This window comes from Condylostylus longicornis, unplaced genomic scaffold (genome assembly GCF_029603195.1).
Source record: "Condylostylus longicornis isolate FDR11 unplaced genomic scaffold, ASM2960319v2 ptg000044l, whole genome shotgun sequence".
NCBI classification, from domain to species: Eukaryota; Metazoa; Arthropoda; class Insecta; order Diptera; family Dolichopodidae; genus Condylostylus; species Condylostylus longicornis.
Window position 1 is genome coordinate 11,726,290 of NW_026578013.1, and position 144,179 is coordinate 11,870,468.

Below are 144,179 nucleotides of genomic sequence, written 5' to 3' on the forward strand. Positions count from 1 at the left end.
TGATTTTGTATTTTATGTCCCTTCGGAATACCAAGCGTTTGAACTTTAGGGAAAATCAAATTTTGCACTTGTTTTATTTTTTAGTTTTTTTTTGTAACCGGAAAATTTCGTTTTTTATAAAACCAGAAATTTTTTTATGGAATTTTTCCCAGCTGTTTAAGCTTTAATTTAAGTACTCGAACTCTAAAAAATTTTTTATGGTACAGAAGATGTAGCACAAAAACCATTTCGTCAAGATTTTAAAGACCCTTAAAGGTAAGTAATTTAAGCGTTGTAATTATCAACTATCATTAATTGTTGATGACATGAGTCACTCGAAAAATAGTTGGCATTTTGAAGAGCCGTTATTTTGATAAAAAATCTGAATTTTAATTTTTTTATTGAAACGAAATTTTATACAAACTTGAAAAACAGAAATTGATTTTAAAAAATTTGAAATTTTTGAAAAGAAAAACTACAGTTTTCATTTCGAAGAAACAAAAAAAAATCTAGTAATCAAAAAATTTTTTTTCGAAACTTTTCTTGGTAAAGAAAATTGATAGGTTTTTTATTTTTGCCAATTTTTATAAGAAATGGTACCTATATGGTTTGAAATTTTTAAATGCATTTTTCTCAGACTGGGTGCAATTTAAAAATTTAAAAAAAGTATTTTCGAAATCTAGGCACCATTTAGCATCTGAAATTATTAAAATTATCCAGCTGGAGCGAATTTTTTAAGACACGCCACATAAATTTTGACATTTTATTATAATACATAGATTTTTTTTTACTAGAAAAATTTAATTTTTTTTTGAACAAAATGGAGTTTGTAAGTCATACGGTATTAACATTATTAAGCTAATAAAAAATTAATAAATAATTTGAGGGAATTAGTAAATTTTCAACAAATTTTTCAAAAACTAAAATTGGTGTACGGCTGATGCAACTAAAGAGGTGTTCCATGTAAGCAAATAATTTCAAATATTTGATTGAATAGAAATGGATTTGATAGAAGAAAAACATAAATGTTTGCCGAATTAGGTGAATTTCGTAAGAAAATTTTGTGTTTGTTTTGAGAAATTTGTAAAATTATTGGATAAAGGAATATTAAATTGAATTTAATTTTAGTTTTATCAACATCTGGTTTGATTTTAATTGAATTTGTGGCTACCAATATTTGGTTTTTGTGCTGTATGTTCTCTACCATAAAAACTTTTTTGATGTATGAGGACTTAAATTAAAGTTTAAGCAATTGGGCAAAATTCTATAAAAAAAATTTTACATTTTCAAAAAATTTCTTGCAAATTTATCTGGTTAAAAAAAACTGGAAAATAAAACAAGTGAAAAATTTGATTTTCCCTAAAGTTCGAAGGTACATAAAATACAAAATCAAACAGCATGTCTGTTTTAAGCCCTTTACTAGGCTTTTTAAAAACTGTTTGCTCAAAGTGAAACTTAAAAAAGCTTGGATAAGTAACAATTTCGAAAATAAGAATTCGAAAACTCTTGAGATTTGGCACCCAGTCCGGAACAAAAGTTTTACCCATTTTCGATCCTCTAACCAATGATATATGTTGTTGTATACCTTTCTGATCCACCCTGTATAATGTGAATTCGGGTTACTGGGAAAATTTGAAATTAAAAATTTGCGTATTAGGGAATTATTTTCCTTTTAAATTACTGCTCATAAATTCAATATCCTATGAACTAAGGAATTTTATTTAAGAATTATTTATTTACATTCGCGTTTTCTTGTTCTATAAATAAAAGTAACAAGTTCAATAGCACTTTAATTGAAAAGGACGTAGGAGAAAAAATTAAAATCCAAGTAAATGAAGAAAAAAATATTGGGAAAGATCATACAAAATTTTTCATTTGCTTTATCATAAAAATTATTCCATAAATGTCATTTATCAAAATTTCAGCAACTTTAAAAATTATAAAATAAAAATTAGTTTTTTTTCTTTAGGCCTTTGAATTGAATTCAGGGAGAAAAAAGGATACAAATTATATGATTGTTGTGTAGGCACTTTTGAATAAAAATTAGAAAAGAAAAGCTTAACGTAAAATAAAATTGCTTAGGAAAATTTTATTAAAGATTCTAATTGAAAAAATTATAAAATATATGAGAATTAAGGACAAGAAATGGCGTTAGGATATAAGGGATAGAATAACTTTAAATTCTATTTTATTTAATTAGATTCAATCATTATCATCATTATTATAATCATCTTCTGTTAAGTCATCTTTACTTCTCATCATCTTCATAATCATTACAATCATCAAAGACAATATTATTATTTGTTTGTTTTTTTTTTTTTGGAAAAACTTGTCTTTTATCATATTTCCAGATGACGATAACATCATTATAACCTTCCGGGTTCTTTCAATTATTATCATGTCAAATTTAATCATCTTTTTCCTTGTTTTTTTTTTGTCTTTCTATATCCTGTTTACTTTTTGGTACAGTTTTTGTTCTTCTATTTCATATATTGTATATATAGAACCATGTTTGTGTGAAAGTATATTTTAAATATCTAATTTATTTTTTGAACCTATAATAATCATCTCATAAAATATATGTTTATATAATAATTATTATGAATCCAATATAATAAGAAAGTAAGGAAAAAAATGAAAATGAAAATAATAGAAAATAAGTGTGTTAGTAACATAAAACATCAAAATATGTAGGAAGAAAAAAACTTTAACTAAACGACAACATAACTTTTAATAATGATGTTTATTTCATTTACAAATATATACGTACAAATGTGTGTATATGTACAAAAACCAATGTATACAAGATCTTAAATATTAGGATTTTTTTGTTTTTCTATTATTCTACATCCTCACAGTATATACATTAGTGTTATAGCAGTAAGTGTGAGTGAGTAGCTATTTGAAGGATATTTTTTGTATGCTCATATACACATTTTTGTATTATGATCCTCATTTTCTGTTTTGTTTTTCTGTTTTATATATTAATGTGCAAGAAAATAACAAAAATTTTTATTTGTTAAAATGTTAACGATATTAATTTCGATTTGGGAAGAAAAATGGCATAAATCAAAAAATTTGATTTTTCATTAGAAAAATTTAAAGAATTTCATTAGTTTAAATTTAACCCTAAACTGCTCTAACAGGCTACCGAAAAAAAGAAGCGAAACCTGGAAATATTTGTTATGATTAATATTTGTCAGAAAAATTGTTTTGATTGTGGCAGCATAACAAGTGTTTGTAATGAGAATTTTAAATTTTTTAGACTTAGTCATTTGGTTTCTTAAGAAAAATGGAGATTTTATAATTGAACAATTTAATTGTTTAAATTTTTTTCAGAAATGTAGTTTGATATTAAGTGTATTATTATATTATTAACGTGTGTTAACACTTTGTTACGATTTTTAGCAATTAATTAATGTGAATAAAATTAGTTAAATGGTGAAATAATTTATTTTAAATATAAAATAGAAGACGAGTTTATTGAAATTTTTAATTGGATGCTGAAGAATTGCAGCATTAACAGTTAATGCCAAACATGATTGTGTTAGACTCGATAGTGTTTATTGATTTTAAAATAAAACAAAAGCACATAAGTCACTCGTCTCTTCACGGCAGAGAGTTTTAAAAATCAGTAAATTAGAAAAATTTAAAATTTCTCATGTACAAAACCGCAAAATCGTATTTTTTGAGTTATAACCATTGATCTCGTAAGATTTGAACCTTATAGCGTTGTATAAATGAATGTGAAATTTTGTTTTTTTTCCTACAATATATTTTATGCTGTTCTTGTTAATATTTGTATTAAAAAAATATATTTTATTTAAAACAAAATAAATTCATGTCTTTTAATAAATATTCTTTTCGACTCTATTTTTGGAAAAATTCCCAATACCTACCGGTTTCATTCATAATATTTAAAGAAATGTGAAAACTTTTCTACAGAAAAACATGTACTTTACTCATATAAACTATTAAAAGAATCTACTACAATATATTATACACATGTATATACGTAAACGGAACCTATTCATACGCAATACATTATAATGACCAGTGTGTGTGTGTGTGCGTGTGGAACAGTGACGTAAAAGTTTTAATGAAGAAAATGGTTTGTTTAATTACTTGCGTATAATAGATTTGTAATTCGTATACAAAATGATTGATAAAATGGCAATTTTATATAAAAGTCTTCTGCTTTACTAGAAATAACTGTGGTAGGGATTTTGAATAATAGTTTGATTCTCTACATTCTTTAAAATAATTAAGAATATATGGAAAATTTGAATGTGAGACTTTACATATAATATTCAAAGATAACGGCGGATAATCCATAAAATCAATTCCCATTGATGGTTTATAGCAGAAGTTTAGAAAAAATTTTATGCGATCTTTCAATAACTAAAAACTTAATTGAATTTTAATTTTCATTCAGTTGCTCTTATTTTAATAAGATAGCCTCGTAAATGATGTCTTTTTCTATGATTAAAAGAAAATTATGTACCGAAACAAATAAATAAAATTTCAAAGCAATATAAAAGAAGAATTCATTGAAAATTTCAAATTTTTTTTAAATGTGTACGTAATGCAGTAAAGATGGCTATTATTTTCAAAATGTACACATAAGGAAACCACAACCTTTATCCTCATTATTAAATTGTTATTATAATTCATTGTAATAATTCGAAATTCCTTACTTCAAATATTTTTGAACAATAACATTTACTAAGTTTCATTCAATAAACAGTCGAATTTATTTAAGATCAGGATATTGTTTTAGTAAAGTTTTGGACAGTTAAAATGAATGGCTTGAATTAGATCGTAAAGATGGGACGTTATGTAGAGTTTAACATGTTAAAAACTAAAATTAATAATGATTTTTAAGTAAGCATTTAAATTGAGAAGTAATCATACCTTGGTACTAGTTCATGTCTTAAGCCACTTCGTCTTTCGTAAATTCAAGGAAAGGAAAACAGAGACAAATGTTTTGCATAAGTTGTAAATATTAATTTATAGTGCAAAATGTCCCGCACATTGTATCGTATAGACAATAGGATTACTAGAGAGGTTAGACTGAACCATACTTTCCTCACAATTCCAATTGCTACTACGTCATTTTTATAATTGCATTTTTTAATTTTTTTGCAATATGTTAAAATATTGAAATATCGACTAAACTTCTCGCCTCCCATAAAGCAAAATGCCTCATCCCCAAGTTACGTTCTAAAAAAAGTTTGTGTTTTGAATATTTGAAAGAAAAATTTTGTATATAGCTTTCAATCAATAGAGTAAAATGAAAATGCCAAGACATTGTTCTTTAATGAAAGTTACAAATAAATTTGGTCTTGTGACGAATGTTGCAAATGTTGGATCTTCTGACATCAAATGACAACAGAATAATTTTTAATTGGGACTCGACTGTTTTCATCATAAAATATTAATATTTTCAAGAATAACCACAATATATTTTTATCAGTACATCTTGGTATATTTTTGAAAGTCCTTTTTTTGTTTTACAACATTTTATTTTGGTTTTCTCCTTATTTTGTTTTCAGTACATTATTTTAACTTTAACCGAAATTTTCTTATTTTTTCTTCCATTCTCTTTTTTTTATTCTTCTAAACATAAAACAACTGTCTAAAATTACGAAGCCACTTGGTAAATTCAAAAAAAAATTTTGTTTTTCGAAATATTCTATGTGGCCTTAACAATGCGAGTATAGTTGATGATGATTTTGTTGATGATATTGATAATTCTGTTGAAGAAGATGATACTATTGATATTGATGACGACGCTTGATGCTGATTGTATAATGATGACAAAGATGACGACAATGATAATGATTATATGATGGTGGTGGGTTATTTGGTTGGACGGTTTAATTGTGTACATGTTGTGCTTAATTTCAAAAGGATCCCACTTGTTGGTTTACTTTTTGGTATGAAGGGATAAAATAAATATGCGCAAATATACACCAATATGCAAACATATATACAAAAGGTACAACATATGAATGTTTTGTTAGTTTGATTTTGTTTTTATTTTTTCTTTTATAATGTTGTGTGTATGAAATATGAGGACAGGATGAAATTTTCTTTAATTTTCCTTTACTCCTGCTGGGTATCTTTGAAAATTTTGTTGTCATACGATTTGATTTTATAAAATTTATATTTTCAAATTTTATCTTTTCATAGGCCTTTCTTTACGTTCTCAATCAGGTTGAACTTAGCATTAAAAATTTAAGTCGCATTACAGGTTTGTTTTTTTATTTGCAAGAGATTGAAAGAAAAAATAATGTGATTGAGAGTGAAATGTTTCTGAAAAAAATTAAATATGCTTATACTTCAACTTAAAATGATAAAAGAAGAGAGGGTTTTTTTGCAAATTTTAAGTTGATGTACAGTTCAGTTCATGAAATTTTAATATTCAACTTTAAAATGTTAATAATGAAAAAAAAACCCAACAGGATATTGATTTTTTCTATAAATATCATCTAAATCTAAGTTTTAATATCAATTAATGATACCATCTCCATCTAAATTGGAAAATGGAAAAATATAATTCTGCTGGTTTAATCATTACTCATCATTTAATATCATACTACTTTCTAAAATAATGGAAATATCTTATGAGGTCAGTTTGATTATAAAATTCTATAACTATCAGTAAAAGCTTAGTTTCTAAAACTAAATAAACTAGTAATAATTGGTCTGCACGATAACTGCAACATTTGGAATAAAATAATTAAAAGATTCAATTCTTTACACTGTAAAATTTTTTGAAATTTCTATACAATATAGAAACTTGGAAAAGACTCATAACATATTTATAATTAAAAGACTTAAATTTTCATACAAGACTCATTTACTTTTGAAAAAATTTTTGATCAAAATGGTTTTTAAACTATAAATTCAAAAGTTATTCAAATTATTACTGAGAAAAATGTAAAAGTAATTTTGACTTTAATATTAATAACCAATTGGCATATTCAAAATTTTTAAAATTTCGTATGGCTTCCCCGAAATATACCAATTTAATTTTTAATCCCACTAGTTTGGGTTGTTTTTTGAATGAAATTTTTTCTTGAATATTCTTCTCTTACTCGTGTACAATATTATGGTGATTTAGCTTTAGGCTGTTTTTCTGATTTTGAAAAGGCAAAGTATACTACAGGATATAAAAAGGAAATATGTAAGAAAAAAAAAGGAAAAATTTCTTTTTTTTTTCTTTGGTTTTGAATTCAAAGTTTGTGGCTTCATGTTGGTATTTTCGGTTGTTGCTTTTATGTTTTTACTTTTTTCTTTACGTGCTTTTCAATGAAAAGATTTCCCAGTTTTTCTATAAGGCGATTTAATTTCCATTTTACTTTTTGTAGTACTTTATTAGTGAAATGAATTTTTTTTTGTGTATGATTCTTTGTTTTCTTATTTAACTTTTATATATGTAAGTAGATACTCTTATCCTTTTTGAATTTCACATCTTTTTCTATATACACAAATAAATTTTATAGGCTTTTTAATTGCTGTATTTTTTTTTTTTGGTTTTCTTTTGTGTATCGGAAATTTTTTCTTTGTATTTGGTATTAATTATGAATTAAATGTGAGGTATGTATTATGTGTGTGTGTTTGCACAAAATACGAAGGCAAAGAAATTCTTATTATTTGATTTTAATTATTCTAATTTAAGATTATTATTTCAATTAATGGGTCATTGTTCGACACAAATTAATGAGAATGAATGAAAAAGAAAAGTTAGAGATTGCTTGGAATTACGTGATGATTGTTTCAACTTTATCCATGATTGTTGTGATTGTCCTTTTGTATTTTTTATATTTTATATGTTTTATTCCTGTTTTTAATTAAATAAATGGAAAATAAGAAAATTTTTTTCTTATAAAATATTATTAAAGAAAAGTAGAACCCACAGAGAAAAATAAAATGGCAATGAAATAAAATTTTTAATTTTTTTTTTATTAAATTGCACCATTAAAATAAGATTTCCCCAAATGGATTTTATTTCTTCTTATATAAATCTCACTCCTCAAATCTTTTAACTTTAAAAATTTTGGATACACTAATATAAAAGATTCCAATATGAATCTAAGATTACGTTAGTGAATCTGAAAAGGCTTACTATTCTGAATATAAAATGCAGCTTATATTCTGAATTGTTATTGTTGGTTGCAAAATCACGAATGATTAGGATGTAAATGTATGTTGAAAGGGAACGAAAGATAAGTTTTTGTTTCATATGCCTCAAAACTTTCTATATCTCTTTTTGATAATATATTTCAAGTTAAAGAAGTTTTCCAAAAGCAGTTCAATTTCAAAATTAGTTTTGTGAAACTTTCCGAAAAATGTTTTTTCCATTTGAATATTAAGAATCTTAGAGTGAAGCATTTGAACTTTATTTGTGGAAACCGGAAGGACATAACAAGAAGTATTAAAAATTTTTTTGGCTATAACACAAATCCAAATACGAAAAATGGAAAAGTGCATATTACTAATTTACAAAATTTTGCCATTTTGTAAGAGAATAAATAAAATTACATTATTCTCATTAAAAAAATTTAATGTCGTCATTAAGTAATATAAAATTAAATTTCCGATAATGGTTTGATTAACTATTGTCCAACTAAATTTTCAAATATTACTGCTATTTCAATTATTGTTCGGTTCGTATGCAATCTGGATTTTCGCACGATGGATAAATATAATTTTTTAGTAAACAGTTTCCGGTATCTAACTTCCATATGAAAGCGATTTATTGCCAGCACAATAACTCACGAATTTGTAAAATTGTAATTTTGAAATATGGCAAGAAAAGTGTATTGTTTAAAATAAACACTTTCTCGCAACCGTAAAGGAAATAACTTTAATTTTGTTTTGGATACATTCAAGAGATGTCACAAGGAAGAACATCATGTACAGAAAACTTACTTACAAAGTGTTCATTTAGTGTGCTATAATTTTTCCTGCTATAGCTCCCTGAAGCATGCAATAATTTGCTTTAAATGTAGTTGTTCAATATTACTCTGGTACGGATTTGTACATAAGGTACCAAAAAAGTTATCAAGAAATTTTTTGTTCTGCTCCACTTTCTTTTTTTTTTCAAAAATTTTTCTTCTAAAATCATAATGATGACAATATTTTAATTATTATGAATTTTATATTTTCTCATGTTTTCTGCTTTTTTGATTGTTTTTTGTTGTTTTATTGTAGAAAAATTTATTGTCTTGAATCAATTGTTGTTAATAATAATTGTGAATGAACAATCGAAAGAATGAATTAAGATGATGGGTCACAATTAATAATAAGCAAAAAAAATTAATTAAAATAATGATGCCTGTTAAAAAATAAAACGTTTCATGACGATTCATCTTTCATACACAATAGAGAAACGAAAATTATGTAGAAAATATAGAAAAATATTGAAATAAAATTGTTATGACTTTTTCTTTTTCTATATACTTTTAATTTTAATTTATGAAAATGAAATTTTTTTTATTTTCCTCTTCGTATCACTTTGCCTTATCAAATTCTTGTTAAATCAGCATTAACTTATTAATTAATCACAAAATAAGTTTGACTTCTATTCTTTGATTTTCATTTTTAATAAAAAGAAAATATTTTATTTAAAATTGAAAATAATTAAAATTAATGAAAGAATTAAGATTAAAAATAAAAAATTTTATAATAAAAAAGTTGTAATTTTGTAGACTAACAAGATTATTGCAAAAAATTAATTAAGAAGGGCCCAAAAATTAAATTTATAATCTAATTGGCCATTTTCTTCTATTCAATAAAAGTAAATTACAAATTATTGTTATTAAAATCGAATTTAAAATTACAATTTTTAATTTTCAATAAGTTTTTAAGAAAATATTTGTTTTTAGAAAATTTCTGTATATATTTGAATATGGACAGACAAAGTTTTGGGTTTTTGGCGGGCCATTCACCCGGAAACTTTTTGATTGATTTTACTAATTTTTTTTACTATACCCTATATTACATACAATGGGTATATTCAGTTAGTTACAACATAAGTAATACACGGTGATTTTTTTTTGTACCTAGTAGAATTTAATGTTGACTTAGACACATCCTATTGTGCGTCTACTTGCAACATAGTTATAAAACATAGTTATTCAAAAACTGTTGTGAAAACACTATAATCTTTACATTTAGCACAGTGTCTTCTGTCTAATTTACATACAGGCTTTATGAATAAGTAAGATATCAGAGCTGCTCTTAAAATTTTGCTTTAATATTTAAAATTTTGAAAGCAAATCAAATATTTTCTGAATAAAAATTAAATGTGTTAATAATTGCTTTCATTATAATGACTTTAAATTTTTACATATAATTATTTATTTCAACAATAATATGCAATTGTATAAGAGATCAACAACTCAATATGTGTACTTAATTTAAGGGCAAAAATAGTCAACAATTTTATTTGCGGCTACGCGCATATTGAAAATGGTATGAGCAAAGAGTTTTAAATTCCGTATTTTTTCAACAAATTTTTAAGAAGAAATAAAATTTTTTATTTCATGCGGTAACATAAGAATTTCTCTTTCATTTACTACAAGAAAACGGATCCATTAACCTAAAACAGGATTAATTTCAAAAATTTTTTCCATTTAAAGGATCTGATTTACTATAGACTTACAATAAACCGCCTATTTCGCTGATAATTATTATAAAATAATTGTGTATAAAAATTAGTCATAAGTCTTTAGCTCGGACTGCAATTAAAATTTTAAGGTCCAGATTAATAAATTTTACAATCTAATTACGGAAAAAGGCTTCTTTTTATGTGTTTGAAATTTAGAAGATGCAAAAGAGAAAAAAAAAACAACCATAATTTAGTTAATTTATGTGCACTTTATAAAAGAATTTGAGTTTGAACCTAAAAGAGAACCATTCTTTTTAATAAATTAAAAACCTTTTAATTTAATTTACTGGTCGGTCATCAGGAAAATTTATTTAATTTATCCGTTACAGTAGCTGCAGAATTTTGTTTTTCCATCTTTACTTTTTCGCGTTTGTAAGCATTTTTGCTGTTCTGCTTTGCATTTGATTGTTGCGTTTACATGCATTTAATGTGTACGTAAAAGAAAACTCTTTTACCTTATATACCTTTTATTTAATTTTATATAATTTTTCTTTTTTTTTTAATATTTTATATTTAATTAAATTCTTTTGAGTAAAACAGTTTAAATGTTCTTTTGAGTATAAATAGTTTATGAATTCATTTGGAACTTTTAATATTTAACCCTGAAGTTCGTTTTTTTATTTTTTAATTTTATATTATATGTGCATATACCTAAATTGTATATTATAAAAATGTGCAATTTTATGTCTGAATAAATTTCAATATCAACTATTAAAAAATATGGGCAAACAAACATACATATATATTTATATCTACATTATAATCAGAGAACTTTGTTTGATGGCTTCTTTTGAAATAAATTTTTAAGTGAAAAAATAAGTAAAAATAACAAAAATTAAAAATAAAATCCTGATGTTTTAAAAGAGATTAAAAAAATATTTTACCAAAAATTAAAAAATATTAATGTGAACTTGTTTGTGCAAATAAATATTAAAAAAAAATATAAAAATGAAAGCATCAATTATAATTACCAGAAATGATGAAAATTAAAAGTAAACATTATTACAAACATGTACAAAATAGAAGTATGTACAACAATTTTTCGTTGACTTTTAGAACGTTCATAAAATAAAATGATGCGTGCCCAGTACGAAATTACTTTCAAATTATTTCATTTTGTTGTAATTAAGCTTTCATAGTAGTTTCGAATTTAACTGTGGTTAACTTTAATTACCCATTCAATCTTAATCAGTTTACAAATTCCGAATTAATTTCACGCTTTTGTTTCTACAAAATAAATATTGTGGGTGAAAATATCTACGAGTATTTCAAACTGCTTAAGTATTTCAACACTAGATTGCCGAAAAGCAGTCATTTCGAATTAGTGAAATTCAGAATAATCAAATCACTTATTATTGAACTGAGTAAATTTTTTATATGACCAGTTCGGCTCTGTATTGAAATATCATTTATTTCTTTTAAGAATTTTAAACAAATTTTTTTATACAGTAGTTATTCTTGTACAACGAAGTCATTTAGACTGCTTTTGAGCAACAAAGGTTGAATATTAGTGCTAAATAAATGCTAAAAGTTTTTATATCAATTACTCCCACTTGGAATTTAAAAGTCGACATTTAGCTTAGACATTGCTTGTCACGTGCTGCCCTAATTTAATTACAAAATTAAAATGTTTTTGAAAAGTTTTTCAATCATGGCTTCCTCTATTTTTAAAATTAGTATCAAAATAATTTTTGGCTATCTTTGTGTTTGAAGGTAATACAATTAGCAGTTATCATTATATTTCAGTACGATTTTCGTGAGAATAAGCATTTTAAATTACAATTTCATTAAAATTTTAAATCTTGTATGTTTTCGTTTATATTGATAAAATATAATTAGAAAGAAGTAAAAACGTTTCAATCGTCGGTCTAAACCCACTGAATTATATCCTGCATCTTGAGAATCTCAGTATGAAAAAAATTTTAGACTATATCTGGGCTATAATTTGACACGCGTCTGTCGAATTTCATGCATCTAGCTTTATTATTTTTCGCAATATTTAAAATTAGCTTTTGGAAATGCTGCTAATCGAATCCATTCAAAGTTCTTGTACCTGTTCTTGAAATGACCTTGAAAACAATGATAAATAAATCATATTTACATAGTTTTCATAACAATAGTCCTGGAATACTTATTTATATAACCATCATTTGCAGAATTCCATATTCCATAATTTATAGTGTTGGAAAACAAAAATATTTTGTACTGCGTGTAATGAAATGTTAACAAAGAATGTGAAGAAAGATTTTTTTTTAAATAAAAATTATTATCTGTAAACGAAGTTTTAAACTAGTTAAACATTTAATCATAAATTAAATTTTGTGAGTGAAAATAGAAATAAAATTCCGTATTGAATAATTTTAAATAAGTGAGAAAAAAATTTCAAATTTTTTAAACACATGAATTTGAGCAATCCTATTATAATTATGAAAATGGAACTTAAAGCTATTGATAGAATATGGGGAGATTTGACTTCACTCATTGGTATGATTTTCAATGTGAACATTAGCACTTTGAAATACTTTTTAAATATTTTTGCGAATGCTTCTGTTTTAAAAGCTATATTACAGAGAATGATTAGTGCTTTTTTTGTTGAACAAAAAATTCGAAAAGTTTGATTTTGGCAAAATTCATTTACGAGCACCTTATAGAAAATTTCATGAAGAACTTTAAAATCCTCCGAAAAGTTTAATAAAAAATACAACAAATTTGTTTTCTAATCATTGATCATTAATTAAAAGACTATATAAATGAATGAATTCGCTGTAATGTATGGAATACAGCTCATATAGATATAACATAATTGAATTGAGCTGCAACATAAGTAAATTTTTGTAATAGGTGGAAATGTTAAGGCTTGAATTTCATTTACTTCTTGTAATTTAAGATTCTGAATAACTGGCGAATTTTTAGATGAAATTGTCTGACTGAAAATTTTTGTAAAAAATTATTCATTGTTTAAAATTTTTAAGAAAATCTCTTAAATATTCAAAAATTTTCTTCTTGTTTTATACTGTACCTTTGCTTTAATAAAATAAAATTATATAAAATTTAAATTTTTCCCTGTATTATCGACTGCCAAAAAAATAAATTAACTATTTTGTAAAAATATTACCACCGTAAAAAACAAAGAAAAAATAAAAACAAAAATACAATTAACGATAAAAAAATTTATGAGATTTGATATACAATCCACCCATAAAAAGAATCTTAGTAATATTGAACCGGTTATATAACGCCTACATTGTTTATACCTTCCATAAAACAAAAATAAAAGAACAGAAACAAAAACAATCAAAATGGAAAAAGAAAAACAAAAATAACATGATATTAAAGTAAAAATGATTTCTCTTAATTTTCAGGATAACAAAAAACGCCTTCCTCCCTTTCATTCCCATGTATATCACACACATACACATAATAATTTAATATCCTTTTTAACCTTTATTCAAAAACAAAAAACTACAGGAAAATGGGAAAGCGGGTTCTGCAAAAGAGAAGAAAATAAGAAAAAATTAGTAAAAATCTCTCTAGGAATAATTAAACAGCTCTTAATCATTTCCTTGTGGAAAAATTATTATAGTCTTTTACTAAAAGAAAAAATATAAGAAAAAATAAAACACAATATAATTTTTTTATGATATTGTTGTTATGTTGTTGAGGATTTGAGTGTTGTTCATTTTCAGATTCAGGGATAATAAAAAATCAAAACAACAAAAGAAAAAATTAACATAAAAAGAAAAATTAAACCTGAAATTGGTATATTTTTTAACTCCTTTTTCTTCCAGTTTAATTATTTTAATAAAAATGTAGTTATACATACTTTGTTACGGATACAAAATGGTTCATAGTTAATTACGAAAATTTTCGCATGCACGCAAATGATAGTTTCTCTTGACTTATTTGTATTAAAATGCTTTTAATAAATTTTGTATTCAGTTCTGAAAGGAAGGTGTTTTCAAACAAAACCTCACATGGAAAATGGTTTCTCATTTTTTGAAATCTTCAAGCTTAAGTCATAAGGCAATAATTCGTTTTTCAATCAATTCGCTAAGATCTTTCAAATAATAGTTTAAAGTGTTTGTTTTTTGCCAGACAAATTAGGGATGTAAGAAATTTTTCTAGAATAAAAATTTGAAAATTCAACCTGTCCGAATGCATTCAATTTGTACAATTTTATATTTATTTTCATTCCCTTCTATTGCCGTTGGAGAATACTTGAAATTTATTATAATTTTCCTATCATAATCATCAGCTTTTGGCAATGTAAATGTCAAAAATTTCAGATTTTTAAGTAAGTTTTCATTGTCCTAATGTTAATATGTGAAATTCTTATTTCGGTCATTGTTACTATGCTAACGCTCAAAAATTATTAATGATAATTTTTAGCAAATAACAAACAATAAAAGAAAAAATTAAATTTGAATATGTATGTAAAAATAATTTCATATTTATTTTCTGTATGAAAACGTTAAAGCCATCTATTGGTATAAATGTGTAACAATATATCTGAACTGTTATACGGGTTATAAGTTTAATTTAAATTTATGTGACATTGTCAACCTCACCAACTGTTTTTTACGAATTGTAAAGGGAGACAGTTTAAGCATACATTTATTTCAGGTCATACATAGATGACTTGACGTTGAAACGTTCATTTTTAAATAATATAAAAACTTTATAAGTTAGTTTTAACTCCTATATATGAATTTTCATACAAAACATAGTTCAATTCAATGACTGCTCCCAGGGTAAATACTGTTGTATAATATTAATTAATCAAACATATTTGATAGTAAATTAAATAAAAATCTGAATAAAATTTTCACATGTGTACGAAAACTTTAACTATTTAGTGTAAGTGAAATATTGTTTGAGAATATAGTTGGCACTAAATATGTGGATGTAGTGCTCATAGTAGAGAAAAGATTTTTATCGTTCATGGTTTTTCTGCTTTAATTTTTTTTTATATTCTGTTGAATATCCTTAATTTTTTCCAAATGTTGAATCAAAAAACAAAAAAAAAATAATAAAAAAACAATGACAACAAAAATTAAAAACAATAAACGTGAATTGGGTGGTACTGAATTTTAATTTTATAATATAGTTTTTGATGCTCCTTTTATATTTTTACTTATTTTATACTAGAAGGTGGTTTTTCTTTCCAGGGGCATAAGCATTTTATTTTTCATTTATTCATTCATTTTCTATTTTTTGATCTTTTTGGGAATTATTTATTTTTCGCATATATGTATGTACATAAATATATTCTGTTAAAATTTATATATAAATAGCGAGGAGTGGGAGTTTGTATGAGATGAAACATGGAGTAGGAAGTGAAAAGGTAGTTTAATATTAAAAGAGGATGTATATGAAAGTAGCAAAAAAGAAATAATTAAGCCTTTTTTAGTGGAAAATATTCTTGTTATTGCTGAATAAACTAAAAATGTACACACGTAAGTATACGTGTATATTGTGTGTATATAAAAGAATATAATATATATGTGAATGTGTTTAATAATATATTAAAATATAAGTCTATATAAGCATACCAGATATATAACTAAATATACATGGTGGTTCGGTTCAGTTACAAACGCACTCGGGGACTTTGATTTCTTAAAGTTTTTTATGAAAAAGATCGTATAGCGAAGACTCAAGGCTTTACTTGTATTTTTTTTATTAATATAGTCGTCTTGTTTACAGAAATAGAAAAAATTATTTAAATAAATTGTCACTTTGCATGCGAAACGACACTCGTGCCATGAAAGTTATGTATAGCAAAGTTGTAAGGGATAATGTAGCGCATCGATAAACAAAAGAAAAGAAACTTTTTTGAGATAACTAGCGTCTTTTCACCCCACGAAACCCACTCATACGATACGATTATACTAGAACTGGGCCACCCTGTATATGTACATTACATATTCATCATACTGATAATATATAGCTATATATGTGTATGTGTGTATTTTGACGAAGAGAATGCGTATAAATTATTTGCTTTTCAAAAATTAAAAATTTAAAATTTTTCGTGTACTCTTTAAGTATACGAGAGGAAAACATAGAAAAATTTAATTAGACATAGACTAATTATACATTGTGGAAACCGTTGTTGTTGTTTCTGTGTTGGAATAAACAATAGACATACATACATAATACATTATTTAAATAGATATGTTCATTTATTATTTACAATATACCTATATGTATTGTTTATATACAATTTAATGCAAAAATTACCACAAAAATAATAGAAAAAAGCAAGTAGAATAAAAAAAAATGTTATGAATGGTTTTTGTCTTGAAATAAAAGAAAATTTATGAATTTTAAAAATTAATTAAGATTTTTTTTTCTTATTTTTTTTGAAATAAAAAAATTGCTCCATAAAAACTGTGTTAAGTATTTTAAAATGCTTGCTAATTTAAATTTCAATATTATTTTGCTTGTATACAGAATATTTTTAAGGTCTCTGTAATTATGTTATGTACTCGTATTGTACATATAAATATATTATGTATATATAAATTCGTGGTACATAAAAAAATATTTTAATAATTATTATTCCGCCATTATAATATTATAAAATTTGTTTAAACATTTAAATATTTTAACAAATTATTCACTCGTAATTAAATTTAAAAATTTTTTACTTCTATTTTTTCATTGCGCAGCTTTTGAAAGTGGAGTACTTACGTTATAGAAATCATGTTAAAAATTTTGAAAATCTGGGAAAGGTAGAATTGTTATAATTAAAAATTGTGTTATTATTAGAAATCTATACGATGAATAGTTGATATTTTTTAAATGGAGTCATAAATTAGTTCGACATGATCAAATAATTTATCATTACATACATATAGACATACATAAATAATTGTTAGTACGTAAATAATAAAATAAAATAATGAAATGAAATAATCATATAATTTTGATTGAAATTATCTATTACCCTTGATGTATACAGGTACAATTTATGAATTGAATAATTATTTTAATTAAATAAATAATTTTATGAATTAAAAATTATTAAAAAAAGTATAAATCGCTAGCAGGTTATTTTTGGTATGGAAATTTAAAACAATTGATAGTCATTTCATTAATCAAACCAATTTACTCTAATCCAATAACAATGGAATGTTATAATGTTACGTTTTATATAAATTTAATCCATTTCTTTGAATTACTAGAAATTTAAAATTAAATGTTGTAGTCTTGGAAGTTATAAAGAAATTTCGTATTATCGAATCTTAAAGACCTTTCTTCATAAAGTTTTAAGAAAATTTTAGTTTTTTATATTATTGTGCTTTAACTTCGGTTATAAAATTTCGGTTTAAAAATTTTCGATAGGTTATAAAATTTTGAAGAAACGCAAAAACAAAATATAAGCTTTTCCAATTTTAATTGAAATTGCTACGATATTTGCTAGCTCGTACAGAGTTTATATAAAGCCTTTCGTATAAGCAGGCAAATAATTTCAGGAATGATTCTTTGATCAATTTCCAGTAAAAAATTGTAAGGGTTGGGGGGTTGCAGATATACTCTTTTTAGAGCTACAGCCTTGTTAAAAGAAAATGTTTCAGAATTTTCCTGATAAAACTTTAGTATTCCAGCTATTCGACGGCATTTTTTGGAAATTTGGTCAACATATATATAGATTGCAAGTTGAATTATTATCAGTATTATCACCCCAAAGGTAATTATAATTTGATATTAAGATTGTAGTTTAAATTATTTTTAATATCAGCAGCATAATATATTCAGTTTGATTTATTTTTATGGTCAGTTTTCATTTATTTATTATTTTGCTTATTATTTCATTGTCCATGTTTATTTTTTCTCAAGTTCGGCTGAATCATTCTCAGAATACACAATAGCTAAATCGGCTGCATACATATAAACATATGTATATGTATTACCATAGAGTTGTAATTTTGCAGTCTTATTTACAAAACAGACGAATAACCTAGGATCCAAAGGGCTACCTCGTATACTACCACATACATAAATCATATTAGACTCGCCACTTTTTATTACTTTTGTTTCTCGTTTTTTGCTCGGAAATCAGATATAATTGGATTTTTTAGAAATATTTAAATTCTAATAACTCATAGCTCTCAGATAATCTACTGAGCTGTGGAAATGACCTACTGGGCTACACTGCATACGCCCTCCTTCTCCCAAATATGATTAGTTTCAGATCGCAAAGTAATTAAACTGGACACTTCGGAAATTCAAAATACATAGAATATACATTAACATACAAAAAGTCAGTGGAACGTAATATAAGTTGAAAGAATGAGCTATGAGAACCAATTGATTATATTCTGATTATAACTGTTTGTCTGATATTTTGATTAAACATTGACTGTTTATTTTTTTATTTTTGAATTCTTATATAACAAAATTGCATCTTAAAATATCGTCATTAATATTATATGTTCTGTTTAAGCACAAACACACGACATATATCCGTACCGTTTGTTTCGAAGTTTCGATCGCTAAATTGAATACAATAAAAATACAATAAAATATTGCGGAAGCTGTGACCAAAAATTTTATATAATTTAAAAATACTTTTATTGAAATAAATTGTAATAAATTTTTTCAAAAAATATCCTCACATTGTTTATTTAAATTTTTCATAATTGTTAACATAAAATACAATAGTTGGAATGTTTGTTTATATTTATAACAGATATGTATAATATTATGTACAATTTATGATCATGCCTATCCTGATTTAATAAATTTGGAAATTTATTTTAGAATTTATGAAATCAAATAAATAAAGCTAAAGAATTTTAATAATTATATAATAATTGCAATGTAGAAATAATAAATCATTAATAACTTATACAGTTTCGGGAAAATGTATTGGACGTGAATAAAAGAATTTAAGAAAATGTAGTTTGTACTTCAATTTTAAGAAATTTTGAGTGGTAAAAATAAATTTTCTGCAACAATGAATAGAATAGTTATAGCAATTATTTCAACTTAAAACCTTCGAAGAAGTTTCTTATGAATTTTTTTGATACACAATTGTTGTGTTTGACTCAGCAATTTTACGATTTTCAGTGTTAATCATCACATTGTACCCTATTATATTTCAATTGTATTATTACCTATTGTGTTATTTATTACCGATTTTTCTCAATTATGCTCTTGTTTTTCCTCGATCGTGTTCTTGTTTCTCTTAAATTACGCCCAAATTACGCTCAGATTAAGGATTCTGATCAAAGAATTCTATATATTTGTGAAATTTTTCCATATAATGGCAATGGCTTAATTTTTTAAATAGCTTTATTGGTTAAATATCTTTATTGTTGGAACTAGTTGAATATCTATTTTCAAAGAAAATTAGAAATTAATTAATATTTTCATAGAATTATGAAAATTCAAGTGAAATTTTTAATTATTTATTTAACAAATTAATTATTTAATTTAATAATTAATAAATGGATTTTAAGTTAACAATAATTATTATTTAATGTTATTTAAGTGGATTATTGATAATTTCAGTCTTAAAGATTTCAATTGATTCTATTTTAAATTTATTTGATTTATCCCGGATTTTTTATTACATTAAAAATATTCCTTAATTTTATTGAAAAATTTAAAAATTATTTCTTTAAATTCTTTTTAATAATTTCAAATTATGCGCGTCCAGCTTCTTAAACATAGAATTTTGTATTTCTAGGAAAATTTTCTATCCTCTTCATTATTAGAATGTAGAAATTAAACGACGAATACATAATAAATTTTTTATTGACACTGTTTTTTTTTCTATTTAAATAATTGAAAAATTAATATTTATTAAATAAAATATTTACAATTTCAATTAAAATTTCAACAATTTATTGTTGTTTTTGTCTTTTTTTTTGCTTTGTTTGATTTAATTTATTCATTGAATTTCAATTATTGTAATATCACTAACTATATAATAAAATAAATAAAATTAAATTGTTCAAAATGGAAATAAAATTTCATAAATATGCAGAGACAAAAAGTATTTATAATAAAAGATATTTAATTTATTTAAACATTTTTTTTATAAAATAAATAAGAAAAATTCTTCTTCTTTATGGATTTTACAGGAATAACAAAATATTTTAATATTTTTGATTTATGTGCACGAGCAAAATAACAGAAAGTAGAAAGTGTGATGTGCTCAGCGCATAACACAGACCATTTGGTATTTTTTGAGTAACACCAATTCGAATAAATCTGTTTTTATTTAAAGTGTTACCTAAAATTGTAAAAATTTCTTTTAAAGACTTTTTTTCGAAATATAAGAAAGGCAAAATAGTCTTCTAGTTAACATGTCAGCAAAAATATTAATTTCGTTTTCCTCGAACTCGATTTTCGCCCAAATTCCTTGTGAGTTTAAACAGAAAATTAAATTTTAAGAAATTCTGTTAACTAATTTCCTAGGTAAGACCAATAATATAAAACTGCATCTTATATTGCAAGTCTACAAATTTTAATGTTCAAATAATGTTTCGTTAATAAACCGAGACCGAATATTAAATTTGAAGAAATAGTCATTGATTGTTTCCTTAGATATTTAAAATGTAAATTTGGTCAATCGTATCAGACATCCTACCAATACTTGTCAATACTTGAGGTTGCATTCAAACAGGACTTATATACAAACGCATAATTTGTGAAACTTGACATATTTCTTTAAAAACTCGATAAATCATCACATTTTCATTAAAATTTGTTCAACCGGAATCAAAATACATGAGTACAAAGAAAGGCTGACAACTTTTAAAAATATTTTTATTCATGATTTTCATTAATTGAGAGTAATTTTCGTTCAAAACTCGACATGCGACATTTGATGCTTTCACAATGCCTCTCTTAATGTATGCAATGCATTAAGTAAAAATGAATAATTGTTTTATAATGAATAATTCACAAAATTTCAAGCAAAAAAATTATTGCTCTTTTTTACTCTTTTGTTACACAAATACAAGTGCAACAACATTGCTAATAAGAAAAAGTAAAGCACATTTTAATTTGTATATATATATGTAAAATTGCTATGCAAGGCTTTATGAAAATTTTAGCTGTATTGATTTTTAATTGTAATTCAAATGAATGAGAGAAAAAAAATAAAACAATAAATGCTAATAAAATTTCTATTGTCTAGACGGAAAGGACATTATTTTTCATAAAATTAATATACAAAATGTATGTAGTTAGTATGACAAAGGAAAAAGAGAACAAGAACTAAAATTAAGTGACAAGAATGCTTTTAAAATGTTCTCATATTTTTTGATGGGAGAATTTCACATGCATCTTAATTTAAAGTATAATAAAATATCATCGACAGTATTTATTTATACAATGCATTATTTGTATTTAAACTTTAAATGTTATTTCCCATAAATCTAGAAATTTTCTTAGAATAAAAATCTTTTATGAAATAAGACTATAATATAATACAAAAATATAATGCATGGTGTTGCCGGGCATGATATATGTATGTATTTAAAGCATGTAAGATGTATTTTTACACATAAACAATTGCATAAGTATGTGTGCTTTATAATAAAAATGCAACACGATAAAAGTTTGCTTAAGAGTAAAGATTTTAGAATATGATTTTAATCGGCCTTAAGGAATTTTAGACTATTTTCTATGCTGTTCGTATTTTTCGCCCAAAGTAAATTGTTCAATAAGTTTACGTACAATAGTATTGAATTTTAATTATATTTAATCTTAAAATTTAATAATAAAAGATATGACAAAATTTTAGGTTTGAAGTACTGGTAAAACAAGTGCATTTAAGAATGATTATTCGACGGCATGATCGAAATTTTGAACTCAATGTTATTGTATGTTTCATGGTCATTACCTACTCTACAATAATATCGGGTTGTACTAGAGTAAATTCAACTTATTATTGTCAGTCTCTCTGCCGTTTGATGGTGTCTGCTTACAAAAATTTTGGAAATATTAAGCTGAAATATTTGAAAGTAAATAGATGGTTTTAGTGAAAATTTTAACCCGCGTTATTAGTTTATAAAACCTAAAAATACTATAATTAGTCCTAAAAATACCTAAATAGTTTGAAAGCTTAAATCAATATGTCGCACTCAAATTACTTTTTGATTTCAGAAAAAATTGATGTTGTTACGTGTCACCTTTTGAAAGTTTTTTCCAGAAAGTGTGGCATAAATGTCTACAAAAGTAAATTGTTAAAGGTAAATGTTTTCTAATTTAAATAGCTCTGGAGAATTGTGTTGAATTACAACTCGAATCATTGGTGTTAATGTAAATTTATTAATAATGATCAGCATTTAGCTGTATTTATTCCAATGTATAATGTACCATTTCTTTAAGTGAAATTTTTCCACATGAGATTTGTTATCAAACCAATATTATTTTAAATTAATGCAAACATGAATTAATTTGTGAGTGCTAGAATAACAGCTAGCAATTTGCAAACCATATTTAGTTATTAATTGTCGAAAATCTTTGAATAAATAAGGGTCTCAAATTTCTAATGCGAGAAAATATTCAGGTGTGTTGCATGAAGATTTGCATTCAATTTTGGATTCGATTCCGGTTTCATCTATAAGTACCGTGTTCATAAATTTATTCACAGATTTAACAGACATTTCTTTGCCTCGCTATTCATTTAACATTTTATCAAAATACAATACTCGCATAGGTCCACCGAGAAATTTTTGGTACAATGTGGATCTTGTACAACTCTAGGTTAACATTCACTTTGTTTTAATTTTAATAAATATTATAAACATACATTTATTTATAAATTTTGTAATTTTATATATTACAATAGATATCACATATAAAATATATTTTACAAAAGATAAGATGAACTATTATTATCCAAAAAGGATATTATTTTTATTTACTCCTTATTATTATTTATTGTTCTTATTTATTATTTTATAAAGAAAATTTATTTTTCATGTGCATGTTTTTATCTGCTGTCATATATTTATTTTAGATATTAGGATGAAAAAATATTCAAAGGGAAAAAAGTATAAAATGTAAAAAACTTTTTGTTTTCTTCTTTTTTCTACCTTAAGATATAAAAATCAACATAATATTTCACTGGCAAAAATATAGTTACAAAAATCAGCAACAGTATAATGTGTATATAAAGATTCTATTGAATAAAAGGACACATATAAATACATGTGAAAAATGTTTGTATATATATATACACGCAGTTGTGATGTAGAACAATAGGGTATTTGTATGAGTATAGTATACTAAACCAAAAGGAAATTGAAATTTTTGTTATTTCAAGTGATGAAGGATCTAAGGAAATTCTTGTGTGCATACTCAAATTTAAATTTAAATAATGTTTAGTATTTGGGATTGGAAAAGAAAGATATTCAGGCTTACATAAAATATATAATATGTCTATATTAATTTGTAAAGTTTATTTAAAATATGTTGCTTCCAATGTTATAATTGTGTTAAAAAGAAAATGAATTTTTGCAGAACATGCTGACACTATTGTTGTATATTACGAAATTATAAAAGATATCCGGATTTTCAATTCATATTATAAATTAAAAAGAGGCAACAGTCTTATAACTAGTAATTTAAAAAATTACTTATAATTAAAAATTCTCTCAAAACTATTATCAAAATCCGAAAATTTTTGAAAAGGGTGTAAATTAACTTTAGGATAAAGTACTAGATTTAATACTCGTATAGTGCGGATCCAAAATATATTAATTTTTCAATGTGCATTTGCCATTGGAAACTTTAAAAAACGATTTATAGGAAACAGAGTATGAAATGAAATGTAAAAAAATATTAGGGTTGTGAGAATATGAGCTTTAGTTAAGACTTTACTGCGCTTATGCACAAAAATTATTAATTCAATAAATTTGTATTCGGTTAACCATAGAAACACCCTTGTGATCTGACAGTTTTGCTCATAATAAAATACAAAGCTTTTAAATTTCGTTTTTGCAAAATCTAAAGCTGCAAAGTTTTTGAATACTTCTTGTCATTTAAACAATGTATATACCGCGCTTCCTATTCCAAGGGCCACATATAAATTAATTCAATATTTTTATACAATTTTATTTTTTCTTTTTCAAAAAAAGAATCCTTGAATCCAGAATTATTGAATCTTTTTGTATCCTTCAAAGGATACAAAAAGATTCAATAATTTCTGACAGCAAAAGATTTTTCTTATTAAATTTTTTTCATATTGCAATTTAATATTTTTTTTTAAATAATAAAATTTTAATTTTCTTTGTTAAATATTTGAAAAAAAAAATAAAATTTTAAAAATTTTGGTATTGATATTTGTATTTTACTGCTCCAGGTTTCAGCTGAATTTCTCCGTTTTACAGTTATTATGGTTATTAAATAAAAGTTGGTTATTAAAGAGGGCTTAAGTTTTAATAAGCAATTAAGAAATGAAATTCTTGCTCATATTAGGGTATAAACCAACCTTAAAATTTAACATGCTAATTTGAGAAGTTAGACGTGAGTTTCTTTAGGAATAGAAGCTATTGGAAAAGGCTTATATCAAAAGCAATGCCGTTTCTAAAATTGTAATCTTGGAAATACCTTATTAATTGACTTAATTCTTTTTAATAGCGTTATATGAATTTTTGAGATTTACCTAAATTCAATTTTAAAATATCAATTGCTAAAGCACTTGTTGAAAAATTTCATTATTGTTGTTTTTTAAAATATTTCAATTTTATTATGCGCATAAACAATTACGTTATTGCTGTACAATACCCGGTGACCATGAATACGAATTAATTGTCAAGGAACCTAACAATTAATAAAAATCTTCAATATTTGAATTATGAATAAAATTTTTAAATGAACATTAAACTAATTTCATATTTTGCTGAGATTTATTTTGAAAAATAATAAAAATCTGCTAAAAACGATTGAATATGTTAATAAATAAAGTAAACTCATATCGCATATGGCAATGTGTGCAAAAAAGTACAAATAAATAAATTTATGGTAAGCAGCAAAAAATAAAAGAAAATATACAAAAAAACTTGTAGAATAAGCCAGAGGACCGGGGAGATTTCAAAAATGTTGCACTGCACTCGATGTTATGAGGATTTGTTGATATACGAGTAGGTACCTAGTGAACAGTTAGGTGATCCCTATTTCAAAATGGTTTCCAGTTTTTCTCTCTGTTTTTTACGTTTTACATTTTTATTTTTATTTATTATAAATAAAAATGATATGAGATAGAAAACTGATGATAATTTAATTTTTTTTTTTTATAATGTGTGCATATATACTTTTATTTTTCAAAAGGATTTGTGATAATTTCAGGAGTTTTTTATTTCCCTATAAAAGGATATTATTATAAATGTACCACACATTCGCTTTTTTTTCTAGTTTGGTTCTGCTTTTTGAATATATACTTGAATTTTATAACAAGGAGTTCTTTTATATTTTTTCCTTTTTTTTTCTTCTCTTTGTTATTGTCCTTGTATACTGAAGTTCCATTGAAATAAAATTTATTTTCTAAATATGAATTCATTATAATTGTTTTGTATATATATGTACACGTACGTATATATGTGTGATTCTATTATGATGATGAATTGAACCTTATGGTTCTATAATATATGAATAAATAAATGTTCATAATAATATAGGGATGCAAATAAGGAAATACAAAAAGTAGATGTTTTGTAAATTTTAAATATTTATGTTAGCATATACGCATACATACATACACGTATTATATATGATATAAGTATATATTTGAGTGAATAATATGTAAAAGCTTGATTGTAAGATTATATTTTTTGTCTGTTGAATAATAATAATATTTTTATAATAAAAGGAAATCTAATCAGAGTATAAATGTATCATTGTTACATATTATACATACGTAAATGTATGGGTACTTGCATGGATGGATTGATGTAAAAGATCTATCAAACGGTAATTTTTGAAAATATTGCAGTGCGCTACTTGTATAAAAAAAAAAATTCCAGAATGGTCCATAATGGATATTTTAGCAAGACAACGTTGCAATTCACAAATCTATCTGCACTATGAGCTGGTTCCGAATGAAAAAACATTCAATTAATAAATTGGCCGGCTCGTTTCCCTGATGTAAACCCCATGGAAAACCTACGGGAAATGCTGTCCAATAGGGGTTTTCCCAGGAATCGAGTCTAAACCTGTACGAGCATATGAAATTAAAAAATATTCAATTATGCATTGACTAACCCTATATTTAAAGACACGTACCCATATGTAAAAAGTTTTTCAGAGAAAATATGAATTAAGTCAAATTATAATGGAAAAGAAAAAAAAACAGAGAAAAAGATTTCACATATGAATTTATAAAAAAAAATTAAGCCAGCGGGAATTTCTTACAATAACATCACTTGGGTACTTTATATACATACATATATTATTTTACGTAAGTTGCTCTGTTCATACATACATACACACTTTAAATATATAATTTAGAAACACTTATTTAAAATTTTTTTCTCTTTTGAATGCATAAAACTGAGATATTGAAAACTAAAATAATTTTTTCTGTGTGTTTGCATATAACAAAGTTGGTACAGAGATTTAAATATATATATACAAAGAATTATGTAATTATAATTAAAATTTCCTTATGTAATTTTAATAACACAAATTAGAAAATAGGCTGATTATAAAAATTTACTAAAATTTCCTGAGAAAAAATGGGAAAATTAAATTAATTACAAAGTAGCTATAATATTATCTTGAGGTTCAACATATGGTTGAATTCAATATTCCGAATTGTATATATGAATTTTTATAATACGTTTCGAACATCCGACTCCCCGTTCTAAAATAAACAAATCATAAGAAGCAGCTTATATGTAAAGGAAGTGCTAGACAGAGTACAAAGTAAAATTTTTGAATATTCACCTTACGTCAACTTAGGAAGTAGGTATTTGCGATTTTTGCGTTGATGAGGATAGTTCTTTTTAAATTACTTAAATAACGGAGTGGAAGACTGTAATATTGTGGAATCGGGTAACCATATTGATAAGTTTATAAAATTTTTCATTTTTATTTTCCGGTAGATATATGTAATTAAAGTGCTTGATATTTTCAATTTATGTTCAAATTCGTAATTGGAAAATTAATTATTCAAATAGTAAGGAAAAAGTGCTCAAATCGAAAGCAATATTGTAAATTTATAATTATATTTCTGACAACACACATAGAGTTGATTATGAACCAATTACATTCTTTTTCTCCCCTTTTTTAATATCCTAAAGGTTTTATTTTTAAGAATAATATTTAGGAAGAAAAAAAGTCTGATATAATTTTTAAGTTGATTTTTTTTTCTTCAGTTTTTCATTTTTAAAATATTTTACGTATTCTGGCTGTAAATCGACGCTGAATATATTTAAATCCCTCATACATGCTATAATCTGTATTATAGCATTAGAATATATGCATATAGCTCTACTCTATATCTGCTAACACACATACATGTTTATAGATTCCAATGCACATAAGCATAGAATATGATAATAATATGTCTGGAAGCTTAAATGAAATAAAAATATTTTTTTGAATATTTAAAAATTCAATATGTAAAACAATGTTTGACAAAAATTTAGAAACTCAACTTTATCTCCCTTTTATACATTCACATAACATAGAATTGTCGGAACCCATGGTTACTTTATAATAAACAAGATTTTTGGATTTAAGAATCTTCAAAAGTATCGTAACTTTTGCTTCCTTTTTTTTTGTGCTCATCCGAGTCATGTTTTTCGGTGTATTTTGGATGAATACTGAATTTTAATATTTTTATTATTTTCGTACGTTCGTGAAATATAATATCGCAGTAGTTATTGGATAAGCAAAATATGAATAATGTGTCAGTGATTCACCTTAATGCATCGATTCATTTTGGTAACGAATGTGGATTCATATATATTTATATGTATGTATGAATTCTGTGACACTGTTAAATATGTACAAAAGTATGTGTATAAGAAAATTTCTTCCTATCTACTTACATAAAACGCTCGCGATAATTTGAAAATACAGTTATATCATTAGTATTCAATGTGACAAGAAATGACGATGTAAAATTTCAGTTTTTAAATTTAAGACAGCACAAAGGAATAAAGGAATATTTTATATGGATTTCTTCCTATTATCAGCGACAGGGAATAATATTTTGTCAAAGATATCTGACTGATGAAAAATTTTGGTTAAGAAGTTGAATTATAAATTTAGTACTGGTATAAAATTCAAAGAACAATATGCCAAAAACATATGAAAATACAAATATGTATTGGATTGTGCTAAGAATATGAAATAAATGAGATCTACATATTCGCTGATCTCTCGCATTTTCGTAATTATGAAATTTTTGTATTCACATATTTGAAACTGATTACAATCGGAACACTTTGAAAAGATTTCATTAAAGTAAGAAAGTTGTTTAAAAGTTTAAATTCTTTTTTAATAATTCTAGTGTGATTTACTAATTTTCGTTGTTTTGCGTACGTAAATACAATAATTTTAAAAATTTAGTCTGCATATCATGCATTTAGGGTGAGTATTCGGAATTTTACAATGTAATTGATGAGTTTTAAAGTTCTTTCTATTTGAAAATGTTGCATATGTTAAGGCATAACTAAGTGAAATACTAAAAATTTCAATTTTCACAGGTTGTTATTAACTTTAGGCACGTTGTTCTATTTCCATTTTAGTGTTAAAGATAGAAATTGCAATTGCACCAGCTCTCAAATTTTATATTAGCCAATTTATGACTAAATTCGTCTGAGGATGCGACCACTAATAAGTAGGAATAATAAATTTTACCTATTTCGTTGTCTTTTTTGGAAGATAAGTTTTTTAAATTCTTGTCATTCCTAAAATTCAACAAGTTAAAAAATCATTTTTTCATTGTAATAATTTTAATTCCTTTAAAATTTCTTATTCTTGTTCAATATTTCAGAATAAAAGAATGGAAATTTACAAAACCGTTTAATTGTTTTAAACTTTACCAAATTTTTTATAATTTGAAATTATTATAATTTAATTTTTAATTAAATTAAATTCACAAAAATGGAAATGATAATGAAAACCTAAAAGTTTTAGGTGGCTTGCTGTTTTACAACTTCATGTATTATTTATTAAGAAAAATTTATCATAATATTTTGCTTGTATAATCGACTAGGATATAAATAGAGTTACCACATATATGTGAAAAAAAAATTGTTTATGTAAAGGATACTTTGTGTACCTACATGTATATATTGATAGGCATTGTTGGAAATTGTCGGAAACTCAAAGGCCTCATGGAATTATAAAATTTTTTTTTGAGTACTTTACATATCTAGTACTGGCACATTTCATCAACATGTGTAAGTGAGGACAAGTGTGAAGATTAAAAAATGCTTCCTTAAAATAGGTTGTCAGAAATAGTTAAGCGCCTTCATGATAACCTCTAAAAGGTCCGTAGAAGAATAGGAAAGAAAATGTTCTTTGTTACTTAATTTTCCTTGTCAAATTTCTCCCGATACTTTGCCGACATTCTCTCGATATCAAAGTTTTAAAATTTATTTAAAGTAAAACTTTATATATTATGTAATTCTTAAAAATTAAAGAACTATTAAATCTATCTAGGTTAAATTAAGGTCAAGTATAACTGGATCTGTAATTTTTAGTTTTAAAGCAAAGTCTTGGAAAATGCATATTATTTACAACAGTAGATACCGAAATTTTAAAATAATAATATAATACATAATTATAACTGACTAGAAAAGGGTTAATGGCACTGTTTTAGGGTTCAAGTTTTTATACACTTGCTTTGTTTTATTTCATAGTTCGAATAGATTTTTACTTTATCTGGCAGTTCTGATGCCAAAAGTATATAACATGTGACAAGTACAACCATATTGATTGTGATAAAAAATAAAAAAAAAAGGGAGAAGAACACAATACGAAAACAAAAAGAAAAAAATGAAATAGATGCCGCTAGCAAAACATGATGGATCGCAAATATTTTTGCCTTATCTAGTAGACATCAGTGTTCATTTAGAGATAACACTATACTCGTGCATATAATGATACACACGCATACGACTGGGTATAAGTAATATATACACATGTTTACATATTCTTACGTTTGTTGACGTTTACTTGTATGTTTGTAACGGATGCTTTGTAAATTTGATTAAATATGTATTGGTATATTTTATTTTCCATTTTTTTTACAGCTTGTAATGTATAAAATTTGCAAATTTCATTTTCAAATTGAATTTTATTTCATTTAGAATTTACGAATCGTGTTTTCCATTTGTGTATGACGCTACATAAACATTTGTGTATAATATTAAAGGATAATGTTATGTACGCGTATATATTGAAGCTAATTTGGTAAAATAAAATCAAATTAAATAGAAAGAACAGAAAAAAAAAATAAATAAAGGAGTGGAAGGATAAAGTGGGGCAAACAAAGACATTGTGGGTGCTCTATTAGAAATTGAAGAAGCGGAATAAAATGATAAGCAAATGAGAATGAGTCTTGTCATATATGAGACAATGATATCGATAAGGTTGTTTTCTAAAAAAATATTATTGTAAGGAATTTTCTAGAAATTAATTTAAGTCAAGATAAAATTATGTAACTTTCAAATGTGTATGAAAGTGCAAAAAACCCTTAAATTCAATAAATTTTAAAGAAAAAAATAGGGAATACAGAGATTGGGTTTGAATTTGACAAAATATTTCAATAATTTCGAATACTTTAATTAATTTTAAGAAGGTTTTATTAGATATTCGATTGATTATTATATTGCTTCGTTATTTTGAAAGAGATATTCTAAGAGAAAAAATTCAAATAGAAAAAAAAGGAAATATTTTTGTGAACGTCTTTAAAGTACGAGGTAAAATTTTAAAAAATTCGTCGAGTTGGTATTAATTATTACACCTTTCGCCCAACGTACGGGTAACAAAATTAACACTGACTAAGGGAGCATAAAACAGTTAGTATATGAAGGTACAGAGAATATGAAAGTGTGAAAGGAAAATGTGAGGAAACCAGTAAAATTTACTGCCATCTTGTCGGTTAAAGGTTAATTCAATACTTTAAGTTCTGTAATATTGTTAAAAAAAATTAATATTTTCAATAGGTTTGTTAAGTTTGTGTTTGCCTAAATCTATAGTTTAAAAAATTGAAGTGTCAGGTATTTGCGTTTAATAATTTATAATTTAGTTTTCAAAGAAACTTTAGTATTCTATCAATTTTATACTCACTCCAGAAAAAATCAAAAGAAAAGTATAATATGAACCTTAATACTTATAGAGTTGACCTTGTCAGTTTTGTGAAATCTTTATTTGTGTTTCAAGTTGTATGATTATTGTAAGTGTACGAGTATAATCACATCACATTGTAAGTTTAAGAGTTCTATGATACTTGCCATACTCTTTCATATGACCTTTCGTTTTTTTTATACATAATATAACGATAATTTTATAAATATGTGTTTTGCATTCAATCACCGAAAATAATCGCCATAATGACCAAATAGTAACTACCACAAGGAGTCAAGCAATGCAACGTTTTGCAAATCAGTAGCAAATTACGACTTAGCAAATTAATATTAAGACATTTAAATTCAGCATCTCATAATAACAGGATACAATTTTAGGATTTTTATATATTTTATAACTTACTTGAATATTGTGTAAAATGATAATAAATTAGATAAAAAGGACGTTGCTTACCTGTAAAAGAAAAAAGTTATGAAAATTAATTTTGTTATAGGACTTTTGTTTTTTTTTAAATTAAAATAATTAGTTATGTATGTAGTACAAAACTTAAAGCTATATAATTTTCCAATTTTATACAATTTACCAAAAGGATCTGAGTTAGAATTGAAATTAGATTATTAAACAACTACGCAAAACTTTAGCTGTAAACTTTTATTTGTTTATTTTAACCAGTGTTCGCACGTTTTCGCTCTTACAACATTTTTGTTGGGAATCCTTGCACTCGATATTATTATATTTTTATAGCACATAATTAAGTTTTACTTTTATTAGCACGCAAATGTGTGTAATTATTATTTTGTTCTAGTTGAAGTATTTTCTGTGTACACAGCTCTTTTATATACAAATTAAATACTTGATTTGATTAATATACATTTAAAATTATACTAAGGCCGAATTCATTCTAAAAAAAAATTTGCTTTTAATTATAATTTTAATATAAAATTAAAAATTCAATGTAGAAAATCCTTTTGAAACGAGTAGATGATCGTTGAATTAATAAACTTTGTTATATAAGCTGTAATTGAATTTCATTGAATCCAATATTCACTTGTGTAATTTTTTATTTAACGCAAAAGCAAAATAAAAAAATCAAATTTTTTAATTATTTTTATTTATTTATTTTTTTTCTTGTTTTTTGCTATCTAAAATCCGCTATCGTTAAACATAATTATTATGCAATATACTTTGAATTAAGCCCACGGAACGCAAAATATCATCTCATTTTTTTGTGTAATTCAAATTTATTTTTCACTTGATTAAAATAAGTGTACAACCAATTAAATATTATTAATAATTTATTTCCGAAAATTGAAAAATTAATTAAGTTTTTTTTTCGGATTGAATTATATACGAACATCGTTATGATTACTTTTACTATAGCATATAAGAACACATAATTGGTTTGTATGTAAATTATTATGTACAACTTCAAGTACCCAATTTACCTATTAACTGTATTATTCAGTTAGATATTTCATTTACTTATATTTTTTTTTGCTATGAGATCAGATAAGTTTGTAGACAAATATACAAGTAGTACATCTAGTACTGAAATACACTTTATAGTACTATATTATACACGCTGCGTGTGTATGTATGCACAGTTGTGATTGTGGCTTTTATATATATCTTTAAATGTATATTATTATAAACATACAATATTATAATAAATTTACGATAAGGATAAAACCTTTTCAATTATTCTCATTATATACTCTTGTATACCCTCTCGAAAAAGAACATCGAAAATTCTGTTTACTTTTTTAATTAGCTTCAACTCTTATATCATTTTCTCGCCATCTCTTTCACTCTATTGTTATTTTACGATTTTAAATTACTGAATATACCAGCTTCTTGTTTTATTTCATTTTATCTCAATAACTTTAAATAACAGGCATTTTCACTTTATCCTTGAATCAATTCAGGTGGTATTATTAAATTTTTTTTGTTTTTTTTTTTGGAAAAAACAGATATCCTTCAATTTAAGACTATGTAATATTGATGGTGAATATATATATTTGTGTATAATATAAATACGAACTTATAAACAAGATGTACGAGTTATGTAATGGATAAACAGTGAGAGTTTAGTGAAGTAAGTCGAAAAAAATTATAATATTAAATTCAATATGAATAAATGACTTTTCTTATTGTACTTTGTGGGTTGGTAACAGTTTAGCTGACTCTGTTGATTATAAATGTTACAAATTTAGTAAAAGAATGTTTTAATGCGTTACATTTATTGCAATATGTGTTATATTTATTGAGTTGTTAAAGCAGGTTCGTTACCTTTGAAATCAAGAAAGATCTTTTATTTCACAATTTCATTTGTTGAAATTGTTTAATTATTAGAAGAGTTTTAAACATATTCGAAACTATTATTTTGTTGAAACCAAAAAATGTTAAATGTTGCAATTTCTTAAGAAGGAAATGAAATCCTTATATCAGTAATATACAGCAGGGCCATCGATGTGAAATCATTGATACTTTACCATAAAAGTCCTTTCTTACCTTTTCACGGAAATCGAAGGAAAACATCGAAAACTGTCACAAATTAATTTTAAAAAGAAAATTTCAATTAAAATTAAAAGGTTGAATCTTTCAATCAAAAATCTAAAGGTAATTCATAAAATCTAACTGATAAAATTGTTTTATACTCAGAAAATTCTTCAATTAAAATTTACAAGATTGGTTTTTTTGTCAGCTACTAATTTGAAGGGATTTTTAAATTTTGCCTATTTTTAGGAGTGACGAATAAAATATGAAGAAAATTAGTAACACAAAGAATTATAAATTTCTTCCAGATTTCTCATTTGATTTTTGTAAAACAAAGATCTTAAATTAATCGGACCGAATCTGTGATTGTTTCACTGTATATATATCCTTTATATACAAAAATATTTGCACATACATTTGGAAATATTTACATTAAACAAGGTGATGATCAAAAATTATTATTTGTTCTCTTCCGAAGTTCCAATTATTTTTTGTTTTCTTGTTTTCCTTTTTTTTATCTTTTTCAATTTTCTAATAGCCCAAGGATATTTTCAAATTGAAGTAGTAGTAGAGGCACAAACCAAAAGAAAGATATGAAGTATTTTTACTGATATCTTTAAAGTATTAAAGGGGGAAAAAAATTGAAAATAAATTTTTTATTTTTTATAACTGCCTATTTTTTCTATATAAAAAAAATATACCACTTTAGCGCAATAATAAAAACCTGGTACAATCAGATTACCCTTAAGATGTTTAATAAAAATGAAAGAAGAAATCAAACTGAAAAGTGTATTTGGTGAGTCTGGGGTATGTAAAAGAAAAAGGTATAAATGAAAATTGGAAAGACCGGAAATGTTCATTTCAGTTTTTCTTTTATTAAAAAAATAAATGATAACTCTTTTCTTTTCTCAGTTAATAAAAGAGACAACTTTAAAACTTTATTATTTGTAAGAAATTAAAATAATAGTTATGCTTTTAGCTAACAATTTAAATAAAGTTGGGTCAAACCAATGGTTTGTATTGTAGCACTTTTCCCTTCAGCAAGTGAAAATTCTGCTTTTAAATACAGTCTACGAGTATGGATACCTATCACACTATTAAAATTATTTTCATTTATATACAAAACTATTTCTAGAATTGCATATATTTAGGATGATGCATACATGCAGGCTTTGAAATAAAGCAAAAATTAATATAAAGAGGGGTTAATATAATGCTCGATTTTAAGGGTTATTTGTGTGAGTTAAGAAAAATAATTATATTTTTTAATGTCATGGAAATTACCGTTAACTTTTTGCGTTTATAGAAATTTGAAAAAGCTTGCGGTTTCGGAAATATAAGGTATCAAAAATTCAAATTTTACAAATTTCAAGAGGCGATAACTTGAGAGGGGGTGGAGATGGAAAAAAATTTTCTTCTAACAAAATAAACTATTTATTAATGTCTAAAAGGCCCTAAAATTTCAAGCTTCTACAGGCTGGGGTCTAGAAGAAAAACGAAATCAAAAATTTGCAAAAAAAGGACTTTAGATAACGGTAAATTTGAACGGCCATTTTGTTTTTCTAAAGTTTAGCTATAGTATACCGTGCTAGAGGAAGCAAGCCACTGTCTTTCTGCGTTTGCAAAATTTCAAAAATGCTTATGGTTTCATTGCAACAAATAGTTAAAAAAGGCCATTTTTAGGGTTTTGGGGGAGTATAACTTCTAGAGGGGGGGAGATAGGTAAAAATTTTGTTCTACGGAAATAAGTTTCTTGTAAAGATCTATGTACGTACAAAATTTCAGCTTTCTATCTTCAAGGGTGTAGAAGTTTTGTAAACAGACACACGGACGGACGGACGGACGGACAGAGTGAAACTAATAAGCACTTTTTTTCAAAAATTTTTTAGAAAAGTGCTAAAAAGATAAAGAATTTTTTAATAGTAATAGAAAAGGATGTCATGTAGAACCCTTGAATTAATTTTGGGAATCTTATTTTCAAATTTGATTCCTTTTTACACAGTTACGTTTTCAAGCGAAATTTTTAAACATAAATTTTATTATTCCGCTACATATGAATAAATTGAATGCCCCCAGAAATAGAAATAATATTTTGTCATCTAAGATTTCCTTAACTCCGCATAAACTGAACATTTTGTTCTACACATTTTATGTAAACCGAAATTTTTTTCACACATAGCAATGAAAATTTTGTTGTAGGACATTCATAATTTTCAGGATTTTTGAAAGCATCCCTTATAAGTAATGACTAATATACAAAAATGACCTATAATGCGGCTTAATTTCAAAAGCAGAGCAAAATTTCCAGAGCAATATGCGGAGTTATTTAGCCATATGGATGTTAATAAGAGCTTTCTTCATATGTTATGCCTTTTTATTCATTGCAAAGTAAATTTTCTTTTGTACTTTTAGAAAGAAAATTTTTAATTTTCGGAACAATTTGTAAAGAAGATTTTTTACTTTAAAATTATTTAACTTGTCATAATTATTTTACCAAGTTTATATAGAAAACTTTTTAATAACCTTCATCAAAACTTTTTCTTTTTATTTTTCCATGCTTTTGTAATAATTATGTTTGGAAAATGTCAATCAATGCTGAATCAAGAACTCAATTTTTAAAAAGAATGTATACTTTTTATAGTACTGAACTTTATTTTGCATTCTTTTTTTGTATTTTAATGAAAAATACGTAATTTATTTAATTTCTATAAATAATGAATATTTGGGCTGTTCAAAACTCCAAAAATGTCAACAAACAAAAGAGTTTTCTAAATTTAAAACTTTTTCACATTACTATAAAGAATTTTCTGAAGAATGCCTAAATACATAATGTTATTTAGCCTTAATTTTAGAAAACAAATTTTTTAATGGAAAACAATGAATTTAACCTTAAAATATCATTCTAGTCATTGAGCAGGTAATAACGTTTTTAAAATTTATTGAGTCAAAGAAAATTATTATAAAATTTCTAAAATTTATTAAAATGTTTGATTAGTGTATGGTCAACTTGTAATGTACAATACTCCTAGTTTCTAGTTTAAAATATTCGGAAACATATTTTCCAAATGTCGAAAATTTATGTACATATTCGTACTGTTACTGTTATACTGTAATCGAATTCCAAGCAGTTTTCAAGATTTTTCTCAATTTTTAAATTTTTCAATATGATTTTTCATGTAATTTGTTTTTCTGATAATAAAAATCGATTTTGAACCTTTTATTAATCGACATTAGAAAATATAAAGAGAAAATATAAAGTTTTTCCATATACGAGTGTCGGAAAATGTAGATCGAATTGGGAAAAAAGAAAAATATTTATTTCAGTTTAAAGCAGATAATATGGAAAAAAATTATGTGTGGAATTGAATATGCTTCAGATGATCTGCCTTTTAAATAAGGGGCACGTATATTTCTCAAAAACAACACAATAATGAAGAATTTTACCGTGAGTTTCATGATATTATGAATTATCCAAAATTTTTAGACCATTAAGTGATGGTTTTACTATATTTATGACATTATATTACCACTAGTGGTATTAGTTTCCCTTCCTTATTTTTAAAGAAAAGTGGATTGATTCTATTATTATTAGAATAGCTGACAAAAGTGACAACTATAAAAAAAATTACCATGGCCGTTTTGGGTGCGACCACCCTAACAGTTGAAATTTTGAAAAAATTGTTAATATTGTAAATATTTCCACCGGGAAAATCAAAAAATCCTAGAATTTGAATATTTTCTCTTTGAAACTCTTTATTTATACTTTTTTTTAATTGTCATTTGATTTAAATTCGATTTTGCTTCTAATTCCTCAAAATTATTGTGGAATTATCAGGAAACCTTAACGTTTGCTCCTTTGACTTGTGAAGCAGTTTGGAAACAATATTTTAAAGAAACCAATTTGATTTTTTCTAATAACTTTCACAAATGAGTTTTTTAAGAAATTTTACAAAAAAAATCAAAAAGTTTTTTTCTTCAAACAGTTTTTTTCCAAATGAAAAGAACCTTCCATTGTGGGAATAAAATTTTTCAAGAAATTTCAAAAATTTTCCTTTTTTTTCTGGAAAATTTTTTTACAATTTGATGATTTAAGTTTCACCTAAACCTTAACCTACATCAAAATTTTAGTTGATATGAAAAATTTTCAAGAAATTTTTTAGTTTTTCTAGAACTATGTTTAATTTTTTTTAGGAGAATTTCTCAGGATAACTTAATTTTTTCTTTTGTGCAGAGAAATTACACATAATTCGTTCTGTATTCCCACATAACATTATAAAGTTTTCCGAAGAAATTATTTCGCATGAAAGATTTTCAAGAAAAAAACAAAAACATAAAATGGAGGCAAATTTCTACATAAAACAAAACTTTTGTAAAATTTAAAACTTTTCAACTTTTTTTTTCTTTATTCTGTATTAATGAGATGTTTTTTTTTATCTATAATAAAAATCGTATTAAAAAGTCATAAATCAAACGTGAAAAATTTATGATTACGAAAAAATATTAATGTGAATTTGGAAAATTATTCTAGGGAAAAGTATTCCAGAGTTTAAATCTAGATTCTAGAAAATATGAGCTCATAGGATAAGCAAATAATAATAATTATTGTAATAAATAAAGTAATAATGATTTGTAAATCTTTGAACTTTGAGGCACGTCCTACATATTTAATGATTTTAAACTAAAAATATTGAACTGAATTTTCTAGAGGAGCAAATGTAAAAAAAACGTAAAGAAGATATAACAATTCTGTAAAATTTATTGGAAAAAATTTAAAAATTGTTAAAATAAATATGAACTACGAAAATTTAAAATTCAAGTCCTTTCTTGATACTATTGCAATTTGAAAAATCTCATTTATAGGAGATCATGACAATCTACAATGAAAAGAAGTCAATTATTTCTATAATAAATGAAGGAAAAATAGAAAAATTTAGTAATCACATGGTAGTTAATTAACCTTCAATAAGGTAAAACATATAAATTCAAAATGTTGTTCTCAATTGATAGATGCGGTTGGTTTGCTATTTAGTTAATCTTTAAAAAAAATCCTACTTCTGGAGTGACACCATATATTTAGTGCAAAAAAGAAAATTAAAATAGAACCCGCAAAATTAATATGCACTTTAAATTTTTAATTTTTATTTTGCATTTTAAATTTTCAAGTTAAATTTTATAAAATTAGTGATGATTTTTGGGGTGAACCTGAATTCCCTGTAAATGGTTAAAATAAATATCGCCCTCAGTAATAAATTTACACTTTATTTCGTCTCTTCTTATACGTACTTTCTCTTCTTAATACTAAATGGAATTTCAATATGTTAAATTCAAAATATAAAAATAGAAAAAAATTCCAATAAGTTCCAGAAAAAGTAAAAAACTTTGAAAAATCTTAATTTTTGCATTTTCTTGAATAAGAAGAAGTTTGTTTGGATGAAAGGCTTTTAACTTTTAATTTACCTACGGTGTGAGAGCTCATGAACGTATCCGCTGCTCTGATATTGTAGAATGACAACTTTATCATTATGGTTATTTGTTATTTGTCTCTTAGCCTCAAGTACTTCAATTAGTTTTGAATATGTTTCAAACTGTGATATTCGACAATGTGTAAATTTAAAAATCAGAATCTAAATAAATCAATTAATAAAATTTTTAATATTAATTGAAAATTTGTTAAGAAACTAAAACAATCTGTGCAGCACATACCATTCACCTTTTGATAGTTCAAACAACATAAGGATTCCAACGTGGTTTCTAATGAGGGTATTTTTTTTATTTAAGAATTTTATTGTGAAATTTATTCCTATATACTATAGGTGTCAACATGAAAGTGTTGATTAGATTGTGATTAAGTTACTAGTGCAGAAAAACTCAAAATATTAAAAAAAATTATTTTTAAATTATTCCGGAATCAAAGTGAATAAGAAAAAAAAAAATAAAAACAAAAAAAGAAAATCTTAACAAAGCGTCTTGTGGAAAAAATTTTTAACACCTTTTTTTTTTATTTTTTCTTTTTCGAAACGTTGCATATTTATAAATTCATAACCTACGGTATTTCTGAATCCTTATAAAGCAAAACAAAAAATAAAAGCATTCAAAAACAAAAACCGTGTTTTTTCCTTCTTTTTTCTTCAAAAGAAAAAGAAATGTAGAAAAAAAATAATGTCCAACTTTAATTAACGTGTACGTACAAGAGGGTTAAAGAAAGTCAAGAAATAATTAAAATTTAAAAGTATAAAAATATTTATGCAAGTAGACATGAGAAAAAGCGAGGACACAACAAAAAAAATGGCAATGAAATTTTTAAAACCGCTGAATTAAGCGAAATGTCATAGAGATGTCATTTTGCTTTTATGAGCTTTGAGATGTTAAAATCCATCTACTCTTACTGTGGTTCCCAAAAAAAAAGGAGATAAACTAACGTAGTATATTGAATGAAAAAATATTTTTCCCCTAGCAAATTTATTCACATAATTAATACAAAAAGAGAAAAGTTTCCAATTCTAATCTATGAATATATGAATTAAATTTGTGTTAATGGAGACACACTTCATGCTTTTGATTTGTAAAGTTCATTCACTGTTCACAATTAGTTTGTTAGTGTTGTCACCTTATTTTGTTTTTTCTTAATAAGAAAATTGCAATTAAGTGAGGCCAATATCTATTTGTGTTCGTCTACTAACTCGTTCATTTGAAAAAATGTATATTTTTCAATAAAAGTGGAGATTGCCTCAAGAACTATTGCAAGATGTTGAGAAATATGTCATTGTCGTGAATGAGTTTTTTACCTATATTCTAATAAATAAAATTGGGAAAATATAACGGAAAATTTTTCAATTGAACAAAGTTCAATTAAATTTGAGGCAGAAGATGATGAAATCAAAAAAAAAAATCAATTGATCTTCGGACCAAAGAACTTTAAAATACAGAATTTAGTTCGAAATACTTATTTGGATTTTGTTGATTGTGGAAATAACTTTCCACAATAGCAGAAGATTGAAAAAGACAGTAAATAATTTGTTCATTTAATAAGATTTATCACAAGGAAAATGTTCGGAAAATAAAGGTCTATATGCTAACTTCAAAATGCTGCTGCAATTTTAATAAAATATGAAAATTAGTATCTTTATTATGAATAAGTACAGATTGGATTTGAAAATTTATAATTGATCTATTTAAAGCTCAGAAGAGCTTTAATCTAATTGAAAAATAAAATGTAATTTAAATGGAGAAATTTAATATCAAATGAAATTGCATCCAATTAATGCAAGTACTTCTTACTTCCGCCTCTTATATCAAAATCTCAACGTTTTATAGAATTTATTTATTTTTAGTTAAATAAAATTGTTTTTTAGGAAAAAATTTTCATAAATAATCTGGCAACATGGTCTTGTTTTGTGTTTTAAATTCAGAGTTACTTAATTAATGCACTTCTTATTTCATAAGCAGTACACAACTATACGAGTATAAGTAAGCAAATAAGCTTCCATATATTATGAATAATTATTATTTTTACCTTTTATGTTAATTTATTTATACATTCACTTACGAGTATACATACATATATATTATTTATGAGCAAACATATATATGTATGATTAAATATTTTATTACTGTTATAACGGTATAATTAATTTATTTAATTTAAAACACTTTCCACATATTATGACTGTGATAATAATATGAAAATCTGATCTGATGGTATCAGAGGAAGGGAATCAGGAAAAGAGGAAGGATATCAGGAAGGAAAGGATGAGTAATGATAATGTTTAGTTTTATTTATGAGTAAGTTGTGTGTGTTTTTTATTTTTGCTATATGCAAGTACTTAAATATATGTGAGCGCTTTAAAAAAACGAAAGGACGATTTTAAGCAAAACAGAGAGAGAGAGAGAGAGAGAAAGAGAGAGAGGAGAAAGAGAAGAGGAAAATAATAAAACTTGCTTCCAAGTTTTTTTTTTAATAAACGTTGGCACATATAGATTTTTGAGGAAAGATACATAAAAGTTGAAATTTAATGAAATTCTTTAAAAGTTCTAAAAATAGAAGGTTTACAAGAATAAACAATAAACATTTTATTTACTTATAAAAATATGTGCTCTTTTTTTCGAAATTTTTCTTAAAAAAAGTTTTTAATTTGCTTCGTCCTTTTAATTTATGCACCATGAAAAGTTTTCTTCTCTACCCTCCTTACTGATGTTTTCAAGGAAAATAATCCAAAAAAAATGAAGTAAATTTCTTATGTTATTTTAAAGAAATTAGGAAATTGTGCTTGATTGCAAAATTTAAGCATGAAGAAGAAATTTTTTATTAATTTTTTTTTCTTGAAAAATGTGCCAAAGAATTTAATTGAGAAAGAAATTTTGAGAAGGACACTCATAGAGGCAATCAGGAGGTATAATGCAAATATTTATTATTCTATTTAAACTGCTTACTGATCTGCTTACGAAAGGTGGTAAACATCTCATATTTAATAGGTTAAAAAAATGTCTAACCGCGAAAATATTGGTTTTAAAAGTTTTCATATTTAATGTTTGTACAAGCGGTTTTTTTTATGCCATTTAACTTGTCTAGAAAAAATCTATTTTAAATTTTGAAATTTCAATTCAGGTCCTAATAAGATTTTGTTGAATTTCTAATAGCGAAATTTGATTGTAAGTAATTTAATAAAGTTTTTGCTAAATAGCAATTTTATTTAATTAAAAATAAAATGTTGCATTTACGAAAATATTATGAGTACAAAGGCGATTAAGGAAGACTGCACAGTAATGATCTTTATGTTGCATTTTAAAACACCTTTCCAATTTCTGAGAAATTACAAGCGAATTTTTAATTTGACTTTAAAGTTAAATCACGAATTTTGCCGTAAAATATTCTCTATCGCAAACAAAATTTTGAATATTTTTAAATGAAATAAATCGAAAATAAAAAAAAAACAAAAAAAACCCATTAAAAAATAGACCACAACAGTAATATTTAGAGTTCGAGATCTTAAAGCAGTCGAGTATGAAAATTTGCATAGAGTATATAGTATTTACGGTAACATCAGAATCTTATAAAATTATGCGACAAAATATTTTTTAAAATCAATTGTGTCAATTTATTTCCAACTTCCTTTATCTGTTGTAGTCATTATAAAAATATTTCAAATGTGATGTTGGTAAAATGAAAATAAAGTGGAAGGGGGTTTTTGTTAAATATTTCGGAATTTATTCAGAAAATTATGTAGAATTCCCTAAATTTTTTTTTCTTAAAATAAGGCGTTCTGTATAGAATTGTACATGAGATCAAAAGATTTAAGAGATATCAACATACACCAATAATAAAAATAGGGTTCAATAATAAAAATTGTTTTACAATATTGTCAAAATGGGAAATTTTGTCAGTGAAAACAAACTAGATTTACCATTTTGGGTGACGGTTATTTTGTGTACAATACGCGAAAGCTTAACGACCCGTACTTTTGATCTGCGAAAACAACATTCTAAAATAATCATTCAAATACAAATTCTAAAATAATTTTTTGACATGACTTTGGTTTTTGGAGTTAAAAATTGAGTTGGAGTTATAAATCGAGTTGTCCGAATTCCCAATTGAATTCAGTGAAAATTTTCATATAACTCTTGAAAAGTTACAGTTTTCATGTGGAGTAACAAAATTGTCTAATTTAGTTGAATTTTCAATGTAAATTCTGGAACGGGATGTACTTTTCAAGAAGCTTTTCAAAAGTTATCATAAAATTTTTTGCTAGAATTATGAGATTTTTAGGTAAATATTTTCTACGTCTTCGATTTGTACAGAACTTTTAGACATAATTAAAATACTTTTATGTCAATTAACAGAAGACATTGGTTGCTTCTTTCAGATTCGATTCAAAATATTTAAATATGTATATTATTGTTTGCGGTTCGGAGAAAGATCTGAAGTTTAAACACATATAATTTTTTGAAAAAAAATATTTTAAAAATACTTTCTATGTAAACACCAAGTATTTGTCTACACTAAAATCTTATTTTAATTTTGAGCATTTCTTTTGACTGACAATTAATTTCAGTTCTCTTCAAGCAATATGCCGTACATAATGTTTTAAGGGCGAAAAATTAAATTAAATATTTTAATGATTGCATATTGCTAGGATAAGGTTGTTCTAAAAAATGACATTTTTTGGCAATTCAAGCAAAAATTCGGAAATTTTAAAATTTTAATCAAAGTTTTTATTCTAACACTTTAATTTTCATTTTAATCCTTAATGTAAAAAAGAAAATACTCTTGTATCCTATGCTTGTAAGAAATAACAATGTTCTCATATAAGAAAATTTGCATAAACAACTTTTATTTTGGCACGAAAATATATTTTGAAATTTTTCCTTTAAGTCCTTTTCTCTTTTTTTATTTTTCTTCTGAAAGGACAATAAAAATTTAAAAATTTTCTTTGCTTCTTTTTCTTTTTATTGTTTTTCTTTTGTGTGTTTTAACTCTAGACAAAAGAAATTCAAATTTTGAGGAATTTATGAATTTGTTTTCCTTAACAAAAAAGAAGAAGAAAAAAAAGAAAATTACCTAGTGTTTTTTGCCTTAACTATTATAACTTTATAACAGTAAAAGAAAAGAAAGAAATAAAGAAAGTCTATTCATTGTTTAGGGATTCTAAAAGTTCTCATAACATAGAAAAGGAAGAAAATTTAAGAAAAACAAAAAAAAACAACACGATAGGAAAAAGGAACAATAAAATCATTTCCTTTACTTTTAAATTTATCCTTTAAAAATATTTTAGTAAACGGCCGTTGTTTATACGTTAAAGAAGCGAGTACATAGATTTTAATATACATACTTGTATACTTGTTTGAATATAATATATTTTGAGTAGTTCAAAAGAAAATTTAATTTAAACATTTTTCAAAAAGGAAATTTGAATTTAAGTGAAATGCTTTTCTTTTTCTATAAGTCTATGGAAGTATGTATAAATGTGCATAGGTGTAGAGTTTTGTTAATATGAAAAAAACTTTTTTAAAATTTAATATTTTATGAAAATTACGGTTGTTGACTCTGTTCGTTTTTGCTTATAAATTTTGAAAAATCTAATGATTTTATTTGATTACTCAAGCTTAATTTCATCCTCATATAAGCACTAAAGATAAATTTTGGTATTATTGAAATCGTTCTAACACTGATATCCCACATGCCTATCCCACTGATATATTCGAAATTATAATATATTTTAAAATACAAACTCCTATATTTCAGTATTTGAGTGTTGTTTTATTAAGAATGTTAAGAACTTAGAGTGTATTTGGTTTGTAGCACTGATCAAACGCTTCCGTTGCGCTCTACCATTTTGTCAAAATTATGATTTCGTTTCAGTTCAGTTTATCACTAATGTATAGTTTACAAAAACTGGCGATATTCGAAAATTTACAACAGAATGCCTTACAGAAATTTCATAGCCACATTACCATAATATTCGTTGCCTGAGTATAATCTTGATTAAATACGCCAATTATATGATTTTAACTTAGGAAAATATTTTCTTCCGACGAAATAAATTATTTATTAGTGTCTAAAGGCTGCTAAAACTTTAGACTTCTATCAATGGCTTTCTGGAATTGTTCTTACTAACACTATAATTTAAACTCGCATTTAAAGTGTGATAATTAAACATATTTTATGCAACAGTGTTTAAGTTACTAAAACTAATATTGCATTACTAAAAATAACAAAATTGCTAATTATGCATATGAGGAACATAGATGTTCCTCATATGCGAAATGTTACCAAAATTGTACTTTGCTACGGTTCAATTTGATTCAATTGAAACATAAATTAGAAGTATTTCAAGTACTGAAACGATTTCCAAGTTTATTTCCGTAATTATCATTAAATTTCTGTTATCTTCCAATGGTATATAAGATCCGTTTATTTTTTATATGTATGCAGGCTCTCCCTGAATCAAAATACGAAAATAAAGATAAGTTAAATGAAATTGTACGTGGTAATTTAAAAATAATTTGATAGTTAGAGCGACATTAAGATATCGGAAACAATATTATAAAAAATGTTTAAGATAAAATTCAACGGAAATTCTCTTTTCTTACGGAAATTTGTAGGTGTAAATGTAATTGATAAAACATTATGATGAGGATTTTCGTGACGATATAAAGCAATTTTATGTTAATTACGTAAGAAAATTGTATAATAAATGTAAAGGATGAAAATAAGAAGATAAATTAATCTTTTTCTATAATTCGAATATTATACAAAATTTTATTTAATGTTAACGTTTAAGAACAGATTGTATCAGAAAAACTATGTAGTTAACTGAAAAGTTCTTGCTTATTTGAACTTTCTCAAAATTCTACTCTTTTGTTAATCACAATCTCAATTTCAAAAATGTTGAAATTAGTTTAAATAATTCGGTTCTACGTCAATGGATATTTTATGAAAATCAATAAAATACGATATTTTTGAATAGGAATTGTATTCAAATTTTGAAAAAGACGCTAGTTAGGTACATATCTGATTTATAGATCACATTTGAAGGCTCTGAAATAAAAAAATCTGGGTTGATGTTACCAAAAAACACATTCAAATAACCCACAATAAGTTACCCAGATTTATTTTTAGTAGAACAGCTAGCACAAATCAGGAATTTCACGAATTTTAACCGTTTACAAGATCTATTGCCAAGATGCTATGGGGACAATTCAATTGATTACAAGTAAAACTGACAGTTAATGTTTTAAAATTTTTCACCACTTTTCTATCCTCAAATGGTTCATGCGTCGTAACATATTTTAATAACGTCACAAAATTTAATTTTAATTATAAAGAGAAATTAATTATCTAAAATAAAATATTGAATATCTATATGTAAAGTCAATCCTTTATTTCCACTAGATAAATATTTTGCCATATTAAATAACACTTACAGTACAGGATTATTTTTATATGCAAATCGGAAATTTTGAAAACTCCTTTTTTTTTCTTCTTTTATTTTTAAATCTTTTTCACGTATAGTCTTTATCTTTAAAGTCGTAAGGAAATATAAAAATATATTTTGTCATAACAAAATAAAGAACAACATAAAAAAAATAAAATCATAGCCTAATTCTATTAAGCTGATATTTATACATTTGTACATATACATACATTACGTGTGCGTGTCTGAGGAGTGCGTGTTTGTTTTGGTTACAAGTTGTACCAAATTGAAATTGGTACAATTGATAAACAGTTGAAATTTTTTTTTTTTAAATCTTGGCCAATAAATTTGTTTTTTTTTTTTTATCGTGATTTTTTGTTAAGTTTAAGGATTTAAAATAATGTCCTTACAGGCTCAGTATTCTATTGTGTAAGTATTTTTTGTTAAGAGATGATGAGTAGGAGAGTGAGCGTTTTAGAATTTTCAAATGAGAAATGAGAAAATCTAATTAAACAAATGAGAATTTGAAAGTGACTGAAAACGATGATTGCAATATCGAGGAATTGAATTACACTATAAAGGAGTTCAAAACAAAGTATTGTTAAGTAATCACTAACATCTATATCAAAGTGAAGGTAAAAATATTACACTTTGTGAAAAATCACCGTCATTTAAAATTTAATATCGAAATTTTCAAGCAATTCACCATATTTCAGAAATCTCAAATTTTTTACAAAGTGTGGTATGGAGTAATAAAAAGCTTCATGTCTTGTTAGACTCAGTTGTCATATAATATGAACCAGTGTGTTCAATACCAGGTGTTTGAATGAATTAATGAATTATATGCATATTGAATCTCTTCCATTGATTGATTCTTCCTCTTTTCTCGTGCTTTTTTTGAAATTATCAAATTTTTTTTGACGGAATAGAATGGGTTTCATATGTGTTTTTGGTTTTATAAGTTGGTTATCACCGGTAGAATACTATGCTCCAAATACTTGAAATTCTTTTTATGTTATACTAAGTTCCAATTTTTGTTTTTTCTAAGTACTTACTACAATGAAAGTACTTATAAATCTTTTTTCATTTTTTTAAGATTTGTATGGTATCTACGAATATGAAAATATATAGTACGTGCCTCATATACAATAAAGGAACTCAACATGAAATCACTAAAGAAAATTACAAAATCATTCCGGAATTATTTCGTTAAAAGAAAATCTTTATCCAAAAATTTCAACATAAAGGATCAATTTCTTTTCCTATATTATATTTTTAAAAAACATTTATCTATTTCATATAATAATATCCTTGTTTAGCAAACATATACACACTAACTAGCATAATTTTTTTTTACTATGCAAGTATGTATGTGCACGTATTTACATACATGTATGAATATTATTATTTGTTATAAAGTATCTTAAGCCTATTTTTTTCTTTTTTCCTTTTTTTTTCATAGAAAATCCTTATTTATTGTCGTAGATCCTGTTGTCGTTACTTCAGTTTATCATTGTTGTTGTCATTCTTGTTAATATTACTACCGTTTTATTTTTTTTATTTTTTTTTTTTTGGTTGGAATTGGTATTTCTCCTATTTCTTGTTGTTGTTATTTTTATTACTGTAAAAAGGCGCAAAATAAATAAGATGAAGAAAACAAAAACGTATTCATTTTATATAAGAACAACCAAAAAAAATGTTTACACCCTACTTTTACACACAAAAACAAAAAAAGAGCAAAACATAAAGAAGCAAGTAGAAAAAAAACGACATAAAAAATAACAAATCATTTTGTAAGAATTTAAAATTTTTCTACATACACACAGATAACTTATTATATATTCAATATAATGGAAGATAAAATGTCGGAATTTGTTATATTAAAAAAGGACTCAACTAGTATAACAAAGGATCATTTGTAATTTTTTTTATCGAAATAGGAAAAAAAAAGCACTCATAAAACAAGAATATTACAAGAAAAATAAAAGGATCTCTTTAATATTCACCACGACGGCCTACTATGATACGAATTGGTTTGATTTTTTCTCACTCTTCTCTATTTTTTTTATGGTTTTCTCATTTTTATTCTTACTCTACTCACTTACTTTTTCATATCTAACCTCCTAGTATCTTTTTATGTTCTGTGCTCTCAAATATTCTCTCACAATTTCGCTAATATTTTTTTTTAAAGTATTTTGCGCTCTTATTTTCTAATCTTCCTGATATGATTGGGTTGTGTGAGTATTGTGTTGCGAGTTTCTAGTGTCTATTTTTATGTTTTTATTATTACTGTTCTATTTTATTCTTTTCTGTTTTACTTTTCTTTCTTTTGCAACATCCGCAATATTCCATTGGGAGCAATAAATTTTCTCTAACCTTGTCAACCTTGTCATCAATACATTACACTTTAATAAAAGTAAAGTAGATTTTCTGGTATAATAATGAGATGGAACAGGAGAAAGGGCAAAATAAAAGAAAAGCACAGAAAAAAAAATAAAAATGGTTAAACCAAAATCAAAATAACTGTAAAATTTGTAGGCTAAAAGAAGAGTAAGTAAGAAAGCAATATATATTCCTTGCATAACATGGTGTATGTGTGATATTTAGGATATAGAGAAGGAAAATAAGAACAACAAGTAAGAAAAGAAAAATGGTAACATAAAATTGAATACTATGTGTATCGTTATCCTTGAAAAGTATTACGAGCAACATATAGCATAAAATCTATAAGAAAACAAAAAAAAATTGAAAAAAATAAACAAGAAATTTATTAAAATAACGGCGTTTTATTCTTAAAATTTCTTTCCTCAATGATCCATTTTCTTGTTTCTGTTTCTGTTTTTTTTGCGTTAAGAGACAGAGGGAAGAGAAACGCAGAACAACAACAATGGTAGGTCAAAGTAAAATAGAAAAAATAAGAAGAAAATAAATATTTTCTAAGTAATCGAGAATATTTTTATGTTTGTTGACGTGTTTGTTGTCATCCTTTTGGGAATTTTCCTTCTCATGTTTTTCTTTTCTTATATGCTTTAGTATCGTCGCTATCTAAAAACATTTTTCTTTTCTCTATCGCCTGTTTTGTTTTTCTTTTACTGCTATTGTTAAAAATTTTAACTTTTCTTATATTTTTCGACTTTTTATTTTTTTTCGTTTTTGTTTTGTATTTTTTTATTAAATTTATTCAATGTTAGCCTTTAAAAGGATTTTAGATCTAATATTTTTATTTTAGCACCAGAACAGATTTTTTACAAAATTTCTATATAATATATGTTTGTATGTTTTATGTGTTATTGCATGAATTTATGTTAAGAAGAGAATTCTGATAAATTCCCGACTATTCATTTAATAATTCTTTGTTCAAAGGCGAATATTCTAGTGTAAGTAAAAAATTTGAATATTTTTTAATCAAGATTTAGTTTTGACATTCCAACTGAAGAATTTCATATTTGGCAGTGGTAGGTTAAGAACTACTTAAGCTAACCTGAAGAAAAATTAGTAATATCAGTTTAAAGGTATACCTAAATCAACTCATTCCACTATGTGCTCAATTTTCAACATAAAAAAAAATATTCCAAAATTCATATTCAATTTCAAAATTTATCAACATTTTTAGACTGAAATTTGATAATAGGAGAACGTTTGAACGTAATTATTCAAGTAAAATCTCTTAAGTAGGCTTTAAGTTAGATTGAGGAAGAAATGTAAAAAAAATGCATATTGCAAAATGTAAAAAAATTGCAGAAAAAGCAAGCATATTATTTGTTTATGTGGAGAATTCATAAAAATTTTGTTAAGATTGAAAAATCTGAAAACTAGGAATATTAATGGAATAAAGGAACAAAATGGAATAAAGTGATGGAGCTATGTTTTGACTAAAATTGGTAAGTATTTTAACAAAATATTTTCTTAGCTGGAATCACAACACAAAATTTATTCAAATTATTTTCGAACAAAGATAATCAAATCTTCAATACCGTAAAAATTGCCAAGAAATACGTTAATGAGAATCAAAGCTGCAATTTGTAGAGAACTGCTTGTTTCCCCCTAAAATAGTAATAAATTCATCAACAACAGTGTTATTCGCCCGGTTCCTGCTTTGTTTCTTAACAATTTTTAATAACAATTCGAGTAAATTTGCTAATAGAACATTCGGACACAATTCCTGACTCAAGTATTAATGTAACAAACTACATATAAGAGAATTATACGGTATGTGGAAGGAATCACACTACAATTCCAATTCCAGTTGGAAGCAATCACACTACATTACAAATGAAATCAATTATGAAAAATCATATTAATAGCTTCTACATGAAAACAAAGAAACCCAACTGAATATTATTTAAAGCATTTAAGAAAACTTTACTAGCATTTTCATAATATAGTCGAGAAATGTTCAAATAATCCTTGTATTTAAAAATGATAACATGAACAATGTTCTACTTTTGTTTAAGGAAATTTAATGGAAAAATGTTTCCTTTTTTTTCTCTAAATTTTGTTCGCTTTTTCTAGTTATATTTCTTTTTTTTTTTCTTAAACAATAAACTAAGTTATGTTGTTCCTTTTGATGAACACAATTTGCTTCTGGGAATAGAAATATTATAGAAGAAATCTTACATTTTAAAATTTATACACACATACGCATGTATAGGTTATATTCCCATATTGTTAATCTACATACATTCTTACATATACATAGCATTTAGTACAAACATAATATTTATGGATTTCGAATAATATGGCATAAAGAAATATACAGATGACCTACTTAAAAAAACTCTAAGAGATATTAAGAACGGTTTTCGAAAAAATCCTATATGTATGCATGTATGTGCATTTACAAACTGTTTACATATTTACAAACTGTATAACCGAAAAAAAAATCCAAATTTCATTGCAAAAATTTTAGGAAAAATTTGAATCACTTTAATTCCCGAAACGGATTTTTTTGTAGCAACGCAACATTCATAGATTTTCTTAATATTTATTGCTTTAGTATGAATGTTTGTGTAATAAATATGTAAAAATAATATTTAAGAAACACATATATCATGTGTGACTGAACATTTATCATTAAGTTTTGGAATAAATTTTCCAAAGTTCCAAATCGTTTAAAAACTCTTAAACCGCAATGGAAAAATTAATCAATATAAATTTTTTGTTTTATTAATTAAATTCTGGTTTATTATTAAAAGATTTTGAATTTATAAAAACAAAAACGAATTAAAATTTCTTAATTTTTTCGAACTGTAATTTCAATGAGTTTTAAATTTAATTCTAAAAATTATCTTAATTCTGCCCCAACTTAGATATATGGCAAATAAAAATTCGCAGATTTTAAGGGTCTGAAACGTAATTGAAAAGCCAAAAATTTTTTAAAATCCAACCCACAATATTCAACACGTTTCATATATTTTTGATTGTTGTAGAAAACACTTAATCAAGAATTAAACTACGAAGTTAATGCTCAAATATCCCAACCCATATTTTAAATTTTTTAATCATATTTTGTCCTATTTTACAACCATATTATATTAACATTCATTTTACGAAATTATAGCCTAAATGAGAAATTTCCCAAACACATCCTTCGATAGAATTATTCAATGCAATAAAAATGTTAACATAAAGAGAAATAAAGTTGTGTCAAACCAATGGTTTTTAATTTAGCACTTTTCTCTTCAACAAGTGAAAATACTGCTTTCGAAAATAATCTATGTGTACCTCTTAGATTATTAGAATTACTTCACTCATATACGTATATACTTCAAAAATAGCATATTTTTAGGATGAGCAATGTTGAATACATTGTAATAAACCAAAAAAAAAATTGAAAGAGGCGTTGAAATAATTCTCGAATTTAAGGGTTAATTGCGTGAGTTAAGAAAAATAATAATATTTTTTAATGTCATGGAATTTACCATTAGCTTTTTGCGTTTATAGAAATTTTAAAAAGCTTGCGGTTTAGGAAATATAAGGAAAGTAAATTCAAATTTTACAAATTTAAAGATTCGTTAATTTGAGAGGGGCGAGTTAGAAAAAAATTTTCCACTACGGAAATAAGATTCAAGGGTGTAAAAATTTTGGAAATATGTCCACGGACGGACATGCGAAGTTAAACTAATCAGCAATTTTGTTTAGAAATTTTTTTGAAAAAGTGCTAAAAAGGAAAATGAAAAGGAATAACCATTAAGAATTTTTAGAAAGTTTTCATTTCTTTCATGATTTTTTTTTAAAATTATTAAACATAGCGTTCATATTGATAAAGCAATAATAATAGTGCTCACTATGTTTTTTCTTTAAAATAACAGTGACTGCAAACAATAATGAAAAGAAAAATGGAGAGAAAAAATAAAAGAGAACTTACATTTTTGTTTATTAATTTCGTTACTCCGAATATCTTGGTAAAAATTTGATAAGCCTTTGTCTTTTAACTCTCATTGCAATTATATTTTTACCGATAAATCCCAGGGTCTATAGAACTATAAAACTACATGTAAGAATATCTTTTTATTTTATGAAAAATGAGATGTAAAAGGATTCATGCAGTGATATTTGCGGATAACTGTGATTATAGAGGAAAGTAGAAGAAAACAAACTAAAGAATTAAAATTATTTTTTAGCACTTTGTTTTACTAAGAATAAGAAAAAAAAATAAATTTCTTCAAATTAGAAATTATTTATTTTTTATTTTATTTATTATTGTTTTTTTTATAATTTTTTTTTATTTCTATGCATTATATTCAATATAACATGATAGCTTTTCTAGGAGTGTTTTACTTTAACCTAGTTTTTTAGTAATATGAATAGAAAAAAATAAAAATAAAATATTTGCTATAGAAAATGTGGGTATGTGTGACATGATTATATCCTGGAATGATTGTTATATAGATTTGTCATAAGACCCATAAGGTATCATAAAGCTTCCAATTTAAACTTTAAATTTTGTTTTTGTGTTTTCTTTTTAATGTTTTTTTTTTGTTCAGTGTTCAGTGTTTGTATTTTGCATTTTATAAGAAATGCCAGCAATAATAATATTGGTATGAATGTATAAATGCAAGAACCCATGACTTAAAAGATATTTTAATTTTTTCATTTTATTTGAATGAATGAATGAAATTTAAATCTAGTATTTCACTTTCTAAGTATAAAATTGTATACATTTTGTGTTAAAATTTAATAAATAAAATTGTATTAGTTTTTATTTGCATATAGTTTAAATAAATACTGTGTATATTTAGTTGTATATCAAACAGGAGTATAAGGATATAAGATTACCTCTTGTAATTATTTGGTGCATATTGAATCTGTTTAAAGAAATGTTCAAAATAGTTTTATAATAAATTTGGAATATTTGAAAGGAAATTGTTTTCAAGAGAGTTTTGTAGCTCGACTTACTGTACGTTTAAGTATGTTGTAACCATGTTGTAACGAACCAAAAAGAAGTTCAAATTTTTACGACAATTTTTTATTCACGTAATCATTTTGAGATATCATACATATATATTAACGTTTCCAGGAATTTTGAGTTTTAATTTTTTTGGAATATTAAGTTTGAGAAATTTCGACCAAATTTTTACTATTATACACCATATTATTCTCCTTTTTTAATAGTCAGTAAGATAGAAAAATATTCATTTTTGAATTTCAAAGATTTTACAAAAATTAAAAAGAATTGCATCAAATAAATAACACAAGGATAACATTATATAAAAGGACTTGTAATATTTATATGAGTAAAAATGAAAGAGAAAAAGAGAATCCTTTATAATATTTTATAATGGTGTATTCTAAATAATTCTTTCCTTTATCCCATTCATGTAGAGTTATATACAGTTATTTCTATATATCTTTTATTATTTTATTGCCTGAAGATTTATTAGATTTATGGGTTTGCAAAATAATGCACGGTTTTATTGCATTTTAAACATAAAGAAAAAAATTATCTTTTTTTTTTTTAAAGAAAAAAGCTAAAATAATGCAAAATATTTTCTTTTGTCAGAAAAACTATAGAATAAAATGAAAATGGATGAGAATCCTTTTCTACAATAATATGAGAGTTGAACGGGTATAACATTCATAATATTTACGTGTTATGATACTAAGGTTATGTGTTCTATTTGATACCGCTTTCATTTTATTACATGCTATGTGCTAAAGAGAAATAAATCAAAATATAAAAAGTTTAAATGGAATTTTAAAGGTTCATATTTACGAAGAAGAATTTGGTATGTGCATTTGAATTGTCCACCTCGTGATTAGGTCAGTGCTTCATAACAAAGATTTAAATTATGTGAAAAATAAAGGCAATTTTATTGTATTATTATTATAAAAGTTCTACAGTAAAATTGAGATGTTTTGGAGTTGTCCGGCATAAAATTTTCAAAAATGTAATTAAATATGAATGTTGTGTATTTTGGTGGGTTTAATTAAAATTTAACTTGTGTTAGTAAGTATAATTATCAAGTGCATAATTGTTGAACAACTTTCACGTTTTAACAAATACGAAGTGAATAAACTGACCTTAACTTTATTTAACTTTGAATAAAAGACTAGTTCAAATATTCAACTCAGTATGAGCACATGCACTCAATTTATTTATTTAACTTAAGAAATCATGTAATACGTAATAATCGCAATAAACAAAGACTAGTTTGACTATACGTCATATTTTAAGCAAATTTAGCCAGGTGGTTTCTATTGGTATTTCGGAATTTTTTAATTTTTTAACATTATTTTTGCATTCTTATTTTATTTTAAATCATGATCTGCAATATTAATTTGCAAAATTTATTAATTTTTGAGTAAGTAAAAATTATAAAAACTAGCCTTTGTTCAGTGTAATTATTGAAAACAATTGAAAACTTTGCTTTAGGCAAAATTTATAAGAGCATTTATTTAATTGATTGCTTTCTTTTATCAAAAGAGGCCATTCCTCTTACTATGTAAAGAATTCAAAAATTAAATTTTATAAAAGAGCATTTGAATTGAACAAATAATTAATGAGCGCATTAAATTCGTAAAGGAGAGTAAGAGCATAAATAATAATTATTAACCGTAACCCAAGCATGTAGAATTTCCTCTCACATCTCTTTTGTAAAAAACTAAAAATTTTTTCTCTTTTTTTTGTTTTTTGAATGACCTTTAAAAACCAAATTCATTTTCATTAATGTTTGTTTACTGTTTTATTTTTCTCTTGTTATTATTTGAATTGGGTTTTTCGGTTCATTTAAGATAAACAAAAAAAAAAAAGAAATATACAATTAGCTATTGAATAATTTAGATTTTTAAGGATATCGAATCAACACAGTAGCGTATACTATTTGCAGAAAAATATTTATTATGCAAATTATTGTTTATTAACCACTAACCCCTAATTAATCCCTTTCAAAATTTTGCTAATATAATTTTTAATTATAAGCAATTTATTCGTATTTTTAATTTAGTGAAAATAATTCGTGGATAATTGGAAGCCTTGAAATGATTAGCAATTGTTTTGTTTTTTTTTTCAAAATATAATTTTTTAGCTTAAAATTTGAATTATGTATGGTACTCGTATCAAGGTTGAATTTTAGATTTATAGATCCCCTAAATATATATTTGCACAGCAAACAAACAAATTCAAATTTACATTAAAACTATTGCATTATGAAGAATAAGCAAATTCAATTACAAATTAATATTCTATATTTGCATATTATAAGGTCAATTATTCTGAAATATTTGGAAGGACATAATATTGTGTATTAATAAAGTTGTTGTGGCAATATTAAATAAGAGTTCTAGAATGTATTAGATTTTTAGTTAAATGTTCGATATTGAATTAAAAAATTCAAATTATTTTATTTATGTGCAATATATAATTATTATACAGGGGTAATCCGGTTCTGTTTCATATTTTATCATTTAAATTAGAACGTAAAGAATATTTACGTTATGGGAGACAAACAAAACAAAAGTGTAAGTGTGTCGAATAAACAAATAAGATTTTGTGAATATTTAGGACCACTTATATTTGTTGGATTATGAAATCTGAAAATGATTATTCACAATTAAAATTTCCTGGCTAAATAAATATTCAGAATAAGGTACATATGGTCTCACATATTTTTTTCAAATTTCGACACGAAATTTCGAATTTTGCACAGGTAAAGTCATTAAACTGATAATAATTTACTAATTTAATCATGGAAGTGGTTATAAAAATCTGGGAAAATAGCAATGGAATTTCTCTAAAACAACTTGTGTATGTTGTGTACCTTAGCTTCACTGTAAGAAATACTGGGCTCAATATATATACATATATATGTACTTCAAGTCTTTGTTTTTGTTTAACCCTGTCCTAGTATTTATAGATTTGAAACACTTCATTTGAATTTTGTGTCAAACTTATATATTTTTATTTTTCATTTTCCATTTATTTCCATTAATTCATATGTTATTTTTTTAAGAATTGAAAAATTTGTTAGAATTTCTTTGATTTTTGCTTTTATAAATCAAAATTTCAAAAAAAGAAAGAAACGATTACAATTGACCTAAATATAATTTTTTATACGGAAAGAGAGGAAATATTCAAAATATGTAAGAGATTGAAGGATTGAAGCTTAAAAAATGGAAGTGTGTATTTTGTATTTTTCATTTAGGTAAAGTAAAAAAAGATTTGAATGGTGAAAAGTGTGCATAAGAGTATAATGCAACCTCGAAATGAAGAATTATTAAACGTAAGTCACACATACGCTATAAGTGATTATACAAAGATTTTTATAAATTAAAGAAAATTTCATTCAATATTATGTATAAAACATACTTACGTATAAGAGTTATGATTAAAAGGAGAAATTTTTAAAAGAAAATTTCAAAAATATCAAAAAGTATGTAATTCGTATTCATTGTATTCACTGGAATGTTAAAGGAATTTCTAATATAATATAAAAGTGTTGTTATATTAAAAATACTGTTAAAAAATATAAAAATAATTAAAATAAATTTTATGTTTGATCCTTACTTATAAAGAGGTTTTATGATTTCATTAAGAATAATTTGTAAGATTAGAAAGCAAAGTATAAAAAATCGAGTTATTTTAAAAATATGTAAGTGTTGATGTTCGAATTCAGTTAAATTCAGTTGAATTCGACTGAATTTATATCGCAATTTTTCCTCAGTGTATAGTTTTTTGTCATATAAAAATAATATTCGGACAAAAAATCAATTATCTTCAAAAATCTTAAATTGGTGTTTTTTTTTTGTTGCTAAAAAATCGAGGAAAAAAAAAATTTTCAATGAAACTTAAAACTTAAGAACCTGAATGTTGAGAAATCTTTAAGAAAATGTTCTATTGTCTTCGTTGTCATTGAAATGAATGTAGTTTTAAGTGGCCCCTTCAACAAATTTCTAAACTGAAGGAGTTTTTCATATATAAATTAAAAAAGTTTTTGTATTTGGCAAGTCACATTTTCATTAACCTTGCCCAAATCATCCATAAATTTAAATGTACGAGATAATTTTGTTGGGAGGCAAAACTTCAATTAGTTCACTCATAATTTTAAATTTTAATAGGTGTATATTGCAACAATAATATCAGTGAACTAAAATATTCCATTATTTTACGTGAACTTTTTTAGAGATTTTGATAAATAAAGTAATTTCTTATTATAGCATTCTCAAAAATTTCAAATTTTATAGTTCTTCATATACAAATCATAATTACACTTTTGCATCGTATTAAGAGAAACATTAAAAACTTAAAAGGTCACATGTTTCATTAAATTTTAATTTAAACTATTACAATTCTCAAGGCCAAAAAACTGTTAAGAAGTGATGATATTCTAATTTGTGTCATTCTTTATTTACTGAAAACTATTTACGAAAACTTTATGTGTAGGTATTTGTGTATATTTACTCGTAGTACATAATATTTGTTTTTCAGAAGATGAACAAGAATAGTTTCTTTTTATTTGCCCTCTAATATATAAGAAGTGTTTTGTATATTTGCAAAACAATTTACACTTAGAATGTTATGTCATTAACAATGAGATTTTAATGGGTATTAAAAAAGAAAAATAATTAAAGTGAGTAAAACTTGGGAATCATTTTTCAAAATAATTGTTAAAATTTTTTACATTATTATTTTTTTTACCTATTCTAATATAAGTAGGTTGGATTTTATGCAGTTAAAAGTGTTTAGCACTATACACCGGATATGAGGTATACATATAAATTATATAAGCATATTTATATATGTATATGAAATAATTATATCCTTTTTTTAATGTAGGTATTTTAAAATGGATGTACAATTTTCAAAATGCGCATAAAACAATAAAAAAAGTGTAATAAAATAAATTTTAGAGTTGCTATTTTAAAATAATTTTCAATTCTTAATTACTATTTTAGAGTTACCAGAGATGTTTTTTTTAATTCTCTTGAATGAATTCTGTGCTATGAATATTTAGAAAATTTTTATAATACGCATGAAAGTAAAATTTACCGTTTAGTTAGCAAAAAATTTAACCTACAGACAAAGTTAGAGGGACTTAATACTTTGAGAAAGAACTGCTAAAATCAGGGCGTAAATTAATTATAACTTACTAGCTTCTTTATTTTTGGAGTGCCTTAATATTTTGTTTATATTTAAAATTTACCAAAAATCATTACTTAACTATTATGTTCCAAACGAAATATTTCAATTAACACACTGAAACCAAAACCATTCTGGTGGACGATTAGCTATTGAAAGTTTGTAAAGGAGGTATATCAATTGTGGGTGAAATTTGTCTTTTCCAAACTACTTATATTATATTAAAATATTGCGTTAATTGAAACAGATTTGACTTTATATTTTGTAGAAATATGGCAGAAAGTTTTCATCAAATTAGAAGTTTCGGCTAAAGCTTTGTACAGTTGTGTCTGTTTTTATCGGGTACTCAATCGCTTCCCCAAAAATTGTATAATACATTTAAAAATGTAGTTTTTTAATTTCACAGTTTACTGTTCCAAAATCTTCAACAAACTTATACGAATAATGTTGTAACGAAGGTTGGTAATATAGTAAAAATTCTACAAAAATTTTAAAAGCTCATGAGGTCAGGGTAATTTTATTAATAGCTGTTTACATTTATTTTTTCATAATTTCATTTTATATTTTGTAATATAGGACAACATCCGGTTCTGTAAATGTTCCCCACAAAATATAATATAATATATACATTTCAAAATTATAAATTGTAATAATTTTATAACCCCTAATTCATTTCTCTATTTAACAACAATTAAACAGAGATATAATTGCATAAAACAGAGAAAAACAAATATTTTGAGAGTTTAGAAGTGTGAGAAAATAATCTCCCATTTCTCATAAAAAAATCTAAAGGGAATAAAAATGAGAAAAGGTACAGGGGAAATATTTAGAAAAATGTTTTTTTTTTTTTATTTAATAAATGTAATTTAATATTTTTTAATTTTTAGGTTTTTATTTTATTAAGGTCTTCCATATTCATTTAACATTTATTATGGTCAAGGAAAAAGTTACCTAAAAATTTGTTTTTCTGTTCTGGTTTTCATGTTCAAAACATTACCAATTTGGCTACTCTAAAATACCTGGTTGTCAGGGGAATACAAGTATAAACGTACCATATCCATAATGAATATCAAAAATAAGATAAGAAAGAAAGCAAAAAGAAAAATTAATTATAGCTCCTTGTTTTCTAACATAGTTTTATAATAGCCGTTAAAATAATAAAAAATATAAAATAAGAGATTAAATGTTAATTTACGTATTCATACTGGCATACTCATTAAATAGGTTAAAGTTGTAGCCAAAAATGCTATCAAAAAAGTATTAGCTATATCTTTCTGAAAATATAAAATACATAAATACATACATGCGTGTATAAATGTATAACATACTCGTATTTATATTAGTGTTAAATACAAAAAAAAAAAAACAACAAAAAACAACAGTTTCAGTTTTGAGTTATTGTTTTATTTGAGTAATTAAAAGAGAAGAGAGTTTTCTCAATTAATTTTGGTAAATTTTCTATATAATATTAAAAAGGAAATTTTACATTTGGGAAATATTTTTTATATTATTACAAAAAATTACCACAGTTCTTGTTATCTACACACTTATGGGATGTTTCTATGTAGGTAAACCATAAGGATTTAAGAAAATAAAAATTTTAGTTTTATTTTGTATACGTATGTATATGTGTGTATACTTAGTTGTTTTCATCGTTTATATTGAGGTTAGTTAGATAATAAATTATACACACTTTAAATCTTACAGTAACCATAAAATCTAAAAAGTAAAAAATATTTTCGGGTCAATCTAATCAATTTTATACTCTTGAATTATTTAATATTTTGCATTGGGGTAATAAAATTATTAAATAAAATATTAATTAGAAAATATTAAAGGGCAAAGGAAAAAAACAAAAAAGGTTCTACCAGACATTTTTAGTATTTCAAGTTAAAAAATTAAAAACGGATATTAAAATATTAATCAGCTTTGTCTGTCTGAATTTCTGAAAACCTTTTTCCATTATATTTTTTTTAATTCTTGTTCTGAAAATATTCACTTGAATATTAAAAACATTTTAGATACTTTCAAAATTAAATGATGAATATTGTTGCTAAAGTTAATGTTAAAATTTGTACAAAGTTTGAAAAAGTTGAATTTCTTTTTGTTTTTACATATAAATTGCAGTAGTATAAAGATATAGGAACGTTACGTAACGTTTATTGTCCCAACTTTATAAAATTTTTGAATTCAGAACGGCTTGCGTTTTAATTGAAAAAATTTTGCTTTTCTTGAATGATTTTCTTTTTTATGAGAGGAAAAAAGATCAGGCTGATTTGTGATTGTGACTAATGTGATTGATTGACATAGAAATAAATAAACGAATTCTGTCCACCGTTTATTTAGTATGAATGTTTGAATTTTTTAACATTCGCTATTAAGATTAGAAAGAGTTTTTGCCTTTAATTTTTAATAGCAAGTCCAAATACAAAATAGTGTGCGTTTAGAACTCAAAATATGCACTCTTTGAGTACTATTTTAAAGGTAAACAAGATTTAGGTATCTATATGTGAGCTGCTTTTTTTGAAAGTGGTGTAAGCCCATTTTTTCATATATTGAAATATTTAAGTGTTTGCGTTTTAATCAATTTTAAAATAGGCCACAATAATATAATTTATTTATTAATTATTAATTTTTTATTTCTAAATAGAACTCTATTGAAATTGTGAATGTAATTGAGGAGAGAAGGTGTCTATAGCTCATAAAAATTGCCATTTACTTAGTCTTTTCAATAAGTGGACTTAAACCACTTTCAAAAAAACTAGCTTATGTAATTTTTCCATATTATCTACATACACTTATGGTCTGTTTATTATATGAAGTTCTTACAGCAATCTTAACAGTATTTCACCATAATTAATTACGAAGCGGATCCAAAATAATTAAGAAATTAAGAAACATGTTCTTGGATTGAAAGTTATTATTTTTTTTTTTAATTTACATAATTATAATGAATAAATTATTTTATATTTTGTCAAAAAGTTATATTATTTTCACTAAATATACAAAATATTTGTAATTCCTCTTTAAAACCAAAGTATTAAATAAAGTGGTTTAAAAATCAAACCACATAATAAACATATTAAATTTTATGATGCAAAATTATAAATTATTTTCACATATTTGTCAATTTAAATTCCATTCGAATTGTGATTTTGTAAGTTTTCGAATGCAATATTTTGTTATATTGTATATACATATGTTTATAATTATATTCGGTAGGTATTTGAATATAATTTTTATAATGATTATAATTATATAGGGGAATATTATTTTAAAAATATATTTTCCTAGTTAAATGAAAAATTACAATTTTTAGAAATTTAATATATGGTTTTAGTTAATTAATAATTAAAATTATTGTTATATTATCTGATTTACGGTTTTGGTAAATGAGAAAAAAACTGAATTATTGAATAATAAAATAATTTTATTTGAAATATTAATTATTAGAAGAATAATTGCTTATGGGATTGTAAATGAAGTACATACAAGGTGTTCCGGGTCTTTAAGGATTATTTGATCAATTTCCAACGTGAGAGGGTATGAGATGGCGTGTTGGTGGTGGGGGATATATTCCTTTTCGAGCTACAGCTTATTGAAAAAAATCTGTCCTAGAGTTTTCCTTCATATTAATAGTGACTAGTTTAAAATTTTTCTTTGCACAAAAAATATTTTATTCAAATTAGAGTACCTAATTTTTTTGTGAACGAAAGAATTTGCGGTTCAAAATGATTTATTTTTTTTCCTTATAATCTAAGCTTTAAATTCTTTTTAAAATTTCTATAAAAGGTTCAAAAAATTGATCTAGAATTTTATTAGTTTTTAAAACCTCTTCGATTTAAAGAACATTAAGATATTGAGCCTTAATAAATAAAATTTATAAATTCAAATAATTTCTTTTTATTGCAGAAATTTTGGAATAGCTTAAATTATTTTAATATGTTGAGTGCCATGCTCAGCGGGGAATACAAAAAACTCATATTAAATTCAAATGAAGAAATCTACCGTGAACAAATCTAAAATGCTTCATAAGATCTGTGGAAAATTGTGAACAAAAAGAAAGCTTACATTAAATCCCACATAGTTCACATAGTTGTTATTCCATATTAAACGCAAGTTGGTTTTTGTGTTTTGGTCAGCACGGGCTCTACAAAGCATTTTAATATTAATTCCGCCTTTTAATTGATTTTACGAAATTTGTAATATTCTGAACAAAATTAAGGTGATTTCAGATGTCTGTGTTATAGAATATTACAATAAAATGAATCTAGTTGTTTTTGTATTTTAATTCCCAGCTGAGAATCCATAAAATGTCACAGAGAAGTCTCATTAGATAGATATATTATACTATGTCAACAATGTTGAGTTAAAGCCAATGCTTCATTAGGTAAAATGATCACACTTACATTTTCTTGTTTATTAATCACAAACTTTTTAATCATATTTTTCATTGGACGACGGAAAAGTAGTTGAATTAATTTGTTCATTAAATGAGTTAAAGATTTAAAAAAACTCTTAATTTAACTAATTATATTGTCTGTATAAATTATACCAAATTCCCTTTCTTTGTGTGAACTGAATCCCTTCTTAAAATCATAATTATTTTTTAATTTAAATTAATAATTTTATTGGTGAACTTGAGAATACCTTATTTTAAAATGGTTTTATTTTATCCACATTGAGATGAATGGGAGTGTGCTCTTCTATAAAGAAGTTGATTCAAAAAAAAATAAAGAAATAATACTGACCCCATTATGCTTTTGTTTCTGTACCAAAAGAATTCACAATCTCACACTGGTATTAAAGTAATGCATAAAACCCGAAAGGAAAGTATAAAATGGCCAACCACATTTTTATTTTCTAATTTTTTCTCTTTTTGGATTTAATATTGGATTATAAAGATTTTCAAATTTTATTTTAATTTTATTTCTTTGTTTTCTAGCAGCCTAATCACGTCGACATTCTCATTCTCAAACAGTCTGTTGGAATCTCATTAGAGAAAAGCATAAAGAAAATTGAGACGCCTAACTGTGTCATTTATTGCGTTGGAATTTTCACGCAATTTTCTTTTTATCTCATCAGAATTTTATTATTACATCACCGTCTGGATATTTTTCCTTCTTTCATATAATTTTAGTCTATTTTTCTATAAAATATTTGTCCCATACCATATGAATCCTTTTAGTCTTTTGATGATTATATTATAAAAAAGAAAAAAAATGGGAGGAAGAAAAAGGAAGGAAAAGTGAATGATGACAAATAAAAATCCAAAAAGAAACCAAAAGAGAAAAACCTGAAAAGAAAATGAGCTGAAAATTCGCTTTTTAATTTCTTTTTGTTTTATTTTATTGCTATTTTTTCTCTTTTATTTCTAGTGATGTTGGTGAGCTGCTCCGTATCTATGTACTCGTATTGTACGCTTATTGTACCCAAATAATAATGAATAAAAATATTAAATGGCACCATGTGGTGTGAACTGTGATTTTTGATAATGGGTATGAGACGAGTTGATGATTAAAGTAATTTTATTGTTGTTCTATTTTATATTAAGAATTTATTTTGGGTCCATTGAACGATAATGAATAAATTTTTGATAAAGGACTCTTTAAAAGCTCATCATTTTTAAAGTTTTTATACATTATTCTTTTGTACACGTCATGTTTATACTTTTTATACTGGATGTAGAATGATTTTAAAAAAGTTGAATAAACAACTTTGTGTAATTTTCTTGAATTATCAGAAATACAAGACCTCAACAATTCAAGACACCAAATTTTCGCGAGATTATGACAATTGCTCCATAACACATTTAAATTTTTCAACAAATAAGTTTGTGACTAGTTTCTAAAGTTTCTCTCAGTTTGTGTTATGTGGTACGTCGATTTTTAATGTATCAGAAAGGATTTGTGCCTATAATTAAAATAAAACAGGCTATAAAATATAATAAAGAAAAATGTTTATGCTAGAACTGGATTTAATCCTTGATGAAATAAAATTCGTCGTATACAGCAAGGTAAGTGTAACTAATAAAATATTTTTTTCAATGTGCAAGAAACAAAATAACTTTAAGTCTAATATCCCATCTTTACTGTTAGTTTCCAAACTAAATGGATAAATCACTGTCGGGAAAATGAATGGTTGGAGAACGATGATTATATAATAATTTTGTTTTTGATCTTAAAATAATAAAATTTCATCTTATGTTACTTAAAAAGAGGGACTCTTTTAATAGAATTGTTCAATTTTTTTACTTTAGTTCAGATGAATTTCAAATTTTTTAGCTTGAACTAATCATCTCTCTTGGATACGGTTTAATTGAGAAAATATTTATGTGATACAAAAATATTTTGAAACATTGTTTTTTTTTGGGAGGAATGATTCGGTTTTAAATCTAAAGAATCACTTTTTTAACTTTAATTTAATTTTATTGTCTTCTCGAATACCTTTTATATGAAAATTACGAAAAACTCAATGCTTTAGTGGTAGGAAAATGGAAAAAATATTCGATCTTTACAAATTTGTCTGCAATAATTTAATCAAAATTTTTATGTAGGCTTAGTGCATGATTTTATGAACTTCATTCCAAAATCGCATTTTGAAGAAATACGATTTTAACTAAAAAGAGAACAAAATATATTGTGCATATTATTGATTGACGTCCCGAATGCAAATTATGAATTTCAAAATAAAAAAACAAATTAAAATTCTCTGTATACACTTATAAAATCAACTCAAAATATTTGGTTTTACAATTACCAACTACACTTTTCTTGTAAAATGTAAAAATGAAAATTTAATAGTGTTGTAGGTATAGTTTTAAGGACTCTTATTATTAATTAAGATATTCATTTACAGAAAAACTTCAATCAATTAAAAATTCGTGTATAATTAAAAATGAGAACGATTCCGAGCAATAATTTTGAATAATGTTTGCGATTGTGAGCGCAAAAAATTAAAAAATAAAAGTAAACTATAAAATACGCCAGATTTCTGATAGTTTTTTTAAAAATTATTATTAGATTTTCATTTACTAAGTCAAATTCTGATTAAATTTATTAAAATATATTTCTAAATATATAAAAATTCTGTTGTATAAATTAAATATCTGATTCTTGGGTAAATAATGGGTAAATAAAGTTAGTAACCTGATAAGATTCTATGATATGCAAAATTTGTGGCTTGTACAAGGTTCTGTTCGAATCGAAAATTTGTTCAATCAATTGTTCTATTGGAATTCAAGTCCCAAGTCGAATTTAAGTTTGTTCATTCAAATTTTTTTACTGGAATGTTAAAATTTTATAAAAATTTAAAATTACATCTAAAAATCTTTCATCACCGCGCTATGAATTATTAAAAACCAAAATATACGGTTGCAATTTTTAACTTTTGCTTTTTGTATTTGCTTGGTTCATAATATTATGAGAAAAACCGAACTATGAAATAAATTTATATTGGAAAAGTTTTTCTTTACATTTTTGCTGGTTTGTTTTGATTTACTTAAAAATTTCGCTTATTTGGTTTTTTAGTTACTATACCGTAAATTTTGTTCTGAATTCCAATACAGTTTCGGAAATTGAATTAAAAAGTTTTTAACGAAAAATTTCAATTAAAAATTTGATTTTACCCTTTTTGTTTTTTTTTTATAAACTATTTCTTCTCTTAATATTTTTTTTTACCTTTAACATAAGGAAGTGCATCATATTTGAAAAAAAGAAAAAAAAGTTTTTCCATTTTTTTTTTCAGTTGACAATTTGTATTGGTGTGAGTGTCTTGTATTCACAATGTACGATGGTATTTTACTACAGAGATTGGAAGTATAGGTGTGCATTAATTTTTCAATTTCTATTGGGTACTTCTATGTATATACAACTATATTTTTCTAGTACAAAATAATCCAATAAAAAAAAATTTTGAAAAAACATCGAAAAAAGTTAATAAAATTAAAAAAACTTACAACCATCCTCAAATAACATAACTAATTTTTTACAAAAACATTCGCACACCATTTTAATTGAATTTTTGATTAATTTACTTTGAAATATAGGCAACAAAATTAAATACGAAAAAAAAAATTGCCATCGCAAAAACTCTATTTTAATTGAATCGAAATTTTTAATTGTGAAAAAAAACACGTTCTATTTCTAATTAAAATTTATTTGAGGTTGTAAAAAAAAAATTATCTAAAATTTTTCATAAATTGGCAGCAGCCACCACCAAACTTTTTCAAATTCAAATTATACCAATAACAATAAGGTTATAAATGAAATTAAATGAATTTTAATTTTAAATATGTTTGGTTTGCTTTTTGTTTTCTTGTTATAATTAAAAAAAAAAATTCAATAGCTTTCGCATCATTACTATGTAAAACTTATCGGTTTTCTCTTAATTATAACAATTAGCTGCCGAATAATTTTATATACGAATTATTATAACAGTTATAACCATATTATTGGTTCATTATACATTTTGTATGTGGGTAAATTGATAAATATTGTAATTTAAATAAAATTTTGTACTTATAAATCATATTTCATTTTTCATTATAAATTCCAGTGGTACAGAACTGCAGTTTTTTATGCTGTCCGTTTTCCTTGAGAGCGACAATTACAAATTGAAAACTGTTATAATTTTTAATATTTTTAATATTATGTTTTTTAATGAAAAAAATATAATCGCATGAACATACTGGAATGGAATTTATAATCCTTTTAGTAATGTTGGCGGAATAAATGCGAGATATAAGTCTGCTAAATAAAAGGAGGTCTGTTAATATTTAATAATTTTTAAACAGTTAAAACATTTGCAGCACACAACTGTAAGTACTTATGATCCAAACTTCGGGAAGCTAAACAAATAATTTTTGATGACATATGTACGCGTAAAAGCTATAGACGCGCATTAAGTCACATCTATAATATGAAGAATGAAGTGAAATCTTTATAACGATATTTATTTTGTTTCCATAGAAGAGCGCCGAAACTGCATCTACAATGATACTTGAGAATAAAATGCTGTTAGTTCGAATTACGTAACGATTAGTACACGAATTTAATTATTGTTGCACTTTTAAAAATGTTATGTAAGTCAAAATTAGGTGTTAATTAATGAGGACTAAAATAGTTTTTGTTTAAAAAAAATCATATTTTTTTTAATTTATAATTTTCTACTGTGACTTTTTATTAATTTTCAGAAAATATGATTGAAAAAATTAACGTTTAATACAAGCGTTGATTTATACATTGCAGTAATACGATTTTTAAAATCGGCTAATTGCTAAATTCAGCTTATAAGATTCAGTTTTAATAATTCAGGTCTCGTTTTCTTTCCCCATTAATTTACGTGATTATTTTATATAAAATATACATACTTATAAAACACTTCATTGCTTAGTATATGGCCTAGTATAGTAAAACTGTTTACCATGATGAGTACCGTGTCCAAATTTGTTGAGTATGTGAGATAACCCAACTTTGTACAAATTTGATAATTAACAAGTTTTAAGTATACATATATTTTAATATTGGTAAATAAAGTTATTTGTTTTAAAAAAAATTCATTTGAAAAAAAAAACTAAATTTAATTTATACTTATCATTATTACCAACCTGTATTGAGTAAAAGAGGTTTTGAAGCGTGCGTCTCAATTTTCGATTAACAGATTTCTAAGAAAACTTAAAGTTGGAGTTTACTGTAATGGATCCGATAAGCTGTTCAATTTTCGGGATATAAATTTTCTAATAAGTGAATAAAAAATATTTTTTGTTGATTATCTCACCTTTTCGTTAAGTAAATAGCCAATTTAAATACCAAATTGCTAGTGTAGGTTTATTAGAATTTGTTACTATGATATTGCTCTTTCATATTCTTGTGATTTATTAGGTGAGAATGCGTGCACACAAAATTAAATTTACCTATTGTTAAAATAACTCTTTTCAAAAATTTCAAAATTTTTCAACGAAATTTCAAAAACATAGAAATAAACCACAAATAAAATACTATTTAGGACTCAAAAATATAAAATTTTCATTAAAAATAAATGAAGACAAAAAATTTATTGTAAGAAAATTTATAAATTTTAAGTAGATTATAATGTGAAACGTTATTTTCGAAAACTGAATAGAAATTTCGCAAAAGAATATTTCTCTTACTTTTTGTTGTATTTTTATTTCTACTATTTTGTTTTTTGGTTAATTTCAGTATTATGAAAAGTTCATACGTCTATTTTGTCTAAAATTAAAAATTTTATGTGATTTTAAATTTTTTCAATAAAAATTAGTTAAAATAATAATTTTGCTACGAAAATTAAATCAGCTGATCACTTTTCCATACTGAGCGTAAATCTGTTGAGAATTGTGTAATTTTTATTATTTGCCGCCAGACATTGACTGATTTCCCGGTATTCGGAAAATTTTAGTAACAGAAAATTAAAGAAAGTTTATTATTGCTATACGCCTCAGACAGCTGCTTATTAAGAAAATTATTCGTTAAATAACATTTGATTAAGAGAGAATAAATAACGTCTCCCTCTAATTGTTAAATTAAGAATATAAAATTGAATCCCATTTATGAGAATTTGTGAAATGCAAAAGTACTCAAACTGTACAAGAAATGAGAATTTTCAATTGAGATTTACTGAAAGCCCTATACATTGTATGTAGTGCTTAATTACATTATGACATTATGAAGAAATTCTTAGCTGTTATACGTACCTTGTATTTTGTATTTAATAGATGATGTTTAAGAGAGTTTCTCAACATTTTGAAAATGGAGAATGTTTTGATAATAAAAACACATATGAAATTTAAAAAATTTAATATGAAATTTTTTTTTTAATTTTTTTAGAATTTAATAAAAAATAAACTTTGCTCGACATTCTTCTAAATATTTTGTTAAATGAGAATATTTTTCCAATATGAAAGCAAAGTATTTTTTTTTTGTTAAAAATATTTTTTCAAATTTAAGTCTGTGTATTTATAAAAATAAAGCATAATATGCTTGCAAAGTTTTGTACATGTATTATATTTTATGTATGTATATGTGCGTTTTGTGTATTTTCAGAAGTATTTTCATCTTATGTACGGCAAACATTACGTCTGTGTACATACTATATGTATACTCATATTTAAAAATAAAAATTAATAATATTTCTTTAGCAAATTTCCTTTTTTTTTGTTTTTTTTATTTCAAGAAAAAAGCATTTCAGATTCAGCTCAAATTTTCTAAGTAGAAAATAAAAATAACAGAACAGATTATTTTCGCTTTTTTATTGTTTTTTTGTTTTGTTTTTGATATATTTGTACTTTTTAATAATAAAATTTTATTTTGCGGGTGTTTTTGAAAGAAAATATCAAAGGAAATATTTTAATTTAAATATTTGAAAAATAAATGTGTGTGTGTACGTTGTACTTCTTATGTACTTAAGCAAGAAAGAAACGGACGAAAAATTCTTAAGTTTTTTTTTCCGTAAGAGCGTTTTTGTTCTGTGTTTTTGTTTTTTCTGAAGCTGTGTTCATCTGAAGTATATGAATTTAAAGAAATAAAATTATTTTCTAGAATTAAAATAATAATGCTGTTTCTTGTAGGAACTTTTATAATACTTTTTGCTTTTTAAAATAATAAAGCTGTGTAAAACCAATGGTTTGTATTGTAGCACTTTTTCCTTCAACAAGTGAAAGTTCTGCTTTTAAATACAGTCTATGTATACCTATCACACTATTAAAATTATTTTCATTCATACACGAAACTATTTCTAGAATTGCATTTATTTAGGATGAACGATTTATGCAGTCTTTGAAATAAAGGAAAAATTATTATAAAGAGGGGCTAACACAATGCTCGACTTGAAGGGTCAATTTCGTGATTTAAGAAAAATAATTATATTTTTTGATGTCATGAAATTTAACGTTAGCTTTTTTTCCGTTTATAGAAATTTGAAAAAGTTTGCTGTTTCGGAAATATAAGGCGCCAAATATCCAAGTTTTACAAATTTCAAGAGCCGATAACTTGAAACCGGGTAAAGATGGGAAAAAAATTTCTTCTAAAAAAATAAACTATTTACTAATATCTAAAGTTGCTAAAATTTTAGACTCCTACAATTTACGGTCTAGAAGAGAAGCGATATCAAAAATTTGGAAAAAACGGATTTTGGATAACGTAACTTTAGCAGCCATTTTGCTTTTTTAAAATTTTATTATGCTATGCGGCGGTAGAAAAGTCCGACATTTCTGCGTTAACAAAATTTTTATGGTTTCCTTAAAGTAGTCAAAAAATAGAAGTTTAAGATCTTTGAGGGGTGTATAGAAGTTTTGTAAACGGGTTCACGGACGAAGTGAAACTATTAAATACTTTTTTCAAAATTTTTTTGAAAAAGTGCTAAAAACCAAATTATTTTTTTTTAGCTTTTAAATATTTGTTTTATTTTGTTTCTTTATGTTTTGTATCTCCAAAAAAATATGGTGTCAATTTATACCCACATCTATATTGCCTTCATATCTTCCTTAACTCATTAAAGGCCGGTATACAATTTTGATAATTTGTTTTATTTGTAATTGTTGTCATCATCTATCGTCTTCATTTGTGTTCTGCATTAATTTGGATTTATTCTTATATTTTTTGTGTATCTGAGAATAGTTAAATTTGCCCAGATTATGAATTTAATTTGAGAATTTTGGAATTTGAGAAATCTAAGTTGAAAATAAAGGGCGGAAATTTTTATGTAACATTTTTGAAAAAGTTCTTGGAAGTAAGTCTTAATTTTAGTGATGTAAATAACTACCAAAATTCAGAATGAGCCTTGCATTTTATTCATAATATGTGATTTTAAAAAATATTTCAATAAATTTTTAACAAATAATAAAAACTTTCAAGGATATTTTAGTTAAATCAACAATTTAATAATAAAAAATAGAATTTTTGTGTTTTAAGATCGCTTTTTACTTTATGTGTGTGGTGAACGGTAACTAAGTTATCTATATAACTGAATTGGTATATAACTAAAGTATGGTAAACCAGCAATTTTTAATTAACTTTGAATATTTTCTTTTATTCATATTGAGAATTATGTTTTTTTAACTTAAAGTTTTTTTGGAATTTCAAATAAGGTTATACATTGAAATTAAAAATAATATAAAATTCCTGAATATGTTGTGGCCCTTGTGGGTTTATATGAATTGCAACCAAAACCTGAAGCACAAAAAAATTGAAAACCAAAGAAATTTAAAAGATTTTTCAATTTTAATGAATTTTCAATTTTTTGTGTCTCGTTTAATGTGTGTTGTATAAACTATAGAAGAGCTACAAATAATTTGATATCATGACAAATATTTAGTGTCCTTTTTAGAATAATTTTATTTCTACCATTTTTTCTTTGTATGGTTGTTATTAATATTTGTTTTAGATAGACTGTTGAATAAATCGAATGGTATAATTGGAATTTTTTTGAAATTTCTTATCATATATTAAATTAATAAAGAATAAAGGTAAATATGTATATAGTCTTAATTAATATTTCCTTTTGGTAGATGTAGATTGTAAAAAATTTTTCAATTTTAGATTTTTGTATGGAAAATACTTGCAAAAAAAATGTAAATTAAGGTATGAATTTAAAATACTTTTAATAAAATCTTTATCATAAGAGTGTATTCAAAGATCATGTGTGAGGACATCGAAATGTTATGGGCATGGTTTGAGTGACTTTGGTAGTTAGAGCACATTAGCTTATATGAAATAGTGTAATTTCTGGCGTCAGTAAAGATTTTTCGGATTCAACCATTCGGATTTGAATAAAATGCAAAAAAGAACAGAACAGAAATCATTAAAACAAGAAGCAACAGAAACTATTTGCAACTTTCTATTAAAACTTGCATACTACTACTACTAAAATACTTGCATCATTTCTAGTAAAGAAAACTATTCCAAGATTATTTGCAATTTATTGCCACAATTACTGTAAATATAATTTAACATTTTTTCAATATTTCTTTTTAGTTTCGTTGAATCTTGAATTTAAGACTATTGTGAATCAATTTTATAAAATTAAAAAATGGTATGACGTATGCGTCTATATTAATTCAGATAGAAGCTTTTATCATTTATAATTTATCGAAAATGTGAAATTTCGGTTAACAAAATTAATTTATTTTTCGTTAAATATTAAATTTTTTTCTTGGAATAGGAAAACTAGAAAATAATTTAAGAGAATTGTCAAATAATTGTCAATATCTTAAACTTTGACATTTTATTCATTTCTTTTACCGCTTACAAAGATTTCATTTTCAATTAAATAGGTTTTTTTTTTCTGGGTCTATTCAGTTTTTTTTTAATTTTAGCATGTTTAGCATTTCAAATGAAACGAATAAGGGTTGCAAAGTTTTTAAATTGAAAATGGAAAATCACTGATACTTAAAATGTTTTTCGGCATGAATGGGTACTTGTGTGTTTTCCATAGTTGACTAAATAGGATATCGGTGCGATCTGTTTAACTACGTATAGGTCCAGATGATTAAAACAGAGTAAAAGTTTTTATGCTTTAAAAGTTGTAAATTCAAATGTCTAAATACGGGCGACAAGCGTTTTTCATCAACTATTTTGTTGAGTCAGTTGAATAATTGAAAAGTTTTCAAGAAATGATTGGTTATTTGTATAAATCTAATTAATTTATTTGTTATACTATTAATTTATTTCAATATAATCTAAGAGAGAACTGAAAACATTTATTATCAACACAATATGTGATTTACATAATTGATTTCTGTAATATATGGCAACCTTTAATGAAGATTTTCTTTCTTTTCGACTAAGTCCTTGAGAATGTCCTTATACTTTAATTTTTATAACATATTTTTCTTTTGTTCGTTGTCCTCAGTAAATATAATATTAGAAATTGGAAAAAGGTCGAATAATCGGTGAATTTGAATTTATTACAATATTTTCTTCTTTTTGCTTTGTGATGACATACACAGAGAAAAGAACTGTCATTGGTAGTTTTATGTAAAAGTAAATAAAAGAATAAAAATGTTATATCCTTTCGGAAATTTTACGCAATTCTATATATACTTATATATTATTATATGGAGTTTAGATAGTTGAATTTGAAATTGAATGTTATCTTCTCTATTTGAAACTATAATGAAATATTTAATATTGAAAGGTAATAAGCAGAAAAACTCAAGAAATTCATTGAAAAGTGAAAGAAACGAAGGATAAAAAATATCTGATTTGAACACAAGATTCAAGAAGAGAAAGAGAGAAAAGAAGATTTAGAGTAAGTGACACAATTTTATTAGAAAAATATATATGAAAATTTTTAAGTTGGGCGAAAAATTAATTAAAGTTCAGAATATTTCAAAAAAAGTAATTTATCTTTTGATTTTGCTTTGTGTAATGTGGCTTTTCTTGGAAATTAATTCAGAATTATTATAAGTGTACATGTATATAGATGTAGAGCCGTGGAAGGTGTTGTTTATGCTTCTGTTTTTTTAAATTTTTTTTAACAAAAGTGTTCTCTTAACGTTTCATTTTAAATAGTTTTAAAGTTAGTTTTGTATCTAAATTATGCAAACGTATCCAAGGGAAGCTTCAAAATATTTTTATGTTCATTTATACAATGTTGATCTTTTAGAAGATATCAAAATTTTAATCAATTGCATGCTAAAATTTAGAAATTTCACGATTTTGTACAATGTTTGAACAATTTTTAATATAGAGGATCTGAACCTTTTCAAACAGGAATGGTTTTTCTTTTAAAATAAAAATTAAAATTTTTTATTTATTTTTAACATTTCAGGTTATTACTACCTGTAGCAATGTTTGCATAATCTTTACAGTAATTTCAGGTGGATTCTTAACCAATAGAGGTTATACAAATGTTTTAGAATCTATTTGTTTCTGAATAAAAATTCTAAAGTAAACATTGGAATTTTTTATGACATAATCTTCAATACGTTAAATTTAAGTCAAGAGCCTTCGTAGCTAAAACATTCCGCATATTTAGTTTGCAAAAATAATTCATATCAAATGCGAATTCTTATATTAGTACTTCAATATGGGTCCCTTGAGCAATATTATTACAAATAAATTATTGTCTGTGTAAGTAAGAAATAAATTGAAAATTGCATAAAAATCGCATAACAAGCTTAAATAACTTTTTACATAAATATCTTGTTGTCACTGTACCACTGTCATTACACTGAATCAGAGAAGCTGAAATTACAGCAATTTTAAATTTTTTAGTAGAATTTGACCTAATTTTAATTTTAAACAACTCTGAATGTGAATTTTTTTCTAAATAAAATAGTAAAAAATTTTTAATAATTTTACAAAATGACTAAAAAATTATTTGTTTTTAAAAAAAAGTCTAAAACAGTAGTCAGATAAAAAAATTATTGCGAAAAATATTTGGAAAAAAAAAATAATTGTGATTTGTGCCATAAAATTTTAATTTAAATTAAGTATTCAATTTTTTTTATTTTTTTTAACAAGCGTTTAGCCCAACTATTTATAAGACTGCTATTCATTTTGTCGTGTTATTTAAACAAAATTAGAAATTTATTTCGATTGCAATGCTTTGTTTTCAATTGAAATTTTTATAATTCTGCCTGAGAAAGTTTTATGGGGGAATATCGGAATTAATTTACTGTAAATTAAAAATTTATTAAAATTTAATACAATTTACGAGTATGTAATAGATAAATTAATTTAATGAAGTAAACCAGCACTCTTAGAAATACTTTTAAATAAAATTACTTAAAATAGATATTACTTTAAAAAGGAAATGAAATATTCTGCAAAATTGAAAATTATTTAAACAGGTTTCAAAGTATAAAAATTGCATACATTTGGGTGCATCTAAAAATGATTGAAAATTACCTGAGCTTCTGGATTCACATTTTAATATTATTTTAAGAACAACTAACTACGGTTTATCTAACAAATGTTTGCTATTTCCTCGGGAATAAATTGAACAAAAGTTTTTGTATTTAATATACTAATTATGATATTTTTTGTTGTTATTTGTATTTTTAATATTGTTGGAAAGAAAAATATTCCGTATACAGAAATGAGAGGGACTTTATGGTAAACTGAATGAAGCGACAATCTAGGTTAATTGTTGCAGACGCTTTAAAAGTGTTCAAGTGGGAGCCGATGCTTAAACTACACATAATTATGAGTTAAAAATTAAATTTACAATAAAATTTCCTTCGAAGACCTTAGTGTAGCAAATTTCTTTTAATAAATGATGAATTTCATAAAAATTGCAAGAAATTTTTCAATATTACAAACGTTTAAATTCATTTATGATACTTAAAAGCGTGTTACCTCAATGTTTTGTTTGACATAAATATGAATAATAATGTAATATGAAAATTTAAATACCATCGTAGACGTGTATGAGTGTTATTGAATTTTTATTTAAAAAAATAAAAAAAAAATTAATAAATTTATTCAAATGTGTGCGCAATTTGTTGTTAACTTTCAACAAATTAGTAAAAACAATTGTAAAACAGAGTGATAGAGGCATGAATGTGACGATGTTCAAATTAAGGTGTCAATAAATTTCAAAACCATTAAAAACTTGTCACTAAATTTTAGAAAATTGAAAATAAAGAATTTTTTTTTTGACTGAAATTTATTTCATGTTAATTTATAAAATAAAATAGTAGATAAACGAGAAAAAAAATTTAAAAATAAATAAAACGCATCAGGTGGTTGTTTTTTTTTTAACTTTACTAGTTTCGAAATGAAAAATGCTTCGAAAATGAGAAAAAATAATGAAGTTACTTTTTTAGTAATCTCCAAATTTGCAAGGTAAAAATGCATGGCAATGAAAGTGTTACCATAAAATCTTAATATTTTGGAAACAAATAAAATTTCAAATTTTCTGTTTTGTCATAAAATGATTTTGTTAAGCGTGTGCTGAAGTGGCGTTTTAAAATTTTGCACCTCTATAAGCATTTTTTTATTAAAATTCATAGAAAATGCGAACTTAAGCTAACAAATTTTATTTTAAACTCATATTTTTTAAAAATTAAGTTTATATTAGACACTCATTTGTTATTCAAAGCTTAAACATTACACTTTATTAGATTATTCCTTATTTTCACAATTTTCAAGGTTATTTCCAATTCGGTCCATTTTTTAGGAAATTTAAATACTAAAATTCAATTATTAATTTCTTTTAGTCCTTTTTCGATTTTCCTTTTTTATTTTTGTTTAATTTTTTTTTAAACAAAATTTAATTCGTTATTAACAAACCAAAACAATTTGGCTATATTTTCCACATTTTTTTTTCTGAAATCTACATAAAATGGAAAAAAGAAATTTGTGGATTACTAACATTTTTTAACAAGCATTCATGTTAAAAGGTTCAACAAATAATTTAATTAACAAAAAAAAACATATAGCGAATCCAAATGTAAAAGGATTTAAGAATAAAAATAAAAAGGACCTACCGAATGTTTTCATTGTTTAAAATTTTGTTATTTAGTCATTATTTTTTTTTTTTTTTAAAATTCCTATGACAATTTTAATTTCCATTACCACCTAATCCAGTATTTTATTTAGTTATTTAACAGGGGAAAAAAATTTGAACTGTAAACAGAGGGCATTTGAAAAGGACATGTTGGAGTTGTTAACAATTTCATAATTTTAAAAATTTTGTAATTAAATTTTGTAAGTGTTAAGCTTTTTGGAACTGGTGATTTTGCTTAAATTTGACAAATTAACAAAATAAGTGCAAATTTGTAATTGAAATGTGAAGACGCTGTATAGATTTTTAGCTCTTAACTGGCAAAGAGAATTTGTTTGAAACACTCCTGCTTGCAAAATAAAATATTTTTTCCGAATTTTTAACTAAAAATTACTAAAACTTATTATAACTTCGCTAAGAAACAAACATGTTTGTATTACTCCGTTTATGGCTGCAATGAAATTACCAAGAGAAACGTTCAGTGTATGTTAGTTTGGTAAATAAGGAGATATTGTTCAATTCTTTGTAATCAAATTTACATTTTTAATTTAACTCTTAATTACTGTTGCTTAGAATTAAATATTTCGACTGAATTTAAGTTTAAGTAGGACCGAGCGCAAAAACTGCAAATCCTGTCTCCTAAATTTTTATAATAAATTCAAAAATAATTGCGTTTGTCTCTGCTTTCATTTCCCTATTTGTTATTTGTGGTAAAACTTCATTACCTTTATTACCTTAGGGTAGACAAAGATTGTTTACTGTAATTCTACACCATATATTTTTTGATTGTCATGTAATTATAATTTTACACAGAAATTTTATTTTTCACAGCCTGTTTTTTTTCATCTCTTAATTTTTTTCTCTTTTATTTATTTTGCAATTTTTAATTCAATATTTTTTTTTAAATTCATGAAATTCAAAACATTTTATTTTTTCTTTGTATTGTATTTGTTTCTTTTTTATTTGTTTATTGTAATTTTCCAGTACTTAAAACTCAATTAAACCTTACAATTCAAAGTTAATTTCAACTTAGCAAACTTTTAATTAAATATTCAACACAATTGTTATCATCATAGCATCGTCCTTACCGCACACACCTCATTCCTTATATTCATTTGTTATAGCATCGCATCAGTACAGCACAGTAAAAACAATACTGTTATTTTTTCTTTAATGATAATCATGACCAACAACACCGGACGAATAACACAACGCAAAACAAATAAGTATAAAATGAAAAACAAAAAAAAAAGAGTAAATGGATTCTTCAATATTAAAATTACGAAAAAAAAACTCTTAAAAAATTTCTTTATCCAAAATCTCCATGGATTTAAATGACTTTGGGAGATTTTAAATTAATTTTAATATAAGATTTTAGCACAAAATGATTTTGAACCTGAGCTGACTAACGAAAATCATAAAACGCGGAGGATACCTACCTTAAATTGAATTCACCTACATATATACATATAAAATAAAAGTGTTAGTGCGTTAGTTGGCGCTTATTAAATTTTAAATTGCGTTGATTGTCTCATTGTTGTTGTTCTTCTTCTTCTTATTCCGGTTCTGTTTACCATCAGTAAGAAAAAAATATGGAATTATTGCGTTCCTTTTACTTTCACTTCTTATGCCATACACTATACATACATACGCATACACATAAGAATTATATTTAATTTTAACCGAGTTAAGAAATTGAAAAAAAAAACTCAAAATGGAAACAAAGTTTTTTCTTAAAGGACAACAAGTAAGAAAAATTATTTTGTTGTTTGTTTTGTTTTTGCAAAATGAGTGTGACAAGGGAAATTGGTGGCATGCGATTATGTAAGGAAAAATAATGAAAATTGTTTTGAAAATTTAATTTATATGTAATTTAATTTTATAATTGATTGTCAAAGTTATTTAGAAATGTTTTGTTAAAGAAAAGTATAAAACAACGGTAATACTACACAAAAAAGAAAACAACAAAGATTCATAAAAATTCTTTACCTTAGTTAAATATGTAAGCAACCAGTGTGAACAATATTTAGATTAGGTTATGTCACCTTAATTCTTAAAGGCATCTTTTGTACAAATTATAAAAGTGTCATAACAATATGTAAAATGTTATGATTTGTTAGACTTTAAGGGAAAATTTTAATTTAAATCATAAGCAACGATTTTGTGCTCAACAGGAGAATAAGTAAGGTAAGCAAGAATTGTTTGTGAAGGATCAGAAAATGGTGCTTTAGAATTGATAGCAAGGTTTTGTAAAAAAATGTTGGGAATAAATAAAATTTTGCTAAATTTTTCTATTTTGGAAAAGAAATCAACGCGAAAACTATATTTAATCACTTAAACACTTGACCAAATGGTTCATGGGAAATGGTAGGAATAATTTCGTTTATTTTTTGTGACATTGATAAAATTGCTTATTGTATACCGTTTGAATTCCAAACGTATGTAATAGTAAATTTCAAAGTGGAATAATAAATAGTTCAATATAAAATGTTAAAATTCAGTAAATTGCCAACAGATGTGTAATGGGAGTTGTTGATAACTAACTCAAATAATGATGAATATGGGTGGGTTAAGATAAAAAAAAGTGTAACCATTATCAATTTGTTTGCACTATAAAATTAAAATATTCCTTAATAAGTTTTGCAGAATAATATTCACATATTGAGGTGCGTCTACATTTGGTATTAAGGAAAAACTAAAAAACTTCACTATTGCGAGGCAACTACAAAAACTACAAAACTTCACTTAATCGCGGCAATTTATTTTAAGATATTTTGTCTTGGCATGATAGTTTGACTTAATTTTAATACAAGTTGTGTGCTTAAACTACTTGTACAAGTAGAGATTAAATGTGTTGGTCAAAAATAACGGAAAACAAAATTATTTGACTTTATTTAAAATTTTCAACTTACAAAACAAGGTAATTAACAATGTTTAAGGTTAAGTGACCAAAAAATATATCACTAGTATGCGTTAACTTTCAGCGTTTTCAACAAATTTTTATGGCATTTGATTCTTCCCTAGTGGTAAATTGAGATAATGTGCTCAAAAATATTTAATATAATAGGAAGGTTATATATCAAATATAATATAAGAATTATCGAAAAATACATACTTAATATTACTTAATATTTTCATATAAAAAGTTTATTTTCAGAAAACGGACATAAAAATCAATTTTCTGTAATTTATTTTGTTTCATTGCAAGATTTCAATCAAAAATTACAGAAGATTAAAGATTTTCCATCCAATAACATAATTGTAGGAAAATTCAACAAAAATTGTTGGCAATTTGAACCGAAAGAAGAATCTTAACACTCTGACATGCTATTTTATTTCCAACTTTCATAAAATTGTTTCAGCGCTCAAGTAATATACAATTTTTTTTAGATCAATCAGTGTACTGGAAATTTCAGATATAATATACCCAGTTCGCACTACACTTTATTCCAATCCGTCATTTTATCTTTATAGATCAAATACATGGGAGTCATCAAAATAAATCTTGATTTTCTGATATTGAAAATATTCAAATTGAGTGATTTTGCAACTTTAATTTATTATTGAAACTTTTCTCTATTGAAACTGCAGCCGAGTTACAGTAAAGATGACGGAAAATTAAAAATTGTAATATCGAGTACTTTTGATTTGATTGCAATCCAAATATTTTTGTAATTGGTGTAAATTAAAATTTCTCTTTTCTATTTTATTCTATTTAATTTTCGTTATCTACTTTAATTGCTCTTCAGTTTTGGCCTGTTACTTTGTAAAAAAAATTTTTAAACAAATAGAAATTTGTTGTTTTAATACTGGTGCTCCAATTTTTTACACTGATAAATTATAAAAAGCACAAACAGAAAAAACAATTCTCCAGCAAAATATGAGACATTTGAAACAATTAAATAAAAATTATAGCTGCATTCGAAGAACTTTAGAGAATAATTTTAAAATCATTATAAAGATCTAAGCCGGAAATCCAATAATTTCGTGTTCTTGGCAAAGATTTCCAATTTTTGTGAAAACTTTTGGTTTTTGTTATTTTGGTACAAAATATGAAAGAGAATTTGTAAGTTAACGTTAATTGGAAATGTTTTTTGGCTGAAAATGCAATTACTTGTTTTACAATAGTTTTTTGTACTCACCAATTTTTTTGGGTGAATAAAAAGGTAAATTATTTTGTTTTTGGGAGTAATGATTTCAAATTATAATTGTATGTTACTTATTATTTATAACTCAGTGCGTTAATTTGAAATTTTTTGGTAAATTCAATGCTAACATATTTTTGGAACGGTTTCCTAACAATTTTATTAAATAATTGTTTAAAGTTTTTGGTTTTGTCAATATAATCCCGTGGCAAATTCTTATCAACTGAAAATTTTGCATACTTATAGGGGAAACTAGATAATATGCAGTACCTACATTATGTTACGTGAAGTATCATTCAAGATTGCTTTCACTAAATAAAAATACTGAAAATGATAAATTTTACAAAAGGTAGAGGGATAAAAATTCAGTCTTGGCAGTTTTTATATAAAAGCTTCAAAAATTTTAAAGCTTGCTTCATTTCCGAAATGTGTTAGGAAAATTTGAACGACTATTTTATTTTTCATGTCTTTCTCTCAAAAACTCAAAATATTTTCAATAAAATATCACACAAAGCTTATGTTTTCTTTAACAATTCATTTATGCTAAAACGCAAGCACTTCAATGAAAGTCATAATAATTCAGGTTGCTGTAAGAACTTTGTCATTTTAGACTGCAAGACCGGTTCGATTACCTTGGTTTTGACCAAATAATATTCATATTTAAATTTCTAATAGAATTATTTGTAATCAAATCTACTTGATCAAATGATAGGCTACAGCAAACACAAAAATAATTTTTTAATTTTCAAAAGAAAAGCCAAGTTATAGAGGAAAAATTCATATTTTAAATTCATTAAATTTTTTAAAATTTTTCCCTCTATTTAATAATAAAAAATCTACAAACCCCAAAATTTTTATGTAAATGACCATAAATATTTTTTTTTGTTGTTTTTAATATTATTTAAATTTTAAAGTAAAATAAATAGAGGATTCAAGAAAATTGAAAAAGGGTGAAATTAACAAGCTCCCAGTTTTCTTTTCCTTCACTAATTTCTTAGTTGCCACCATTAAAGCCTGATAATTCATTGAAATCAAGAGAAGTGATAGCAGCGCGTTTGTGTTAATTTGATGTTGAAAATGCAGGAATTGTTATAATAATTTTATTATTTATTCTACTCTTTGTTGTATTTGCTTTTCTGTTTTCTATGGGTGTCATGAATTTGACATTTCGTTTGTTGCTTATAGCAGTGTTTTCATAAAATTCTAGCTTGAATAACATAGTTGAATGCCAATCAAGAGAGTTTTGGCAAACCAAGTTAGTTTTGTTATCAGCTAATAAAAAATTTTGCTTAACTGGTTTGGTACGTGCAATCACAAATGGTTTTGGAATACAAGCATGACACAAACAATTTTTTCATGCTTGAGAATTTTTGTTACAGATTCAGGAACTTTATCGAATTATCACAATAAATCAAACGAGTTTAAGTAATTTTTGTATTCATATTTTGAAATTTTTAGCTTCCTTTCAGTATTGCGATTGGAATTGAAGCAATTTATGCAATTGGTCTTGCACAGAAAGCCAGTTAATAACTAAAGAGCGAGAAAGTCCTATGTTAGCCAAGAAATTTTAAAAAAATTTTAACCCTTTTTTTTTTTTGGTGTTTTAATTGAAAATGATTGTAGACGTTGTAATTGCTGCCTTTATTTTATAGCTTTGTTTGGAAAGCTTTGTAATTTCTCATATTTTTTATTATTTTTGTGTACGCTTTGAACTAGAAGAACAATAAAAATATAAAATGGTGTTTTTTTATATGTAATTGTTTGTTTATTTTTATTATTTTTTTTTAACTTTTTTCTCGGGATTGAGCAATTTAACTGGGGAGTCAAATTAAAAACAAAACAATTCTTATTAAGGCATTAAGAAATGAGAGTTATAAAATAAATAGAAAAAATAAAAAATTAAGGAATGTACAAAAAAAAAATAAGAAGGAATGTGAACGTTTTAAGAAAATCTAGATTTTATTAGGCATATTTTGCGGTATGAATGGAAAATTAAAGTAATAAAAGGAATTAAGTGTAAAAATTAAAATGAGAAGTGATTAAAAGCAGTTGTTTTTTAATTGGGGAAAGCTGTGAAGGATTCAAAGATGTCGTGTTAAAGTTGATACTTTTAAGGTTTGTTATGGGTAAAGGATTTTTTTTGACCATATGATTTTCGTTTTTTTTAATTTTATGAAAGTGTGAACATGGCAAATTTTAGTCTTTTTGTCTTTCATAAGTTTTGGAATGCTGAAATAAAAAATCACAATTCAATTTTTTAAAATAGCTTATTGGTATTTGTAGGGTTGTAGAGTTTATTTATGGATTCGATGAATGTATAACAATTATCCTTGAATAAAATACTGAAAGAAACCGATAAGTTTTGGAGTGTGTGAATTTTATACAATGTTTCAAAATATTTTAATTTTCCACCAACTTTTTTGCAATTACTCGTATTATAGATATTTGTAAATTAACTAACAGTACCATGCTGAAATTATTTAAATAATGAAATTAAGATAAAAAAAATTTTAGAAATTCGTCCAAAGGCGTAAATAAAGAAATATTGTGTTTTAATCGGATTTCAATGAAGTGCAGAGAATTGTGTTATGTTTGGTAAATGACCAATTTCAGGAGAGGTTAATATGATTGGTTGTACTAATTTCTATATTCAGATTCTGAATTTCAGTTAACATATTTCGTTAAATCAAAAAAGTTTAAGAAATCTCATATTTCAGGTTTCTTAGGACGGATATGTTCTGAAGTTAAAGTTTCTTAAAAAGTGGTTGTAATTTATATTGACCATAACTTATCTTATTTTTTGCAGCAGTGGTGATTGAGATTTTTTGTTTTTACAAAACCTTCCATTTTAAATTTCTTATTTCGTATACAGAAAATTTTTGCAATTTCTTACGAGTAGTTTAAAATTTAACCACAACTTCTTTCATTTGAATGCTTTAAATAGATTTATAAATCGTTTTTTGGCACAAACAAACAAAAAAGTGAAATTCTCAAAATGTTGCTTTATGAAAATGTCATCTCGGAGAACTTATGTCTTATGTTTGTAAGAACAAAATAATGAAATCAATTCTTCATTCCTTGAAAACAGAAAGTTTAAAATATAAGGAGCAATTGAGAGAAATTTATGAATTCGAATTTTAGTTTAGTTGTAAACTAAAGGAAGAAATTTACAATATAATTGCTCGGAGTTCAATTTCTTGTCAAACTAATGACAAACTAACCATTTTTTAAGAACCTGCAACAGTGTTAATATAATTTCTCGATTTGTACAATAATTTGAGTGCAATATATGTTAAGGTGCCAATAAATCGATAACTTTCTGCACGACAGAATCACGAAAAATCCTAAAATTTGGGGTGGCAAATATGGTTTAGATTTAAACAACTTTGAATAAGCTCAGAAATTTTAATAAAAACTAAAAAACTAAAAACGTGTACTATCGATTGCTGTTGCAGAATCTTAACAATTTCTGAGAAATTACACAAAATATTTTTTTTTTTTAGTTTTTCCTCATTTTCAATTGCTCAATTCATTTAGTGCTGTGTCAATTCTTTTCTATATGGTGCAGTTGCAACATTTTGATAATGCAGAACAAAACGAAATAAAAAAAAAAGAATTTAAAATTTGACCTACAATGAAATTGGAAAATTATAGTTGGAAAACTTTACAGCTAATCTTAAATTTTATATTCTTCACGTTTTTTCCTCTCGCTTTACTGTTGAAATGGGTTAATGTTTCTCACTTTACTTAAGTGATAAAAAACACTCTTTTTTTGTTGTGTTTTCTTGCAGTTAGCACAATAAAAAAAGTGCTGACAACTGTCAAAACAATATCACAGTATTCCATAGTATTAAAAAAAAAAATAATAAAAAATTGTAAAAATCCTTTCAGGATATCTTTTTGTTTTTGAAATATTTTTAACATGTAAATTGTATTGGGAAAAAGAGTGAAAGAAGAAGATTTCATTTGGGGTATAAATCAAGTATGTGTGTGTGTACGTGTGGAAAGGGAAAAAACTGAAACTTAAATTCTGTTTAAAAATTTAAATTTTTCCGGTTTTTTAACGTAACACAAAAAAAAAGAGAAATATAAAAATCAGAATAGGAGAAAAAAATTTTTTTTCAAATTTGCAGATTTTTTTTTCGTTTTTGTCAAAGGAGCACGTGCATCAGACCAAAAAGCCAAAAAAAAGAAGAGAAAAATTAATTTTTAAAGGAAATATGCCATTCTTTTTTCCATTCTACATTTTTCATTTGTTTTTCCTACTCTTCCTTTCTTTTTGCGTTGTGGTTGTGTGTGTGTGTGTAGTGTTTTTGGAACAAAAACCCAAACAATAAAATATTTTTTTTTCTGCTGAATTTTTGTTTTTATTTTTGTTTTTTATCATATTATTATCATATTAATCCGTACAATTTCACAATTTTTCCTTTAAGATTTCTTTTTAGAATTTATTCGAACAGAATGGAATACAAGCAAAAAAATGAAAAAAATTAAAAAGAAGACAAGGATAGGACCCGAAATAAAAAAAATAACATTAAATCAGTTGGGTTTTTCTTTTCTTTTTTTAACTTTTGCAATAAAATATGATAAAATACGTATTTCAGATACATACATACATACATACATACAAATTATGCACGAATATAATGTACGTATATGGATGTAGATAGATAGATAGAAGCTTATATAGAGCGGTATAAAATTGTACTACAACTTCAGCTCTTTTCAGTTTTAACTTAAATTTATTTTATATGCAAAGAAAGAACGGAAAGGCGTAAGGTAATAAGAGCAGCTTTCATAGCTCGCTTTAAAAAAATTCCAATAATTTGATAAATTTTAAATAATTACAGGGTACAAATAGTGGCCTAAGAGCAAACATGACATCTATACAATCTCTGCTGAATTGATTCTATATAAATCTGGAAAGACCAGTGCTCGAAGAAAATCTTATTTGACAAGGGCTTGGAAAAAATTAGTATTGCAGAAAAGATTTCGGTAAATCTTTAAACTTTTATACGCAGAAGCTTTTGTAATAAAATTTTGTAAAGCCCGTTCGGGTTCTTTAGTATTAAAAATATTTCACTAAATGTTAAATCACAAACTTAATACAGTTACGTAATCATGAACTCAGTATTCAATATTCTGTTATTCCTCTTTATAAAAAGGTTAAATAAAAGTGTTTGAAGAAATTAAAAATTGGGAAGAAAATTGACGAAATTTTGAATTTTTGCTTTTTTTACGATTGCTGGTCAAATAAGCAAGTTTAGAATTTTTAAATTATTCCAGTTATTGAAATTTATATGTCACAAATTTAATTATACATCATGTAGTGAGTAGTGAGAATGACGTCAGTAAAAATTATGTAGTGTTTATAGTGATTACCACATAAAGTGAATATTGTCCGTTGGTTCATTTCAGTTCTTATGAATTTGTACAAATTCTGGGAGGCAGTTACAAGGAACTTTTTTCATGGCACTTGCAATAACATAGAATTAATTTTTTGTTGTTTTTCTTCCAAAAGTACATATAGTTTGTTTTTTTTTCCTAAATTTCTGTCAGAGCAGGAATAAAAATGATTTTTTTCCTCGGTTTTAGTTATGCACAAAAGAATTTTATAATCAATTTTCTTCCTTGTGTTATTTTTCTTTCTTTTTTTTTTCTTTCTGTGAGTTCAGCGTTTTTTTTTTCTCGCGAAATATTTTTTTTTCTCTAAACGTTCACATTTCACTTAACAATTCTATAATATTCCTTTCCGAGGATTTTGTATTAGAAAATAATATTGTGGTGGTGGCGGTTTGTTGAAATGAAGTGAACAAAACAAAAAAAAAACCAAATGAAACTTTTTCGCCTGTAATAAAATGAAAAAAAAAAAAAAATAATTTTAAGAAAAAAAGTGGAATTTTTTTTTTTGTTCAGATTAGGTTCACTCTTATGGAAACTGCTAGCTATGATAATTTTTCCTAAAATTTAAATATAATTATTAAAATATTAATTTTATTATTGCATTAGAAGTTGCATAACTGGTTTGGTACAAAAGGATTATAGGGATTATATGTATATGGAAACTCAGTTAGTACAATACTATATACCACAAAGCTAAGTTTGTAGCAGCCCCAATGATTTCTGAAATATTAATTTCTTTGTTATTTGTGTACGAGTATTATTCTTATCCGAGTGCTTTTAAAAAATTTTTTAATTTAATAAGTTTTTTAACAATGTTTCTGCGAAATCATTTTAGTGCATTTGTTAGACAAGGAAATTGAACTGAACATCTGTTTAAGAAATTGTAATTAGTTAAAATGGTCGAGGTTTTATATACCAGTAGGTACATTGAAAGGCCATAAAAACATTTCAAAAATTTTATTGTCAGGATTCACAAAATTTAATAAAATTTTGAAATTTTAATTAAATTTTTGAGTTTTAATTGCTCTGTGCTTGTGAAAATTTTGGAAACATTATTATAAAATATGAAACAATTCAAGAAACATGAATTTAAGGTCATTGAAGCCGTTCTTATAGTTCGTTTGCAAGTTACAACTTATTTTATTCGTACTTGTTTGGTATAGATTTGAAAAATTGAGTCAAATAGGAATGAATTAAACAAAGTTCTTTATTCCAATTACTTCAAGGCTTCAAATAACTCACAGCCAGTCATTTCATTTTATATTCATTCAAAAATTTTTTTGGAGCTTTTCTAATTATGTAAAAACAGCTTACTTGGGTGATCATTTAAATTATCAGGGTCTTAACAACAGTTCCGGGGGCAATGTCTAACATCAGGGTACTAGTGAAATGAAACGTATCATTCTCCTTAATTTTTATGTAGCATAGTTTGACTTTGATTACTTTTTCAAGTAAAATTACAAAGCCGTTTAGAAAAACGTCATCAGTTTTAAAAATGGAAAGCCATGAAATAACTTGTTTGTTCTCTATAGAATTGTACCTAATGTAATAGAAAATATTGAATTTAATTATTTTGATTAAATTGTGTGTAAATTATTTAAACAAATTGAACAATACTAAAAAAACATTTTTAATTTTTTTTGTTTTAATGTGCAATTTTTTAAATAATATTCCAAAATTAATGTAATTTAAAAATTAAATATTCATTAATCAAAGTAATTTTCTTTTTTGTTTTTTAAATATTGAAATTATTAATTTTTTGCCATAATTCTAAAAAAATAATTTTTTTCGCTTAAACTAATTTATTATTAATGAGATTCATTAATTTGGCATCAGCAGCAGAGAAATTTTAACATTAAAATTTAATTTTCAATAATTTAGAATAAAAATTAATACGCAAAATTTTCTAAAAAACGCGAAATATTTTTATTTTTTCTTTCTTTCCTTTGTTTTTTTTTTGTTTTGCTTCAAAAGTATGTAATTAAAAAGTCATTTATTGCAGAAAAGTTTGTAATAAATTATAGAAAGAATTCTATTAGCGAAATAATTTTCTTACTAATAAAATAAATTGAAATTCGCGGAATTTAAAATCAAGTCAGTCAACTTAAGGATTTTGGGACGAAGTAATCGTCAATTTAGGAATAGATACCTTCATATAGGCAATTTTGATACAAGAGAAGCGGTATTTGAATTTGATTTAGCTTTAAAATACTGAGTTGAAATTAGCCACAAACTTGTGAATTGAATGTAAATGTAGTATTTTAAATAAATAGCTTCGGAACCGTAAAATAAACAAACTTAGTAAGAATTGAGGATTTTCCATTGCAATTTCTATCAAGACCAATACACGGTATATTTAAGCAACTATGTACTTCAATTTTCAATAGGGTACTGCAAGTTCTAATACGAATTCTGCTATACTGCTATATTTATCCACCAATTCTGTTTTGCTGTTTAGTTGTTATCATTAATATCAACAAACAAAAGGAATTCCAATAGTAGACCTAGCGTTCGAGAAACGAAGTCGATTTTATAAAACCACAAATCATACATAAAATGTTATTCCATGTACAATTTGGGGTTTTAAAATTTACATAAGCGCTTTTACGATTATCATGAACGGAAAACCATAATTTCGACCCTATTAAAATGTATTCAAAAAGATTATTCAAAATAAGAAGAACAACACAAACGCCAAAACTTTAAAAATTTTCTCGACACCATGCTTTTTCTTATAATTTATTTTCACATTTAAATCAATAAACCATTTAAACATTTGTTATGATTATTTCCAAAAAAATTTAGCGTTATTTTAAGAAAAACGCACAATGAAACAAAAAAAATAATAAATTCCAAAAAAATTTTTGTTTTATTTCAGAAAATTATTTAAAATTTTTTTTTTTTGTTTAAAAATACGATAAGGTCATTATAATCTCCAGAAATAAAGATCAACGAAAAGAAAAATGTGTTGGGCCAAATATCTTAGCACCATAAATTTATATTTCTGTTCCATAAATATCCTGAATTACATGGATATATCGAATGTGAGTGTGTAAATGTATATGTACATACATATATATGCATGTAGTCATACGGATATGTAGGGTAATCCTTGTATTTGTGACTCTACATAACTATGTTATAAACAGCCTAATATAGAGAACTTATTCAATTTATGTTAAATTTTTACGTAAAGGACATTTTGAAGGAGCTTTTTTAATATTATGTAATAATTTTATTATTACAAAAAATATTTTGTACTACAAATGTGTTATAAAATAAATAATTCATTACATACACAAGTTTTGAATTATAAGTTAGTTATAATGTTTGTAATTTTGTTTTCTCAAAAAATGTTGAAAATGTTGCTTTCAATGCAATTGAAAATCTGCAAACAATTGGCCTTTCGGTAAGGACCAAATAAATGTTGTAGATTATTTACACTATACTTTATGAAATTTGATAAAAGCTGACTGACTAACGTCTAAATATTATTAACTAACGCTAAAACCTAAAGTAAAATATTTTTAATAAGGTGGACGTTTTCTACAACATTCACTATTTAAATTCTTTGTTTTTCCTTAGACATTAACACAAAGTTGACAAGGGGAAGTTCAACAATGCCGGAACACATGTCCTTAACATTAAAAATGTAAAATATACATTTAGAATTAAATGAACTGCAGAATGAAAACTTATTTGTGATTCAAAAGCCAAATTTTGTGTGGAATTATTGGAAAATAAAAATACAAATTGTTAATATTCAAAAATTGCTATAAAGAGCTTACTGCCCTTGAAAGTATTAAAATATCTTAATTCGCATGAAAAATATTCATTCTTAACATCAACTCCCTAATATATACAAACAATTAAAAAATCTGCTTTCACTAGACACGGGCCATTGCATATTGTTGTGTAACTTGTAAGACTGAATTACAAGGCTAAAAGGTGTCATTATTAAGGCAAATATTTTTATTCATTTGATGAAAGCAGTTTAATATTTTTTTTTTGATCAATTGTGATTAAATTTCAAAATGCCCTATAGTAGTGGATTCATAAAAAATTCCTTTAATTTTAGCAAAAAATTTTATTGAAATCTACGAAAAACACACAATGCTTGAGAAAAATGAAAAAAAAAGAATAAGAAAACTTTTGGAAAAATACTAAAGACATAATTTTCCTCTAATATGCGATCAGTTGAGAAAAATTTATGTTTTGTTTTGGTCGGCCAGTACTAATGAGTGTTTTTCTTACACCAATTTATTTTTTCTTTCTCTTTTCTTCTTTAGTTTTTGTATTTTTCTCTTTCTTGTGGCCTTTCCATGTAGATTATTGTGTGATATAAGAGAACAAACAAAAATATTATCCTTTATTCTATTGAATTCATATTATATAACAGTGTAAGGTTATACAACGCTCAATTTCTACACAATTACATACTTTTATGTATATTATGATAAAAATTATATTATAGGAGTGAATGTTTAAGCACAATGGCAATCACTTTTCTACTTGTATTATATAAGTGATTTCAACCAGTACCATCCATTTGGGTTTTGGGTATAGCATGAACTTTGTTATTCATTTGTTATTTTTGCTCTGTTGCCTTTGCGGAAAAGAAAAAAAAATATATATTCCCTTCCATTTTGATTCTTTATGGCCACTTAATTTTCTCATTTTTTTCCCGTGTTTTTTTTTTATGTTATCCTTATTATTTTTTAGTTATTTGTATTTTTCTTAAATAAATGAAAATTATTCTATCGCCTGTGTTGCTTCTAACTTTGAATTATTACTTCATATTAAGAATGTCGAGCCAAAAAGGCTGGCTGCGCACTTTTCTCATAACAAAACCAGATATTTATATCTATAAGTATGAGTAAAAGGAAAATATTATGAATATATTTAGAAAAAAAATTTTTGATTGAGAAGAAGTTGTTCCTATAAATATGAAAGAATGTCAGACAATAAGGCAATGTGAATTTCATAGTGATAACAAGAAAAAGTTATTGGAGTGAATTGAAACTTATTAAATTGAAAATAATTTGATAGAAAGCATTTCTAGTTTAAATGACTGACGTGGTTGGTATGACAAGTTGTTTACCGTGTTATCATGCAGCAATATTCCCTTCTTTTACAGCTTGTATTGCTTTATGTGAGTGAGTCATTCACCAGTATAAGAGTATCTTTTGTAGTTAATATTTTAAATTTCCGACTGACAAGCGTAAGAAGCTTTTTAATTGTTCTTTGTCTTTGAAAATTATTTTAATCAAAGGGCCATTAAACATTAGACTAATTATATCATGCGTGTAGAATTGGCAAAAAATTATATTGAATAAAGCATAAGCATCTTTGAATGGATTAAAACGGTTTGGATTTGGATCAAACTTACAGTAGTTGCAAAATTCTTATTTAAATTAAAAGAGATTTTCACAGGAATATTTATAGTTATGATATTAAGTGTAGAAACTTTTAATTCATTTGATATTGTTTTCGTACTTCAAAAGGTTTGGTCGTAGTATGACTAAAAATTTTAAAATATTTAGACTCTTATTGCAATGTTTATACACAAAATTTATGCTCCATTTTCAGAATTTTCAAATTGACAATTCAATGTTTTTATTTATTCGTTGATTGAGTTAGTTTAAAGGCAAATCGGGCTAAAAATAATTTCTAAAATCTGTGCTTACAAATAACTTTCGAATTTTATAATACTACAAAAATTCTTTTCATTGTAACACAAGACAATATATGTGCATGGTCAAATTATATAAATAGCTTTAGGAATAGATTGAATGAAAATATAATATTTTTTTTCATTATATATTATAAATAACCTTAGAATAATAGTAAATTTTATCCCATTTAGGCCCCCCTAATGACTGAACACAAAAGCATGTACCGTATACTATATACTACTGGAACAATAATTTACATGAAGTACAACTCTCTATAAAAACGTGTGTATATATAGGTACTACACATGTGTGTAAAAATAATGCACATGAATAGTGTGTGTATAGTGTTGACCCATGTGTATATAAATAGTTTTATTCCTATAACATTACATTTTGCCTATTATGATATTACAAACAGCACTGCGTAGTGATACGCTTCGGAATAAATTTACAAACAGAGCAATCACAACGATATATGAATTTTGGGGTTTTTCTTGTTTCTCTTATTTATATAGCAGAAGTGTAATAGGCAGGGTTCAGAAGAAAATGAAAAATTATTATAAATTAAAAAAAAAAGTAAAAAACAAATTGTGAGAAAATAAATGTGGTTTCAATTGATTTTCTTGACCTGAACTGGTCTTCTTCATTTCAATACTTTCGATATATTATTATGTAGAGTTTAGTGAGAGAGTCGCAAGACATTGTGTACCCACACGGCTGGTACATTTTCGTTTATAATCGGAAATAATCATATTTCGCATGTTATACTTCCGTCATGATTTAAGTTAAAACCAAAAAAAAACAATAAAAAATAATAAAAATCCTTAAACTACCAAAATATTTTCATATTTTCTTTTGATTTAAGAGAATTGCATTTTATTATTGTTTTTATTTTTTATTTATTTTTCTGGTTCATCGGTACGACTAGACAATTTTTTTCATTTGCTTTCCTTTTCTTAACTATAATACTTAAAAGGGGTCTGTTGTGATTATGTGTTCATGTGCGTGTTATACAAAATGAATATTGTACTCTATATTTGACATAGAATTTGAGTAGGTGGCTAAAAGAATGGGAGAGCAAAATACATTTTTGTTTTTTTCGATTATTATTTTTGTTTTGATGAAAAACTGTGATTTTCTTCATAAAGGAATGGGAGAATATTTTATAACACTCCTGATATTCACTTACATTCAATAAAGGAAGAATAATTGAGGTGATATTAAAATAGGGTAGGAAAGACCATTAATTTTTGTTTTTAGCTCTATAGGCAAAAATATAAAGGAGAACTCTTAAGAAAACTATAAACGTAAGCATTTAATGGTAGACTTTTTGTTACCCTTTTGTATTTAGGTGAATTCTTTTTATATTTTTATATCCTTGTTCTGTTTCTGTTATCTTTTGTAGAAATTTTTTGTTTCCTTCTCATCATTCTTGTTATTTTTCCTTCCAGAGTCTCAAACAAATTTTTTACATTATTTTGTTGTATTATAAAATATTTTCTTTTAATTTTTATATTCCAAAAATTAATTGAAAGGGTGTAAATAGTGCGGGAATTTGTACAGAAATAACAAAAAAAGTAGCAATATAAATTGCTATTTCTATTTATAATAAGGATGGAACAATATAACAGGAATCCAGTAGGGCGGAAGAGGGCAAGACTTAATGACATTTATTAATGTTAACACATTTTCACCAATGAAAGTGACAAATTTTTTCTAATATGATTTGATCATTTTATTGTAATGAAAAAAGAATGATTTCGCCCTCCACTCTCTCCAAACATTTCTAATATATTTTTCATTCGGTAGAGTTGTTTTCATTGTGTTTTTGTTTCTAAATTAAAAAGAAAAATTACTAAAAATAAAAATAACCAAAAAGGTAGTTAAGTTCAACAGTGAGTATATGTATATGGTATGTGTTATATCCTTGTGTGTATGAATTTGTAATGTGATACTTTATAAATGGCAGAGAAATGGTATGAGGTAAAAAATGTATGCATATAGGTTTGTACTATTTGTAGAAGAAGGTGGTTATTTTAGGATAGTGGTGGTAGTTATTTTTAAAAAACTAAAAGGAATGTAGAATATAATTGAGTACAGAATATTTAAGGACATTAATTTTCCATTTTCTTATATAATGTTTCTTAAGGCAAAAATAAATTTAAAAGATAAAATTTTTATATTCCATTTTTTTTTGCTTGTTCTTATTTTGTTAGAAAACTATAGCCAACTTTATAACAATATGCATACAAAAATATAAATTTTATTCCATAACTAACACAAAAATACAACCAAAACCAACGTACTCACATAAACATAGAATGGCTCGTATAATAATGAAGGAATATAGAAAAATATACTTACACCTATATAATATTTGTATATGATGTTAATTAACTAAAAATTTTATGTATTTGGCAATAACGAAGGTATACGCAAATAATATTGTAGATATATAAAGGATAAAAACTTTTATATGTGTATACAAATGTGTAAGTGTATATTGTATCTGTTCATGAATAAATTGAACAAAATGGACAAATTAAATTAATAAGACTTTTAGTTTACATATAGATGTAGATATTTTGTTAGTATAGGTATATACATACGTATGTAGTACCAGTATATTAATATTAAAATTTTGTATATGAATAATGTAACGTAGTAAACTATTAGGTTGCTATTATACGTTTTGAATTAATATCATGTAATTATATTGAACATTTTTGTATAAATTAATTATTAACCAACCTTTTATATGGAGCATATTAAAGGCAATTTGTATTGAAATTAATATTGTATAATAAGAGTAGAAAATTATAAAAAAAAAATATAAAAGAGAACAAGAGCAACAACACCTTTGTATTTAAAATGTAATTTTTAGTATTTAATTAATGAATTGATTTTTTTCTTTTTGGTATTTTTTTTCAATTATCTAAAATTGTTTTGGTTTTATAATGTAAAAAGTCACAATTCACAATAATATCAATTTATGATATTTAAAATATTTATTAGTTCGGTAGAAAATATTTTTTAGGTTGTGCTTTTTCAATGTTACGGGGGTTTTTTTTATTATAATTAAAATTCTCATTATTAAATAGATTTATAAAAAGGTGTAAATGAATTCAATTAAAATATTGAAATAATAATTGGGAAAATTTGTAAATATTATAGAAAATAAAGAATGGGATTAAAAATGGAACAGGATAGAGCAATTACTGGTGATGAAAATTTGCAAAAAATACAACAACTATTTTATTATTTTATTGAATTTTGAATATATTTAAACTTCTTGTCGCAAGATGGTATTAAACTAAGGTATTGTGCACATATGCAGGCAATTTTATATCTTACATACCAGAAATTTAATAGTTTGTGGTATCTAGTATGAAATTATTGCGTGTAGGAATAGCATTTATGAAATGACAATTATCTTTTCAAAAATTTGTCCCTTATAAAAGTTTTACGTCAGTTGGCAGGAATCTTTTGAAATCAAACTCAATTTACGAGAAATGGTTGCGTCTCTTTTGAATTTTGATATACAAAAAAGAAAGTCTCCATGTTCTATAAGAATTTTTTATTAAGTTTGTACTGAATTTTTATTATACGTCAGTTACGACAGTCATTATTAGAGAGTTTTCTTCATTATATTTTCTAAATTTGCCTTGTACCTTGTTCATTCAAAAAAATTTTTTAAAAATTCGAACCAGAGAGAAATTCAAATCAAGCTGTAGAGCAAAGTACGATTTAAATAAAATATTTAAAATAATCATAATGCCGAAATGAATTCGGGATTTAGGAAACTATGCAAGTTAAAATTTCCCAACTAATGGCGATCATGATCAAGTTTAGCTATCCTTAGCGCTCGTTATGAATTCAATATAGAAAACGATACCATAATAAATAAAATTATGATATATGAAGAGTAGTTAAAAAAATAATACAATTTACTTACTCCAAAGTAAAATTTAATCAAAAAAATTGCAGAACTTACCTGAAAAGAAAAAGATTGAAAAAATATATTAATTATGCAATTGACTAGTTTTTTTTGTAGTCTAAGGATATATTTTAAATTTATTCAGTGTTTTGAGTTAAATTGCATATTATAAACAATTTTTGCCTTATAATTTCTAAATTACGTGTAAGATTTCTTATGCTTTTGTTTCGGTCACATATAGAAAGAAAAAATATACGAGTATTACAGAACTTTTCTTGTAGTTAACAAATTTATAGTGCAAAAGAAGTTTTCTCTTTAAAATTAATTAACAAAATAAATAAAAATAAATTTTGTTTTTAAAATATTTTATAATCAAATTATAATTTAAAATTAATGAAATAAGGTCATATAAAGGTTAATATTTACTCTTGCACATGTTCTAGTATATTATTATTTTTTTTTTAAATTAATTATTCCAATACACCCAAGGAGATGAAATCCTTTTTAACGCAATTTTAATTTTGGAAAAAAAATTTATGTAATTTTTTTCTTCTTTTTTTCTATTTTTCCTAACAAATTTAGTTTCTAATAAATATTTTTTTCGAAAAATAAGGTTAAAATATTTTAATGATTTTCATTAATTCATACATTGTGTCGGAAAATCTTTTATTTTTTTTTGTTGCCTTAAACTAAAATCTAGGATAATTTTAATTAGAAAATTTAATTCAAAATAAATTATAATTTTAATAATATTATTTCATGTATTAAAATCAATTGTACCATAATAAAAATTTAATTAAAATTTTATATTTTCTTAAAAATATAATTATATTTTAATTTATTTTAGAAAAAAAAAATAATGTAAGATTCGATAATATTGCCATAATTTTCAAGAGATCTTCAATTATTACCATAATATTAATTGTTTACAATAATGTTGGAAAAATTTTTAATTAATGAATATTTGAATAAACTTTGGAAATTTTTATTTTTTGGTAAAAAGTAAAAATAACTCTTGCTTGAAAATAATAAAAATTGTTTATTTTGTGAAATCAAGCGCGTTCGTCTTATGTTAGTGTAAGCAATTAGTGAAACCGTAGTTAATTTTTCTTTTATATAATTATATAATATCTCTTGGAGTGATAGAACGTCAGCATTATTAATTTGTTTTTCAGAATTTCAAATTCGGGTTGAAGTTATTTTTTGGTTAATCTTTATATTCGTATAAGTAAATTTTTGTAATGTTTCATTCCGAGCTTGGTTTTATCTTATATAAAACATTTAAACTTTGAATCCGTATTTCTGATCATAGTAAACGTATTTAACAACACAGAAACTTATTGTTCTTTGTTCTTTCAAGTTCAATTATTTTCTTTAATAATGCTAAGGAATACCAAAAATTGCATATATTTAGGGGCAAGAAATTTTAAAATACGTTTGAGAGCCTCTAAAACTATTACTATATCTTAAGTAGTTTAAAACTATAAAATGTTTAAATTACGAAAATTTTGCGATCTTTTCAAGGATTTTATAATTTTGTTACCACGTTATAAAAGTTTTCTTATTAAATATTTTTCTTATTTTTAGGTTTACGCTATAGTTTTTGCGGTGTTGGTATCCTTAATTGCATTCAATTATACTAATTGCTTCATTCTTTACTACTTTAAAAGAAAATTTGAATATTCAAGAAATTGATATGAAAATTACCACATATTGCAATTTGTAGGATGCAAAAGCAAAATTATTAGTTGTTTTTTCATTAAAATATTTTGTAAGAGAAAGTTTTTGAATTTGAAAATTTTGTGTATTTGCATTTTGCATTCATTAATTTTTTTTATTTATTTTTATAATTTCTATATATAGTTTTTCACTTCAGAAACTATTCCTTGTCTATTCAAATATCAATTGAAATTTGTTTTTAAGATGTCATCTCTAATTATATTCCTTTAACATTCTTATTTACCAACTTTTAAAAAACTTCCAGTTGAATAACAAGTAAAAAATTTTCTTTCGTTGACTTTATTATGTCTAGACTGTATGAGATGTTGATGATGATTTTGAAATCAACTAAAAGTTGGCCGTCATTTCCTCATTAGAGTTTATGTAGGTATTGAATTTAAAAATAAATTTAATAAAAATTGTCTATATGTACATGAATATTATTATTAAGACACACCTACATATTATTATTATTAAGTTATGCAAATATACATACTGTGTTTATATTCTAAATTTAATGTCCTTTAGAGGAAGCAAACCAAAAAAAAAAAACAGAATTTTTTTTCCCAATTTATGCCATACATTGTGTATTTGTGCTCAATTCTACTTCGTTTGTTTTTAAAGTACATGTGGGTACAGATAAAATGTATTATACAAGTTTGGTGTGTGGTATTCTTGTGTATATGTGAACATACATAAGTACATATGTATGTAAAATAGTATTGAATTCCTGAAATTCATACGCTTGAAAAATTTTCATTGTATAGGTACATAAAGTATTAAAATATCGATTTGATACGCAAAACGACACAAAAAGAAAAAAATAAAATAAAATGCGAAAATAATCAAAAAAATAAGAAAAAATAAAAAAAACAAAAAGGTTAGTTATTATTTGGCTTCAGTTAACCTTAAAAATTTTTACTAGGTAACGCATTCCGTTACGTAACTATTTTGTTTCGTTGTTGTTATTTTGATTTGTTTTATTCTGTTTTATTTCCTCTTTTTTAACGTGCAAAATTCCATGCATAATGTTGATGATTACAAAATAAAATGTACGTATGTACAACGGTAACCCCATCTGAAAAATTTCAACCCAATTTAATTTTTCTACAAGGCTAGTTTTCTAGAAGAGTCTAAAAAGGGAAAAGATAATTTTTTGTAATATTTTCAATGGAAAAACTAAAATTCATTTTTAACAGTCCGTCCATTTTGAATTTTTCAAAATATTTTTTGTAAAGCCGCTTAATACAAGATAACAATAAGATTTTTCGGATTTGCCTTTTGGATTCAGTAGAGCATTGGTATTTAGGAACCAAAAATGTTCTTCTTTAGTGACTTTGTGTCAACATTATGAATACTTTAACATAGTTTAGGAGGAAATTTGGCAGAAGATCTATATTACGGCTGGGAATTGTTTTAAAAACTAAATAGGGCCGGGTCATCTCTATAATGCAATTTTTCACAGTCTTGGCACTGCATTTTTTCATTGAACTTTCAATTAAGTTTGAATAAAATTCGAAATTACAAATTATTTCTTTTGATTCTCAAATATCTCTATGAAGTTCTAGTTTCTGTTATAAATTAGAACAGTAATATTTCTTTAAAATTTTTGAAAAGAAAAATAATTAAAAATATTTAACGAACAGATTTTTGTTTTAATTGGTAGGGCAAGGATTCAATTATCACATACCAAATGAAATTTTTTGTGCTTTTAAGAAAAACCAATGACTGTTGATCAAAACTTATGTTCTTATTCCCATGCTATTTAGTTTTGAAGCAATCGATTTTATGTTGAAATTTTTTTTTTCATATTTTCACATTCATTGGAATAAATTTATTCTATTCACGTATTTAATACGTTTTAGGGAATTTTTATATAAAAATACGCACAAAAACATTTTTGCATAATTCTTACGAAATTTTGCTTTTCTTTTTTCATTTTGTTAACAATTTATTTGCCTCCTACTAAGTTCCTTGCTGGCTGCTGTTTAGATTTTTTAATTTTTAGAATTTTATTTAAATGGAAATTTTTTATACAAGAATCTTTTCGTTTTGTTGTTATTTTTCAATTTTTAAAGTAATGTTATAGAAGAGAAAACAAAATGGAGGTTTCTATTGTAACACTTTTAATGTAATATTTTCTTTTTGGGTTTTGAATTGAGTATTTACGCTGTTTTTGAGTCATTCTGTTATTTATGTCATTAACAGTTTTTAAATGTTGTAAGAAATATTCTTACGCATGAAGGAAATTGATGAAATCAATCAAGCTGGAAAAATTTTAATGTCTTTTTGAAAATTTATCGCTATATAAAAATATGATTTCGTATTTATACACAAATAGAAATAAAGAAGTTTTAAATTATTGGCAAGCTTTTCAGGTACTGGCTAAGAGCATATTTTCTTTAAAATTATCACTTTTTACCCATTAAATTTCATGGAATTAGTCAAGTAGCAATTCCACAGGCTTGAATCTGCTGTCTCTAATATCAATGTAATGAAGGTGCTTCCAAAAATTTTAGTTGTGAATCAATTCTTGATCAAAAATTTGATATTTGCATAAAATTTTTTTTTATTAGGGTGTGTTTTATTCCACCTTTTTCACTCCTAGGAGGAGCATTGAACTAGTACAGATAATCATGCTCCAGTGTCATTGCGTTATTGGGTTTTAATTATAGGTAGGTGACTAGCCTGTCGTAGATTTTTCTTTATATTAAATATTTAAGATTATTGATATTTACTGTTTATTGTTCTTAGTTTTAATATTAAGTATTATGAATATATGAAAATTACTTGTATACCAATTTTTTATTTTTATAAGTATTGTATATTAAAGCTATAATATTGAATATCATTTTTATAGTGACCTGACCGGGGTTTGAACCTGAGACTCTTCGGTTAAAGTACCGATGCCATAACTACTGCAGCAATGTATTAATGTGTGTAAAAGATGATAATGAAAATTATGTTGAAACCTAATTATTTTTTAACTGTAACAATAAAGAAATATAGGTTCCATAAGTATATAGTACAGCTGTTAATGATTAAATAATATAGGTAATGCAACACTTTTGAAAAAATACTTTTATACTGCAAAAAAAAGTTTAATATTTATACACGTCTGAAACAGTTAAGAATACCGATTTTCATATTTTAATATTAATAAGCTCTAATGCTTCGGGATTACGTTTTCATTTCGCGTAAAGGCAAAATGCCAAAAAAGGAATTTCATAAAGAATGTAAAATATCGTAAGTTCAATGTTGAAAAAATAATATTTTCATCAAAAATTTCATTCTACTCCTTCATTTAAAAACTCTTTAACTTGCACTGTTAGTTACGAACTATTTCACTATCCCATATTTGCCGTTTTAATATACGCTTGATGCTCATTGTGCAAAAAATAAAAAAGGACAGACAATCATAAAATTGCTCAATAATTTCATAAAAATTGAGATAACCTATAAATATAATTTTTAATGTAACTGAAATTCAAAAATCATTTACACACCACTTTTACGTATATACTCGTATAACACTCATATCTAATAGGATATTTGTATATTTACCAATATGCTTTATAAGAGTATAATGTAGAATTAGTTTAACATAATAAAATTGAAGTGTGAAAGAAAAACATTTCTCTTGTCATTGTCACTAGCAACATTATATTTTTACCTATTAAACAATACAAACAACTTTTTGTCAATACATGTATGAATGTATATATGTATATACATGTGTTGCTTCATTTATTCTTATATTATATACTATTAGTATAATGTTAAGAGCAGTAGAGTACCCTTGACGCAATTATATACATATATGTATACATGCATACATTTATATAGAGTAGAAATTATTTTCATAAGTGTCTATGTGTGTTATACTATTTTACGTATATAAATATTAAACAATTCAATTGGAAAATTCTATTCGACATAATTTATTAGGCGTGAAGTCATATCAACTTTTGGTGCCTTCTTTCTTAAGTTTTTGATGAAGTGTTTTGAATAGGATTTCTTTTTTTTTAATATTTTTTTTCTATTTATTTTTTCTTCACGCTCTCTTGTCTCTTTAACTTGTTTTTAAAAAGACCTAGTCGTTCATCTGAATTTTATATTTGTATACATACACGTACATTTAAACTCGAATAATATAGGTATTTATATAAGTAATTTCTTTCCATGATTTACCGGGATTTACTAAATATAAATGAGGAAAAAAAATACAAATATATTCCTTTGTCTTCTTTTTTTGAAAACGGAAATGAAAATGATTTAAATGAGAACGGTACAGGGAAAAAGAGGTATTAGAATGTGAGAGAGAAAGGGAAAGCAAGAAGTGAAGAGATCGTTATTTAAAAATTAAAGGTATGCTTGTATTTAAGAAAGTTCCTGGTAAAAAAAAAACAAATATTAAATTTGTTTTTTTTTGTCTTCTCTAACATTCTCGAGAGAGCTATGTTGTAACAAGTTTGAATTGGGAAATTTTTCTTGAGGGAAGTGAGAGGAAACGTAAGAAATCATGTATATGTGAGGGAATTTATTTACAAAATGAGAATTTGTTAACAAATGAATGCACTGCAATATTTGACAGTGATATATGAATGTCATCAAATATAAGTAAAACAAAAATGAAAATTAACATTCAAATACTTATGAACGTTTTCCCTTTTAGTTTGTTTCTCTCTGCTTAAATTAATTCAAGTGTATGTCTTTAAACAATTTTCTTTTTCTTATATTATTGGTGTGTATATACCTATGTGTTTGTATTATAATATATTATGCCTAAGCAAAATTTCAAGTATATTTATGTTTAAATTCCTACTATTTGCGATATGTTAAATTTAAGTTCATATATAGAATATTATATTTTACAGAGCAGATAATGAGAAACTTGCGGAAGGAAAAACATATAATAGTCTCGTCTTTGCATCTGTTGTATTCGGCTTATAAGTATGAAATATGAAAAATACGTTAATCAAGATAGGCTAAAGTTTGAATTGTTCTTCGAACGCAAAATTTTATTCATAAAAATTCAAGAAATCTTTAACTTTTCACTTAATTTTTGAACTTTTTTAGTTTATTTGAATACTAAAATACTTTGAAAAATATTATGTAGGTACTACAACGTCAAAATTGTAATATCAATATTACTAACAAATAATCCACCAACAATTAACTAGTTTTTTTTAAGTGTTAAAATGTTTTTACAAGCACAAGGAAGGGACGATAGATGTAAAAATGTTTTGTTTTTATTGTTTTTTTATAATAATTTACTGCTTTTTTTGTAATCTATATACTCTCGCGTAGCATTGAAAATTTAAATATTAAGACTGTTTCTACAACAGAATATATCCACTTACAACTCTCACTGTAATGTTTTTTGTTTGTGCAGTAATAAAATATAGCTAAAATACATGCTGATAATTTGGTCATATGCTGCATCGACCAAAATATATGGATCTGAGTATAACGAAAACGACTTGTATTTCTTAGCAGTGTAAGATAAAAAATTGCGACAATAATGTTAAGAATGCAGTGCAAGAAAACATGGCGGAAAACGTTATTTTTTCGCACTATCCCGATTTTTACTAATTTTTATTACTAGGGGTATGCAAAACTATGGCAGTTATAGTACCTTTTCTTTTTGAGTATGTATTGTCATTCTTCCTTCTCCTCTATTAGAATATGGGGTTGTATTTGCTAATTATACTTAATATTTCATTATTTTACATAAGTTACTTAACAAATATAATCTGTTAATTTACATAATTATTAAAAAATATAAAGAGAAGATGTCAATATGTGATTTGTGTTAGACGCAAATTATTATTGCTCCTTATTTTCTCAAATGTTTTAGTAACTGCTCTCTTTGTAGTACTGGAATACTTTTTAGAAATCTTCAATATTCAGGAATGCATACTTAAGAAATTTGTTAATAAACTTGTCATATGTTAACCTATTTTGTTGATGTTTTAATGATGCTGTTTATTAATAGATTTCTTCTATTGACTAATATGGATGCACAATAATAAAACCAATAAAGTTGGGTCAAACCAATGGTTTGTATTGTAGCACTTTTCCCTTCAGCAAGTGAAAATTCTGCTTTTAAATACAGTCTATGTATACCTATCAAACTATTAAAATTATTTTCATTCATATACAAAACTATTTCTAGAATTGCATATATTTAGGATGACGCATATATGCAGTGTTTGAAATAAAGCAAAAATTAATATAAAAAGGGGTTAACATAATGCTCGATTTTAAGGTTTAATTATGTGAGTTAAGAAAAATAATTATATTTTTTAATTTCATGGAATTTACCGTTAGCTTTTTATGTTTATAGAAATTTGAAAAAGCTTGCGGTTTCGGAAATATAAGGTGTCAAAAATTCAAATTTTACAAATTTCAAGAGGCCATAACTTGAGAGGGGAAGGAGATGGAAAAAAATTTTCTTCTAACGAAATGAACTATTTGTTAATGTCTAAAAGCCCATAAAATTTCAAGCTTCTACAGGCTGGGGTCTAGAAAATAAACGACATCAAAAATTTGGAAAAAACGGACTTTAGATAACGGTAAATTTGAGCGGCCATTTTGTTTTTCTAAAGTTAACCTTTAGTATACCCCGCTAGGGGAAGTAAGCCACTGCCTTTCTGCGTTTGCAAAATTTGAAAAATCCTTATGGTTTCATTGCACTAAATAGTTAAAGAATGGCATTTTTAGGGTTTTGGGGGGGTATAACTTCTAAAGGGGGGGAGATAGGTAAAAATTTTGTTCCACGAAAATAAGTTTCTAGTAAAAATCTATGTACGTACAAAATTTCAGCTTTCTATCTTCAAGGGTGTAGAAGTTTTGTAAACAGACACACGGACGGACGGACGGACGGACGGACGGACGGACGGACGGACAGAGTGAAACTAATAAGCACTTTTTTTTCAAAAATTTTTTGGAAAAGTGCTAAAAACTTTTAAGATTACTCGTTAGTAGTTTTAGTAAAATTTTATTTAGTATTTTTTTCAAAAATCATTTACCCTTGAATTTGTTAGTTCAATTTTATATTTTTTCTCTGTAATTCAACTGTTTAAAACTGTATATGAAAAACAGTATTCCTTTACGTTTAATTTAAAATAAAATTTTTTTTTTTATATCTACCTATCTGTTATTTCCATTTGTTCACGCTATTTTAACACTATTCTTAAAACATTTTATAATTTTAACATTTACGTGTATTGTTGTACGTGCTTTTGTTAAAGCATTTATAGTTTGTTATTTCTAAAAACTTATAAAATGAAGAAGAGAAAAACAAGAAAAATGAAAAGAAAAACTACAAAATAATGTGATGTTCAACATACCATAGTTATTTTAAAAGTAGACAACAGAAAATTTGTCTCCAGTGCAACTTCAATTTAACATTTTCAATTGCAAAGTATGAAAAAGACAAAAAAGAAAAACAGAAAACTTTCAAGTTGTCACGCGACAAAATTTCCTTGTTCAACTAATTTTAATACTTAAAAAATAATTTTGTTTTTTACAATTTTCTCGTTAAAGTGGTACTCATATTTCATCACTATTCCCATATTCCTATATGTTTGTACATTTATAGTAAAACAATAGAACTTAAAAATTTAAAGGGAGGCACACAAAGGAATGGAAAGAAAAGCGAGAATGCAAAGTGTAAAAATAGTAAAAATTGTCTATTTTAAAAATATTTGGTGTGTGTATTGTGAGCAGAGAAAAAAAAAAAGATAAATCAAATCATGGTAATCCTGAAAGAATTTTTCTTTTACGAATGAAATGAAAAGAAATTCAATTTAACTTTTAAAAATGGTACAATAAACATTCTATTTAAAACACTATGTACAGGGTGTACCGAATGGATATATTGGCGGTAGTAATTTAAAAGAGTCTCAGAAAAATTCTTGTGCTAAAGATTTTTGTGTAATTTTTATCAATTGGAACTTATTGTTTCAAATTAAATATATAGATTTTTTCAGTTAATTGCTCAAATTGATTCGTTTTTAAAAAATATGTGACCAATAGTATGCCAGTTTGAAATAAAATAATGAAGACTCATTTTCTTATGAAATTTTCCAGACAGATTTAGGTCAATATGTCGTTAAAACCGAGAAATTGTGTTAACCGATTAAATAAATTGTTGTGGAGAAGAAAGGAACATAAATTACGGGAATTTTCTTAAAGTTTCCATCCGAAAAAATCATGAACTGTATTAAAAACCTGAATCACGTTCATAGCTTAGCTGGATTATAAATTACTATTTAACTGGGATTGTTGTTTTTGTTAAAATTTTACTTATTTCAATCTTAAAATTCCACTTATGGTAGTATCGATTAATTTTGAATACCCTGTTTCCTTACATAAATGAATTATGTACATAAATGTTGTAATAACTTTAATTACAGCTATGTGTAAAATAGTTAAATATTAAAGTATAAGCAGAAGGGAAAGAATGAAAATAAATCACTAATTGTCAGGCATAAAGTATTATGAGTAATGGGTTATCCACCATACCTTGTTCCTTCCATTTTTTGCTTGTATTATTATTGCTTGCCTTTCAATTAATACACACTCATATATTACTCTCAATATTAAATAATAATATTTAGTATAAGGAGGCTATATGTATGTTTATGAAATATTGTAGTAAAAGGAGACTAACAGGCGCTTGTTAAGAGATTAATTGACAGTAACTTGAAATCCGTTAGCCAGTGTATAATTAATTATCATGTTGTCTTCGCTAAACAATGTATAAATATATGATGATGAATTGTATTGTATCCTGTTATGCTATTACATAATATTCAATACATAATATTCAGTAAAGAGATATTATATAATTTCAATATTGTACCATGATGACATCATACCATTATGGTTTAACAATACTATATTACATAATGGTTTAAAATTTAATCGGTTTTCAGATTGACGGTAGACAAATTAGATTATAAGACTAGATTTTGAATTTATATTTTGGTACATAAACTTTTTAATATTAATTTTAATTGTAATCGATTAATTTGAATTGAGAGAATAAATGAAAAAGAAAAAGAGAAATAAGTGGTTCTATTCTTTAATAATGTTCTTTTTGCTCTTCATAAATATTGTTAATATTATGTTTGATCTAGGAAGTTTAATGACACAATTTAAGCAAGAAAAATTAGCGAATCGCTGTTTTTCATTTATATTCAAAAATTGTAAATTAATTTCGGAAATCAGAAAAAATTTTAAGTATTTCTAATCGATATTTTATTTTTCTCACATCACTTGTCGTTTATTGAAAGACAACTAGAAATAAAATAGAAGATTGTCTATTTTGAGGAAAAAGTCGAGCCATTAATGAATGTGATATAGAACAGTAATTGGAAAATGAAAGTTCAAATGATTGCCTTTCTAAAAGTAGGTGAATTGTAAAATAGGGTGAAATAATACTTCCAAGTTTTCTATTAGGCCTTTTAAAATACGTTTGTTTGCAGCTTCTACAGTTAACGGGATGAATGCTTTAAACAAATAAAATTGATGAATTAGAAATTTTGTGAAATTTCGTTGAATACTACCTATGTGGATATATTTCGGAAACCTTTCACACTTGGCATCTAGCTTCATAAATCTTTACTAATATTTCGACTTTTTGGATACAATTTGAATTTTTAAGGAAAGACAACTAATTTTTACCTTTATTTTATTCTGACTTTTCTACTCAATCTGTAAATCTGTAAGTCTATCCATATTAGTCTATTCATATTGTAAATAACCTATCAAGTGGATTGCCCGTATCAAGGTACATTTGGATGGATGGGTGTTATTTTTAAAGAAATTCAATACTCTAAGTGCCTAGGTCCCTGTAAGGGAAAAAAGCTAAATTATGAAGTTCACCAGTTAATTGTCTGTTCTTTCTGATATAATAATTATGTTACTTATTACTTTTCAAAAGCTGTAAAAAGTTGTGTATACAAAAGTACAAAAGCATTCTTAAGACTTGCAGTGCACACAATTTTTGCCCCAAATTATTTTGTGTTTTCGATACCTAAATATCATACTTCTAATAAAATAGAATTACAGATTATTTTTGTGGGACATTGCAATTTTAAAACCCATAATTTGACTCAACTATCAAAATGTCATGATATTTTCGAACACCGTACTTTGTTTATTTTCTAATTAAATAGAATTTTAGAACTTAGAAGTCAAATTCATGATGGAGTCATAAAGGAATGTAATTATTATCAAAGGAATTGAAAATAAAAATATTTTAATGTACTGTTGAAGGTAAGAGCTATTAAAGAATGCAATCAAATTTACAAAACATCTGTAAAGATAAAAGAGTATTTGCTATCCCTTTTTTTTATAAAGTTGAATTCATTTTCTTCCTCAAATCGGAAATAATATTGTTTTTTTAAAATGTGGTTAGAAAAGTTTTATTAACTTTACTTATTATTTATTATAAATTTATTTACTATACCATATTGTTTCCTTTATTGTTTTGTCTAAGCACAATGGATGTACTTAACAAATATATATACACATATCTTTTCTTAAACTACATTCTAAAAAGAAAATTTATTGATCTCTAGTCTAAAACTTGTTACCCTTAAGCAATTTTAACAATTGTAAGTGTACAACCTTTTGTTAAACAAAATTTTACACCTTTAAACATAGAAACACAATAAAACTATGTGTATAAATGTGTGAATGTACAAATGTTTGTAGAATTGTTAATTTTATTTTGTACAAATAATATGGAAAACGAAAGGATTTTAAAGATTTTTTTCTTAAATCCATTGGGTACAGTAAAAGTAGCTAAAAATATTCTATGAAACTCACACATATAGAAACATTAAAAATTTCCAGACAAAAAAATTTTTTTTTTGTTATTGTACACTCAGGTATGCACATACATTTGGATCTATGTGTGTAAGGATATATATAATAATCCTTACATATGTGGAACAGGAAAATACCTTCTTGACATTTTTTTTATATTGTATTTAAAATACAAAAGCATGACGATAAAGAGCATCGTTTTTGTAATTTTGTTTTTCTGTTCTTATGTTGATTTCTTTTTTTTTTTTTAAAGAAAATGTTTATGTTTATTTGTCTAAATGTTATTTTCATATTTTTTGTTTCTTTTCCCCCAATTAACTTTTCTTCTTTAATTAACTCTTCTGTTTTATGGGTGAAAATTTTCGAGTAAGAAAATTTTGGATATGCAATGAGTTTTTTTTAGCAAAGTCTCTGGTTTTAGTCTAACCGTCATGTGTTGCCTTTGAATAAATTTTAGAATTTCTTTTGGTTAATGCAATCTGGCTATTGTGTAATATACTGATATAGTGGCTATAGTTTTTATAGTAAACTGTTAGATATGTTAAAATACACCCGCAGAAATTCATCTATAAAAATTAGTAGTCTGAAAATCAGAAAATAAAAAAGAAAATTTCAAGGATTGTGGGTTTAATCTTTTGATTTTAAATTTACTTGTTATGTTTGCTAGATGGCATTACCTTAAATCAGCACAAAATCTTTTCTGATATTTAAGAGTAACCGTAAAATAAGTGATGTTTAAATCATTTCAAATTCATTGTTCAAATTTACTTTTAAAATCTCGCCCGACCTGGAGTTTAATATATACTATGAACTAAAATCGTAAGTAGCCTGACACGACTCGTTTTTGATGCAATTCCTATGGAGTTATAATTTTATACTTGGAATGGTAAGGTTTTTATTTAATTTCAACTTTTATCTACATAAATTTTACATTATAGAAGCGTGTATGACAATATAATATTAAAATCTATGGCATTATGTAACGAGCGTATAGACACATATGAACCTTATTTTACAAATTCATAAATTTGTTGGTGTAGCAGCTTAGGTAAAAATTCTGATTAAAAGAAAAATTTAATAAAATAGGAAAAGGAGTAAAAATTTTTTTAAAAATTCTTTTCTTTTTTGTTTCCTTTAAGAATTATTTTTATTAGAATTGCTTTACTTATGAATTTATACATTCACGTTGAAGAAATTTTCAAAAAAATTGTAGGAAAATTATTAAGTTGCACCTAGCTATGTAGTGAAATTTTTGAAAGAAAATTTTATATATAAAAATTTGGTATTCAAATTTATTAATTCAATTTACTAAATTTACAATTTGCATATGCATCTAATATCTGTTGTCTTCTCACGCATTTTGTCACATACTTGGAAAGTTGTTGTAAATTTTCTTCTAATTTTAATACATAAAAGGAAATAATGGAAATCTAACCATAATATAGGTAACTAATTCAGCGCGCCAAAGCTTTATAGGCCTCTAAATGTAGTACTGTCCCTTTTTCCTACCTAACTTCAGTCATTCAGCGATAGATACAATTTCCAATGAATGCTGAAGGAAAGTCTTTTAAGCAAATTTATGAAAAACACGTCTGGAATCTTCATCAGCAAATTTTATTGTAATATCGTAATATGCGACATACTAATTATGACACCACAACTACATAACATCTTTGAGTCATTTTGATATTGAAATTCAAGTTGTCTGCAGAATGAATCGCAGACTAGACTTGTACATATTTCCAATGTGAATCTGTCATGAATGAAGGATTGAAATTGGAAAATTCGAATCCGATATGACTAAAAATAAAACAAATTTTTCTGAAAAGTATTCATTTGCTTTCATCAGAATTTGATTTCAATATGTGGCTTGTCTTTTAAAAAATATGGCATAGAATTTTGCATCTCATACAAAATTTAAATATTTACGGGAGTTCCAATTTAAAAAATTATTGAATTATGCACACAGACACAAAATAATAACTTTGTCTTTGATAATTCCAGGCAAAATGAATGCGAATGTTTTGAGTACTCATATCCCTATTTTATGTGCATAGATAGACTTGTTAGATTAATCATGTTGGTGTAAATCTTCAGAAGGACTTGAAAAATATATTAATATACATAAATCATAATTACATTCTGTATATACGCTATTTGAACAACTTCTTCAGATGTTAAAGGTTTTACTTGTTTTACGGTTTTTAAAAGAAAAAATGTTTGTACTCGAAAGCTATTAAGAAAAATTCCCCTCCCTCGGTCTTGCGGAAACTTTAAAAAGTTTTGTACAAATTTAAATTGAGTTTAATGTGAGGAAAGGGTTGAATATTGTTTTCTCTTGTTCTTTTCCATTTCTTCTGCTTATTTTATTGTTCTATGACTTCGAAAAGAAAATATAGTGGTAAGATGGTAAAATTTTATACAAAAACCTCTTTGGAGATTACGTAATCTCTTTGGATGTTTTTTAGTATAATTTTTACTTTCTTTTCATACATCTTTTAAGCTCTTAAAAGAAGTTAAAGGGTCTATGTTTGTTATTATTATAGACACTTTTAATGTTAGCTTGATAACTGATGAAAAAACATAATAAAACAAATATATTTCAGGTGGTTTAAGGTAACACCATTTTGTTTTTTGTTTTTTTAATAAAAGCATAGTACAATGTAGTACAACTTTAGAGTATACCGTATGTATGTGTTTGTATGTATGACTATGAACATATAATTTTCACCATTTCTCCTTTGGGGATCGTTAAACATTATTCTTCAGATACCATTTATATTGCATAAAAGGTTACAAAAAAATGAAAAGTTATAAGAAATTAAAACAAGGAAGAAGGAAGAACAACAATAGCACATAAAAGACTACATGCGATGCGAGGGTGAAGGGTATGGAACAAACAGGGCTTTTAGGTAGATTAATGATTTATGTTGAATTCACGTGATTATTATATTTTTTCTCTACTACCAATTTTGCTCATTTTTCTTTTGTTTGAGAAAATTTCCTTTTTATTTTTTTTCTTAATTTTTTTTGTTGTTTTTTTTTTCGTAAATTCTCATAACGTAAAATTTTGACCCTTTCTTTTTATATGTGAATTATACAAAAGGATAATATGCACATTCCTAGGGTGTTGGGGATGAACAAAAAAAGTTGAGAGATCAAAATATTTTAAATTTTAAACTTGATAGCCTTGGTATCCAATTATTTTAAAAAAGGAGAAAAAACTTGTGTCTACATGTTTCTTGACAGAACATGTGAATTTTTTTTATCGGGCTCATAATTATTCTAATTAAGTAGTTTTGCCCGAAAACCCTTCGTAAAATTTTATTTTAGATTATTATTCACATTCATTGTAGGTACATGTATCAAAGAAAATCTAAGAAATCATAAATCTTAAAATAAGAAGTAAAACAGAAAAATTTTCAAAATAAGTTTACAAAACTTAAGCATTTGAAAAACGCTCAAAATTTTAACTATTGATTTACTGAAAATACTGATAAAAAACTTTAAGACTGAATGGTAAGGCAAAGTATCATCTATCTAAAAAATATTACTGTAGCTTTTTTAAATAATAAAACTTTAAAGAAGTGTTCTTAAATTTGGTTTGCAATTTTAACTTTAAATACAGTTTGAGAATCAGAATAGTGATTCCTTGGAGTTTTTTTTTGTGAAAAAAATATTTCGTTTTGGCGGGTAAAACTGAGAGGTCTGCTGGTATTTTTATAAGATTATTCGATAAGATTATTCGATTCTATTGAAGCTAGACCGAAGCTTTATTCCCAACTTTTTGCTTAGTTAATAGTCCTACATATGTACATATGAATCACCATTTTCGACCTATATAAATTACTTATATCTGAATTTTTGGGTTAGAAAAATGAAAATTTTTCGATAACCGTTAATTATGCGCTATACGTTATCCTGCACAACTTGGGCGTGCACAATTCTCATGTGACATATATCGTTCGTAGTTTTACAAGTAGTGGCAATTTATTTTCTTTTTTTGTGTACAAAGGTCAGACTTTCACATTTTTCTTAATTACTCAATCATTTTTCAACTTTTTAATTGGTATTTCTAGCCTATGTAAAGAAAATTAAATTATTTAACCAAGTGATTTACAAAAATTGTAATTTGTGATAGTGACAAGATTTATCCACGCTATGGCAAAGAGATCCACACTGAGTCTTAACCAACTAAAAGGAATTAAAAGTACACAAAGTAAATATGTAATTAATAAAGAAAATATAAAAAAAAATTTGTATTAAGAAAAATATGACAAATTTTCATAACTTCAGAAATTATTAAACAACTCGTTTTAGTAAAAATAAATAAATGGTTTGTATTGTAGCAGTTTTCCCTTCAACAAGTGAAAATTCGGCTTTTAAATACAGTCCATGTATATCTACCACACTGTTAAAAATATTTTCATTTATAAACGAAACTATTTCTAGCATTGCATATATTTAGGATGAACCATTTATGCAGTCTTTGAAATAAAGCAAAAATTAATATAAACAGGGGTTAACATAATGCTCGATTTTAAGGGTTAATTGCGTGAGTTAAGAAAAATAATTATATTTTTTAATGTCGTGGAATTTGCCGTTAGCTTTTTGCGTTTATAAAAATTTGAAAAAGCTTGCGGTTTCGGAAATATAAGGTGTCAAAAATTCAAATTTTACGAATTTCAAGAGGTGATAACTTGAGAGGGGGTGGAGATGGAAAAAAATTTTCTTCTAACAAAATAAACTATTTGTTAAAGTCTAAAAGCTCCTGAAATTTCAACTTCTATAGGCTGGGGTCTAGAAGAAAAACGACATAAAAAATTTGGAAAAAAAGGACTTTAGATAACGGTAAATTTGAACGGCCATTTTGTTTTTCTAAAGTTTAACTATAGCATACTGCGCTAGGGGAAGCAAGCCGCTACCTTTCTGAGCTTGCAATATTTCAAAAATGCTTATTTAATGGCCTTTTTTAAATATTGGTTTCATTTGGAAAAAAAGGACTTTAGATAACGGTAAATTTGAACGGCCATTTTGTTTTTCTAAAGTTTAACTATAGCATACTGCGCTAGGGGAAGCAAGCTGCTACCTTTCTGATCTTGCAATATTTCAAAAATGCTTATTTAATGGCCTTTTTTAAATATTGGTTTCATTGAAACAAATATTTAAAAAAGGCTATTTTTTGGTTTTTGGGAGTATAACTTCTAGAGGGGGAAGATTGGTAAAAATTTTGTTCTATGGAAATAAGTTTTTAGTAGAGATCTATGTACGTATTAAATTTCAGCTTTCTATCTTCAAGGGTGTAAAAGTTTTGTAAACAAAAAAAGTGTCCACGGACGGACGGATGGACAGAGTGAAACTAATAAGCACTTTTTTTCAAAAATTTTTTGGAAAAGTGCTAAAAAATAAAATCTTAATATTTAAAGTTTCTATTTTTCTGATTTTTCGACTATTGCAACTGAAAGCACTTCGTTTGATGGTGTAAAACTGCTTCTTTAGAAAGATTTGAAAATAAATGAAGGAAAAGTTTAAATAGTTGTGATGCATACCTAGATAGAACAGAAATAATAAAAATTTACATTCCAAGAGGCTGCTGCCACATAATTCCAAATAGGAAATTATGATACTAGTTAAGTTAGCACAACATTCTTCATGAATATTATCAATCTAAACCAGTTATAATTTAACTCTGGTATTTTAGAACTTTTCTTGCCTATACTTGTAGTTAATAAGAGGAAAAACAAGAAAATTGTGGTAGCAAGTGAATTAATTAGAATTTTTTCCCATAATTGTGTTTACATTTTAGTTTAAACCATAAGAGAATATAGGGTAGGGTGTTAACTTAAACTTCTTACAAGTTTTAGTCATCGTTTTCTTACACTTTTTCAGTACAAAAAATATTTACTATTATTTTGCCTTAAGGTTATCATTTTCAGTTTTTCCTACGTTTTTTCTTTTTTAATAAATAATATGAAAATATTGTATTTATAATTGAAAATTTTGGTATACAAGAATAATGTATATAAAGAATTCTATATTTATGTTTTCTGGATTCCTTTATTAATATAGGTATAGGGGACATTGTAATATATGTCCCCTATACCTTTAAATATCAAAAGTTATTTAAGACAAAGTGTGTGATTAGCATTCCACTTAATTGGCCAGTAGGGTAATGGTTTTCAATCTTTGAAATCTTTAAAAATATACAATCTTTAAAAAGTTAAGTTCCATATAATTGGATGCTTCGAGTTTTGTCAAAAAATAGAAACTAGAACCTTGTATTTGCAAAATGATATTAAATTTGTGAAGTTGTAGTGAGCAGTTGCGTATCTAGTATTTATGGTGAGATTTATTCAACATGTTATAATTGAAATGTAACGTGGAAAGGTTGAATAATTTCAATTCATATGCATGAGTGAGAAGTCTGTTGTTTAGATCTAATTCAGTAAAGTAAAAATTTTTAATATTAGCGCTATCAGATTCATTCTTTTGCTACTAGTTTTTAGGGAATTATGAAATTCTTTTGAAAAATTAGGATTTCAATAATTTCATGATATTAAAAAATTTAAAGTTAAAATATATTTTTATACCCTGCACTTCGTGAAGGGTATATTAACTTTGGTATGGAGTTTGTAACTACTTGAAGGAGTCATCTGCGGTATGGACATATATATATATTCTTGCTCAGCGTAAAATTCTGCGTCGATTTAGACATGTCCGTCCGTCCGTCCGTCCGTCCGTCCGTCCGTCCGTCCGATCGCACGATAACTCAAAAACGAATAATGCTATCGACACCAAACTTTCACAAGTTTTTTCTTTTGTGCCAAGGACGAACCCTATTGTTATTGGACTAATTCGGACAACGGGTTCGGGTAGCTGCCATACAACTCAAGGAGTTTATTTTAAATATTTCGAAAACTAATAAAGCTATAAATATAAAATTTTGTATACATTTGTCCAATTATATTCTACACCTGCTCTAAAAATTATAATGGGATAGCTGCACCGGTTCGGGTGGCTGCCATACAACTCCAACAGCAAATTTTTTATATTTAGCAAAATAATAAAGTCAGATTCATGAAACTTGGTAGTTGTGTGTCCGATTGTAGATCAGATATATTTGTGAAGTTTTAGTGGAATTGCTTGACAGGTTCGGGTACTTGCCATACAACTCCAAAAGCTTATTTTAAATATTTGGAAAAATAATAAAGTCAGATTCACGAGACTTGGCAGTCGTGTGTCCAATTATAGGTCAGACATATTTCTAAAGTTTTGGTGGGATTGCTTGGCAGGTTCGAGTAGCTCCCATACAAGTCTAAAAGCTTATTCTTAATATTTGGAAAAATAATAAAGTCAGATTAATGAAACTTAGCAGTTGTGTTGATTGTAGATCAGATATATTTTTGTTAGGTTTTAGTGGAATTGCTTGACAGGTTCGGGTACTTGCCATACAACTCCTAAAGCTAATTTTAAATATTTGGAAAAATTATAAAGTCAGATTCATGAAACTTGGCAGTCGGATGTCCAATTATAGGTCAGACATATCCGTGAAGTTTCTATAGAATGACTTTACGGGTTCGTGTAATTGCTACATAATAACGAAAGGTGCAGGGTATAATTCAATCGGTTTATACCGACTGAAACGTTTTTACTTGTTTTATCATTATTTTTGTAAAATATTTATCATTACTTATTGCAAAAATCACTTGATAACTTACAAAAATTAAAATCAAAATTGTTTGGGAGATTTTCTAAATTTGTTCCTTGATACCTTTAAACCCAGATATAACCAGAAATTTTTTGAAATTATATATTCCTCAGGGACTTATAGACCAGAGATACATACACATTTTATTTTGTTTAAAAAAGAAAAAAAAAATTATTTATTTAAGATGTTTTCAGTTTTAAAATTAAAGGAGCTCTTATGAAAAATATTGTGAGGTTATATTACTATTTTAGAGATTTTAGTAGATGTCCAATGTCTTATTAAAATTTTTATATATACTATAAGCTTACCAACGCTTTTTGGTTCTAATAATTTTTACGATTATAGACTGAAATATAATGTTATTTAACGTAAATGATGTTTTTGTACACACACACATATGCATAATAAAATTTCTGTGACTCCCTATATATTTAAATAAATTTATATGCCACAGTGTAATTTGCATTTTATTTCCTTTGATATTTTCATTACATTTTTAACATTCCTCCTATTACCTATCATTTTTTCTTCTTCTTTGTACCTATTTATAATTTCTTTGTATAGGAATATTTTCCTGTACAAACATAACTAAAAAGTGTGCACGTTGTGCTTTATGCCTATATACCAAAACTCATAAAATTCCTTAAGTTCATCATCAGAGTATTTTCGTCAACCGCAGAAAGTAGAATGTAAACAAGCAAATTCAGCAGTTATCACACAGCATGAATATTTCAAAACTGCAAGGAATTCACAAAAAAAAACCCAAAGTAAAAAAGAAGAGAAAACCAAAAAAAGCAACAAAAAAACCATAAAAAATGCAAATAAACAAGTAAAATAAAATATAAACAACAAGTCTTACTACTGTCTCCGTTATTTTCATGGAAAATGAAAGAAACAAAAATTAAAAGAGAAAAATAAAAAATAAAACATAATACGAAAAGTACTCGTATTATCCGTTATTTCTAAGATTATGTCGTTACACTTCTAAACAGAAACGAAAGTAAGAAAAAAAAACAATAAAATGGGGAAGAAAATTTGCACACAGAAATCCCGTAGAACGTAGAAAACAGGAAAAAAAATGTAATAAATTAGAAAAAGAAAACCGTTATTGTATACATAAACATATTTTATTTCTTTTTTTTCTCATTTTCGTCCTTTTCGTCTTACGATCTTACACTGACATTTTTCCATTTTACGTGCTTTATTTTTCTTCGTCTGTTTTTTTTTCTTATTTTATACTCGTATATAAATTTTTTAAGGTGTAATGAACTTGTTGACGTATTATAAATATTACCGACGTTATTCGTCCAATTCATTAGAAGCTGAAGATTCAAGTTGTATCACAATACGAAATATGAACGACCATTGCATTTTTAAAACAAGGAAAACTCGTTTTAAGATTAACGCAATTGAAGTCATCATGCCTAAAAAAAACTATCGGAAAATTTTTAATTCTACTACTTACAGAGACATTCTTACTTATACAGATTCACAACGTAGAATGCCATTCTAGTTCTGTCCATGATTTTCATATGAATTTTTTTTGGGTTCAGTGTTACGGGCATTGTTTTTTAGGTTAAGTGTGCAGTGAAGTTAAGTGTACATAGGAAATGTAAGGCTTTAGGCTGTAAACTGCAAAGCGGATACGTAATTTAAATCAAGTATAGTTATAATTCGTGGTTAATTTTAAGAAAAAAACTCAAATTCAAACTTCCATATTACGAAAACAATAAAGGAACAGTATTTACCTTAGTAGTTGTTCATGCCAAATTTTTAATGTTCCTTTCTTTTCATTATTTTCTATGTGTTCAGTGTTCTTTTGAGTATTAAAAATAGAAAATGAAAAGATTTGCATTTCCCAAAATGTTGTAATTTATTTTATTATTTTATTTTTCTTATCATTGTTATTATTCTCAAATGGAAATATTATATATATTTTCTATTTCGTCCTTTGAATGAGTGAATCATACTCTTTTTAAACTCCATAGTATAGTAAACTCAAACTGTAAAAGTTGAAATATTTTAATTTTTTTTATACCCATACAAAAAGGAACAAACAGTCATTTTTGTTCCTTTTTTTTACAACAATTTTTCCATTTAACAAACATAAAATTTCATAAAATATAAAATAAAGTTTTGAATCGTTGAACAGTAGTTTATAATTGAATATTATTGTGCAAACAAAAGTATACTTAAAGTAAACCTGTGAGTAGTAGTCTATCGAGTTCAGTAAGTAGTAGTCTATCAAATTGAAATTTTGTAGTATTCCTTTATAAAATCTGCAGTTTATTTGCTATGAGACTATGGAGAGAAACTAGAGAGAATGATCATCACATAAAAATTAAACAAAGCCTAAATATATGCTAATTCATTTTGATAATCTCTAGTATTAAAATAATTGTAATAAAATTTTCCGGTAAACAAACAATATTCGGAATATAGTGCAAGTGAACCAAAGAAGCAAGGTTTTGTGATATAAAGATTCCTGATTTCAATTTCTGAATTTTTTTCTTGTTACAGTTTATACATGTCTTACAGGTTTTCAGAGCAGAATATGTGTAAGAAGTTGGTAAAAGTATTGTCAAGGGTATCTTGTCGAGCCTCTGTCTATTTCAAAAGTGATAAATGAGTTTTTTGTTAGACAACATCCTCAATATAGCAGTGACGCGAATTTAAATTTTTATGATCTAATATATGAGTGGAATTTGGTTCAAGCAGTTTTTACAACACAATACATTGTATACATAAAAAAGCAGCATGACGGGTGTTTAAGAGTTCTTTTGGAACATCATAATCGTAATTCGAAACCTATAAGTTTTTCATTTATTTTGTACTTTTCATTTAGCTTATAAAATTTCAATTTCATTTTATTTTTGGGTTTCGGTCCCTATTCTTTTATAATTAAGCAGTTAAATGTAATGTAATTTTTATTGTTTAAAATTATTTGCTTCCTTAATTACCTTTACTAGTCAAATACTTAAAACAGGCTTCTTAAAATTTCTAGTATTTCAGATAGTTTCTATTACATTTGTAGGGTTTTTATTTGTAAAACAAAAACTTTTGTAATTAACGTTAGTAGAATGAACGTCTTGTAGTTGGGAATTCACAGTAAAAATGACTATGGCATTATTAAGCTCACAATGAACTTGTTTCTTGAAAGAAAACCAATATTTTCCAAATATATTATTTTGTACATTTTATTTAAATTTTCTTAAATCACAAATTCTAATAATAAAAGGAGCTATTTTTAGTAATAGATTTTTTAAAAGGTCGCATTTCATTTTTGTGTGAAAATAAAAAGAATTTACATACAAACATTTGTATGTAAGTATGTATTTTCTTAAAAAGAACAGTAATATTTCCAATTTCTTTTTTTTTATTAAACGTATTGAATAATCAATTCTATCTTTTACGATTACAATTAAACTGCAGAGACATTTTTTAAGAGAACTAAAAATATTTTGCCAAAATATTAAAATAAACTCAACGTAACCTTTATTTAATGTGTGTACCTATGTGTGTAGTTTAAGTACTGAGTAGAAACACATAAATATAGTATGTATGTATTTTTGTGTGTACTATAAAAGAAGTTAAATTATGGACTTTTAAAATGTTCCCTTCAAAATGCTTAAGAATATTATATTATACCTGATGTTGAAGTATACAATAAATAATTCAACATTGCAAAAGGACACGATAGTATAAACTTAGGAATAAAATAAAACAAAAAAAAACAAACAGTCCTTATTTTATTCAAAAGAAAAATAATAAGAATCGGAAGCAAAATATAACGAGTAAAGAAATGTAAGTATGTGAGTACAATGTAAAAAAAAAAAAGTAAACAATTTTGAGAAATGACAAATTTTACTTTAGATTTTGATTATAATGAAAAGTGGGGGAACTCAATTTTATTTTTTGGCTTGCACACATAAAATGAAAGGCCTGATGTGGTCAGCATTTAACTGACAGCAAAGTGAACTATCTAGTTTAGCCAAGTTGGCCAGACGAAATTTTTAAAATTCTTCTGCTAATACCATAAATAGAAAATATCACGAATAGAGATCTTTTCGAAATTCTATAAAAGCTTTAAAATTGCAATACGTGGCCTTAAAATGCAGTCGATTTTCTATCAGAAAAAATAACAATAACAGGTTTAACAATATTTTTTTATTTTCATTTAGGTCTCCAATCCATCTTCGCTTCTTCCTTTAGATTTGCTTGTCGATAATTTTCTCACCAGTTATTGCTCGTCGTCTCCATACAAGACTGTCTTGGACTCTTGTTTGTAATAAAATTAAGGTAAAATTATTGCGTATATTAACGTGCATTGCAGTTTACAAAGTTGTATATAACTTTTTCAAGTACTTAATCAATTTATTGAATATAAGACGAAAACGTTATGAAAATGTGGGACCTAATACAAGAATTTGATGTAATTTTGAACTTGTTGAAAATATTCAAAAATTTTCCCAAAACTTTGATTATTTTGCATTTGAGGTTCAAATTGTACTTTGACTGTAGTTGGATGTAGTATTTTTAAAATTCTGGAAAGCTGCGTATTAGCAGCTCGATATTAAATTTCAAAGGGCTCAAATTTAAAATTAATCTAATATTATTATTAATATTTTTATTCTTAAAATAAAATTTTAATATCAAGTTACTAAAATAACTTCTTTACTTAGATATTTGTTCAAATTTCTCCTTCTGTCATCCAGTTTTAATTTTAAAAAATTTCATTGTAAAATTTTATTAAAATTTAAGATTGCCCTGAGTAACTTTCAATGTAAATGCTAAAATTTTCTCAATGAATTTTCATTTTAAATGAACCAAAATGTAAAATTCTTTTGTAAATTTTTTATATTTAGTTTTGGTTGAAATAAAAGTGAATTAGAGATCGGATGATGAAAATGTAGTTTATACGAGTACATAGGTACTTTCACATAAACCTTGTGTAACAATAAAAGAACTGAAAATGAATATTATATGAATGTATGTTGGTGTGCTTGAAATAGCAATTTGAATAAATGCTTAAAATATTTATTTTATCATCTTATATACATAATACTCGTATGTACGAAAAATGTGTGTTTGAAATTTATATTGTATTATTATTTACTGAAATTTTGAGTAAACGTATATAAAATTTATATATGCATGAATGTAAAATCTTATATAAGAAAAAGGACATTTGAGTTGTTAAGTAACTTTATTCCCTTTTCTATTTGAATTTTTAATGAAATTCTAGATATTTTCATGAGTACATAGAGGGACTATAATTAAAGTTATACTAACATTTTTAAATCAAAAATGTTCTCCTACGCAGTAAAAAAAATATCATCGAAAATTCAATTGTATAGAGGAGGAATAGAATTTATTCTTAAGTTGTTTTGCATGCAAACGTGATGCATTTATTATTCGAAAATATCCAAAATTTTATAAAGGGATTTAATTATACCCAAAGCTGTTCTACAAGAGGAACCAACACTAACTCACTATATATTACGATTAAAATCAAATTTTTCTAAAAAAAGCAACAAAATGTGTTTATATGTCGTGAGACAGTACTGAAAAGCATTGCAGTTATAGCAGAATTAAAAATCATATATCTCACTTTCTCTTTATTTTAGCCGAAAAGATTTATCTACATACCTACATCTCATCTACATATGTGCTTATCACTAGCATCTCTGACAATGTGTAATAAACCGTTTTGATATACCAACTTTTAAATTATTTTGACATTTTCAGCACTTTATGTACAACATTAAGAAATAAATAAGAAAGGGTATCTGTTTTTGAGATGGGCAAGAATAATAATTGATAAAATTTGGAGACACGGGTTTCAGAACTTTGAGGAAAATTTGATTTCTCTTTCTTTTCCTTCCCTTTTTACGCAAAATTAGTGTTTAAGAAAATCAGTAATACAAAGACGAACAACACTTTCAAATCTTAATTATTTTAAAATTGCATCATTAATATTGCCATACCCGCTGGTTCAAATCCATTTGTTGTTTCTGTTCTGCACAAATAAATAATATAAATGCTCCATAGAGAATATTTTTAATGGATTTCTGTTGTTTCATCAGTTTTAAATGTATGAATGAAAGGTAACATGAAACGAACGGGTATATCAATTACTTCAAAAGATGGTTTTAAATATAGATTAAATTCTATTTTATTGTAATAGAAGAATAATTGACAACGCCAACAGGAAATATGATGATAAGTCTTTTGTAAAATGAAAGTTTGTTCCTTTATTCAAATATCTCTATGAAATTTAAATGAATTTATTACCTATACAATTCTATATTTTTACATTAAAATATAATTGTGTTCTATATGTAAATAGGTAAACAATATAATCTCTATTCTATGAAAGTATATTTTAATTTCTAAGGTTAAAGAAAAGACTAGATATATTTTTCCTTCATGAATAAATAATTTTTATATTAAGTGACAATTTTATAAAAGTGAACCTTGCCTAAATATAATTCTAATTAACGCTTAATTGATGTTGAGAAAATTGAATTTTCTTAAAAAGAAAATTTAAAAAATTCAAGCAAGATGATATCCTCTTACTCTAAAGGTTACAATATGCTATATAATTATATGTATACGACCAACTATTAATTTTATATTTATATAATGGAATTAATAAAATATTAATTTAAATTTTAATTAAGTTTTATTTTTGTAATTTTATTAAAAATATGAAACTAGCTTCAATGAAGCTTAAATAATTTTCTCGTAATAATTGCATTAATTATAAAAAAGCAAAAAGAGAAATTTTATGAAAAACTTTCAAATTAAAATTATTATATTGAACCTAATCTTGAGGTTGAATAAATTATTTAGTACTATATAGCACCATACTTTGGAATATGAAGAAATAATGAAGTTTTCAATAAACAAGTAACATTGGATTTGCAAGCAGTTTATATTCGAATACGTAATTCAAACGATGTTAGTACCTTATTAGAACGACGACCTTATTTAGGAAATCACTATAGGGGATCCATTATCTATCCTGTGCAATGGTCGTTATATAGAAAATTTATTATTCTATACGACACAGTATGTCAAAAATTTAAATTTTCTGAAAGATAAATAAAAATATTGTAATAAATTACTGCAAGACAGATACGTGACTTAATTTTTCCTTACTTTGCATACGTTGTTCATCTGTTTTGCAGAAATTTTCAATGTTGATAAAATTAAAATCTTATAATAATAGTTACAATTAAAATCTTGGGTACAATTAAAATATTATGGTAAGAGTAAGCATATCCAAATATTAATAAAATTAAAGAACCATTGCATAAATTCGGTGATTTATAAGAATTCATATTAAAATATTCTAATTAGAGAATTCAAATTGCAAAAAATCTGTTAAGGAACCAAATAGAAAATACCGTCTTACACCTTAAGTTGTTAAAAATCTATAATGTAATATAGTATTTCTTATAATTTATGAGACTGTCAACAACTCGTGGATTTCTTATATTAGAATAATTACTTTCTGGTATGCAGGGACTCGATAGATTTTTTTAAGCAAGCTCTCGCATTACAACTCTGTAATCATATAAATTTGAGAATTTCATACATATGGGGCTCTGACTGTCAAACATCTCTTGAATTGAATAAAATTTGAAAAAATCCTTTTAATTTAAGTAATTTTCTAGTATGCTTCAATTATAATTGTAAAATATTTCGTCCTAATAATTTATAGAAAAGCAATAAATTTATATTACTAATATTGTGTATAAAACGCTATCTACGATTCACAGGACTAAGTATATAAAAATTTAAAATATAATTTACTATGGCATTGAAACGATGAACTGAAATTCGGAAAAAATTTAAAGGAAAAAAAGAGGTGGTAAAACATTTTTTTAAACCAACTATTCTTGGAATTTCTAACCGAAACCATCAAATCATTGAATTATTTTCGAAAGAATGTGTGAAGAGAAGCAAAAACAAAAGCCTTCAAATATAAGTGCATACATACATGTAAGTCTATACATAGTTATAGAATAGAAATATAATACTTATGTGTTTGAATGTAAACAAACAAAACTTATGTTACTGCTGCACCTGATGGCAACAAAATACCCATAGTGTTATGAAAATAGTGAAAAAAAACGAAAACATTACAATAAGTAGCAAAAATGGCAGCAACAGCAAAACCATTAAAAGTATATAAAATAATATTTTTGTATAGAAAAACCAACAATAACAACAATACAATAGATTCCGTTGCAACATAAATTGATAGCCGAAAAATAAAATATAAATAAAACACAAAGTGGTAAAATATGAAGCATGGAGAAATCGAAAACCTCAGCAACAAAACAAAAAATTATTTATGGCCAGCTATAGACTACAACCTATTAAATACCGTACTATTACAACTTTTTTTTATTCTATTTTATGCCCGATATGCCGCTCCGTAACAATTTTGTGTTCCCGATCTATACGAGAATTGGGAATGCCATGTATAAGTAACAAACAAACACATATATGTAAGTGTGATACAAAGAAAGCCTAATTTTCAACAGAATTTTTAGTATTTATTCCTTAACAACTAGGTATTGTAAAATATTTAAACTATAATTTAATTCTTTTGAATAAATGCATGATTTGAAGTCAATTGAACAGAAGCCTAATAATGTAAGCACAAAATATCGTAGTTGATAATTAAAATGCATGTTAACAACACAAAATTTTGCTTTACGTTAATCCAAACTGGTTGAATTAAAAAAAAAATTCCCACCCCAAACAGATCGGGAAAAATGTCGGGAGAATAACATAATTTAATTCCAAAAGTAAAATATTTTCTTATTTTAAATTGTCCTCCCAGCAATTTTTCACAATTTTTATAGCTCATAACTTAAAGTTTTCCTATTTTTTTTTCTATAACATTAAAATATAAAAATAAATCTCTATATAAAAAGAAAAACAATCATTTAAAAATGGAAAAAATATAGAACGGTGCTATTGTTGTTGTTGTTATCCTTGTTGTTCGGGATTCCTAGCCCAGTTTTAAAGAAATTTCTCTTTATTTTTCTTTCCTATAACTGACATGATTTACTTTATTTTAAAAATTCTCATTCTCTATTTAAAACTAATATGGAAAAGGGTTAGTATATTTAAGAAGTATATACTATTCTGGCATTTGGCATCTACCATTATTAAATGGTAAAATAATATGAAACGATGTAATTTAATCCGCCTTTTTATAAAAAAGAAAAAAAATTGTATTTTTTCTTTTAAGCGGTTTTTTCTTAAATTCCATTCCCTCATATTTTTTCTTGAAATTGAAAGAGTCACATGGTGTAGTTATTGTAGAATAACAGAAGCATATAAGATACCTAGTTTATAATTTTAAAGAAATAATTGGATAAAGAATTGAATGAAAATTTAAGAAAGCAGTCATAAAATTGAAAATAGTTGTAAGTATTTATGCAAGGTAAACATTTTTAATTGGTAGAAAAAGTTGTGGTTATTTTCTAATTGTAATTTCCTGTGGCCGCTCTTAAATAAATCAATAATTTGGAAATTTCATATAGATTAAATTAGAATGAAATATGAGGACTCGTCTCTCTATGGGAGTGTCACATTGTTGTGTTTATCAGTGTCATATTTGCTGGAATACTAAAGTGCAATGAGTCAATAATGTTAGATGCTATTTCAACCTATAGAACGAAAAGTTTTAATTTGAATGCCTTATGTTCAAATTAAATGTAAAATTTCTAATGTCTGGAGTGTGAATTTTGCATCTGACATTTAATAATTCGGCTTTTATAAATCTTATAATCTTTTGAAAATTTTGTATTGTGAAACTTATCAACTGAGTATCAACTAATTGTTATGTAGTGCAAAATTAGACTTTATAATAATATGAACGCCTGTTAAAATTCTGTAGGTATAAAGCAGAGAAAGAAATGGCGTATGGCAAAATTTCTTCCATATGTTTTAAAAAGCTGTAATTTCTACTCTTCTGCAGTTTTTGGTATAGTAGAATTTAAATAGGACAGGAAAATAATTTATATAAAAATTAAAAATTAAGGCACGACCAAATTTTTTTGTTTATAAAAGGAACAAAAATTAATTTTAAATTTATTTTAAACTTGTGTTTTCCATTTTTCTTCTCTTCTTTAGTATAAATTCCACATTTCATTTATTTTGGCTTTAAATAAAATACCATTCTTCTTCTTTCTCTTTTTATCTTGATTCAACTTATACAAAGCAACTCGATATTAATTTATTTTCGTGCAACCTTGTGTTTTTCAAACTAATAATGGAAATACCTCATTATTTCTTTGTTATTCAATGCATTTCATATATTTTAATTATATTTCTCAATTTGTAAATGATATCTATGGAGTTTTTCTATTATATATTTTGCGAAATTACTTAAAAATCCTTTAATCAAAAAGTATTTTTAAAGTTACACTTTTTTTTTTGTTCACAACTCGTTAAAAACATAAAAAAAAATTTGACCTCCTTTTCCATTATGTTTGGCTTTAACTTCAACATAAAGGACATATACACGAACACAAAAAACAAAAAAAATGAAACAAGACCCTAACGAAAGAAAATAAATTTTAATTTGATGAGTACGAAACTATGAAAAATTTGTAAAACTAAGGGAGAGTAACAGTAAACAAAACACAAAGAATAGAATATGTAAGTAAGTGAAAAAAATTGTGCTCTAGTAAAAAAGTTAAGGTACTGGAAAAAGGATTTTATTTACGTAATAACATTATTGATGCATTGCTAAAAATTGCATACTTTTAGGTTTCTGTCACTTGAATTATTGTATTATTGAATTATTCAATCTTCTGATTTGGAAAAAGAATTATTTTTATCTAATAATTGTTAATAAAAAGTAAAAAAACAATCTGCTCCTTTTGTTTTGTTTTGTTACGTAGGTAACACTTCAAAGTGAACTTTAATCGTTGAACATAATAAGAACCAATTGCCAAAAAATAATTTTGGTTTTCACAAATAATTACTTAGTTGGTTTATTGGTACCTTTCGGTTCTATTTCCACCCTCTCCTCCGTTTCAGACAGCGATTTCAATTAGTTCACAACTTGTGATTACTGCAAAATAACGTATTTTTGGAGAGTGTATTACCCTCCATATGAACTCATGTCACAGTAACGATTCATAATTAAATGTTAAAAGAGTCCTGCCTTGTATTGAAATGTGAAATTATTGTGTATACTTTATTCAAGACGTATTTGAAAATCTGTTTATTTGGATGAGCGCTATGTTCGACTGGACAAATCGTATTCATAAATTGAATTCCAGAAAAAAAAACTTTAATTCAACTTTCTACTTTGTTTACATAAGTAAAGTAAGTCTATTAAAAATTGAAACGAAGTTAGGGAGAAAAACAGTGACAGAATATTTTTCAATAAAAACAAAGGAGTAAGAGAAATTTGTAAAAAACAGGAAAAAAATAGCAAGAATAAAAACAAGCTCAAAAAATGAAAAAATAACAAAAGAATCTTGATGAAAATGAATGTGCAAAAGTTGTTTTTGCAACACCAAAACAAATTATTGCTAAGGCTTAAAAAAAAATAATGAAAAAACAAAAAAAAAAAATCGTGAGAACAAAAGTGAAAATGAATAAAATTAAAGGATAAAACGAAGAAATTAGAAAGTAAGTAAGGTTGCAATGAAATTTAAAAAAAAAAAGTGGAGGGCCCTGAAAAAAGAGAATTGAAAAAGAAAAATTCAAAACTAAAATAAAAAAAAGAACAAAATTTAAAAATGCAAACCATAGAATTGCATGGCTTTAAGGAATAAAAGATGAAGGAAAGAAAATATCAGAAAATGGCGTTATATAAACAGTTACTCCATTAGTTATTTAATAGAAGGATTTAAAGAGAAAATTAAATTTTTCATTTTCGCTTCTCTATTCCTTACATTTTTCGTTTTCCACCTCACTTCTTTTCTTTATGATTAAGATATCAAATGACATGAAAAATAAAAAGGAGAACAAAAAAAAATGTAAAGAATTTTTTCTTGATTCTTAGTTTTCCGTATTCAATGCCTTTTTAGGCCATTGGTGTAAAAAATTGTTAGTTTATTGCAAATTACGTTAGAAAAGAGAAGACAAAAAAAATCTTGAATGGAAAAGAAATATTAGTTTTTTTTTTCTTTTAATTTTCTACTAGAATTTCTTTGGATCACATTGTGCACAATTTTTCTAATTAAAGAGGGGATATTCACTTTTTATCCCCTCACTTTGATTTGCTTTAAAAATTTATGATCTACAATTTCTTGATAAAATTTTTCATTTGCATAAGGATTAACTTTGAAAAAAAAAATGATTTATTGCAATATGCAGTCATTTTCCTATCCGGATGTCGATTAGATTTCATTTCAATTTTTCATAAATTTTTCTTATTATTTTTAATTGTAATTTTATGATTCTCGAACTGATTTACTTCTCGATTATTTGATTCATATCAGATAGATTTCATGATTGAAAAAATAAAGATTGATTTACTAATTTTGCAAATAGAGATAAGTCTAGTTTATAGTATTGATTGTGACAATTTCCACTTCTCTTTAATAAAAATAATCGAAAATATCTAAGGAAGATTACAGTTTCAGGCTTTTAAAAAAAGAACATGATTACGTTTTAAACAAAATTTATGGCGACTATTCGTTTATTTCTTTTAAAAATAATTGAAAATTTTGAAGTCATTTTGAATAATTTATTAAGAAGTAGTGCTAAAAACTTACGTATTATTATGAAAAAGCTTCGTTTCAGAGAGAAAATTGCTGTAACACTTACCTAAAATGAGAAGAAAGAAATGATTTTCGTTAATGTAAAATATTAATAATAGCTTTATTTAATAAAATCGGAGTATCAAAACAGTTTATTCACTTTCAAGTTAGTTTAAACAATAAAAAATTTCTACAAATAGCTAGAAAGCTATTTTTGAACTGTGTTATTTTAAATTGCATACTTTCCGGTCTTTAGGGACATTGTTTAGTATTTTACTATTTTATGATATTTTCGATTGTAATTTGGATTGTAATTAATATTTAAACTATAAACGAACTATATTCATTGAGACATACTCATTTTTAGTAATGTACATACCTACATGGACATACCTACATGTACATAATAACATATATACAGTATGCATAATATGTAAGAAAATCCATATGTTTGTTTTTGTATATTATTGCGTATAGTTGCCCTTTACTATGCAGTAGTTTACTTATGAGTATAACAAAATTAGAATAAGATCAGACAGCAGCAGCAAATCACTTTTTAGTACTTTTTCAAAAAACTTTTGACAAAATGTGATTGTTATTTTCACTCTGTTTATTCGCCCGTCTATCCGTCGTTCCGTGGAGATGAGAAAAACTGCTCAACTCTGTATGATAGCTGGAATTTCGTAAGTGAATCTTTACTAGAAAATTATTTCCGTAGAAAAAAATACGCCCTTCGAAAAATTATAATCCCACAAAACTCCAAAAGATTCCATTTTTCAACTTATTTATTGTACCGAAACCATAAGCATCTTTCAAATTTTGCAAACGCAGCCGGTTTTTTCTACCGCGGCATACTATATTTGAACTTCCTTACAAACATTCGTGTTTCCTCCAGGCCCTAAGTTGTAGGAGTCCGAAATTTTAGCAGCTTTTAGATACCGATAAATAGTTCATTTCGTTAGAAGAAAATTTTTTTCTAACTCAATCCCCTCATTATATTAAAAACGCAAATCAATAATTTGCTTTCAAGTAATCACTCAAATATGGCTATTTTGGCGCATAATTATTCTATAGTTCAGCCTGTAGTTCAAAATTTTTTAAATTTTTCGATTCAGAAGATAAACCGAACAATAGAGAATATCCAATTTTTAAATCACAGACTCATTACATTTCCATTTCTATTTTTGTTATATTTCTTATCCTTAAACTGGTATATAAATTTAAGAAAAGTTTTAAATCTGGTTTTCCTACAAATATTAAAATTCAAAATGTGGTTAATTGTATTAAATTAAAAATAAACTCTAATTAGATTTGCGTTTATAAAATATAAAAATTTAAATAAATTTTATTTTTTCCTTGCAATATTTTACACCCACCAACCCTTATTTAAATCTCAATAATTTATTTTATTACATAACATTATTTTGCATTTATTACAGATTTCATTCCCCTAAAAAAAAAAAAATTTCTCTTTTATATTTTTTTTCACAATATTAAGTTAAAACTGAGAGTTTATTATTAATTCAAAAGTTATTTTTGAATAATTTCTTTTTATATTTTTCTTCTTCTTCGGATCTTTTTTCCATCTTGTTACCCTTAAAATTTTAACGTTCATCCAACATTATAATAAAGTTTGATTTTTTAAAGCAGCAACATTTTACAGTAAAATAGAATAAAGAAAACGGCATTACATTTCATTTTTACAACTTTTACTTAAACTTTAAATTGAAGCGTTTAGTCTTTGTGTTTATGTGTAGATTTAGACACACGTAAAATGTATGTATGTACATACTCATACATAATGACGATATACAATTTAGGGATTTTATAATATTTTTGGTTTCTTATTTTATCTTTTTCATAAACCGTCATAATAATAATACCATAATATCGCGACCAAAAATATCTTCAAGAAGAAAATATGAAAAAAAGAAGAATTTTCTTTTTCTCTTTTTTTAATATTTTCAGTCAGTTTTAAGAATATTTTATGAGATGAAAAACTTATTTTAGAAAATTAAAAAATTAAATATTAAAATTAGGATATTTCATTCCTTTGTTTTCAAACTAAACAAAGAAAAGTTCTTCTTGGATTATAATTTTAAATTGGTGGGTACACAGAGATAAAGTTGAAAGAAAAGGAAAGCCAAAATTTAAGTAAAAATTTTTTTTTGTGGTGAAAAGAAAATGATGGTCTTTAAGTAAGAAAGTCGATAAAAAATAAAAAAAAAAGCCAAAAACTTTAACCCAGATTGACATTCTCTTATTTTATTTTTAATATGAAAAACAAAAACAAAAAAGGGAAACATCATTGTAAAATTTGGGAGTTTTTCTTACTTTTTAAGCAAAAATGATTCATAAGGATTTTATCATTTTCAGTCAATTTAAATAAAGTCTGAACGTTTCGAATATGGACATTTCATTTTGACAATTTTTCGTCTTCGAATATTGTGTAATTTAAAGTCAAGACCAGTCCTACCAGTCGTAAAAGTTCTGACTTTTATGACTGGCTTTTATGACTGGCTTTTATGACTGAAGATCCCTTGTGCCAGCTTCTTACACGTTACGTAAAAAAACATTCAGTGTTTTTGCATTTAGGCAGCAAACTACAATAGAATTTTATTTCGACCCATAATGTAATTCGGAATCTACACTCTTGAAAAATAAAAAGCTCAATTTTTTTGTAACGATTAATAGAAAAGTTCAATTTTAAATTTTTCATTAGGTGCTTGGGTCTCAAATTCATATGATTTGGCAATAAATAAAAAGTGAATATTTACAGCCAGTAGACGGAATCACATGAAGAAAGCACATTTCCTTTTCGTTTTTCTCTGTTTTATTTGTTTGGAAAATCTTTAAAAGAACAAAATAAATGAATATTTGCCTTCGTTAAGTTTATAGAGTTTTTTGAATAAGGAAAACAAAAATATTATGTACTTGATTTGAATATCTAAATACTTCATTTTTAAACTCGGTTTTATTTTTAGTTGCACATGCTTTTAAGCGAAACTAATTTTTGCTATTAAACTTTTCCAAATTTGGAAAAAAAATGAAAATTGTGAAAAATGCATGTAGAGAGAGGTTTTTCTTTTGATATTTCTTTAGTTTATTTTTTTTTTTGTAGAAAACTGAGATTTATGTGTCTTATATTATGTCGGATACTGTTTTTGAAATCCTTATTTTAGAAAGTTCCCCGCAGAAAATTGCAAAATAAAATGGTTTGTACACCATTTGAATGTTAATGCTTAGTTCTGCATTGATATTATTTTTTAAAATTATGAAGTTATTTTATAAAAATAGGCGATATCAATAGGTGATTCGGGGCTCCTTGTATGCACTATAATGTTTGTTTAAGATAATGCTTCAATAGTTACTGGATTTAATTTTAATATAAGTTATAAGTCTGTTTTTGTTCTCTTTCATCACTGAGAATTCAATACAAACATTAAGTTCAAGAATAAATCTACGGCTTCAGGAGAAAAGTACTTAAGTCAAAAATTAAAAAAAAATTTTTTTGCGACATTGATTTTTTATTCTCCATCATTCTACATTATCACGTTAGACATGTTCTACAAAAAATTCCTTATAAATTTATGTAAAAAATAAAACATCCATACATGCTTGACTTTGCGCAGAAACAATTGAATTGACTTATGTTTTAATGTTTTGAAAAAAAAAAACGACTTAATTTCGACTGAAAATCATAATTTATGACCTAACACTTTTGGTTTGTTAATACACTGAAGTAATGAATTAAAACAATATCATAAAAGAAACTATCCGTGTAAAATGAATAATATAAAAATTAAGCAAAAACTCTTTCCGTGGAGGCGTACAACCATGAATTTTTTTTTTTTATTCCTACTTCGCTCCTGGGAGGAGCATGGGGCTAGTGCACGATATTGTAGATAACCATGAACACCAGTTTCATACGTAATTGAGTTTACTAGGTAGGTGACGAGTCTACGGTAAATTAGAAACAAGAATAGGTACTTAAAATATTGTGTGACTTTAACAATTTAATGCATTTTGATTTAGTGCAGATTTTTAATAATAGCTTCCAAAGGTATTTTTGCTTATGCATAAGATAGAGATGTGTAGAACTAAAGCAAAGGAGCATTGATTGCCATCATACTTATGGGAATCAAAACAATAGGAAAAATTAATATATTTTCAATTTGCATCCTAAATTTACACAACAATTTATTTTTTAGGTATGTAGATCCTAAATTTGCAAAAACTCCTCTCAATCAAGAAATGTGATGGTTTTAGACAAAAATTTTTTAAGTCGAAAAAAATATTTTTTCAAAGAAAACTAATACTAACAAAAACCTTGGAATTGAACGAAACGAACCCATTGGTCAACAGCGAAAGTTGAAATAAGTTGTTGTCAATTAGTGTTTCATAGCAATGAAGGTGAAAGAAATTGGAAAATAATTTGTGATATCTTCGGGGAAGATGATGATATTTTAATGAACTGTGTCTAATCTTAAATCATAAAATATTCAAGCTGAAATTAAGTTTTAGAAAAATTAATTAAGCTAACTTAAAACTGCTAACAACCAAATTCTAATTGAAGTAAAAATTTAAAAAAAAATATTTGAATTCCTCCAAAATTTTAATTATAGAATTATGAAAGTTGATATTAATAAATCTTGGTATACAAAAGCAAAAATTATAATTAATGATTATAAAATTAATTAAAAATTTTATCAAAAATTTCTCTATTGTACAATTTACGCAAATTATTTATGAATTTCTATTGTACTTCAGTTATTATTTTTTATGAATTCATTAAATTCATATCGTTTTCTATAAAAGTATTATTTTCTAACAAAAAAGCTGAAAAAAAATATTTATTTTTATCACTAATTACGTACAAATTACAAAATCACAAATAATTGCAAATAATTATTTTTATACAGTAATTAAAACATTTTGCAAAACTCGTGCACAGGAATGAGTAAAATGATTGATTGTTTGGGAAAGATATTGTGCTTTCTAAAGTATAAAGCATAGCACATGCATAAATTGTATGAATGGTAAATGCAACTGGGGAGGGATTTATAATGAATAGCAAGTATAAGTTGAATAAACGAATTGAATAACATTTTTTAAACACAGAAGAACAAAAATGATTAAAAATTCATGAAGGTAAAGAAGATTGTTACAAATAAGAAAGTTTGTTCAGAGAAGAAAAACATCAACTTAAATAAGCACTTGTTTTCAAATTTGTTTTTTTGGAAAAGTACTAAAAAGGAGGGTTTAAGCCCATATATAACTAGGAAGTAATGAAATAATCAGAATCAAAAAAGAAGTGAAGAATGCAAAAACTTTCATTTCTATTGGAGAATTTGGTGTTGAGGAGTTGAAGGTACGGAGCTAAAGAAGTTAATATTGTTTTTAGTTGAGGAATTACAGTCGGAACATTGGAGTCAAAAATTTGTAAACGAGAAATGACAGTCGGTTGAAAACGAGAGATTAGATTTTAAGGGTCCAAGTTGGAGTTTGAACATTTCCATTTTAATTGCAAATTTGCATTTCAAAGAAAAATTAATGTTGGAGTAAGAATTTAAACTAAAAAATTTTTTAAACTAGATTTCACAAAATGGCTTTCTTTCAATAAATTTGAAAATTTTCACCAATTTCAAAAATATTAAACTACTATTCATTTATCACAATTGCGTGCGCTTCTCATATTTGTGAAGTACCCTGTATTGAATAATATTTTGTATTATGTTCTCAGTTTGCTGAATAATTATGAGAAATTCATTTGAATTTGATATTTTCCGATTTATTTTAATAATTTTTCATTATTTATAAAGAAAAATGAATGGTAAAAATGGGATAAAATAAAACACTTGTAAACATTTTTCAATTAATTTCTTTTTTGTTGGTGTTTGTTTTCTTCTTTTTATATTGTGTTTTTTTTATTTATTCGCCTTTTATAAACTTTTTTCATTATCAGGAACAAGAATGGCGTTGAATGAAAATAAAAACAACGCAAGGTGATGGAGGGTTCGAATTTTTTTCTCTATTTATAAAAAATCGTATTGAACACCCAACTGTCTTTAAAGCGATTATGAAAATTTGTTTAAAATTAAAACTTTATACTGAAAAATTACAGAAACATTATTGAGTATATAAATAACAATAAAAAGGAGTACTATTGAAAGTTTAAAAATATATTAAGTGTAAAATGTTGAATTTAAGTATGCTTGTGGTTGCGTTTTAGTGCAACAGTTGAAAAAGTAGTTGTAGTTTAATGACAAAAACTTTCAAGTATTTACATAAAGTATTGGTTTTTAAACAATCTGGGCACCATTCGAGTAATTTTAATTATACTATCTATTATATCTTACTAATTTGGTACAAACATTCATACGCAAAAAAAAATTTATGACGGACAGTTGAATTTTTCTACTGAAAAATTTTACCCACACATCCTTTTTATAATTTCTGCCCGTTTAGAAATGATTTTTTTTTTAAAACTCACTCTTCCTATTCAAATATTAATTTTCATCCAATTATTGCAAACTTTCAATTTCTTCTCCTCTCTTTTTGGTTTCGTTCGTTTTGTTTTTTTTACTAATCATTAAGGAACAATAAATTTTAAAGAGATCATAACGGAATATGATATTCTCTTTTCACTCTTTACAATTGTAATTTTAAAAATAATTTTTTAAAATAATGGAAAATTAATAGAAAATGAAAAAAATTATGAATATAATATATTTAATGTTCATCCACTGAATTGTTAGAAAAATCTAATTACAGTTGAAAGTTTTTCTTTCAATTTTCATTCCACATTTTTCTATCCTTTAGAAAAATTTTTGTTTTTTTTTATATTCAGCAAAATCATTCTTGGAATTATATTTTTGGAAGTTGTGTATACATGAAAATTCTAATGGTATGTTGAAAACTCTGAGTTTTAGGATCAACCGCAAAATTTACGATTTTTAATTCATTTTGAATATTTTTTTTTAAAAAATTTAAAGTTTTTTTTAAACGTATCTAGGAGAAATTTTAGAGGAAATTCTTTCTAAAAAATATTTCATCACTTTGATTTTATTATAATAATTTTTCCGACTCTATTTGAACTTGGCTTTAGCAATGTAGGCATTAAAGGCGATTATTTAGCAATTTTAGCAGGCATTAAATTCTATAAAATTTCAATAGGAAATTAACAACTTAAGAAATTATTGAAAGTCAAATGAATTCGTTGTTAATAGAAATTTTCTTTTACATACATATATTTTCATTAAAGGAAAACAACGCAATTATCATAGTTTTGACAACTTTCTTAAATATTTAACTTTTTATTCTGACGGAAAAATTATTTTTATTTCGAAAACTTTGCTGAAACTTATTGTTGCAGTTTTTCAAATTTTTATAATTTAAAATGGAAAATATTTGATCTTACGCTATCCTCTAACAGTTAGGTGTCTTATCGTATATGACCAAAAGAAGCTTGCATACAATAGCCGCTCTAGTTAATCAGAATAATTGCTAAAAACCTAACTCGTTCCCAAAGTTGATCAACTAGTGATAAAGCCAAACCAAACCCATATATAAATTTTTATCAATATCTTCTTAGCCGATATTCACAAGTGCACGCTTGACCAAGCTCGACCGATAGACCAATAAAATGATATTTCACTAAAAACAAAATTAATTTGCGCTTCGCTACAATGGAAAAATAAATTTGCATATAAAATTAGTGCCATATCATAACTTGTGTTAATGCAATGCAATGAATTCGGTAACAAAAACATACAAAAAGAAAATTTTGTTGTAAAAGTTTTGAAATTAATATTTTTTTTTGCATACTTTTGGGATTATCTAAAAATATTAAAGAGGCACCTGCTAATATAATTTATTTTAACAAAAAATTGCACTTCTTGATATTACAAATTGTTAAAATCAATTTTAAATACCTAGATACTTTTGAATAAAATTTGGTATTGTCGCTCTATTTAAAAGCACATCTTATAACACCAATAATTTTTAAAAAACGAATGACAGTGACGGTAGTTTTAATTAAATTTAAATTATTTAATCGAATTTATATAAAATTAATTAATATTTTGCAAATGAATGAGATGTTCTATTGTCAATAACAAATATAATATAATTATTAATAAATAATATTATATTTTAAAATATGCATGAATACGACGTGTGGCAGGTATGGTATCGAACACATTATTATAGTTAATAAGTACTCCAAATTTACTATGAGTATATCGTACAAGAATTTATAAAATAATTTAATTTTAAGGGAAAATTGTTTACTTCATAATATTAATTAGAAAGGAATCACACCCCTAAAATAACATTGTCACAATTCAAAAATTGTGTTAAATAATTGCATAAAATCCTTTCGTACGCTTATACCAAGGTAATTTCTCAAATTCAAGACTAAGGAATGGTTTATTAGTGTTATGAACAAATTCTTTAAAAAAATTCACAAATTTAAAATTATGCTACAATTTATACGTATTAATATCAGTCAGTCAAAATGTTTAATAAAATGTACAGAAACCTATTTTAAGATTTCACTTGGTGTTGCAGCTTACAATTAGGGGAGCGGTTAGCGGTTATACTCTTATTCACTAAAATCATATTTTGCGTAATGGCAGACTTTTTCTAGTTGTGCAAAATGTACAATATCCTTTTGAATTTTATTTTTTTATTAATTATAATCACATTTATTGCATCTCTATTTATACATAAACTCATCTCCATATATTTGCACGTAATATTCCCCAACACATTCATGAATAGGAGTAGGGAAAGATTCACTAATTGCGTTCTAACTCTAATAATAGATTTTAATTTATAAAAGTTAAATTTTTCGCTGATTTTCAAAGTTTTTTTTTATGATTTTATTTTTATTATTTATTTTATTATTTTTATTTTTTATACATATATTATAAAATATACACGTAATTGTAATTGTACTTAAATAGATTTTGTTAATATTGCAATTAAAAACTAAATAAAGTTCATTATAAAACATTGTAAAAACGTGTAACGAGAAATGTGCGGATACATGCATAACTTTATTATATACTCGATTTTAAGGTTGTATAAGGACTCAAGGGTAAATATTTTTTTTTCTAAAAAAAATAAAAAAATTATAAAAACAAAAAGAAACGAGGGTAGTTAAAGCAATATTGCCGTTATTATCAAAACTATTATTATCAGCATCACTGCATAATTTATCCAGTAATATACTTATATTACAGAGACACATTCATATGCAATTGTACTTTAACAATTTACATAATAGCAAAGTAATGTATTTTTAAACGCTAATGTGTATGTGTTATGGCTATGTAAATGGTTTCACACATTTTGTTTTTTCAATAATTATTACAGGTACACTGCATGTATCATACAGTAAATAAGTGTGTTGTTAAAGGTATAACGTTATAACTACCGTTATTATAGGAATATATAAAATATCATAGCATATTTTCTTCTCCTAATTATAAATAGTTAAAAGTGTTATTATTAGAATTTTCCTATAAACAATTTTAAAAGTCTTTCAAAGATTATTAAAAATTGTATGTGTGTATAGTTGATCATGTCAGCTGTAGAAATTGTAAAAATACAAAATGTACATATATGTATATTAAATTTTCGTATTTTTGTTAGACAAGGATTTATTAGTAATTTTAGCCGAACTGAGAAGTTGAAAATGCACGTGCATTGCTTTACTGAAACTCATAAAAATTTGACAGTTTTGCCTTGCTCTCAATTAGTTTCGGAGCTCTTTATAGTTGAAATAAATAGCTTTCTAAATCTTGAAGACAGCATCATAAAATTAAAATGATTAAGAAACAGCATCATCTTTTTTCCTGGAAAAATGAAACGCATGGGTTCTGATTACTTCCAAAGCGCTTTATCTTAGTTAAGAAACTTCTACTTTTTAAAAGCATAAATGATAAGTTAGAAGTGAAAAACATTTATAATTTGTAAGGGGTTATTACGCTCCTTAGGTATGTCATATTGCCCAAAATCTTAAAGTTCTGACCGAAAATATTAATTTGTTTGTTGTAGCTATTTTTTTTTTGAATATCATAAACTGAAATTCAAAATACTGTTTGTCTTTAAGCCACAGCAAAAAAGAAGTATAGAAAAAATAGAGGAGAGGAGCTATATTTACCTATTTCAACAATACTATTATCTATGGAATGTAGAGATTTTTAATTTCCATGTACAACACATACACACGCATATTATGCATTAGTATAATTTCATATATTATAGGAAATAATTTTATGATTATGATGATAATAATGAGGTTCACTATAATTAAGGGAATGATATTTTTGTATGCTTTATATACATATGTATGTATGTATAGAAAAGTATAGGAATGAATTATTTGTAATTTTTGTTTTGTTTCGATTTTAGTTTGTCTATTTTTTGTTGTTCTTATGGGTAACGCTTTATGTATTTTATATTAAAAACCAGGAATCACGCTGCTCTAATTAACTTCTATATGTGCTATAAAATAATTACGTAAATATAAAAATAAAAAACAAAATGTATGTATACCTACACATAGAAGCAGAATTTATAATAAACACGTACCTGTTTGCACTTGCAATTAAAGGATTTTATTTTTTTTTTTTGTTATTCTTATAATAATTTTTTTTCGCTATTTTTTATTTCATATATGCACTTAGAGAATTCGATAGAGATTTAAATCGAATTAGCTTTATTAATTATGTTTTTAGGGTTTATATTCAGGCGCATATTATGGTTTTAATATGAATTTTTCGAGTTTATTCAATTTTTTTGCTATATGCAATTGGGAAAATTAAATTAAATTAAAAGTGAATTCGCTTAGTAACGATTTTTTTTTGATTTTTGTTTTTTCTTAAATTATTGTAGATAATGAAAGGATGTAAAAATAAGTAAATTATAAAAATAGTTTAAAAAAAATTTCAAATCTCGATTGCGAAAATTATATAATATTTTTTTTTTAAATTTTAACCTGCTTAGTTTGTAATGAAATTTAAAATTTTTAAATAAATGTGTGTAAATTTGGTTTCCATAATTTAAAGGTGTCCACTTTTACTAACCATCATTTCAAAAATTTGAATTACCATGCCTACATAAATATTCTTCTTTATTTACGGTACTGCTCCTGTACCAAATATTTAAAACCGGTAAATTAATTTTACAGGAACTTAATTTAATTACTCAGGTCGCGTTTTGTATATTATAATGGAAAACATGAAAATACTCCGCTGTACAAGCACCACCGAAGATGTACGAGACCCAATTCCTCTTTTCTAGCCCAACTTCTTCAATTATTTTGATTACATATTTTTTTATTATTTCCGAAACACATTTACGTATTATGACAGATATGTATGATATCCTGCGACATATCTTAGACTTGTCAATGACTTTTTTAATTCTTCCATTATTTAAACGCAAAGTCAGAACTTTTAAAAATTTGCTCGAATAACTTTTGCCTTAATTGAGAAAAATTTCAGCAGCACACATTACAATATACGATAAGAAAACTCGAGTTCAAATAATTAAAAATTACTTGCTTCAGTATTGCCGTCGACTGCTAGACACTCTGTATAGTTACTATATTATATTTAAATAATTTATTATCTTTATGAAATTATAACAATGAAAGAAACAATATATAAGAAAGTGATAAAATATCACTTTCTTATATAAACTTTTAGGGGAAATATGGCAAACCGAATCAACCAGAAATATATTAATCTATTAATCCATTTTTTAATTAATTTGCTGCTATATAGCTTCCTATAAATAAATTATATTAAAAGTTCAAAATTCCGGCTTTTGGACACATAGGTTTTTGCATTATAAATAACTCAAATTAGAAGGCAGAAAACAAATTTTTGAATTCACAACTCCACAAAATGTTGTCTCATTTAATTCCAGCAGATAATTTCCGCAATCGAGTTCGAAATTCTTATAATATTATTTAAAAATATTTATATAAAATTAACAGTAATATGTACAATGTGCAGAAAATTTTAGGATCAACTCATTAATTATTGACATTCCTCAAAACTTGACATTCCTTATTAATTCTTATAACCCTTATATATTCAATGTATATTCCAATTTGATAATAGAGTTTTAGTATTTTAAGTGTGATATTAATAACGTTTCTAATATTTAAAGTTTCAGCTATGAAAATATTGGAAAATACCTTGCTAGTGAAGTGAAAAGTTCATAGAAAATTAAAACCAATAATGTTTGTTTTTTTTTGCTCGTATTTTTGTATACAAATTTGTTTTTAAATTGATCAATCATGTGTTAAATTTTAAATCACTTGAGGAATATGGAATTTTTGATTTAATACTTTTTAAATCATAAATGAATATTAGAGTTTTTTTTTTAAATTTTCACTCCACAACACAGTCTTTATTGATAGTTAACTCTTATAGAGTCAATAAAAGTGTTTATTCGCAAATGTTTGAATTATATGGTAAAAAACAAAAATATTGTGCGTTAAAGTAGGTGTTCAGGGATTTTAATATTGCGTATTCTATATAAATAACCATTATTTTTGGTCATGTAAGTATACAGAACCTACAATGTACATATACAACTTTTATACACAAAATGCTTTTCATATGATACTACAGAATATATTTAAATGTAATTTCCGTATATTGAAAATATTATTGGCAAACACAGATTGATTTAATCTGTTTTCCAATGTGTTTAAGTTTCCCGCTAAATTAAAATTAATATACCCATACATATTTAAAAATATCATTAATGTCTATATAATTTGGTATATTAACACTTGTATTTGTATATTAGGTAGTGGGATAATATTCGCAGATATTTACCAAATATGTTAATAAATATTTTTCAATTAAGGCCTACCAAATTTTAAATTCAAATATAATAAACATCGTTTTAACGTAATATCAACCCAAACAACGGCAAAATGGTATTTTTCAGCTATTTAAATAGGGGTTGCCCATTCAATAAATGTTTATCAATTGTCAATAATATTGATTAATATGGGTCTCATTTTGTCTCTCAAACTTTTAGTTACCTTGATAAATCACATTACACTATTGAATAACAGTTCCGAGTAGAGCCTTTTTGTTATATGGTACTGTAACTTAACATTAACCAATTCATTCAAGTGGTAAGCAAAGTATTTATAAGAGTTTCGTATCTAGGTCGTGTTTTCCAATAATAAGATTAAAAAAAAATTGGATTGGAGATGCAAGTATTCAGCTGAATGTTTGGAAAAAATTATAAAATTATTATTAAATCTAAACCCGACTGAATGAGAATTTTGTGATAGTCAATGTCAGATAAATCATAACAGTTTTATATTCCCTCTTATATAGTATAACAGTTTTATATTCATTTTTATATTCAGCTGCTCATTTATAGTACAACAAAAAACAAATTATCTTTATTTTTAGTTTTTACGATTTTTTGAGTTACAGCACTTTTGCCAGAATTGTGCGAATTTGTATTTCGAAAATAACAAAAATAACATACACATGCTTGTAGTCGTACTTATGTGTATATGAGTTAATTACATATTATACAAA